The sequence below is a fragment of the Pogonomyrmex barbatus genome, unplaced genomic scaffold (genome assembly GCF_055798465.1).
Source record: "Pogonomyrmex barbatus isolate J1 unplaced genomic scaffold, ASM5579846v1 scaffold16, whole genome shotgun sequence".
NCBI classification, from domain to species: domain Eukaryota; kingdom Metazoa; phylum Arthropoda; class Insecta; order Hymenoptera; family Formicidae; genus Pogonomyrmex; species Pogonomyrmex barbatus.
Window position 1 is genome coordinate 6,618,206 of NW_028297112.1, and position 118,157 is coordinate 6,736,362.

At 33.6% G+C, this 118,157-nt stretch overlaps 2 protein-coding genes and 9 pseudogenes across 9 annotated transcripts; 4 read left to right on the top strand and 7 right to left on the bottom strand.

The window, feature by feature from the left end:
• Positions 1–8,429: 8,429 nt before the first annotated feature.
• LOC112552397 (myosin light chain kinase, smooth muscle-like) lies at positions 8,430–16,470 on the bottom strand (annotated as a pseudogene). Its single transcript, XR_016138668.1, has 4 exons — positions 16,413–16,470; positions 10,213–10,538; positions 9,940–10,045; positions 8,430–9,660 (listed from the first exon to the last, which is right to left on the bottom strand). The product of XR_016138668.1 is annotated as a myosin light chain kinase, smooth muscle-like (transcript).
• LOC148937167 (uncharacterized) lies at positions 14,794–18,391 on the top strand (annotated as a pseudogene).
• A 2,250-nt stretch (positions 18,392–20,641) lies between these two features.
• On the top strand, positions 20,642–30,284 carry LOC148937168 (uncharacterized; annotated as a pseudogene).
• LOC148937169 (uncharacterized) lies at positions 30,199–33,364 on the top strand (annotated as a pseudogene). The gene is made up of 5 exons (XR_016138669.1): positions 30,199–30,216; positions 31,528–31,713; positions 31,961–32,167; positions 32,394–32,555; positions 32,893–33,364. The product of XR_016138669.1 is annotated as an uncharacterized LOC148937169 (transcript).
• A 7,315-nt stretch (positions 33,365–40,679) lies between these two features.
• Positions 40,680–45,766, top strand: LOC148937170 (uncharacterized; annotated as a pseudogene). Its single transcript, XR_016138609.1, has 8 exons — positions 40,680–43,987; positions 44,053–44,115; positions 44,183–44,321; positions 44,403–44,572; positions 44,826–45,010; positions 45,133–45,238; positions 45,322–45,459; positions 45,579–45,766. The product of XR_016138609.1 is annotated as an uncharacterized LOC148937170 (transcript).
• A 4,796-nt stretch (positions 45,767–50,562) lies between these two features.
• On the bottom strand, positions 50,563–54,933 carry LOC112552398 (uncharacterized; annotated as a pseudogene). Its single transcript, XR_016138670.1, has 4 exons — positions 54,797–54,933; positions 54,257–54,339; positions 52,704–52,755; positions 50,563–50,650 (listed from the first exon to the last, which is right to left on the bottom strand). The product of XR_016138670.1 is annotated as an uncharacterized LOC112552398 (transcript).
• A 1,179-nt stretch (positions 54,934–56,112) lies between these two features.
• LOC105424080 (uncharacterized) lies at positions 56,113–67,894 on the bottom strand. Of its 4 annotated transcripts, none has more exons than XM_089073861.1 (5): positions 67,626–67,894; positions 67,353–67,495; positions 65,127–66,701; positions 56,556–56,633; positions 56,113–56,174 (listed from the first exon to the last, which is right to left on the bottom strand). In XM_089073861.1, the coding sequence occupies exons 3-5, from the start codon at positions 65,206–65,208 to the stop codon at positions 56,161–56,163; spliced, it is 174 nt and encodes a 57-aa protein (XP_088929987.1). In that variant the 5' UTR covers positions 65,209–66,701; positions 67,353–67,495; positions 67,626–67,894; the 3' UTR covers positions 56,113–56,160. The 4 variants fall into 4 exon arrangements, 3 of the variants coding, with proteins under 3 accessions (XP_088929987.1, XP_088929986.1, XP_088929985.1); XM_089073860.1 differs by lacking the exon at positions 56,113–56,174 and adding an exon at positions 56,839–56,954 and having other exon boundaries at positions 56,222–56,633; XM_089073859.1 differs by lacking the exon at positions 56,113–56,174 and having other exon boundaries at positions 56,222–56,633.
• On the bottom strand, positions 56,951–60,430 carry LOC148937171 (uncharacterized; annotated as a pseudogene).
• A 2,932-nt stretch (positions 67,895–70,826) lies between the features above and the next one.
• On the bottom strand, positions 70,827–75,274 carry LOC105424078 (uncharacterized). Its single transcript, XM_089074145.1, has 10 exons — positions 75,136–75,274; positions 74,601–74,931; positions 74,332–74,439; positions 74,024–74,170; positions 73,684–73,734; positions 73,489–73,569; positions 72,849–72,977; positions 72,451–72,641; positions 71,837–71,999; positions 70,827–71,066 (listed from the first exon to the last, which is right to left on the bottom strand). Exons 1-10 carry the CDS (start codon positions 75,160–75,162, stop codon positions 70,957–70,959), a joined length of 1,338 nt encoding a protein of 445 aa, XP_088930271.1. The 5' UTR covers positions 75,163–75,274; the 3' UTR covers positions 70,827–70,956.
• Positions 75,275–75,511: 237 nt separating this feature from the next.
• Positions 75,512–86,343, bottom strand: LOC148937172 (uncharacterized; annotated as a pseudogene).
• A 4,575-nt stretch (positions 86,344–90,918) lies between these two features.
• LOC148937173 (zinc finger protein 862-like) lies at positions 90,919–93,237 on the bottom strand (annotated as a pseudogene).
• Between the last annotated feature and the right edge of the window lie 24,920 nt (positions 93,238–118,157).

The window sequence follows — 118,157 nt, forward strand, 5'->3', positions numbered from 1 at the left end:
TAAAAAAATTGCGCGTGGACAGGGCGCGTGGACATGATGTCAGAAAGGGGGGAGGGCCGCATCCGCCGCCGCGCTCGCCGCCGTGCCCGCCGCCACCCCCGCCCGATGCCATGTTTTTTCTTTATACTGTATGGGTCTCTTTTCCTTCCTCCAGATTCTTTTAGTATCCGTAATGATTTTTGACTTTTTGAATTACATGTGTTTATATGTGTTGTAAAAAGAAGATTTTTTTTACAGAAGAGCATAAAAATATGTTTTAGCAATTTGTGTTTTGGATGGCGGGGAAAAAGAAATAAAAAAACATAATTCGTATATCATATTTATTTTATTTATGGTTATCTGACCACCAATTAAATAATTTGAATACATTTTGTAATTAGTATAGTGATATCCGCATCGCATAGTATTATCAGCGTCCAGATTGTTTAGGGAATCTACGTCTTCGTAATAAGCATCCAGAATCTCGATGTACACGCGCTCATCGTCCAGAAGCAAATTCCACAACTATTGTCGTTTTTCATGTCCTTTGATATATATAACAGCATCGTCGTCATCATCTTTCGTTCCATGCACAGCCTTTGTAATCAAATTCTTAGCTTTGCTGTATGAAATCGTTCCGTCGTCCCATCGCAGTCTATAGTGATGACGTATCACCTAGCGTGCGCGAGACTTGTCGGCACTTGCGAGGAAATGCCATGGTATAGGACTTGCGAAAAGTAGTGAGAAAGAACGGTCCGTTTTCTGAGAGCGGCAAACTCCTTTACAACAAACTGTCCTCCAACGAGAAAACCTTGCAGGTCTGCGAACGTTGGCACGACCAAGACGAACAATTTTTGGAGACTGTGGTCGATTTCGATGTATCGTAGATTTTATTGTCTCTCTCTCTCTCTCTCTCTCTCATGTGCCAGCAATGCTCTTAGATGATCTTGTGTACAACATTGGTCAACGGATTGTAGTGAACCACGCGATCGTGTATAATGAGACAGTACGCGGTAGTATTCATCGATACATTTTCCTTAATCTCAAATTCCAATCTCACGTCTATGGTTGCGCTCTTGACCGATTCGTTTTGTCGAGAACAATCGATGATTACGAATGAACCGTTATGTAGAAAAGACGTGACGGTGAGACTCGGCTCGAGATATTCATATCCGTAATAATTCTTGCAGAAACGCGCGTACGTTTCATACAACACGGACCATCTGTTTTTGTCGAAATCAAGATTCATATCGTCGTACGGATAACATTCCGAGTTCAGATAGAGTTTCACGTTGGTCAAGTTACAGTCGTCGAATCGGCTCGTGTCCTCAGCCATGACATTTTTGCGACCTGCTTGCAGAGCGAAAATGATCGCGGCTTCTCGAGCTGAGTAGCGGTCTTGATGGCCAACGAATGTTTGGTTGTACGCTGTAACAGCGGAAACTCGTACAGATCCCACGAGCGAAAAGCCATGCTCAAATATCGTCCGCTCTCCAAAGTGCGCAGCATCGATAGTTTTTTTCTCGCTCAATAACACGTGCGGCATTCGCCATTGTTTTGAATAAGTCGACCACGGGATCCAATGCCGAATTTCCCATCAGGCAATTGTTGTCGTTACGCGATCGTATCAAGATCAACTCGTGACGAGCGTTGATTATCACACGTCTGTAATCCTCGCAAAATTCCAACAGTGCGTAGAGAGAGTGCGTACGCAAAAATTAAAATATCCATCTGCGCTAGTATGCAGACCCCAACCGGCAGAATCACGCTTCTGTCGGATGACATCGTTACATAGTGTTTGAGCGTGCTAGGTATGCCCACGTTTCTATGACGATCAATCTTCACATCATCAAGCTCGTATCGAATCTCATCGAACAGGAAAGCGACAAAATTATTTCCCAACATCACATCAGATCTCTCGATAACTTTGTTCTTCGTTAATTTTCTCTCGACATACAGAAAGCTTTCGTACGGCAATGTGTACAGATCCTGTATATGTATTCTTATCTCATCGCTGTACCCGAACGTTGTATTGGCTAACGGATTGTGCGCATGAGTCTCAATCTTGACGATCGTCAAAGATTGGCTCGTCTTGTTTAGGATATCAGTCATTTCACAAGTTGCGCACCGCGAATCCTAAAGCTTGTAAAAATTTAACGTTCGACGCGTTAAGTTCTTCCTCTTCTTGACGCAGCCGGATAAACGAATATTGTCAATTGATGTTTTCTTTGTAAAAGATGCGTTATCTCTCTGTGTATGCTTCGCTTCGTTCAACACGAGCATCTCAAATGTCATGCTCGCATTATCGCTGTCGCCGTACGTGCAAACTGACGATGATCTCTTCTCCTCTGAAATCGAGCAATCGTCCGTTCTGGTCAACAATGCGTATCGTTAGCTCCGTAATGCTCCGTACGATGACTGGCAGGTAAATGATCTGCATCGGCCTTTTCGATATCTTATATCCTGGCGGCACGCTCGGCGAAAATTCGCGTATCGTGTGCATACTTTTGTCGTTGCGCCCGCGGTCACGTTGCACTCTACACGGATAATGTTTACGTTCATTATGTTGATTGACATGTCCGATTCATGCCACCTTTGCGGTTGCAGTATACGCCTCGAGAAATCCAGCAGCGATCTAATGTTATGGGGCTTGTTAAAGTTTATTCTGTAGACGCATTTAATCTCATACTTCATCGTGTTGTAATTTGCGCGGAGCACTATCGGGTATTCTCCAATCTCGTCATCGCCGCGCGCGGTGTCAGCAGCGTTACTCTCGGGCGCATCGCGTCGCGGACGTTTCCGTAAAATCTCACGTTTCAAAAATTCATTTATGGCATGCAATTCATACGACCCCTCGGGAATCGTAATTTCTGCATTGTCTTTGCCAAAATAAAATGTATTATTCGAAGCGTTTACATTCGGTATCGTGTGATAAATCTCCAAAATTGTTAGACCAAGCTCGTAGTCATCGTCGCTCAAATCTATAGCTGGAAAGTAATTTGCCGAGAACGCTGCTCTTCCCGCTCAGCGTAAGCGTCAGCGACATGTTGAAAAAAGCGTTCGACGAATACTGAGACGCTGCGATATTTTGTCGGACTTTATAAATTCACGCGCGTCGGCCGTTTTAGAGAAGAAACCACAAGCACAGCTGTCCGTAGACGCTCTAATCGTACGTCTGATAGGACATTCGATTGTACTACCGTAGCATCGTCTCCGAAATATCGTATCAGTTCCTTGGGCGGTCGAAGATTACCGAAACTGTCAAAGTACACAACGCGATTGTTTCTCTTTGCGTACGCTACCCAATGAGTGCCGAGACTCATCGTCCAGATTTACGATACCGCTCTCTTTTCGATGCGCGCCGCTAATCGGTAATGCGTCAATCATAAACATGCCTCTAAAGTATGGTACGCGCATACGCTTCGCCAGCTGGTCCAATTGTACGTTGGTGATTACACCTGTAGATATTTTTATTGTCTCTTTGGCGTTTTTTTTTCTTTTTTTTTGCTGTTACCCCTCATCCGCCTTTGAACGGAGCGAGATATAGTCCCCGTTCGTATTTATACGGAGCGAAATACAGTCCCTGTCCGCGCGTTTCCATCGCGCGACGTTGCAGTTCTTCGAGTTGACGTTACGCGGCTTTTCTGTCGTTTATCGCTTTCGCCACGCTGGTCGCTCCGCCGATTAAGGAGAGCGCCCAAAATTGGCAAAATCAGTAACATACCACCTCGTTTCGTCGTTGGAAGTATTCGTGTCTTTTTTTTGCCGGCTTTTTTCTTCGCCTTCATACCCATGCCAATCTTGGTCTTAGCTTTTATCGCTGCCCAAACGGTTGCAGCTGCAGCTTTCTCGCTCAGAGCCGAATCTCTCACAATGACGCGTCCTAAGGCTTTATCGGCGAGTATCTTGTCCGCCGCGTGTCTGTCGGTGAAATCGTTGCTCTGAGAATACACAATGTCGTGTTCACGGCACGCCGCGTCCAGTGGATTTATGCCCGTTTCACCTCTGGCTAATCGCTTTTTCAGCCGAGTACCCGGGCCACAAAACTGATAGTCGGAGATATGTAGTTCGAAAGGAAGCGCGTTTATCGCTTGATTGAGCAGACCTCCAATGTAGTCTTCGTTTGACGCTGCTGGCATAGGCCACAATCCTTTATCTTCGGTGCAGGAGCCGTCTATATGATCTCGATCCCACGATTGATTATAATGTTTGACGCAGCGATGATAGGTTTGAACCTCCAAATCCGCCTTTATATGTTCCGGAAGCTTGTCCCACACGTGGTCGATATAGTCGCACACACGTAACAGTACGACCTTCGATATATATTGCAACTGCTCAGCGCTCAAATCCCGAATATTGGAGGGATGCGACAGCGCGAGATACATTTTTGCTACTGAGCGGTTCGTGCTTTCGCGGTTTCGCGTTCGTGATTTCGCGCGCCTATAAATAGGCGTTCGATCGAAGCCTAGATAACTCAATGCGAACATGAAATTTGTACGGCAGCCGCTGATGATACGCGTCGCGAACTGTGACGAGAGAACGCGAATAATGGAAGACATCGCGACGGAGCGCAAGCACGGTGAAATGTTATCGAGTACTATACACGCCATCATTTGCGGACCGTCGAATTGTGGTAAAACCAACGTTCTCATAAGCTTGCTCGAGAGTTCGCACGATGTACGTTTCGAGAACGTGTACGTATACTCGAAATCGCTGCAACAACCGAAATATCGATACTTGGAAAATTTACTAACATCGAAATCGGCATAGAAGAAATCGGCTACTTTACATTCTCCATCAACAGTGACGTCATTCCACCGAGCGAGGCACGTCCCAATTCGATCTTCGTCTTCGACGACGTTGCGTGCGATAAACAAGATGTGAGAGAATACTTTTCGATGGGCCGCCACTCGAATGTCGATTGCTTCTATCTGTGTCAGACATACGCGAGGATACCTAAACATCTGATACGCGACAATGCGAACTTGCTGATTCTGTTTAAACAGGATGGTGCCAATTTGAAACATGCGTTGTTGTTTACAACGATCACGTGAATACCGACATGTCATACGATGAATTCTATGCGTTATGCCGCGATTGTTGGCAACGCGAGTATGGATTTCTAGTGATAAGGACAGTCCGCTTATCAATGGGCGATATAGAAAGGAATTTAATACGTTCGCGGTACCATACGTGATTAATCGATGTCGATACGTCAAGCAGGCAACATGGATAACACCAAAGATCGCGAGAAAATAGCGAAACAGATTGCGAAAACGAGCGATGCGATTCGCAAAAAATATCGCGCTTTAAAAATTGATAAAATAGCTGAAGATACAGGGTTGGAGAAACGCTTCAAACCCATCGTCGAACTTCTAAAACAGATTGTTGAAAAAATCGAGGAATCTCAATCGATTGAAAAAGAAGCAAAGGATCTCGATATTAAGAAAAAACAAAAACGTGAAGATAGCAATGACGACAATGATAACGATATTATTACTATTGACAAGGATTCATACTGGACGGATGTTGGATGGTTGAAATTAACGAAATTAATTATATATATATATATATATATATATACTAGATTCTTTTAGGATATTATTTCTTTTGAACATTGCTAATTTTTATTAACTTATTATTTTTAATAACTTTTATTTAAACCTGCAAGAAGAAGAAACATTATAAAAGAATTACAAAATTTATCAATTAATTACACAACTACAGAAACAATTACAAAGAATCGAAAGCCAAGTTGAAACATTTATATAAAATGATAATGTTAATATTAATAATTAATAATAACATTTCAACTTGGTTTCCTATTCTTCTGAACTTATTTCTTTGTCATTCAATTAATAATTAATTAATTTTAGCATTTTTTCCCAATCACAGTTAGATAAAGCTAATTATTTTATATTATATAGATATGTATTATATAAATATGTATGAATATGATCTAGAAATATCAAATTGAAATATTCATATAATAAAATGGTAACATTTATATTTTTATACTCATTTTAAGACATATTTTTATATTCTATTTTAATTTTACTCTTAATTTAAACGATTTCATTCACTCATATTTTAATTTCACTTTTAATTTAAACGATTTCATTCACCCAACATATCCCTTTTTGTATTGAGAGTATTGTTTACGTCACTTTTATATCGTTTTTTTATACACACATACTAGATCCTTTTAGGGTATTATTCAATAACATCTCTTTTGATATTGATAACTTTCATGTAATTTTTATTTAAAAAATGCTAAAATTAATTAATCAATTGAATGACAAAGAATAAAGTTCAGAAGAATAGGAAATTGAAATGTTAATATTAACATTATCATTTTATATAAAGGTTTCAACTTGACTTTAGATTCTTTGTAATTGTTTTTATTGTTTTTATAGTCGTGTAATAATTGATTGATAAATTTAACAATTCTTTCATTTCTCCTTATGAAGAAAAGATATTTATCTATTATAATGTTTCTTCTTCTTGCAGGTTTAAATAAAAGTTACATAAAAGTTACATAAACGTATCAATGTTGAAAAGAGACAAATGATATTCTAAAAGGACCTAATATGTCTATACAAATAAAACAATTAATAATGAAGTTAAAATTATGATTTTAGATGAGTATAAAAATATAACAATGTTATCATTTTATTACATGACATCTCAATTTCAATTTAACATCAAATTCAAAACATTTCAATTTAACTTCAGATTCTTCATAACTGTCTTTGTAGTTATTCAATTAATTAACTAATTTTAGTATTTTTTTCATGATTTTTATGAAAATATGTAAATTAATTGAATTTATTTATTATATGTTCTTAAATAAAAAAATTTTTACCTTGCAATCTTCGGCTCTCTTTCTCTTCCTCTCTCTCTCTCTCTTTCTTTCCATCTCTCTGTCTGATTATATATTAGTGTCGGTCCACAATAGGTCATTTAAGCTTTAAGAAATAAGAAATTGACCAATTATAATCGAATATGAAAAGAATAATTGACTATGATTGATCAATTTCTTACGACTTAAAGATTAAATACTTATTGTGGACCGACACTTAAGATACTAAAATATCACAATAAATAAATCGCATTAATATTTATTCATAAGCATTATGTCAATGAATTTTTTAATACATTCGATATTACAATCGATATGATCGCATGCATCAGCGACTTCCTGTGGCGTAATACTTATACTTGTAAGACATTGAACTATGTCAATGAATTTTTTAATATATTCGATATTACAATCGATATAATCGCATGCATCAACGACTTCCTGTGGCGTAATACTTATATATATATATACACAATAAAAAATAGTGATAATAGAAATCATAAGTCTCTGTCTACAATAGATGATTTAAGTTTTAAGCCATAAAAAATTGACCAATTACAATCGAATGTGAAAAGAACAATTGATTATGATTGATCAGTTTCTCAAAGCTTAAATCATACATTGTAGGCCGGAACTAATAGCTTCTGCACACAAAACGCGACACGCTTGCAGCGTCGCAGAAGTCTCCGAAAAATAGCCAATCAATATCACTTTCCATAAGAGCAAAAGAACGATTGGCTATCGCTGTGACAACTTCTGCCGCGCAGCAAGCATTGTCGCGTCCTGTATGATAATATGAGAGTGGCAGTGCTGTTTGATTTTCATTTATTTTCTAAGATGGAAATCGAAGAAGACGTAAGTAATCCATTATTATATTCATATTTTTTAATTACAGATGAGTTTTTTACTTCATCGATTAATAAATCGCATTATACGTCAACATTATGCGATTAATCAATCAATGAATTAAAAACACGTCTTATATATTCGTATAATAGACAACATTCTAAATATTAATAATAGACAACATTCTAAATATTAACCTTTTAACTTTAACCTTTAACCTTTTAAAACATTTTAACTTTCATTTCAGGAATTTGATTTTTCGGAGGATGCAATATTTTCCGCTGCCGCAGCGCCCGCCGCCGCAGCGTCCGCGGCTGCAGCGCCTGCCGTCACAGCACCCGTCGCAACATCCGTTGCCACAACATCCGTTTTCACAAATTCTCAAGGTCAAATAATAATAATTTTCTAATCAGAATTAAATAATCAAAAGACACGATAATGACTCAGGTGTTTAAATGGTAAACTATTTTTTAAGAAAAATTGTATTTTATGTTACAGAAAGACGAAGAAGATCACGGGCGGCGAGGCGAAGACGAGAGCATAATTTTATACAATTTTTGTACGAGTTGGTCTCCGCCGAATATCACTTTGGACAAAGAAGGAGAGGAGGAAGAGGAAGAGGAAGAGGAAAAAAAACATGAATATAACTCGAAAATGGAAAATTTATGAAAGTTATAAATTTTAAGTTACTATGTCAAAATAAATATAATAAGTATAATAATAAAGTATGGATAATGATAGATACATTTTTATTTTTAATTATTTTTAATTTTATTTTATTGTAAATTTTCTGACGAAAACAGTCTTCAAACAAGTAAAACATGACAGTGCGTAATTAATATTGAATATAGAATAAAGTGGCATATCGCGATAGTATCGTATACAGATATTTGCGTATTCATTCTAATGCTATCGAAGGATTTCCGCAGTGAAATTTTTGGATGGTGATATTAAAAACGGTTATTGGTTGAATGTTCGAGGATGCTGGCAAGTTTCATCGAGAAAATTGCGTCCGCGAACGTTGATGTCTTTAGGATCTTTTCATTTCTCTTTTTTTTTCAGATGCTACCGCGATGTGCTCATTAAATAGCCGCGTGTACTCGAGTGTATGCCGAGTCGTGTAATACAAGCAAAGCCGAATATTTTAGCGTAATAAGTTGTACATGCTATCCGTAATTGTGTGCGGAAATGGCGAATTCGGATTCTCGTCGTGGCAGCGAAACACTATGTTCTGATGATTCGCGCGGATCATGCGACATTATGACACAGAAAAAACACAGAAAAACATATAGTATTCAGAAGAACACAGAATAATTTACATAGATATATAGAACGCGAGAGCGAGAGAGAGAAAGAGAAAAAAAAAAGATTATCATTAGTCTTTCTTTCTTTTCTATTCTCTTTCTTTCTATACAAGGATATATATATTAAGGATCATATATTTTAAAAATGTTCGCTGTGAATGAGATGCACTAGCTCTTTGTTCGCGTCGCGAGTGCACTCCCATTAAATCTCGCAGAAGCTGAAAGGCTAGAAAGTGGAAAGCGCGATAACGATCGATTGGAGGTTGCCCGCGAGTTGGATGCATGCGGAAAAGATATATTCTTTTTTGAAGAACGCTTTCGAATAAATAGATCCATCGAGAAAAGCGTGCGCTCTTTAACATATATTCGCAAATTAATCGGGAAAGATATTCTCTGAAAAATATATCATAAATACTTCGAGTCGATCGTGATAATAATCGGTTGTAACCCGATATCAAGATTGATTTCATAGTTCACCGGGATTGACGACGTTGACTGCAAATGCCGAGTTCGTTTCACCCTTCTGGTCGATCGCACGTGCCACATATTGACCGACGTCACTCGCCGTGCATATTTTGATGCCGAACTCGAAGGACGTATTGCCGTCTGAACTGAAGTGATATCTGTTGCTCGTCTCAGGAATTGCCTTGCCATCTTTCAACCAAGTCACTGGAAAATTTTTAACACAATTCAATTTTGCTTACTGATAAAAAAGAAGATTCAGATAAGAATCGTTATAAGGATAAAAATTTATATTTCTGTCTAGATAAGCTGTCAAACATAAACAAGAATATTTCGTATATGTAATTAATTATAAAGTATATTTTATGAAAAATTTTGTTGGATTTAAAAAAATTACTTAAATATTATTTGAATATAATAAATGATTTAAAATTAAAGTAATGCTCAGTCTACATTCGATGTCCTTGCTATGTAAAACCATTTTACCTTTCAAAGGCGCAGTATCAGTCTTGCACATGAAAGTAACCGATTCGCCTTCACTCACTGTTGCAGACTGCGGGAATGTCGCGAACGCTGGGCTTTTCGTTTGGAGCTGGAAGAAATACGGAATGAATGAAAATGAAAATGAAAAGTAAAGATAGGAAAAGTAAAGATTAAGATAAGAAAGGAAATAGAATTAAAAGTAAAATTAAAAGTAAAATCGAAATGAAGAACAAAGATCGTCTTCGCCAATTTTTCTGTGATATGATTGATAATAACTAGCCGATTCTCATCGAGTATGCTTAACGTGCACGACGAGTAGCTCTCTCTCCTGCATCATTGAAAGCTTCGCACATGTAAGTGCCGGAATCCTCGGGGAATATCTCGGCAATGACTAGCTTGTAAATGTTTGCTTCATTAGTGTATTGGAAATCTTTGCTAAGCTTAATCTCCTTATTGTTGTGCAGCTACACTACGTCGAACTTCTTCGCACCGATTATTCGGCAACTGAGCCTCGCCGTCTTTCACATACTTGCTTGTTAAATGGTCCACGATCTTCGGCGATTTGTCATCGCTCTGCTTCTTCCTAGCAGCGTTCTCCACGGCTAAAAACAAATTGGATTAAGCATGATGCATCTTTCTATGTTTTTTTAACATTAAAAGTTTCTATGTGTGATCATTTTTATCTTTTAAAATATTTTTTTTTTGTTAAAGATACGGTTTTGAAATTTTCTTTTTGTTAATTATACTCTTTATTCTAATGGAATATTGAAGTCAGAAAATATTGTAAAATTTTATTCTTTATATTAAAATAAATGTTAATTTAAAGAAATAGAAAGATAAAAAAACGATTGATATTTCTAATCCTTAGAGGTATGACATAGTAAAGCGATATACTAACGAATAAGTTTTTTCGTGGTGCTTCTGGATCAAGATAGACTACCAGTAGAGTCAAGTTTCGAGCCGTATTTCTTTATGCTTCGCTTATCAGACATATCGCTGATTTTAACACTCCTGAAATTATATATTTAAAAGCATGTCAATAATATTGTTTTTTTATTCTTATCGAGAGTCCTTATTTGATTTTATTTTTAAAAAGTATTATGAATACTTGCGTTTGTACTTTTAATTATTTTAAGAGGTTTTTCACCTCTGCCGACTTCAAAAAATCGCTAATGATTAATATAAATATATTATATTATTTCGTGTATATATCTTATATGATGAAAATCGTTGTGGAATTCTGTTTGCCATTATATGAAGAAGTGGAGTATCCCAAATTACAACTTACTATGTCATAAACATTAAGAATGATTGACTCACGCGCCATTTTTGGAATCAATTCCTCACTATCTTGTGGATAACCCAAACAACTGGGGAAAGAGAGATTACAGTTAAGGCCTGACGAAAACATCATTGGGAAATTTGTAAATCCATACAGGGTTAAAGTTGATTATTAATATCCTATTATACCTAATAAATAAACATGTAATCTTATTATTTCATATATTCTATATATATATATATATATATATATTGGAAAAAATAATAAACTTAAATAATCATCCATGCAATCCGATCAAACAATGTGTATATATACACACATATATATTGTTATTAAATAGTTTAAGATCAATATAAGTTGGAAATTATCAAATATCAATCTTTAAATTCTTTGTAAATTTTGCAATTTTATATATATATATATATGTACACATATATATATGTATGTATGTATGTATGTAATTGTCTAATAATAAATAGTTGATTAGAAATATGATTCAAAATTATAATATATGTATAGTTCTCTAGATATGTTATTTTTTTGACAAATTTTCATTTTTATTCGATTTGGAACTGATCTTTCTAGAGTGACATAATAAGAGTATGTAGATAAGATTGAATAAAAGAATAATATCTTTGTTCTCTGATAAAATGAAAAATAGAACTTACCTGCAAAGTATAGACACAAACATGAATTACACTCCGAAATTATTACAAATTGTCAAACTCGCCGCGAACGTCAACATCGTTGGCCACCACTCGGACGTGCAGAAAAAGAATAATAGTAGTATGCAATTTATTAATACTGCTAATGTTTCCTTTTTAATTTTAATATACGCGTATTTATTATTATATACCCGAGAAGTCTAACCAAAAACACTACCGTGTTTACATCAATCAATTTTATTGACCCAGCGGATAAATCAGGCCGATAAATCAGGGTCACTGCAGGACCCAGCGAACATTGATTTGCTAGATTCTACAATAACTCTGACTTATCAATCTGATAATTCGCTGAGTCGATAAGATTAATAATGACATCTCGTGACAGACGTTGCAGCTGTACAAAGGCGACGATAATGACGTTTCTTAAAGTAAAAATCGGACTTTGTGTAGCAATATCTCTGCTTGTAGGGCACGTAGCAGAAAAATAAAAATACTTTTATTATGCAAGTCGGACTCAAGCTATCGATCAAGCCTACTTAGAACTTGATCAGTATAGCCGTTATTGAGATTCGATAATTTCAGATCTCGAACCTCGACGACTCGCGTATAGTCACATGGCAGTGTTCTCGGTTGACTTGACACCCGAGACACTACCGTGTCTCCTGATTTATATTATTCCATATAAAAGGAAACCCCTCAGGATATGTATTGTTGGTAAACAAACTGTTAACTCTTTATAAAAAATAAATTTTTTTTGCGTTTACTTCTTCAACAATCATTAAACTTTGTTCTACATCGTCGTCGCAAGTAATAGAAGCAGATGAAACGATGCTATTATCATTATTTTTTTTATTTAACGTGGACAATAATTCATTTTGAACTTCAGAAGCAGTTAATTCTAATAATTCTGGCGTAAAAGTAGATCTATCGGTAACAGGAACTTAGCATGTTTGAAGAATCTTATATGTCTTATCTTATTGTATCTTATATGTCTTTTCTGTTGCCTTTTCCAACTTTCAATGGGTCATAGTCTTTATTTCTTTACTTCTTTTTTTAATTTGCATCGTGGTTTTCAATGAAAACTTCTTTCAAATCTCTTTTGATACATTCGAAATTCTGCATATGAATCTTGACACAGGCATTCTCTTCATATGTGCAAACTTGTAATGCTTGAGAATTTTATAATGATTATCCGGAACATTGCTATCGCGATATAAATCTACTTTCGTAAGATTCACAGCAGATCACAGTGGGAAATAGGACATTAAAAAGTCTTCAACATACCGAAGAAATTGTTGAGACAAAAAATCATTTTTAGTGTTAGTGCATGCATTGTTTTTCAATGCTTTCATTTCACTTGCTTGAAAAATTTTCCAGTATGGAGAATTGTTTGTTGTACAGACTGTTGTACCCCGGATGGGCTACAACGTTAATTTTTAGAGATAGTCGGGTCCGTTAAGCCTAAGGAGTTGGGACTCCGAGCAGGATCAAGCGAATGGAAGGAAATCTTGAAATCACTAACACACTTTCTTTATGATACTTGATTTATTTAACAACTGCACAATTTCTTGGTTTTAATTATTGCTTATATTATTTCTTTCACTCACGGTTAAACGTCGGCGGGCGCGTATCGCGTTACTCTGGCAGCCGTCGACCGAGTATGTCACCTGAGACGTTGATAGTACGGCTCGCGTGAACTTCGCTGTGCTCGTGTAATATCTTGCGCGATAATTATAATAACGATTCCGAACGACACGTAATGTTTGATTGATTCCCGACTCTGACTATTCCGCCTTGTGTAGCCGGTTATATAGTCTGATCGATGCCTGGTCAGCATTCTGATCGTTTGCGTCGATCGGTTGCGTGATATTGATCAATCAATATCATGCTCGATTTGATCATCAAATTTAGGAATTTGCTGATCAGCTTTTTCGCAATGTTCTCGCGATGCATTTCTTCGGTCTTTCGAAAGACTGGTCGCGATTTCGGCGATCACACATTTGTGTAATCTTTCGAAAGACTTTTTCGAGGTTCGTGCAACCTAATTTTGTTGCCATGCGGACTACTTTTATTATTGGTTGTAGGCCTGGCTACAACAAGACGTTGCCTCCGATAATGTGTATTCCTCTCGAACCGTCCAGAATTTCGTTGTTCTTAATATTATTATCTTCGCCATCATCTGAATCATCGCTGTCACTTTCTTCTCTTTTGCTTACATCACTTCGTATATTTCTAATAATGGAATGAAAGTTTTTAATCTTTGTGGGTAAGCCGATTATTTGCGCGAACAACTCGTAGATCTTAATAGCAGATGCTGTTGCTATGCTGTTGCAGTGCAAAAACTAACAAATATGCCAACAACTGCACGTTGAAACCATTGCTTTTTTGTATTCGGAAAACATTTTTCGAATGACAGTCTTTATCAGGTGAGAGAAACATATATGAATAATAACAAATTTGATTTAAATATGATTCTGTTTCTCAGTAATATTGTATGTCAACTGGAGGTATTGCCATAAAATCATACTATTAAATGCCGACAAACATGCATGAAGCAAGGCAAAATTAAAATCAGTCTCGATTTTGTGGATACTTTTTGTCGTTGAAATTTTTTTCATCATCGTTACAAACATTTCCAGATGACCTTCTATCGTGCTAGCATCATATTTCTCAGAAATTAATTCAAATATCAAGATCCAAAATCTTTTTCTCACGAAACAATCATGCAGTAATAATAAATAGTCTCAGAATGCAAATTAATATATTGGATTTTTGTATCAGATCCAATGGCATCGTATAAAAACCATTGCTTTTGTGAAAGAAAGTAACGAATTTGCTCTTCGGTAAACATTGCTATAGAAAATGATTTCACCGAGAAACTTTGGATACATCCAAAGTTTCTCGGTGAAATCATTTTCTATAGCAATGTTTACCGAAGAGCAAATTCGTTATTATAGTATCCACCGAATACTTCACGCGTACATTCATCATTAAATGTTTGTCTAGCTTAGACATGAAAATGATAAAATTCTTGAAGATCATCTGTCGAATGATTTTCTTTCTTGATATTTTTTGAAGTATTTCTCCAGATAATACCGAATTCAAGTTGCCCATTTCCAAAACATCTTCCAGTATATCATTTAATAGCTTTGATTTCAATATTAAAGCTGATCTTTTTAAGTTCCTCCGCATATAATTTTCTTGCTGAATCTTGCACAAAACGACGATGATTCGTGACTATTGTGATTACAATTACTTTTTGTAAATACCAATACTGTGTACTCTGTATGCGGAAAAACAATTACCTCTTTCACGATAAATTTATACCGTGTACATGACGTGTGTTTATACTTTGCAAAAGTTTGAAAATTTTTGCCACCTTTACTCTGCAATGAACATTTGTGCCATTAGCAAGATAAAACACAATATGAATGCGTGGTGCTAAATGTTTTGTTAAATTCTTCAAACCAGCCCTATTTCATTTTCGGTCCGCTGGCCCAAAATTCACCCCAAAATTTTGCAGGGATAATAAACGAAGTACTTTTTCTCCATGAAGAAAATGTCTTTTTTTATTTTGGACTTTCAGAAACTTTCAACAACTATTTGCAGCTTCAAATTCATGAGGTATGTCACAATGAAAATCATTTTCTAGAAACGTAGAAATAATACTATTGTTGGTATTGGTTTTATTATCACTATCTTCTAAATTGAAATATATTTTCGAATCTGCACTATCTGATTTAATTGGCTTTATCCCTCATTCAAAACATTTTCGTTGTCAGCATGTTCCAAATTTGAACATGTTTCCATGTACGAAACATTTGGTTCAATACTTTCGTTTTTTATGCATATATTATGATTATCAGTATTTGAAGAGAAGTCAGTATTTGAAGTATTTGTTCTTTCCAAAAAAATTTCATTTTTGTCGGTTTCGTATTTGTAAGCCATACGTTCTAATATATTGTTAGAATTCTGTCGAAAGAAATAATAGCACTTCTGACAGCGCTTTCGATACGTTCTTTCATATTTCGCATTTTTGTATACAAGTTTACAGATTGATAGTTGTGAATATCTATTGAATACAAAAATAATCAAAAAAGGAATACAATGGTTTAAATATACAAAATTATATATCAAATATTAAAGTATTAGAATAGTGTTAAAACAATAGTAACGTAATATTAAAAAGTAATATTAATAAATGAAAAATGAAAAGTACAAAAAAATTATAAAACAATAAAATTATAAAAATCCAAAATATGTATAAAAATTATATATATATATAAAATGTATATATATTTTAGTATATATAATGCCAATATATATATTTTAGTATATATAATGTCCTGTTTAATGTTTCAACCTCTTTAGTCGTAAATCTGTCAATGATTTTAAGCATTGTAGACTTCATTTTAACAGGAGATTGCTGCAGATTGAACTCTCCGACACATACTCATACATTAGAGCTACACACACACTCAAATTTGTAACCTTTCCCGACGCTTATATCATTACATCCCTCTATTTACCTGTAACTTCTTTTTCACTAGACAACGAGGACTGCTTTCCTTTTTTACCAATCAACATGACAAACTACAAGAAATTTGACAATCTATTGACGAAACATAAGGTTAAAAAGAATGACACAAAACCGATCCATATTTCTATAGTCACTTCACTCACCCACACCCCTTTGCTAGAGGACGTCGTTTTTATTTTAAATCACTAATTTTTCCAACAGACGCACAGAATCTGGACTTGGAGATCGCGATCGATCTACACACATTCAAACAAAATGAACAGCCTCTGTTAAACATTAACAAAAAATGGTTTGTCAATCTGTCCTCCACTCCTGTGCCCACTGACGTACAGAGTCTCTTACAATTGGGTGACAATTTTAGTTTTCCTATCAATAATACAGAAAAACTGACCACAGAATTCATAAAAAACATCGAGAGCAACCTTATGAAACTCCCTATAATATCACAAACGACCATTAGAAACCGCTCAGTTAACATCATTAACAGTCTACCTAATTATTCGATCCCGAAATGTGAAGTTAACACACACTTAAAAGATCTCGTTTCTACTACTAGAAATTTTCTACAACATAATAACAATATCATTGTTACCCGGGCGGATAAGGGAAACATTACTGTAGCTTTGGACAAAGATGTGTACTTCAAAAAAGTCGAAGAACTTCTAAATGATAATAACACTTATTCGATCGTTAAAAAAGATCCAACAAAAAAGCTCACTTCTGGCTTGCGAGACTTGTTGAAGAGATGGAAGGATTCCGAGTTCATTCCAGCCTCTACCTACAGACATTTACATGTAGTGATGGAATCTTACCGAGAGCTTACGGACTTCCTAAGATCCATAAACCCAACTATCCTTTCCGACTCATTGTTTCTTCCGTAAACAGCCCTTTGTATAAATTAGCCACTTTCATCCATTGCATCATACTCAAAGGCTTTCCTGTTGCGCACAGCCATATAAATAATAGTTTCGAATTGGTCAAGAGACTTTCTGACGTGCACATCGACAATGACTCCTTTTTGCTTTCCTTAGATGTCATTTCGCTGTTTACTAATGTGCCAATTACATTGGCCATTGAAAGTGTCTCTGCTAGATGGGATTACATTGCGAATAACTGTTCCATTTCCAAATTTGAATTTATCACGGCAGTCAGATTCATATTAAACTCTACTTATTTCACCTTCAATGGAGTGTTTTACCAACAGACATTTGGCATATCCATGGGATCCCCCTCTCACCCATCATTGCAGACATTGTATTACAAGATTTGGAAACTAGAGCTCAGATCCTTGTCTTTCAACCCTCCATTTTTCGTTATGTGGATGACATTACCTTGGCAGCTCCCTCTGATCTTCTCAATCATACTCTGAACATATTTAATTCTCTCCACCCTCGTTTACAATTCACAATGGAAATCGGTGTAAGACACAGGCTCAATTTCCTAGACGTCATCATAATCTTAGCTGACAATCAGTTGACTTTTGATTGGTACCATAAACCAACGTTTTCGGAGAGATATTTACATTTCCTCTCTAACCACCCTCTATGCCAAAAAAGAGATACAGCCATTGGCTTAATTGATAGATCTATTTTATTATCTCACCCTACTTTCCACCGGAAAAACTTAAATTTTGTGGTTGAGATCTAGACAATGGCTATCCACTAGATTTCATATTCCGTGTCCTACGAACTGCTTAGGTTCCTTTTCCAAAAGATCAATTCCAATTCTGATAACACTGAGCGTTTTGAAGAACTGGAGAGAGTATCGTTCTTTACCATACCGTACGCTCCTGCAATTTCGGAACAATTTAAGAACATTACTAAAGACTTAAATGTCAAACTAGCGTATCGCAATCTCAATAAATTGAATAATTTTATTAAAGCTCACAAAGATTACCGTGCTCCATCTACTCACATTAATGTTGTCTATAAAAAATCAATTGCGATAATTGTGACGCGTCATATGTAGGACAGATCAAAAGACAATTATATACTAGGATCTCTGAACACAAGAACCATCCGGAGGAATACGGATAACCACTCCGTAATCACTGATCACAGGTTAGCATATAACCATGATTTCAATTGGGAGAATATTGAGATTGTTGACAGAAAGCCTCATTTACACAAATGACTAATTTCTGAAGTTTTATACATTAAAAGACAAAAGAACAGTATCAATTTGCAGACTGATACTGAGTGCCTCCCGGAAGTATATGTGACTGCAATAGAAAAGCTCTCTAAAATCTGATTTAACGTTATTTTATTTTTATTCTTATTTTTATATCCATATGGTTTGTTGTTTTACATATGGTTCACACTCTTTATATATTTTTTTAACTTATTACCCCTTATTACTTTTCTATTGTTGGACACATATATTTTATCTACAATGACTCTAGTTTGATCTAATTTTATTGCATTATTTTATGCAACAATGCAAGCATATTTTAAAAATTATGTCCTCTGTTGCTTTCGTTTGCTTTATTATGTATGTATATTAATTTATTATCATAATTTATTATCATATATTATTATTACTTTCCGACCGTCGCATGCCCGCTACATACGTGTCTATCCTTATATATATATTATTATATCCCAACCATTTTTTGTCAGCCTTTACGAAATTGTCCGCTTTCGAAATTTGCTATCTCGGTTGACAACAGTTACTTGTGTCACGGCATTGCGATCGCCTCGTGTATCTGTTACCGCCTAAGTCCCGTCACGCCCGATTGTGAACGGTTCTATTCACGTCGCTAGTTCAAAGTTTATGTTATTATTAAGTTTATGTAAGTTATTATTTTCTTAAAAATCTTTTATATATCTGCGCATTCCCTCAAACCGTCTTGTTTACGAACCATGCCGGTCATTTACAGGCAGTAATATAAATGTACCATAACATCATGCCCTGTATAATCTGGAATGTCTCAACTTTCGACCGTGTAATCGAGTAATTGGTCATCCAAACAATTACTGTAACTGTTCGTGAAGATGCACTGTATTGTGAGAGATGACCGACGTGTTGGATCTCAATATTTGCTGTTACATTGATTATGAATTTGCGATTCGCTCACCGAGTCAAAGTAGACTCATTTGTAATTTTATCCCTTGCGCTGAAGAAGGCTGAAAGATCAGCCGAAACGTCTGTTATTTTGATTATGTTACATTGATTACTATTATATATTAAAAATTTTTTACGCGCTCTTAGTACTGCTCTCATTGCCATTATACCCTATTCTTACAAGTTAGTATATATATATATATATATATATATATATATATATATATATATAAAATATTATATAATGCTATATAATATACTAAAATATATGTGCAAAATGCATATATGCGACGCGTAAAGGCAACGCCAGCGGTGTGAAGTGAAATGTCTTCGCGGACACATATTTGCCGGCGTTTGACAATTGAAACCTGTAGTTGAAAGCTCCTGTGTGTATTTTTCATTTCTATACGCATTTACATTTTGAAATTAAATATGGATTTAAATAATGCGAGTGTTCTGCAGAATTCACCAAACGTAAGAATTAATTAATATTTTTAAAATCTTATTTATGTATCAGTAAGTTAATTAGATCTGTTCCAATATAAAAAGAACTTAACATAAACAATAGAATATTTAAGATTTATAAACATAATAAGCAATAATTCATAATCAATGTATTATATTCCATTATGTTGCAAGAGTGTCCGTTGATACGTGTTCGGATTTTATCATGAAAATTTTGTAAATATTGTTGGTGCAATAATGAACTTTTGGTATCCATTGAAACATATGGTGTATCGTAATAATAACTAAAATCAGAAAGTATTTTACAAGTAAAAGACATTTACGGCGAATAGTAAAAAAAAACAATATAAATTTTACAAATTAACCGAGAAATAATACAAATAAATAATGATACTAAAAAATTGATACAAAATGAGAATGTTTGTAATAACGTTTCCGATTTTATAATAAGTGATAGTGTTTCCGTCAATATTGTAACGAGTAATAACATTAATGCACATGTTTCTCAATAATTCTTTGATCGATAATTTACTTAAACCAATACAATATATTGAAAATATTGATAAAGATATATTTAAAGATGAATCGCTCTTATTTGAAAAACGATGTGGCACGCTTCCTATAGTAGATGATTTTATAATAAATGCAATTCAACAATGGTTTTTAAAATATAGACATTTATTAAGTACTATGAATGAATTATTGACTATACTAAGAGTATCATTTCCACAATTTCCAAAAGATTTGCGAACACTTCTACATACACTCACTTCATGTCCTTATGAAATTATAAACATTTATCTTGACTTTTACTGTCACTTGGGATTACGCAGAATACTTAACAATAGTTGTATTATAGCAAAACTATTCCTGGATTTCATTAAAATAATATTACCTATTAGCATAAATATTGATTTATCGTTTGCCAATATCGAAAAGTTCAAGCAGTCAATTTTGGCCAATTCTTATGTATAGATTTGCATACTATCAGTGAAAAAGCAAACTATCAGTGGTGAAAGCCATTTACTGTTGGGATTTACCATGGCTTTAGAAAACCAGCCGATATACATCAATTTATGATTTCTTTATAAACGAGTTTCAGAACTTAGAAAAAAATGGTTTTAAGACAAATAACAACAAGACAAAGAATTATTAAAATAAAAGTTAGTAAATATTAATGAAATGATTCTCGATATTGAATACGATGTAGTAAAAGGACAGTGAGAATCAGCGCTGTTTACGGTGCGCAATTTACATTCTTTATTATAGTTTAAAAATGTATAACATACATTTCGATTCTAGTTTGAGTCATCCTCAGTGTATACAGAAATTAAAGATACAGTACCGTGTTCATCCGACGTGTTCACTAACGTTAATTTCGCTAACTCGAACTACTATGATTGCACTGTCATGTCATCCTTAAAAAGATAGGATAGTCTTTAAGGATTGTTAATAATCGGATGGACACGGCTCACACAAACCGAACAAAGTACGCGCAGCAGTGCGGCGCGTTTCGTACCGAGCAGCACACCAACAACGCGTCCGCATGCCTAGAGCTCCAGGCAGTGACTGAACGCGGTGATTCTTCAGATCAACAACTTAGCAAAACAAAGCTGGGTTACAATCTGCTCAAGACAGAAACGTATGCGTGGTGCAAGAATTCAGTATCAGACTGTGAATTCAAACAATTATTCTGTCTCTTAATAAAAAGCATCTCTGAGATCAGTCGTGTCTGCAAATTACGTTCACAATATAATACTTTCACACCGTCCAGTCAAAATCATAATCGCAATTCAATCTATGTTCGATAATGACTGAATGTATGTTCGTGTTCCTACATATATGACTCTGGTGTTCATGCAGTCTCGTTTTTAATTGTCTCATTGTCCGACATAACACGCATCACAGTTGCCGCAGCAAATCTTGTACACTACATTCCTTTTGAAATGTGCTGGTAGAGCATCCTTATGAATTCTGATCATGCCTCTCAACTTATTCATACTGAAGTACGCGGGCTTTATGTTAAAATCGTCAATAATTTTTTTTGAGTTTAGTCGCAATTTCCGGAACAAAGGGTAGAGTGAACCATTTTGTTTCTTGTGATTGCACTGTTGCATTTGATATTCTTGATTTATTTTCTCGCCTGAATAAAGTTTTTAGTCTCGAATGAATACTGTTGTAGCCCGGATTGAGTTACAAGATTGTAATTAGGAAAAGTCGAGTTCGCCGAGCCTTAGGAATTAGAACTCCGAGCAGGAGTTCATAGGTTCTTCTGGTCAAATATTATTACTCACTTTCATTAAGTAGTTGATTGGTACAGCTTCTTGATTTGAATGTTTCGTATGAATCTCGCTATTACTGATAATGACTGGCCGTGACGAAGTATAACTGTCTTACGTACTGTGACTGCCGCTCTCGGTGATTTAGCGACCGTTTTTATAGTATTCTAGTAGTGTTGTCTTATAATTCTAAATCGGACCATATATGGTCAAAACAGCGCGCTCTCGCAAATTCCTCGTCCGCACTTCGCTTAGAAATTTGTGGACTTACTTTTGCATGCTTGCATTTCCGGCTGACGTTTCCGACGTAGCATTGGCTATTCCGAGATTCGAGAATGAACCTGAGGATAAGATATAATATGGCAAAAATAATAAGGCAAAAATATAAGGAGTAATTCGGGCTATAACAATACTATCAAAAATAAAGTTGAATGGGTAATCATTCATTAATAAAGTTGTAATTACCAAATTCAAGTTTTTTTTTTAATGATATTTAGGGTGAGACAATAAGAACGCTCTGTCGACGAGTCCAACAATAGTGCGTCTTTTTTGGGCGAGAGGGTGCTAGGAGTAAAAATTGGGTTTTCTCGATTTGACCTTAAAAGTTGTTAAGAAAAACATCAAGTTTAATTGGTTTCATAAATCCACATTCTCGAGAAGGTATCTCAATTTTCACTATTATTGGACTCGTCGACAGAGCGTTCTTATTGTTTCATCCTAAATATCAAAAAAACTTGAATTTAGTAATTACGATTTTATTAATGACCCTTTCAACTTTATTTTTAGTATCCATTCCAGACTAAAAACTTTATTCAGGCGAGAAGATAAATCAAGAATATCAAATGCAACAGTGCAATCACAAGAAACAAAATGGTTCACTCTACCCTTTGTTCCGGAAATTGCGACTAAACTCAAAAAAAATTATTGACGATTTTAACATAAAGCCCGCGTACTTCAGTATGAATAAGTTGAGAGGCATGATCAGAATTCATAAGGATGCTCTACCAGCACATTTCAAAAGGAATGTAGTGTACAAGATTTGCTGCGGCAGCTGTGATGCGTGTTATGTCGGACAGACAATGAGACAATTAAAAACGAGACTGCATGAACACCAGAATCGTATACGTAGGAACACGAACACACATTTAGTCATTATCGAACATAGATTGAATTGCGATCATGATTTTGACTGGGATGGTGTGAAAGTAGACTGTGAACGTAATTTGCAAACACGGCTGATCTCAGAGATGCTTTTTATTAAGAGACAGAATAATGTTTGAATTCACAGTCTGATACTGAATTCTTGCACCACGCATGCGTTTCTATCTTGAACAGACTGTAACCTTTGTTTTGTTGACAATTTGTTGATTTGTAGAGTCACCGCGTTCAGTCACTACCTGGAACTCTAGGCATGCGGACACGTTGTTGGTGTGCTGCTCAGTGCGAACCGCGCCGCATTCCTGCGCGTGCTTTGTCCGGTTTGTGTGAGCCGTGTCCATCCGATTATTGACAACCCTTAAAGACTGTCCTATCTCTTTAAAGATGACATGACGGTGCAATCATAGTAGTTCCAGTTTGTTTTAAGGTATAATACATTGTTATAAAAAAATTGGCAGACACATGTGTAAGATTCACATATTTATTGTGATAAGACGTTACATGACCTTACGAGAGCGATCTCGCATGGCGACTGCTTGGCTCACGTATCTTATCATAGTTTACTTCGTTATAATCAGATGATGCAAGCCGCCATCACACAACATCTTTCCCTTCAACGGAGGTTCTTATTCGTACATACAATATAATGAATACAATTTTAAATACAGATAAGTGAAGTGAAATACAGAATACAGATTTATAAATGCTCTGCGATAAATGGAATACAATTTGAAATATAGATTAATTTAATTATAAATACAAATAGAACGGTAATCAATCGAGGCGCACAAAATCTTTTAAAAATCTGCTTGGTTCGCGTCGATGAGCAGGTCTGTTGTTACGTGGAGCTATAACTAGAATATTTTGTTCCTGCCTTATTTGATTATCGTTTGCCTCAACATTTGCATTATCATTATTCTCATTTACACTTTGACTAGTCTCATCCTCTATAAAAATAGGATCGTTATTCACATTGTTATGTATGTGTATTTCACATTGTTATTTAATTGCTTGTAAGGAGCAATAAGGAGCTGTATCAAATGCCACCTGTTTTTTTGGATTGTTGAACCTCTTTGGGTTTTTAGTATATAAGAATTTGGTGTATTCGTCATGCGGGTTATTTCCGCATAAACACGCATATCGATTACTCAAACTTTATCATCAATCGAAAGATTAGATAATTTTTTAGCTCTATGCCTCCTGTTATATTGGTTTTCCTAATATAATTTCTTTTCCGTCTCTTTTTTAAAAATCATATGATCTATAAAGATGCCTAATTTTGAAGGCAAGGTAGGAACAAGTGAATGAATTTTTCTTGAAAACAACATTTCGGCGGGGGAATAACCATTATCAAGAAGCGTAGACCTATAGGATAATAAATCTTTGTTTATGTCGTTACATTTTTGGATAATAGATTTTGCTATTTTAACAGCCGTTTCTACGGCGCCATTGCTTTCTAAATACTTTGGCGAGTTTTGAATGTGCTTGAAATCAAAGTCTTTGGCAAAATCATTAAATTTGGAGGAAAATTGCGTACCTGGATCGCTTCTGACAAGTTCAGATACCCAATCTAACGAAAATTTTCTTATATTTTTTAATAACTGCATCTTCGCTCAAATTTTTAAGAGAGAAAATCTCAAAGTATCGCGAGTAATAATCGATTATAATCACGAATCATTTATTATGTTTGAATAAATCAATCCCGACTTTTTGCCAAGGTCTGAAAACTTTTCTGCGACAAAAGGTTCTTTGAAATTTTTCCTCTTCTCTATACATTCAGGACAAAATTCGATAAGATTTTTTAATTGTATGTTCAGACCTAGCCACTAAACAGATTGTTTCGCCATGTCTCTACATTTTGTTATGCCTAAATGACCAGTATGTATTTTATTTATAATATCTAGTTGTAAAGGAGATATAATAATTCTGGAATACATAAGTGTATCTTTGCAAACAGAAATATTGTCTTTTAAATGATAATACGGTAAAAATCCGTCCTCCAACTTATTTTTTGCTGGCTATTTATTGCGACAGTAATTTATTAGTTGTGAACAAATATAATCGTCTTTTTGCTTTTGTTTGATTTTCTCGATAAAATTTTTTGAAGCAGGTAGACTGTCCACAATGGTTTAGTTTTGTAAGAAAGTTACTAAGAAGTCCCTAAGACAACCGGTGGATGGCGCCATGAGTGCTGTTCAGTAACCAAAAGAGCGCCTCTCGATCGAACACGACACGAGTGAGTGACACTAGGAAAGGACCAATCAGACAAGGGCTGATGCAATCTTTGTTAACTTTGAAATCACCGAACGTGCTCCGATGCGCGGAGCAGCGAGCGACGGGGACTCTCTCCCTAGTCGGCGAATGATACGGACGTGTCATCCGCGAGAGTTCAAGTCGAATAGTCGAAAATAGTAATTGTAGTGAATATAATCGAGATATCGTTACAGGCGATATCTGTTAAATCGTTGTATTATGTTGTAGACTCAGTGAAAATATAGATAAACCGCATTATATTAAAGTTGTGGAAAAGTTATTGCGCCTGCTCCATTATCCAATACGTGCCGGTCACCTCTCTCAGTGCGTGTATTCAATCATAGACAATAATTATAAAAACGGACATTAATTCCTGACAAAACGGTTACTTTATTTAAATTTAAAAAGTACAAGAATCTTACAGTTTACTTCCACATAGTTTCCTATTTCTTTATAAAATTCGTCCTGCTCAGAGCAAGTAATAATGTTAATATTTCTCGATAAATAATCAGCTAATACAAATTGTTTACCCGGTACATAAACTACGGAATAATTATATCGCATTAGTCTTAATCTCATACGTAGAAGTCTTGGAGTTAATTCATTCAATTGTTTGGTTTGTAAAATTTGCAAGAGCGGTTTATGGTCGGTTTCTAAAATTACATTATATAAACCTAAAATATATTCTTTAAAATAATCCGCACCAAAGGCTAGTGCATAAGCCTCTTTTTCGATTTGGCTATAATTCTTTTCTGTTCAATGGTTTTGACGCGAATCCGATTATTTCGTTCGTTCTTTTCGCCGATTTGCATTAAAGCTGCACTTATACCGTAACTCGAAGCATCCGCTTGCAAAATAATTTGTTTAGTATAATCGTAATGAGCAAATGTGGGTACATCAATTAATAATTTTTTAATCTGTTAGTTAATAATTATTAATATTAATAATTGTTTAATCTGTAAAAGGCCTTCTTTTGAGGTTCTAGTCAAACAAAATGAGCATCAGATTTTAATAATGAATAAGCGATTCTAAAATATGTGATTTATTAGAGATAAATTTACCCACATAGTTGACTATTCCTAAGAACTGCAACAAAGAATCTTTGTCGGTAGGAGGTGGGCATTTTACAGTTGCTTCCACGCGGGATCGAAATACGCCGACACCTTTTTGCGAAATCTCATGTCCCAAAAACACAACTTTATTAACACAGAACTGACATTTTTGCTTATTTAGGGTTATGGGTTATACTTTATGGGTTATGGGTTATGGGTTATACTTTATTAAGTCTTTCCAATACTATACGAAGATTTTTATCATGTTGTTCAACTGTCGCTGCGTGGACAATGACATCGTCGATATGAATTTCAACGCCCGATATATCTCTCAAGATTTCTGAAAAGTATTACGAAATAGTCGGTTGCGCAATTTATCCCGAAAGATAACCTTGTATACATAAACCTTCCAAAAGGCGTAATTATGGTAGTAAGTGGCTGGCTAGCCTTACCTAATTTAATTTGAAATCCGCTTTTAGTGTCTAGTTTGCTGAAAACTTTAGAGCCTTTCAGGTTGGCAAGAATATTATTAACTTTTTTAACCGGAAAATGCGATCTTTTTATACCTTTGTTTAATTGCGAAAAGTCACCACATAACCTTATTTTATCCGAATCTTTACGCGGCTACTACGATTGGACTGCACCAATCTGTGGAAAAATCAACCAGTTTTAAAGTACCGTCTTTTACTAAAGTTTCTCTAGTTTTAACTTTTTTGAGCAAAGGAATTGCTACGCCGTGCGAGGCGTTGATTGAAAGAATGATTTTACATCTTTCTTCATGTGTACATGTAATTCTTTTTTAAATGAACTTTTTTAAATGAACTTTTAAAGAGATGTGGATATTCGGTATATGGATCAATTTTAGATACTGTTGTACCCCAGATGGGCTACAACGATAATATTAAAGATAGTCGGATTCGTTAAGCCTAAGGAATTGAGACTCCGAGCAGGATCAAAAGAATGGAAGGAAATCTTCTTGAATTCACTAACACACTTTCTTTATTTTAATTAGTTTATTTAATAAATGCATAAATTCTTGAGTTTAATATTTCTTATTTTATTACTTTACACACGGTTAAATATCGGCGGGTGGCTCGGCGCGTATCGCGTTATCGCGTTACTCTGGCGGCCGACGACCGAGTATGTCACCTGAGATGCTGATAGTACGGTTCGCGTGAACTTCGTCGCGCTTTTATAATATCTTGCGCGATAATTATAATAATGATTCCGAACGACACGTTATTCTTGACTCTCTCGACTCCGCCTTGTGTAACCTTGTGTAAAGGTTATATAGTCTGATCGATACCCGATCAGCATTCTGATCGGTTGCGTCGATCGGTTGCGTGATATTGATTAATCAATATTACGCTCGGTTTGATCATCAAATTTAGGAATTTGCTGATAGGCTTTTTCGCAATGTTCTCGCGTGATGCATTTCTGCGGTCTTTCGAAAGACTGGTCGCAATTGTGTCGTCTTTCGAAAGACTTTTCGAGATTCATGCGGCCTAATTTTGTTGCCATGCGGACTACTTTTATTATTGGTTGTAGATCTGGCTACAACAATACTTTTAAATTCGAGTCAATTTTTTTACTCTTTTTCAATCAAATCAAATTTTTTAATTTCTTGCTTAGCAAATTATTTTTTAAATGTTTAAATACGTAAATATCCGTATTTATGTGCGTATTATTTTTTGCTAAGTTTAAGTTTAAAACTTCCAGGACCGGCAATTGTTTGCCGTCGGGCCCGTAAACCATTTTTTCAGTAATTTTAATTTTACTCACATATTGATTTGGCACGCTTTCTTCAGCGATGCAGGAAATATCTTCGCCCGTATCGATAATAAACTTCCTAGGCTGCTTGAATTTCTCGATATACGCAGAGAAGAACGTGAAGCTTTCTTTGGATGACTCATGTGACTTGACGGCGCCCAGAAAAACAGAGTTGTCGTCATGTTCTTCTTGTTCTTCAATCCTTCTCACACGTTGGCTGTTATTATTATGATGTCTTCTGGGGTTCTTGGTTCTGCATACCTTATCCCAGTGACCTTTGATTCCGCATTTATGGCATTTTGAATTATTTGCCGGACATTTGCTTACATTACTATGTTTATTTAATCCACAGCGACCACAGTCATCGAATTTGTTACGATTATTATTATGATGGTGACTGCTATTGTAATTTTTGTAATTGCCTTTATTTTTATGAGAATCATTTTTTCTTTTTGATATTTTATTAATATTAGCTTGCTCGGAGGGAATATTTTTCCTCATATTTTTTCCTTCTTTTGACTTTAGCTTGCCTTACAACATCGATCGCTTTTTCCACTTTTAGATCCGAGATAAGTTGCAGGCGCTCGGACGTACCAGAGTCCCTGATGCCAATTACGATGCGATTGCGTATAAATTCTTCTTTTAATGTACCAAAGTTGCACGACTCCGCCAATGTATATAAAACCGTGATAAAAAAGTCAATGGGTTCATCCAGAAGCTGGACACGTAAATTAAATTTAAATCGTTCAAAAACGACGTTTTTCTTGGATTTAAAGTACGTCTTGAATTTTTCTTTCACAGTTACGAGGGTGGCATCGACAGGCACATTCGGATAAATCTGCGACGATATTTCTTCAGATTTTTCGCCCATGGTATATAATAAGAGATCAATTTTTTCGTTATCCAGTTTTTCGAAAAGACCTACCACTGTTATGTAGCGGTCAAAACGTTTTATTCACGTAGACTACATTCCGGTTTTGTAAAATCAAATTCAGAGGGAATCGTTATGTTTGGAGGCACAATAGCCTTGACTTGAATAGCCATGTCGATTGTTTTGATTATTTTCAAACACTTTGATACGATTAGTAATTAAATGAGAGCCATTAATTTGTTAATACTTTGCACTTTCACTTCTGACACCATGTTTTAAGATATAATACATTGTTATAAAAAAATTGACAGACACATGTGTAAGATTCACATATTTATTGTGGTAAGACGTTACATGACCTTACGGGAACGATCTCGCATGGCGACTGCCTGGCTCACGCATCTTATCATAGTTTACTTCATCATAATCAAATGCCGCGCAAGTCGCCATCACACAACAGAGTTAGCAAAATTAACATTAGTGAACACGTCGGAACATGGTACTGCATCTTTAATTTCTGTATACACTAAGGATGACTCAAACTAGAATCGAAACGTATGTTATACATTTTTAAACTGTAATAAAGAATGTAAATTACGCACCGTAAACAGCGCTGATTCTCACTACTCTTTTACTACAAAAATTAGTAAACTTCTTTGCGATGCTCCAGCAAAATCTTTTCTTTTATACATTAAAGGTCACACAGGTTATTCTAGTTGTATTAAATGTACTGAAGAAGGAATTTTTATTAATGGCAAAATTGTATTTTTAAAGAACAATGAATAGTTAAGGAATGATATAAGTTTTCAAAATAAATTGGACAAAGAATTTCATAAAGGTGTAAGTCCTTTTGAAAAATTAAATATGGGTTTAGTTTCTCAAGTACTCTCTTGATAGTATGCACTTTGTATATCTGGGGGTTATGAAACAGATTATAACATTTTTAAATATAAAGGGGGAAAAAATATTTGTTTATCTAAAAGTGATAAAAAGAAAGTTAATTATGAATTATTATTATTTGGAAACTATTTGCCAATAGATTTTGCACGATTACCAAGAAATCTGGAAGACATAAAATATTATAAAGTCACAGAATTACGACAGTTTCTATTGTATACTGGACCTATTATATTAAAAAACATAGCAAACAAAAGTGTTTATACACATTTTATACTCTATCGTGTGCCATTAGAATTTTAAGCAGTTCTGAATTATATTTAACATATAATAATTACGCTTCACAACTTTTAGAATATTTTGCGCACAAATATATAATAATTTATGGAAAAGAATATCTTACTCATAACATACATGATGTAATACATTTGCCTGCAGATTGTGTTAAGCACGGTCCACTAGAAAATTTTAGCTGTTTTAAATTTGAAAATTACTTGTTCGAAAATTACTTGTTGTTTGAAAAGTACTTGTTGAAATAAAAAAAAATGCGTACATCCTTTACAGCAAATTTGTAACAGATTTAAAGAACAAGAATAAATACAACAAATAAATAATGTGACAAAATATCTAGTATTACGGAAATAATATAAAGTCCAAGTTTATAATGAAACTATTTATACTTATTATAAAGTGATTGATACTGAAAAGTATGAATTGAAAGTATCAGATACAGATAATTGTGTTATATTGAAGGATAAATCTGTTTTTTGCATTAAAGATATTTATGAAAAAAATGACACGACAGAAATATTTGTAGAACGAAAAAAGTTCACCGAATCCAAATTATTTTTCCATTCATCGTGTTCTTCTTAATTATTCCATATTCAAAATTTAGCTAATGATGTCTATAATAATATTAATGAAATGCTCATGAAGTGCATCAAATATCCCCATAATAATGGTTTTATTATTTTATCAATAATATATAGTCAATATGTAAATAAAAATTAACTTACATAATTAAAATAAATAATATAATAATCATAAGATTAAAGTAAATAAATAATATAAGGAAATAAAAAAAATAAATAACAAGTTAAAATAAAAAAAATAATAATAAATTAAAATAAAAAAAAATAATATAATAGATTAAAATAAAAAAATAGATTAAAATAATAATAAGTTAAATTATATCAGGTACTTTTAAACGAATTTTTTATTACTTTTACTTTTTAATATGTTATTAAAACATTGATGCAGTTTATTTGAAAACTTAATTTTTTGCATCTTTTCTAGATATGGTCTATCGTAGAATTTCTGGAAGAGTTATGTGAAATTGAAGTTGTACCAACTTCATGACTAGAATTAAAGGAAGACAAGATTTTATGTAAACGTCTAAAAATCCTGGGAAATGTCTTCGGAGTAATGTACAACTGAATAGCAATTGGGAAGTGTATAAAGTACAACTTCTTATTCAAAGTAGTAAGAATTTTAATGAAAGTTAATAATATTGTTTATAAATTACACAAACAAATATTTAATTTACTCATGTAGTTCATGTAGCAATTCAATCATTTCTAAAAAACTTCATAATATGTCAAAGATTTATCTTCAATGCAAATTGAATCAAGGTTATCATGAAATGCTTTAAAACAGAACATGAATGATGGTTTCAATCCTAAATGCATTAAAAATATTCTTTTTTTACTGTAATTTTCTCCAATTGCAGACTCTTATCAGAAAGCATTAAATTATGTGAAAAAAAAATCAAATACAGATACGGACACATCATGTTCTCAAGTGGAGAAAAGTAAACGTAGAAGAAAGCATAAGAATCAAGATATATATATTATAGATATCTATAACAATTCCGATAGTGAATCAATGAGAATAACTCCATCTCCATTGATAACAATTCGACATGATGTACAGACAGGTAAAATATATTAATTATTGAAAATAGTTGAAATACCACTAACATGACCCACATTTTCCATAATATACAATATTAAATATATCCATAATATACCCATAATATATAATATTTAATACATGTGCGTTTACATATATAGGCATTATTGTTCTTTTGCATCCATGCGATGAATTATCTTACGATAAACAATATTTTTTACTTCATATTTATTTAGTTTTTGTACATGTAGATTTGTCAATACATACAGAGAAACTAAACAATAATAATATTAATACTGAAAAAGATATTGCTACTATTAAAGAAGGCTTGAATGACTTCGATAAGAATAATGCATATAATGCAACTTCAACCGCAATAATAGATGAGGTCAAAGAAGGTATGTTTCTCAGAAATTAAAATATAAGATGAAAATGATAGATAAATTTTATTTTGTCCAAGAAAATAGTCCAAGAAAATAATATAATATATATAATATAATATAAATAATATAATAATATTACTGCTATAATAACAAATAAAGATGAAAATTTTACAGCTAACATTATTATTGAAGATTTACAAATAGATATTATTAGTTTTAATAAAACTTAAAATTGCTGCTATATTTATATCTCATTAAGCATAAAAACGTGAAACTTAAAATAAAAATAAAATATATTTTACTTTTCATGTAATTTTTATAAAATATTTATTTGACAAAATTATTTTTTAGATGGCTACATTAAAAATATTAGAAAGTGTTTTGGCAACTAGAAAAATGGTTGAACAGTAAAATGAGTTCTTAAAACAATTAGACTCTAGAATTAATATTAATGTTGCCTCAAACGCTGCTGCTACTGCTACTACAATAAATCCAATTACACAGAATACAATAAATATAATTCCTACAAAACCTTTTAATAAATATAACAAATTGTTAGAGTTTGACAAACTTGAAAACAAATGTATTAGGTGTACAAAAAAGTTCTGAGCTTTTTTTTGTAAAATTCAATCTTTATTCAAAAACAAACAAAAAAATATTAATCAGCGAAATATTCCCCGTTTGCATCGACCTTTTGCCATCTTTCGGGTAGCTTGCGAATTCCTTGACGATAGAAGCTCACCAGCTTCGAAGCGATAAAGTCAATGCATTTTCGTATCTCTTCAAATCTCACGAAATGTGTATCAGCCAAATGATGCTGTAGCGGAATAGGTAGTAAATCGGAAGGCGCCATGTCTGGGCTATACGCCGCGTGTGGGAGAAGTTCCCAGCCTAACGCAAAGATATGGTCCTTAGTTGCTTTCGCAACATGTGGTCGAGCATTGTCATGAAGCAAGATCACTTTACGACGTCCTTGGCCAGTAAATGGCCTCTTTTCTTCTAATGCATCACTCAAATTGATCAATTGTTGTTGATAGCGGTCTGCCGTGATTGTTTCACCCCGCCGTGATTGTAACAACTCGTAATACAACACACCTTTCCAATCCCACCAGATACAGAGCAAAACCTTCTTGGCGTGGATATTGGGCTTCGGCGTTGATGTCGAAGGTTGACCAGGGTCAACCCATGATTTTCTACGTTTAGGATTATCATAAAGAATCCACTTTTCATCACCTATAATGATTTTCTACAGAAAATATTTTTTCCGGAACTTTGAAAGCAAAGTGAGTGCAGTGTCACGCCGACGATTTTTGTTGTTCGGACAATTCATGCGGAACCCATCTGCCTTCCTTCTGAACCTTTCCCATCGTATGTAAACGTACGGAAATGATTTGCTGCGCAACGCCAAGCTGTTCTGCAAGCTCCTTTTCAGTTTGCGCAGAATTTATATCCAGTAGTGCTTGCAATTCGTCCGTTTCAATCTTTTGAGGGCGTTCAGCACGCGGTTCATCTTCAAGACTGAAATCTCCTTGGCGAAATTTTTGATACTATCTTTTACATGTAGTATGACTTACAGCGTTCTCTTCATATGCAGCACAAATCATTGCAGTGACTTCAGCAGCATTTTTCTTCAAATGAAAGTAGATGGAAAATCGAATATGCTCTTTTGTTCTTATTGCCATCGTGAATACTACTGATTTTTGAGGTTATATGCATCAAACGCCAAACCGTATGGCATTTTAGAAGGCCAAATGTCAACGCTTTAAAACTGTAAAAGGGTGGGAAGATATATAAAATTTAAATTATTATTTCGGTTGTATGAAATCTAAAGCTCAGAATCTTTTTGTACACCTAATAGATTCAAAAACATATGGAACGTGATATATAAACTTTATAGTAATGTATAGTATATATATATAATATATGTTTGTCGTACGTTTTTCACAAACGATATAAATAAAACGTTTCATATGAATAGTAAATGCATGAGGATATATGTATATATGTATATTGATGTATATATGTATATGATATATGTGTATATACGTGTATCATTGTATTGTTGACGTGTTATTCTAAACACGTTGTTTGCGATAAATAATTATCACATGCCTCGGTAATCGAAAAGATAAGATGCCTGCCCGGTAAACAGGAGATCCAGATTCGATTCCTGGCTGAGATGGTATTTTTTCGCAAAATAATTACGAGTTTTCACGACTGGTTCATTGTCAGGCCGCCGTGACGCACACCCTCCCTTCTTATAGGTTATGGTGTTACATAAATGTCTCTGGAATGACGCAGAAGAGATCGCACAGCTTAAATGTAATGTCACTGTTGTGTTGCTGGAACAAAATTTTAATAAGCGGAAAGGTTTCAAAAATGTGCGTTTCAAAAACATTGTATATGAACTTTACAATAAGGTTATATATATGTTTATCAAACAGTCCACAAACATTACAAATGGAACGATTCATATGAACAATAAATGCGTGAGGACATTTCTGGTTATGATGACATTATATAAAAATTTCTGGGACGAAAAAGTCGCACAGTTTAACTGTAACGTTACTGCTATGTTGCTGGAACAAAATTTTGTTTAGCGGGTATAATTATATATATATATATATATATATATATATATATATATATATATACTTTTAGTCATAAATATTTCTGATTATATATAGGCGACTTTTTTCTTTAAAGTTGATTTAATTTCCTGTACAAGAAAAAAATATGAAAATTATCCTTTTAATTATTTTTCATTTTCTCATTACTGTTACATCATTTTTTTTTATCAAACAAATTTTACAAAAGAAAGAAACTAATAATATGAACTAATATTCCAGCGAGAAATATTAATGGAACCGACATCGAATCTATGTTTTTCTTTTATTATAGACTAAAGTATTGATTAACATTGGCAAAAATATATACATTTATCCTGATAACCAAGCGTGCGACTTCCGCACAAAGTATCAGTATCATACTGTTACTGTACTGCCACGAGATGGCGAGGTATGGCGTAAGTGTATAATAGTAGTACAAAAAGTGTACATGATATTACAGTACAGCGTATCGTCATAGTACCTGTAATGCATATTGTTCAGTACATATTGCATATTTAATAAATATATCGTATCAATACGACATACACCTGAACATCGTACATGAAATACCGATAAAATTATTAAATTTGATTATATTTTTAACTTTTGAGTGTATTTTGTAAATTTGTCTGTGCTTTATTATGAGTTATTTGTATATATATTTATGACAAATTATAGTTTTTTTTATAGATATAATTAATATATTATAATTTTATTTTAGTCATGCGATGTCAGCTGACCATTTTTTTATATAACGGGTATTTTTTGTAATAATTAAATAATAGAAATAAATGTTGTGATTTACAAATATATCAATATTACGTTTACATATTAATAAATTTCTTAATTATATTTGCAAAATATGATTATTTTATAATTATAATGCGCATGCGTATCCACTATGCGTATTTCTTCGATGCGCTCTTTAATAGGAGCTCCGAGTACATTTTTGCGCATACACAGTACAATTATAAAATAAATTTGTTTGCAATTAAGAAATTTATTAATTTGTAAACGTAAAAATTAATATATTTATAAGGCACAAACAATTTTCTATCAATTATAATTTATCTGTTATCACAAAATCTGTTTATTACTATAAAACTAATTTTTGTCACAAATGTTAAATGTTAATAAACTGAAAGCCGTAGTACATAAAAAAAAACTTAAGCAGTAAGATTTTAAAAAAATTGGGTTTATAATCCGTTAACTTATGCCGGAATCGTAAAAAATTGGCCAATCACAATTGAATGTGAGAAAAATAATCGATTCTGATTGATCAATTTTTTACAGATCCGACATAAGTAAACAATTATGGCATAACATAAATCAGTCTGTACTGTTTAAACTTTTTTATGTGTCTTGCTCCTTATAATCAATCACAAATGATTTACAAACAAAATACACTCACAAGTTAACAGTAGCATCGCTGATTTTGGTAACCTTTGAATATGTTGTAGCAAAGTGAAATAGAGACACATATTTTTTTTTATATGTGCCCATATGATCGTTAAGGGAATGAAACACTCTTTTGAAAAAAAAAAATTCGAAAAAATAACATTTTCGAAAAATCTGATTGTACTATTAAAATTGAGATGTATAACGTACATAAAACTTTTTTTATATCTTTTACTATTTCAACTGTATTTGCTCAGAAATATAAAAAATCAATTTTTTCAAGGTTTGACATTTGACTAGTATTACTTATCGGAAAAGTTAGATATAATTAAATTTAAATTTTATTTAATTTCTATTAAATTTGATTTCTGTCGACTATGTTTCATATAGGTTACAGTGTAATGAAACGGATTGAAATCTAAAATAAACCCATAAATATAAATAATTAATATAATAAATAATTAATTAATTAAATAACTGTTTATTAAATTATTCTAATTTAATATTAATTTAACAATGATAATATTTATTTTTTAAATGATATAATGAGAGTTTGAGTTGCGATGCTGTTTTCATCAGAGTTTATCTCAGAATGGATTTTCTGTAGCGAATAATTGCTCTGCCATTGATGACTACGCTGGAACTGCCTTGCCGAATAAGGCAAGCTCGAGTCTCTGAAAGATCAGATAGGCAGGAGTAGGCAGGATAACTGAGTTCACGCCACAATTTTATTGTCCGACCGTCGCCAGCAACGTCTCGCGAAGTTCTGATTCGGCCACGTTTATTCTTGAACACACAATCGCTAATTCTAGAACATATCAAAGTGCAGGATTAACCGAACAAAGGCGCGATATTTACAACGATTAAAAACTAATATCACAGAACAAAGAGATCGAAGACGTACAATGCCAGCAAGGGCACCGCGGACACGGAGGAACGTTCGAGAACTGTAAACGCTAGAAACGAGAAATCGCAAAGAATAAAGGAGGGAAAGAACGCACTTGAAATGTATCGCTCGCAAGAAAAAAGTGGAGCGCTTGAAACGCACACTGCGCGTGTACGCGGGACGCTCGCGAAACGCTCGAAAAAACGTGGATTAGAACGAGGCACGATACGGATAGAAAACGAGACGACACACAGACGCTAGCGAAACGGAACGCGGGCGCGGGTAAAACGGAGCGCACGCGGAAATTGATGACGGCACAATCACAAGTGTGAATAAAAACGATGGAACCAAGCGATGCGAATAAAACGCAGAACGCGGATGAGACGCATGCGGAAAAACGCGTGCAGAGACGTCACTAGCGAGCGAGAGAGAAACACTCGGTCGACCGCTCACGAGCGAGAGGAGGAGTGACGCAACTCGGCGAGCGAGAGCGAGAGAGAGAGAGAACGCGCGAGAAAGAGAGCGAGATAGTAACCGGTCACGCGCGAGCGAGAGAGAACGAGCGCACGCATCTCGCGCGCAAGCGAGAGAGGTGGAGGCGCACAAAGTGTGAGAAAGGCAGAGGGCACCCGGCGCAACAGGTGTGGCGCGCCGCACGTGGTCGCACGGAACCGGCGAGACGGAACTTGCGACACTGCACAGACTTTGACGCGTACACGACACTTCACATTGCACAGGCGCGATCACGTACCAGTCACGACACAGTGACACGTTGACGATGTTGATGCCGGAGTCTCTCTCCTCCTTTTCTTTGACAGACGTGTGGCTGCTGCGAGTCCGATGATTGTCACAAAAAGGCCGCTCGACACAATGCGCGTGGTAATGGCCGACGAGAAAGAAAGCGGAAGTTACCACTCTAGTCGTGGCACCAGCATTTGCTTCCTCGGTGGACGGTGGCGCTCGGCGGCGAGCGCGCGAGACGGCGAAGCAGCGGCAGGAGGCAAGGGCGCCACATTTCTATTTTTTGGCGCGCAAGCGGCGCGACAAGACGAGATTCAATATCTCATGTTGTCAATTAGCCAGTTACATACTAGAATCTTCTGATTGGTTAACTGTGTTAGTTGCCTTAAGTCGCAATATCGTGCGATGTGTGCATCAGGCTAGTTCCTCTCAGCGCGGCGATTTTGTTTTATCATTCTTCTCGATGCTAACATTTTCTTATATGGACGTGTTTCTCTTACTCTTGTAATTTTTCGAGTTATTATTTCAGAGGAATACGTCAGAATAAAAAGTAAAGAGTCATTTACATCCACTATCTGAGGTAAGTATAAATTTTTCATATAACAGTTAATTCGATAATATTAATTTTATCTTTCTTTGGATTTAGCTCGGCATCGTTTAAACTGTTGGGTTTAACCGTTAACGTAACGTTTAAAACTCGATGTGAAATCTGTTATTAAAGCTATGAAAGCGAAAAAAAAAGTAATCTATATATTCTTATAAATAAGTAATTTTTTTTCTCTAAAATTCGCAATGTATGCATGTTACGTTTGTTTTTTTCACTTTCATAGTTTCAAGCATTCATATTCTCCTCAGAAACTTGTCACTTATTTCTTTTTCAATACTTACTTTTCAATACTAAAACCTAAATGCTAATTGCAATGCTTTTGAATTCACGTATGGTTACAAAATAATACTTTTGTCTCTTATAGATTACTTTTCCCATCAAATATTTTTTGATCGCATATACAATATTCAATAATATGTATGAATATATATGAATATCGAATTATCCGTACAAAAGAAACGAACGGATATTTTTCATTGAATATCCTCATTGAATTTTTTGTCTGACCAAAATGATCGTCAATATTTCTTTGTAACTTTTTGAAAAGATCCTTTCTCTTTTCGGAAAAAAACTGTATTTTTTCTATAGAATTTTCCACTAATCTAATTTTTAAATTATTTTTATTTTAAACTTTTTATTAATAAAAATTTAATTTTTAATTTTTAATTATTTATTTTTAACATTTTATTTTAATTTTTTAGCCAATTGTAAAATAATTTAATTTGGAAAAATATTTATTTTTTTTTGTTCTAAAATTAAATAAAATTAAATATCTTAAATATTTTGTCTCTTATTTCTTGTATAATAATAATTTTTAGCATATTTATTTACATGGAATCTCAAGATTCTCGCCTTTTTTAAAAGAACTTTTTTATTCTAATCCATTCATTAAGAAGAGAGTGGATATGAGAGTGGTAGAATGAAAAGGAAGGGAAGATTAAATAGACATACTTAAAAATGAACAAAATTTTTCTTTCCATTTTTATTATTCATATGCTTAAATATTTTTATTATACTCGAAAAATAGTCGATTTTTTATGTTACGATGTCCATTTTGCGTCAATATGGTTTTTATTTTAAGCAAACGTTATATTTCTATCATAACAGTGAATATTTTTTTCTGCGTATTGTAATAGTAATTTTTCAACATTTTTCATTCTGATTATTTTCCATCTTCTATCGTACAGATTTAACAAATTATACTTTCGTTAATTGCATGTAGATCTTCTGTGCATTTTTCTCATTGATTTATTGATTTTTTTTCAAGATTTGATTTTATTGTTCAATCTAACGTTGCTGCAAGAGTTCTTTAACTTTCTTTTCATTTCTTTTTCTAAATTTTAATTTGTAAATTTTAATTTGTACTGAAGACATGTTTAATTCTTATCATCATTCATTGGCTATAATTTTGTTTTTAATGGATACTATCCTTTCATTTTTGATTCATTAATAAAGAATGCTTTTTTGTTTAAATCAATTAATTTCGATTCACAGTTTATTTTATTAAGATCCAATTAGAATATCAGTTTCGCTAATTATCTGCAAAGACAATTGGCGAACAAATTAATATGTTTATTTAATTATATATATATATATATATATATATATATATATATATATTTTCATACTTCACACAATTTTATTCTTAATTCACAGGTTAGATTGCTGAGATAATTGCAACAGACAAGGTAATAATTAATTGCAAGTATTATATTTATCTTGTTTTTATTTATTGAGTATATATAATTGCTTTCCAATAGATTTTTGATATTATTTTCTTCAATTACTTGCAAGCACATTACATAATACATAATTTAATTCTTACGTTAATACATAATTTCATTAATATTACTTTTAAGATTTCATTTCATTACATATTATTGAATTTTAAGTTGAAGAAACTTGTGTTTTTTTTGTTTACATTTTTCCATTTCAGATTTCATTTACTCTTTCTCCAGTTATTTTTTCATTTCCTTTCATTTATATTTTGCTTCATCGATATGTTGCGTTTGGCGAACAGGCGCAGCCTTATCATTTACTGTCTGCAGTCCATCATCGTCGTTTAAAAAATTAGAGAGAAGGAAAAATTAGAGAGAGCTGCGCGTAATGAATGTCTACAACAGCAGAATTTAAATATTGCTAATGTTAGAGTTGATTCAGACTTCGTCGACGAAGATCAAATTTTTGCGGAATGCAATTAGATAAAAAAAGATGAAACTTTTGTACTTTCTGATGCATCAGCTGAGGATGTGCAATTTGCTTTTAATGATGAGGCTTTTAATGATTAAGTTCTTCAGATGCTAAATCCATTTTAGGTTGTAATGATGCGATAGATTTTGAGCCTCAAAATACTATTGATAATTTTTAAGGACGTCTTGCTGAAGTTTTCGTACGCAGTAATATGTCTCATACGCAAATAAATGCTCTTTTACAGGTTGTCCGAACACATTCTTGTTTATCCACGTTGCCAAAGGATTGTAGAATGTTTTTGAAAACTCCACGGATCGCGCATCCCATACTTAACATTGCAGGAGGTGAATATCTCCACTTAGGATTTGAAGCAGGAATTCTTTCCATTCTTCAATAAACCTCTCCGGAACTAATTCCACTTGATATTTTGATGATAGACTTGAGCACTGATGGTGTCACTGGATAGACAGGGCAAAATTCAAATGTGGCCGATACAAATTAGGATTGCAAATATTCCTCGAAGTAAACCTACAATTGTAGGCGTTTAGCGAAGTTCATTGAAATCAACTAACGCGAAATAATTATTTCGCGTTAGTTGATTTCAATGAACTTTTGATTTCAATCTTTTGTGGATGAAATTCGAGATGTATTAAATCGTAGAGGAATTATTTTTCATAATCAACAAAAACTGATTAAATTGAGGTGTTTTATAGCTGATTCTCCTGCGCGGGCTTTTATTTTAGGTCACGGTAGTCTATTTCCGTGTTCGAAATGTTGGATTCGAAGAAGTTGGCTTCGTCGTGGAGTAGTTGCTTATCGTGGTATTCAAAATATAATAGGCCCCGTACAAATGAAGAATACAAACATCACATTGAGAACATCATACAGATTTTGATTTTGCTTTGCTTCTTTTAGAGATAGAGTTGGTAACTCAAACGGTCTTCGACTACATGCACACAGTTTGTCTTGGTGTCGTTCCCAAAATAAATAGCGTTCTTGTCGATGGTAAATGTAATCCAAATTTAAAACTTTCAGTCAGATCACTTGAAATTATAACGAAACATTTGCAGCAAGTTAAAAATTACTGTCCTAAGGAATTTTCGCGAAAACCGCAATTAATGAAAAAATATGAAGGATTTAAGGCCACGGAAAATCGTCAACTTCTTTTGTATACTGTCCCAGTTATTTATTACGGACTCGTAAAACTTATTGTGTATAAACATTTTCTTCTATTACATTCCGCCATTCGAGTTCTAGTTAGTTCTTCCTTATCGGAAGACTATCTTGATTTTGCAAACAGCATTAAACATTTTTGTGAATAGAGCAGAAGATATATATATATATGATCCAGAATTTCTTTCATACATTATTCATTGTCTTTTACATCTCGTAGATGACGTGAGACATTTTGGCTCATTAAATGAATTGTCTATGTTTCCATATGAAAATAATGATGTATTTTCGCAATGCTTGCCGCAAATCTCATCAACATTTGCAGCAAATCGCAAATAGGCGACATAAAAAGTTTCAAATTACACAAAATATTGTAAATATAACTGAGGAAGTGGTGCGTTCCAGTAGATCCTGGATTAGTCCTGTACTTTTTGATGCTCCATTAGATAGTCGTCAGTTTCAAATCTTAGATACAGGAAAATTTCATTTATCGGTGAAGGATCAGGATAATACGATAATATTACAAAATTCAAAGGTTTGTTTTATTCAGAGTATCATTCTCTCGCATGATCTCTCGCATGATGATTATCAGTTAGCGATTAAAGAGTTTCGCAGAGTTGAAGATTTTTTCGAAGTTGATTTGTCATTGTCATCAGTAGGTATGTTTCGATGTTCTTTATTATCTGATGAAGTTATTATTATAGATCTTAGTGAAATGCGAAGTAAGTGTTTTCGCATGCCTTATTGGCACACTGAAGGCCATATAGATTCTATTATTGATGTTTGGATAATTGCAGTCATTCTACATACTATGACTTAGAATAGCTTTCATTACGTGAATTCTTTTTAAGACTTTCCACATAAGCTTTTCCGTAATGCGTAACATTATGTACGTAAAATACTGATGATAAACCTGTACACGAACTTGAATTTCAGTCAAAGCACAAACAAAAATGGTACGTAGTATCATGCGTTATGATTTTCTTTGTGTATTGATTAAAGTTCAAGTTTATGTACAGGTTTAATTTATATGGTCAGTATAAGTAATGTTATGCATTACGGAAGTGTTCTCGTGAAGGGAAGGATTCTCTAATTTTTGTTAAGATAAGTTAACAAGGAAGAGGAAAAGAGGCGGACGAGATATTCAAAACGTTGCAATTGCTAGATAAAGATATTGAAAAATATTCCACATCTCAAAAAAGACATACATATGACCACACCCAAGACTACACAAAACCAGCACAAAGACAGCACCATTATCACAATATTCACAACATTCACAATCGTCAGCATCATTCTTACATGTTCTATCATCATCATCATCATGTAAAGAATCATATAAACACATGTCCTCTTTATCAGCACCATTAAAACATAAACTTATCTTGTCACACTCGCCTTCAGTAGTCATTCAATCATTTGCACGAAACATTTCTTCAACATCAAAACAACCACTACAACACAAACAAACATTATCACGCTCGCCTTCACTATTCAAACAATCATTCACACAAAACATTCATCCATCATCAAAACCATCACATCATAAACAAACAGCATCATTACAATATAGACCCATCTTATTACACTCACATTCAGCCACTCAATCATTCACATACAACATTTATCCATCATCAAAAAAATTACCATTACAACACAGACAAACATTATCACGTTCGCTTTCACCATTCAAACAATCATTCACACAAAACATTTATCCATCATCAAATATATTACAACATAAACAAGTAGCATCAGCATCTGCAGAACACAATCGCTTATAACCAAGTAGATAAAGATATGAAGAAGACTGGACAAAAGAGGAAGGAACACCCCATGATATAATGCGGTCTTTAAAGTAAGTTTCAAATGATACAACAAAGATAGTCGTTGCACGAATAAAAACATTAAATTTTATTTTAGAATGATCATGGTTCAACTACGTCGTATGGAAAAACGACAAATTTCTATTGAAAATAAAATCGAGTAAGTATTAATGATTTATTATACTGTAAATTAATTTTTAATTCCATAATTTCATTTTTTCTTGCAGTGAAAATGCGAAAATCATTAAACGATTATTGTGACAATTTGTAATAAAAAGACCAGTGAAACCATCAGGAATTTTATTTACAACGATAGACGATTTCTTGGCCTTCGAAGAAGTTGATGATGAAATTTATAATGATTTGGTAATAATTTTTTTTAAATATAAATATTATCTTATCTAAATATTTACAGTAATTCAATTTATTACAAAAATTTTGTATTAGGTGGATTACTTTATTTACCTTGGACAGGCTAATCCAATTGATTGCGCTGCAGAATATTTTCGCAGTACATTTCCAGAAGATGAGATTTCATCACACCTTACCTTAAATGGAAAAAAATGGAACAGGGGGATATAAACTGCGAGACAGTCACTTTGCACAAGCATGTTAAGGTTTGTAAAAAATATTATCAGTGTTAATTATATTCTGTATTGATTACATTTACACGTCAAACTTAATTGAGTATTGATTTAGTAACATTCTGAGATTTCTAGCTTCGTAGAAACAAAGCTTAAAAAATGGAACGGCTGTCATTGATCAGCTTTAGAACAACGGATGTTATTAAATTTAATTAAGGAACATGTAAACGTAATCATTAAATACATGATGATAACTAACAAAGGTGTTTCTTGTTGATTTTTCCAGATGCCATAAACTCTAACAAACATTTCACCAATCCCAACAATGTCGAATTCTATGAAAATTCGCTAGAAAAGGCTCTGAAAAGTCTCAAAACCAGGAAATGGCGTTATAATAAAAAAACGACAATTACAAAATGAAGAAGTCGACCAAAATCCACCAAACGCCGGTGATTAGACAATGAAAATGAGGTCTGTATTTTTTTCTTTTTATTAATTGTACTAGTTTAGAATTTATTTTTTTCCAATGTGGAGAGAAAAAAGATAAATTCTAAACCAATGCCAGTTTAGCTAAAAAGATTTATGATCTACAGGAAATTACAGGATTCAAAGACACGGAGGAAACCGAACACGAACTAGAGGAAACGGAAAACACGGAGAAAACTGAGGAGATCGATGAAATGGACATTCACAGCTCTTGTAAGAAAATTTCTTATTTTTCTAGAAATTTTATAAATTTAAAAAATTTGTTAAGAAAGTCTGAAAATTTTTATTTTTTTCAGAAGACAACATCAAGAATACTTAGTACATGAAGAGGACACTGACGAAACCGAGGACAACATAGACGACGACAAGATTCAGGAGATGGACGAAAATTTACAGATACTACAAGAGGAGGAAGAAAGTACGGATTATTTATGGTAAATTTTGTATTTTCTGGTATTTTGAAGAAGCAGTATCACTTACACTTGGATGTGCTTCACAGAGAACGACGGGATGGGGCCGTCCTCGCCTCTAATTCATTTGCTTTCTTTTTCAGGTATGCAATATGAAGAAGCAAATGTTTGGTTGTGCTTCACAGAAAAGGGCTGGATGAGGCGGGATGAATATATATTATGTACATATATATACATATATACATAAAATTTTTTAAAATTATACATATAGTTTAATATAATGTGTACAATAAATGAATAAATGTTTTTTAATTATAATTAAAATAAATAATACTATTTTTTATAACCTTTATAATAACAAGAAAAGGGGTAAGAAAAAAAAGAAGGAGGAGGAAGTGGTATAAAAATGCATCCTTGTATTGGTGCTCTACTGATACTGTGAGAGTACAGGATATAATTATAATTTTATACATCCTTATATCAAATGCACAGTAGCGCTACGGTAATCGTATATTGATACGATGTATTGATAATGTACGCATATGGTACGCACGTGATAGGTATGGTACTGATACGGTACGACGTACATTCACTGTACAAGTACCGTGGAAACATTTTGTTATCTGAGAGGTACTATGATGATACACTGTATTGTAATATCATGTACACTTTTTGTACTACTACTGTACAGTTACGCCATACCCCGCCATCTTGTGGCAGTACAGTAACAGTACGATACCGACACTTTGTGCGCAAGTCGCACGCTTGGTTATCTGGATAATTATATATACATTCTTATCTACAATTTGTCAATGTAGCATGGATACACTCGCATCTATTTCACGAGACATGATTTTATCGGCAGTGTCGTAAAATAGATGTGACTTGTAGTTCCACAATTATAGACGTTGGTGGCGGTAGTGTACGACGATTTCTATGGTGTCACGAAAAAGACCGGCGTGACCGCTTTCAGATTCTTCTTTGGTATAGAGTTCTGTGTTTAAGCCATAAGAAATTGACCAATCATAGTCGAATATACTCCTCATATTCAACTGTGATTGGTCGATTTCTCACACCTTCAAGCTTAAGTTATCTATTATTGATCGCGACTTATGTTAAGCGGTGTCTATAATCTTTGAATATATAAACATGGAGAAGGAATTGCCTATATTTCCTAGAAGCCGAAAGTGTATTCAAAGTATGTGCGAGAGAGAAAGATAGAGTGATACTCGTCGTCTCTGCGCATGTATCAAAATCGTAAGCAATAGCTTATTCACTAAAATTGATGAGAAACAATTATCTGCTGCTATATTTGACCTGATATTTTTGATAATGGCTGGCTTAGCTGATATTTTTGATAATTATTTGATATTAGGTATACAAAAAAGTTCTGAGCTTTAGATTTCATACAACCGAAATAACAATTTAAATTTTATATCTTCCCGCTTTTTTGCGGTTTTAAAGCGTTGACATTTGGCCTTCTAAAATGCCATACGGTTTGGCGTTTGATGCACATAACCTCAAAAATTAGTAGTGTTCACGATGGCAATAACAAAAGAGCATATTCAATTTTTCATACACTTCGCGTTTTACAATTATATTTTATCTGAAGAAAATGCTGCTGAAGTCACTGCAATGATTTATGCTGCATATAGAGAGAACGCTATAAGTCATACATGTAAAAGATGGATCAAAAATTTCGCCAAGGAGATTTCAATCTTGAAGATGAACCGCGTGCTGGACGCCCTCAAAAGATTGAAACGGACGAATTGCAAGCACTGCTGGATATAAACTCTGCGCAAACTGAAAAGGAGCTTGCAGAACAGCTTGGCGTTACGCAGCAAACCATTTCCGTACGTTTACATACGATGGGAAAGGTTCAGAAGGAAGGCAGATGGGTCCCGCATGAATTGTCCGAAGATAACAAAAATCGTCAGCGTGACACTGTACTCACTTTGTTTTCAAAGTTCTGGAAAAAAGATTTTCCGCACAAAATCATTACAGGCGATGAAAAGTGGATTCTTTATGATAACCCTAAACGTAGAAAATCATGGGTTGACTTTGATCAACCTTCGACATCGACGCCAAAGCCCAATATCCATGCCAAGAAGATTTTGCTCTGTATCTGGTGGGATTGGAAAAGTGTGTTGTATTACGAGTTATTACAACCGGGTGAAACAATCACGGCAGACCGCTACCAACAACAATTGATCAATTTGAGCGATGCATTAGAAGAAAAGAGGCCATTTACTGGCCAAGAACGTCGTAAAATGATCTTGCTTCATGACAATGCGACCACATGTTGCGAAAGCGACTCAGGACCATATCTTTGCGTTAGGATGGGAACTTCTCCCGCACGCGGCGTATAGCCCAGACATGGCGCCTTCCGATTACTACCTATTCCGGTCGCTGCAGCATCATTTGGCTGATACACATTTCGAGATTTGAAGAGATACGAAAATGCATTAATGACTTTATCGCTTCGAAGCCGGTGAGCTTCTATCGTCAAGGAATTCGCAAGCTACCCGAAAGATGGCAAAAGGTCGTTGATGCAAACGGGGAATATTTCTCTGATTAATATTTTTTTGTTTGTTTTTGAATAAAGATTGAATTTTACAAAAAAAGGTTCAGAACTTTTTTGTACACCTAATATTACTATTACACTATAATATTTTTAATTTTTTGATACACAATTGTCAAAACGATCCTCTGTGAAATTAATACGATGACAGCTTTTCAAAGTTAGCGTAGCAAGAGAAATTCCCATCGCGGAAAAGCATCAACAATAAACTTCGAGGAAATTTCGAAAGATGCAAATATCGATGTCATGCCTTTTTTAGAAAAGATTATTATACATATTTATTATTATTATAAACAAACTTTATTACATACAATAAAATTTAAATAAAAAAATGAACATCCACCTATTTTTTATATTGATTTATCACAATTAATTAATTTATGACTATATTTTGCAATTTTAGTATCTCTATTATTTAATAATATATTATCACGCTTTGCGTGTATTGATTTAAGTGTATTGAACATGTGTTTAATACACATGCTCAATAAGTAAAAAATATCTCTATTGGTTAAAGTGAGATGGTGTATATTTCTTTCACTCTACCAAAACACGTATTGATTAGAATGAGATGATGTATATTTCTTTTTTTCTCGTAGAATTTAGCCAAAACATGGCGGATTAGAATCTCTGATTGGCGGATCAGAATCGTGACCAGCTCTGATTGTAGTGTCTCTAGGTTAGGAATCTAAAAAAAAGACGTGAGAAGTGTAAAAAAAAGTAGGATTCTTTCATTTTTATTTTTATTATAATTTTTTTATTTATCTTTTTATAGTTCGTTTTCAAGATATGGATTTAGATTAAATTTTAATGTTTATATAAATGAAGATGTTACATTTAAAATTCAAACTGATCGGGAATCGGCTAAAAGAATATTTAGAGGTTAGTTTTTTTACATATTTTTCTTAAGTATTACACAAGAATTTTTATTTACTTTTATTTCTTTAGAAGTCCTGTCTATTTACAAGAGATCAAGAACTAAAACAAATCAAGAATTAAATAAATTAAATATGCAGCAAATGAAAAAAAAAGATTTAACACACACTGTCTATGAATTGAACGAAAATGAGAATAACGAGAAACAATCATCATACTGTGAAGGTACAATACCCACGCAACACATGGACGTCCTATAGACGTCTATAAGACGTCCTATTCGTCATACATGGATGTCCAAAAGACGTTCCGAAGACGACAGTAGACATTTTTTGTACGTACAAAATAATATACATATCGCCTAAAGATGTCTAATAGACATCGTTAGTGCATATAGTGTACATCTATTGTACGTTTATTAGACGTTCTTAGGTTGTAGGATAGATGTTATACCCATCCAGGATATAAAATGGATTTATTCAAGAATTTTTTATTCCAAAAATAAAACTTTATATTTAAAATGCTTGTTTATAAACTATATTTTCTATGACACGAGAAACTATATTAATCTAATTTTCTCATTTTGCAAGTAATGTATAGATGATCTTTAGATATTTTAGATTATTTTAATCATTGCAATGAAATTAAACTTTTATATAATGTATTCATATATAAAATATGATTTTTAGTTAATAATTACTTGTACTAGAAATATTCAGTAGAAATGCTATTCATCCAATGTATTAATATACTTACATTTGATGAATAGAATTTTTGACTATTTATTTTTAATACAATATACTAATTTATAATATACTAATTTACTAATTAAAAGCTATTTTATGTATGAATACAATATATGAAACATTGTACTAATTAAAATAATAAATATTTTAAAAGTAACTTTTGTATACATATTATGAAGATCAAAATCTAAGGCTGAAACATAATCGGTGAAATATGAGTTTAATAAACAAGAAATATCATAAAAAATGGAGATTATTAAATTCGCGAAAACGAGAAAATAAAATTGGATTTATATAATTGAATTCTTGTATTATGAAAAATATAGTATTATGCCCGTAAATGACAACAAAATAATTTAACGAATTTTATATCGCCTTAAGAGTTATAATAAGTTTATAAACAAGCATTTTAAATAAGAAATTTCACCTTTGAAATGAAAAATTCTAATAAATATGTATTACTGTCCAATAATCAAAAGAAAAATTTAAAAAAGTTGCACGTAAAATGAAATTATACTAAAATAATGTATTCCACATGGAATATATTATTTTAGTAAATTATCAAATAAAATGTTAAATAAAAAATATTCAAAATTAAATAATTTTAATTATTTTTATAAATATATTTTCCAATAGATTTAAAAATAATGAAAGTTTATACCTTTACAAATTATAACATACATAATACTTTTTTATAATTTCAAAATTTGAAAAATTTCATTTCTTTTTATTAATATTTCAGTTCATTTAAGTTTAAATATTAATTAATAAAAAAGATGTACTTTTTGAAATATATAGTCATACAAATATATTTATTACAAGAATTGTTACAAAATATATGTTAGTAATTACAAGAATTATTATAAGAATATATATTAGGAAATATAAATAATGTAGGAATATAATGATATATTAAGATAAAAGTTACTCTTCATTGCGGCCTTTCGGAATCCTGTCCGATGCTCACCAAAACCAATCAATTATTACGCTTTCACTCATACGATCATCAATTCTTTTGTATTATCTTTTTACAGCCTCTAGTAAATAATTAATTGTTATATTATATGGAGTGTCATAAAATTATTGTAATACTGCTTGTGAGCATATTAGAGCGGATTAAATCGAATAAGAAAGTCGTTTACTGTTTTACTATTTTTGCAATAATTAATGAGAAAATAATAAATATCTGCGAATGAGCATGCATTTAATGGCAAGGATAAGCGCACAACGAGAAGAGACAGTCTTACTCATCAAGAGACAGTTGTTACTTATCTTTCACGGTCGCTAGATATGTGGCGAAGCCACATAGAATGCTTTACAAATGGCGGCTGTGCACAAGCTGAATGTTGATTCACATATCTTTATTAATTATCTGCTCATTGATTGCAAAACTTGCAAAACGGTAGAGTTTTCCTATTCAATTTAATTTGTTCTACGTATCTACAAGAAATGTCAAAATAATTTTTGAATACTCTATGTATATATGTTGCTACTTTTGAAAGTATGAAAATTCATGTATCATATACATCAGGGATCGGCAAAACGCTGAAATTGAGCACGGGCGCCCGCGAGCGCTCGCGAGCGCTCGCCTGTGTGCACATCTCAGGAGCGTATCTAACATTTTTAGTATCTTGGGATAAAGTTTCGCATTTCACACTTACAAAAATAGCGTTGCGTGTATATATGAACGATAGTGTAGTCTTAAACTACTAGTACTTGAATCTTTGTAACATCATAAAATTTTTTTATAACAGTTTAGCTGTTATAAAAAACCATTTAAAGATGAAATATGCAAATATTGTAATATATATAAGACTTAAAATGCATAAATTCTTATGAATTCAACTTATATCTAGTTAATTTTTTTATTAGTCAAATAAAGAAATATGCTCTAGCATGTTTTGATTGTCCTAATAATAATAATAATAAGCATTCATTATAAGAAAATTTTAATTAAAATACTTATCTCTATTTTTAAATATTGTAAGTTGTCAAAATTTGTGCTGCAAAATTAAAAATTATATAATTAATACATTTAAATATGTTTAACGAAAATTTAAATATAACAAAGAAAATTAAACAATAATATAAACAATAACAATGTATTAAAATATAAACTTACAATACAACCATAAAATTATGAATACATATATCACGTTTAACTTAGCGCTTTAAAATTATATTTTTAAATCCAGAAGAATAATCCTTTTTCTGCGAAGAAAAACAACAATTTCAAATAAATTTCCAACAATTTCAAAATAAACATCTGCTAATATTAATCTGTTAAACGCTCAAAATAAAAGAAAAACAATAACTAAGCAAGAGTATAATCAAATTGTCTCTTGTCTAGAACAGTCAGACACATTTGCAATCTTATAATTTAACATTTATAATGGATAATCAAAGGAAAAGAATCTTAAGTTCAAGTTCGGACAGTTCTTCATGGGAAGAGAAGTGGTTCATAATGAAGCATGATAATCAAGCGCAATGTTTGATCTGTGGAACCATTATGAATTCAAAAAAATATAATGTCGGAAGACATTATAACACAAAACATAGAGCCACTTATGACAAGATAGAAGGATCGGAGCGAATTTAACTTTTGCACGATTTAAAATCAGCTGTTTCCAACAATAAAGTAATTTTCATAATATACATACTATTATAATATAAAATATGCGTTTTTTACTGTAGTCAGTTTTAATTTAATTCATTATATTTAATTATACCCGTAAAAAATTTTTCGCATAAGAACATATATATGTACTATATATATAAACATGTATAAATATATATAAATATATATATATATATATATGTTTTTACATAAAAAATTTTTTATCAGGTACATTATATTTAATAAAGATATTATTCTAATACAGGAAGAAGAATCGGAATTAAATAAGCCTGCATTGTATGCCAGTTACAAAATTGCTCATTTTATTGCACGTGAATCACGTCCATAGCATTGGTCCAGTTGTCAAACAATGTTTAGAAATTGTCGCAGAAACAATATATCCTAATGATATTAATAAATTTAAATCAATTAGTCTCTCTTCTCGAACTGTAGTACGTCGCATTGAAAAATTAGCTGAAGATCTCGAGCGACAATTGGTACTAAAAGCAAAATTTTAAAGCACAATTTTATTGCTTTTTCATTAGCTCTCGACGAGAGTACTGAATCGTTGATACTGCACAATTGGCAATTTTTATTCATGGTGTGGATAGCAATCTCTCTATTTCTGAGAACTTTTAAATATAACACCTCTGAAAACTACGACTGGAGAAGATATATTGTTTAGCATTGAAGAAGCAATAGAAAACATAAATCTATCTTGGGATAAATTAACTTCTTAAATTAAGTTGCTACGGATGGTGCTGCAATAATGATTGGACACAATATGGGCTTCGTAGGACGTTTAAAGTCTAAACTAGCACAATCAAAACAAGAAATACATTTGATCCATTGTATCAAGAGGCATTATGTACAAAATCTTTAAAGTATGACGAAGTAATGTGAAAATTGTAACAAAGTTGTAAATTTTATTAGAACTACTGGATTGAATCATCGTCAATTTCGCGAATTTTTATCTTCTTTAGAGTCAGATTATACCGACATCTCCTATTTTTGCAAAACACGATGGCTTAGTCGAGGTAAAACTCTTCAGCGTTTCTATCATTTACGCGAAGAAATAATTATATTTTTAGAAATGAAAGATAAGTCTGTGCCTGAACTATCACAGCCTTCTTGGATCGCCTTTTTTGCGGATATCACTAATAATTTAAATACATTAAATTACTCTCTACAAGGCAAAGATAAATTAATTATTCATATGTTTGATCAAATTAGATCTTTTAAAATCAAACTTAATTTATGGATCAATCAATTTCAATCTCGAGAGTTGTTGCATTTTTCAAATTTATTATCTGTTGCCATGCACATTCAAGATAAGCAATATGAAGAATATATAAATTCACTTCAATTATTACATAATGAATTCGATTGTCAGTTTAGGGAAATGTTTTAGAAGAAGATTTACTTATTTTTATGACATCTTTTATTGTTGATATTAATATTGTTCACACAGATATACAATTAGAATTAACAGATTTAAAATGTGACACTGCTCTTAAAAATCGTTTTGGTACAATTACTGACATCATATAATTTTATTCATATATATCTCAAGAACGTTTTCCTTGACTACATGCTCGTGCTGCAAAAATAATGAGTATGTTTGGTTCTACATATTCATGTGAACAATTATTTTCTATTATGAAATTAAATAAATCGCGATTACGCGAACAGTTAACAAATTCACATTTAAATGCAATAATTCGTTTAAGTTGTGCCAAAACGATAACACCTGATATATCGTATATAATATCGGAAAACTGAATATGAATCAAATATTGATTAAATGTTATAAGAGTTGCTTATTTAATATTATTGTAAGAATGGTTTATTTAAAATATAGATAGTTACTAATTTATGCTAATTCTGGGTCTGAATTTGTGCAACACAATATTTTTTTACTCCTTGAATAGCACGTTCAATGAACAGACGTTCCTGCTATCCCTCTCCTCACTTTATTGCGTCTAGCCGCTTAACTCTAGCCCCAGCGCGCTCGACTGTTGCCTGCGGGCATTGAGCGCCCGCGAGCAGTGCTCACTTGCCCCGACCCCTGATATACACAATACCTAATATAATAAATAAAACAATGAGTTTTCTTACAAATATAAAGATAGATTCTTTTTTTAAAGCGAAATGTTGATTGTACTTCGGTGTGTTTATCAATAATAAGTAAATGCACTATAAAAAATTCCAGACTTATTTAGAACAGAAACCTGTATTTTGAACAGATTTACAATATAGAATTGCAGATTTCAAATATAATTTTCTATCTTATATAAATCTGGACAAATCTGGAATGATAGAGTTCATTTATTTACTTATTACTATTAATAAACAAATATTTATACAAATATATAAAATTAAAATTTTCCTTATAAAAAAGAGTACATCTATCTTATATCTTATATCTATCTGTAAGAAGAATCATTTCTTTACGTACTACAGAATTCTAAAACTCCATATTTATAACATTTTAACATTCCATATTTACTAAATAATATACGGGCGAAATGAGTTCTTAACCTTTGATTCTTCTTTCTTCCTAGCCACGAAATTTGAAGAGCTAAACCAGGAGTGAAAACATGTAGCAATATGTGTCGTATTAACTCGGCCGGAATTTTTCCTCCGCGGTTATAAAATACATTTTCTAATAAATAGCATTAATAATAAATAGCATTACTCAGAAGACAAGATTTTAGATGTCTGATAACCTGTTTTCTATTAAATTTGTACACACATACACATACACACATAAATTTAGGATTGCTTAAATTAAGAACTACATGCAATTATTTTTAACGGATTTGCAATGTAGTAGTATAAGGTATGGATGAATTTTAATCTCTTTTAATAAATCGATAATCAAATTCGAGATCGATTCCTCCTACAAGATATTTTTATTGCGAAAAATCATCTCACTCAAGAATCGAACTTAGATTGCCTGGGCGCCCGGAACACAAGGCGGGCGATCCTGATTCGATTCCTGATTAAAGTGATATTTTTCACAATAAGAATCTATCTTCTAGGGAGTTAATCAATGTCAAATTTGATAATCAATTTATTAAAATTCGTCTATAGCTTGTATTGCTACGTTGCAAGTCGGTTAAAAATAACGACATGTGGTCATATAAGTAATCGCGTTCTGAATTTATATATACATAAAGTGAAAAAAAATGAGGTACCTAAAATCTTGTCTTTCGAGTAATACCATCCTATTATTCGGTTCTTTAATGCTTTCAGATTTATTATATTGATTATAAAAATGAAATTATTTATGTTTATTTGTAATATATATTCTAGTGGGTTGAAAATTAGGAGAGATTAGGAGGAGATTAACTTTTAATTGTACTTATTATAATAATAGGTTTAATATCACATTAACCACGTAGTTGATAAATATAGACATCTATAAAGCTATAATAATAATAATACGTAGTTAAACTTACGAGTTGTGCGCGTGCAATATCTTTAATTTGTAATAAATTTTCCAATTTAAGGAAACTTTGCCAATTTTGCAAAGGAAAAGTTGACAAAATATTTTCTTCGCCTCTTGCTACCTCAAGATTATTTCTCCATCAATTTCTCCATTTTTCTCAGTCCAGATCTGACTCAATGTTGTTACTATTTCCAGAATTGCTCGCATATCAAATTTGATCATTGTCAGATCTCTAATGACTTGTTTCTCAAATTCTGTTAAAAATGTACAAAATATAAAACTTGCGAAGTTATCAATGTTTATTATTTTAACAACAAAATATTATACCTGTCTCTCCACCATATCGTGATTTTTCAATTCTTTTTTCAGTTAATTGCATCTGAGTTTGTTCAGTAAGTTGATTGATCGATTGATTTATTTGCACTATCGTGTCTCCCGTACTGCATTCTCCTTATGAAGTGACATCTGAAATATGTAAAAGAATATAATTTTACAAAAATTGAATAAAATTTAAAAAATGTCACAGGAAACGGAAAATAATTTTCTTTAAATTGGTCAATAGTCTTATTGACATTAAGAGATGATCGTGAATGTATAAAATTATTTGATCTTGATAGCATCGAGACAAGTTTTTGGTTGATATCAAGAATTCGCTTTGATTTCTCTTGTAGAGCTTTCGATAAATCTATCTTTATCTCTGAATCTATGTAATCTATGTTCTTTTGACATAGATTGTGGTATCTTATTTTTTTAAAGAGCTTTTATTTTTATATTTTGTACTGTTATCTTCAGATGTATCGGATGAATCGGAAACATATTTCCTATTAGGTTTATGAATTCTTTTACCTGCAACCTCTGATACACTAGAGAAATCAAATGTAATTTCTGCTTGTCCTAAATGCCACCGAGCTGTTTTATAATCACCTGAAAAAGATTTTGTTCTATATTCGTTTTGTGATAAAAAATATATAAATATACATTCTGCTTTTTATCTTATAAAAGTATTGTAAGTTGAAATAAATTACGAGAAAAGTTGAAATTAAGCAATTAGTTGAACCGTACTAAATAGAACTTCGATTGTAAATACATTATGTGTGCATGCGTGTGCGCGTGTGCACGTGCTACATACCAAACGAATGAGTATTCTGCATTTGTAGAATGACCATTCCTCATCTGGCACAATTCTATTTGCTACGTACTTCGTCGGAAAAGTCTTATTTAGAGACCATGAGCAATAGTGTGTCCCTGATGATTTAAATGTCCAAAAATCAGGAACAACCTTCATAGAGTCCTCTTCAATAAAGAGAACGATATAAAATGTGGAAGACATGCTTGGAGTTATGTGCAAATAGTTATTGTCCATGGATGAATGGAAAGACGACAATATTTTTGTGATGGTCTTCAGATTGATTGAATACATAAAAAATCGGAAGAATTACATCTTTATTTCTAATATTTTCAATTGAAAACGCTTGCAAGCTATATTCGCTAGAAAATTGAATAATATCAAAACATGTCGCTAGTGCTAGTATATGAAAAAATGGTTTTACATTTTTTAACATTTTGCTAATAACTGCTATGGAATTATTGCGATGGCAAGTAGTTTCAATCATTACAACACTTTCGTCTGCCATGATACAGTAGTTATTTGATCGTTTTATTGTGATTTTAAAATTTTTGAACTGAATGTCCTTGTACATGGGCGACGTACATCCATCAATCAAATTTCCATCATAATATTCTCTTCCTAATTTATATGTCTGAATGGCATCTTTGACGGATTCATTATAGTAGTTATTTCTGATTTCATGTAAATAATTATTTAATTGCTCAAGAGGTTTATCACTACCTTTGATCAATTTTTTTATGTGTTGTAAATAGTTTTCGAAAATAAATGCAGAAAATTCATCAAGTGCTCCTCACTGCAATGCATCATCAGCCAAGTGTAATAATCCATGCGTATTATATGTTGCATTATGCACTCCATACAACCGCAGAAACTCAGCAAAATATTGTTTGTTCTAACAAACCTTTCGAATATCTATTTTGCTTGACATCAATATTAGGAGTTGCTAGAAGACGTATAGCCACTGATAGTTTTACAAAATGATTATGTACATCAGATTGTATACTTTATTATCTTGTGCAATATGATTGTCCAATATATAACAGAAATTCGCGATATTCAGTAGCTTTCATGCGATCAAGCTCGTCCAAAGCTCTTGGTTTTCGGACAAAATCATTCGGAACGTACTTTCTAAGTTCGAGCTGTCGTTTGGAAATTTCCAAAACTTGTTGTGCACTCAATTTCAGTTTTAGTTTCCCAGTCAAAATTTTCAACATTTTTTTACTTGGCCTAATATCATTAAGTGCATATGATCATATGGCACTTGTGAAACCATATCAATATTAAGATTTAATAAGGGGCTTATTCCAATATGATGCTCTTCAGATTGCATCGCAAATGATTCTGCTGTTCATAATGAAGCGTTCATTCTGGATATATTACTTTTCCTTTTTTATAGATGCTTTTGGTTTTACACTTGCTACATGCATAATATCCTCCATGACTTTTAATGCAGCAAATATACGCTCTTACAGAAGCATCACATATAAAACAATCAATAATGACTTTTCTGTTAATATTTTTATAAATATAGCCATTCTGTATAAGGTCTTTTGCTTCTTCAATAAAGTACTGTAAAAATATTGCAGCAACTGGAAGTTTTCGATATCTATGAAAGGCACTAATGAGAAATGGTGTGGTCTTGTTTTGAAAATTTCGAAAACTTCCAAGAATTGGTCAGAATTAATTCTCAGAACTTTTGATAAGTGGTAGTCCATCAATGTTGATGGATAAATGAATTTCATCAGGAATGTATTAGGTGTACAAAAAAGTTCTGAGCTTTAGATTTCATACAACCGAAATAACAATTTAAATTTTATATATCTTCCCGCACTTTTGCAGCTTTAAAGCGTTGATATTTGGCCTTCTAAAATGCCACGGTTTGGCATTTGATGCACATAACCTCAAAAATCAGTAGTATTCACGACAATAACAAAAGAGCATTCGATTTTCCATCCACTTTGCGTTTCATCTGAAGAAAAATGCTGCTGAAGCCACTGCAATGATTTGTGCTGCATATGGAGAGAACGCTGTAAGTCATACTACATGTAAAAGATGATATTAAAAATTTCGCCAAGGAGATTTCAGTCTTAAAGATGACCGCGTGCTGGACGCCCTCAAAAGATTGAAACGGACGAATTGCAAGCACTGCTGGATATAAACTCTGCGCAAACTGAAAAGAAGCTTGCAGAACAGCTTGGCGTTACGCAGCAAACCATTTCCGTACGTTTACATACGATGGGAAAGGTTCAGAAGGAAGGCAGATGGGTTCCGCATGAATTGTCCGAAGACAAAAATCGTAGGCATGACACTGCACTCACTTTGCTTTCCGGAAAAAAGATTTTCTGCACAAAATCATTACAGCCGATGAAAAGTGGATTCTTTATGATAACCCTAAACGTAGAAAATCATGGGTTGACTTTGATCAACCTTCGACATCGACGCCAAAGCCCAATATCCATGCCAAGAAGATTTTGCTCTGTATCTGGTGGGATTGGAAAAGTGTGTTGTATTACGAGTTATTACAACCGGGTGAAACAATCACGGCAGACCGCTACCAACAACAATTGATCAATTTGAGCGATGCATTAGAAGAAAAGAAGCCATTTACTGGCCAAGAACGTCGTAAAATGATCTTGCTTCATGACAATGCGACCACATGTTGCGAAAGCGACTCAGGACCATATCTTTGCGTTAGGATGGGAACTTCTCCCGCACGCGGCGTATAGCCCAGACATGGCGCCTTCCGATTACTACCTATTCCGGTCGCTGCAGCATCATTTGGCTGATACACATTTCGAGATTTAAAGAGATACGAAAATGCATTAATGACTTTATCGCTTCGAAGCTGGTGAGCTTCTATCGTCAAGGAATTCGCAAGCTATCCGAAAGATGGCAAAAGATCGTTGATGCAAACGGGGAATATTTCGCTGATTAATATTTTTTTGTTTGTTTTTGAACAAAGATTGAATTTTACAAAAAAAAGCTCAGAACTTTTTTGTACACCTAATAACAGTACTTGTTTCCATAATATGACGTAAGCCTTCACCAATATCAAAATGAGCATATTGACCATGTTCCATTGAGATAGTTATTGCTTTCCTTGGGATTTTTAAGAGCGTTCGGGCGTCTGATGGAAGAGACTGCATAGCATTTTCTTTTCTCAAAACTTGCAATAGACTGGTCACGGCGGATTTACAAATGTTATGGAACATGGCTCCATTTCACGAGATTTTTTTGCAATCGATCAATATTCATACCATTATGTCCATCATCTGATTCTGATGAAGAATTAGTATCATATTTGAGTGATATAAATTCGTCTCTGATTATTGCTTCCTGTAAGATTTCCGGTATAATTTCCTCTTGTATGTTGTGTTGGATAATTTCATCTAATGCGATTTCCGAGATAGCATTCATTTCGTCGTCCATTTACTAGAAGACAGCTATCGCAATTTTCGACCGAATATGCCATTTCGTTGTTTTTATACTTGAAGATTGTTCTGTATCATGTTTCCTGTATCACGTGTTGCGAAATTCTTCGCCGGTACTTATGGTTATATTGTTTTTATTTCGGCATGATTGCAATTAGCAATATATGTAAAACTGTAGATAAAATATATTTCTATTACTTGACATATTTACATGCAAATAGATCATTACATTAAGAATTGAAATTTTCATTCTGCATTTCACTCTATGTCGAAAACAATTAGTTTCATTTTAATTCCTGCTAATTTATTCAACTTTACATGAGTATATTGATGAAAATAAAGAACCAAATCAAATTATAGAATATTGAGCATAATTAAAAGTAGTGACGACAATGGCATGAAAATATTATTTAATATTTTTATGTACGCGTAATGTGATCAAATAATCAATAATTTACGAGATATTTTATATTTCATTATGACATATTTTGATATAAAATTTAAAATATCTCATAAACTATTAGTCTTTAACTAATTATCTATCTTAATATTTTTATTTATAGAATAATGAGATAAATCAATTGGTATAAAAAACATATAATAGCTTATAAATAAATATATGATTGCATATATTGTAAATTGCATACTTCCTTGAAAGCAACGGTATTCTTAGAACATTAAATAATATATGTGATATTTAAAGTTAATTCGTCTATAATATTAATTAATATAATTAAATTAATAATATCAGGAGACACAGTAGTGTCTCGGGTGTCAAGTCAACCGAGAACACTGCCGTGTGACTTTACGCGAATCGTCGAGGTTCGAGCATCTGACATTATCATATCTCAATAACGGAACTGATCAAGTTCTAAATAGGCTTGATCGATAGCTTGAGTCTGACTTGCATAATAAAAGTATTTTTATTTTTCTGCTACGTGCTCTACAAGCAGAGATATTGCTACACAAAGTCTGATTTGGAAATTTTTACTTTAAGAAACGTCATTATCGTCGCCTTTGTACGGCTGCAACGTCTGTCACGAGATGTCATTATTAATCTTATCGACCCAGCGGATTATCAGACTGAAGTCAGGGTTATTGAATCTAGCCAATCAATGTTCGCTGGGTCCTGCAGTGACCCTGATTTATCGACATGATTTATCCGCTGGGTCGATAAAATTGATTGATGTAAACACGGTAGTGTTTTTGGTTAGACCTCTCGGGTATCAATATAATAATAAATACGCGTATATTAAAATTAAAAAGGAAACATTAGCAGTATTAATAAATTGCATACTACTATTATTCTTTTTCTGCACGTCCGAGTGGTGGCCAATGATGTTGACGTTCGCGGCGAGTTTGTAATAATTTTGGAGTGTAACTCATGTTTGTGTCTATACTTTGCAGGTAAGTTCTATTTTCCATTTTATCAGAGAACAAAGATATTATTCTTTTATTCAATCTTATCTACATACTCTTATTATGTCACTCTAGAAAAATCAGTTCCAAAGCGAATAAAAATGAAAATTTGTCAATTAAAAAAATAACATATCTAGAGAACTATACATATATTATAATTTTGAATCATATTTCTAATCAACTATTTATTATTAAACAATTACATACATATATATATAAAATTACAAAATTTACAAAGAATTTAAAGATTGATATTTGATAATTTCCAACTTATCGATCCAACTTATTGATCTTAAACTATTTAATAATATATATGTGTGTATATATACACATTGTTTGATCGGATTGCATAGATGATTATTTAAGTTTATTATTTCTTCCAATATATATATATATATATATATATATATATATATACACTATAAAATTATCTTTTTTTTAAAAAAAAGTAAAAAAAGGGTGTCAAGTGGATAGTATAGTGGAATACTTCAAAATGTCTGATATCACTATAAAATTACCTTTTTTTTAAAAAAAGATAAAAAAAGGGTGTCAAGTATAGTGGATATTGCCAACTCAAATGATTGTGTAAAATTTATATAAAAAATTTGATATCAATAATTGGCGCCAAGTTATAGTCTTACAAACATGAAGCTACAAGTCCATTTTAGTTAAATAATAAATTTTGCCTTTATTTGTAACATTCAAATAATCTCATTAGTTTTGCATTTTTGTTTGATCTAAGCAGCGCCAAGTATTTTTACATAAAAATTTTTTTTATTTAAATAAAATTTTATCATTTATTTTATACTGTTACTTTATAATTCTTTGTAATAAAAACATAAATTGAGTAATTGAGTAATTTTGTGATATAAAAATATTTTAAAGCTAAATAATTACTACCACTTGGATTAGAAAAAGAAGTTTTTAATGGATAGAAAGATATACATATAATTTGGTTTTTATTATTTTTAAATTAAAGAAACTACTACTTGAGTTTTATTTTTTTAAAACAGGTTTATCAAATCTTTTATACGATTGAAATATATAATTTGACTAAAATGGACTTGTAGCTTCATGTTTGTAAGACTATAATTTGGCGCCAATTATTGATATCAAATCTTTTATATAAATTTTACACAATCATTTGAGTTGGCAATATCCACTATACTTGACACCCTTTTTTTATCTTTTTTTAAAAAAAAGGTAATTTTATAGTGATTTCTATTACTAGAAAATAAAACATTTCCAAGACATCCTTCTGATGTCCTATAAACGTCAATTATAAGACGATAAACATAGATATTTCAGAATTATTATTTAGACGTAGGACAAATATATGTAACAAACTCATTCAATTTTATTTAAGAAAACTATAAAAAAATTATAAATGAACTGGGTTGAAAAATTGGATATATTGACGACATACTTGGACATCCCTAAAACGTCTGTATAAATAATTTTATTATAAGACATCCAAACGTTCTTGGGACGTATTTTAGACATCCAGTGTACCGTGATATATGGGACGTTTCAGGACATATTTCGGACGTCCAAAGGACGTGTTGCGTCCATGTGTTACATGGGTAGGACTTTATAAAAAATTTATTATTATTATTACTCTTTATTATAATATATTCATAATTTTTAAAAATGTTTCCATAGAAAGAAACATTTCATTATGGGAATAATACTCGTCTCCTTTTAACAATATACAAAGAGAAAGAAAATAACTTAAAAAAAGACAATTGAAACAAGGACAATTTTGGGAAACTATTGCCAAAGAAATAAATAGAATTAATCCTAAGATACGGAAGACTGTAATTCAGTGCAGCAATAAGATTGCTTATTTAAAACATACTTATAAAAATATCAAAGATCATAATAACAAATTTGGCAACAACAGAAAAAATTGATCATTTTATGAGGTATTTTAAAAGAACTGTATGATTTTATTAAAAGAGAGAAAATTATAGAAAGATTGAAAGTTATAAAAAATATTAAAAATTTTTTTCTAATAGGATATGGATAATATTTTTGGCAATCGAACATGGGTCACTCCAAAATTTGGCTTCAAAAGCTGATCGAAGTCAGTTTTCAGCATTTTAGTTCAACGTCATCATTAACATCGTCAGCAAATCGTAAAGTGTCCAAAAGGAAAAGAGAAGCTCTCTTAGATGAATTAATAAGTGAAATTAAAGCTCGTTTAAGGAAAAAAATGCGAGAAGAAAAAAACTTGAAATGTTTGAAAAATTTAGAGAGGAAAGAGTTCAGATGCATAAGGAAAAATTAGCATGTAACAAAAATTATTGAACGTAATGATAAAGTTATACTCAACAAAAAAGTAATACAACTTTTTTTTAAGTTATTTTAAATATTATTCAATTTTTTAATTATATTTATAAATTTGCATTGTTTCTTTTTATATTATAGTTTCAAACGAAATGTTTTTGTTATTTTGAAATTGATTAATATTTTTTTTATTTGTAAATTTTTGTTTAAATTTTATTAAGAGTACACTAAGTTTTGAAGAACTGATTATTTTATTTATAATAATGAAATTCTGTTTTTATTTTATATTTTATATAATAAAGTAATATTCGAATGTGATATAAAAGGCTAACTCGAATGATACACCTAGACTAGAGTTTGTATCAGGCGAGCTCCGAATTTGTACATTCATAGAGTATAATGCCTTTCTTTTTCTATAAAATAATGATAAAACATTTTAGCATATTATATATTAAATTGTTTGGCAGATTAAAAATTTTGTGAGTACACACATAAATTTATATAGAAATAAAAATTCATCTTTATATTATACAGTTCTTCACTTTCTTTACAAAAATGCATTCTCCAAAAATTAAAAATTTATGAATAATTTTATACAAATTGCTATGGATACAATTTTTATCGGATAAATTCTATATGTTTATATAGAATTTATAAAATAACATTGCAAATATGTGCGTAACATTTGATAATAAATATGTTAAAAAATGGACTTATAATAAAAATAATGCTTCTGAAAATATGTGATAAATGGTAAAAAAAAAAAAAATAAAGATTCTGAAAGACTCTCAAAGATTCTCAAAGACTTAATTATTAATAACAATTTTTTGCAAAGGCACACAATTGCAACTATGCCAAGTATGTTTTATAAGCAGCGGTTATTTGTTTAAGGAAAATAAACGTCAGGACTGTATGTGGCCTTAGACATGCATGTACAATATGGGAAGAAGTCTTTCCATAATGCAAATAAACCTTCATTTCTTATAACTTTAGTCAGGACATCGATTGCACCTGTAAACTCTGGTTTGTCATTTATTGTTTTCATATTTTAGATTCTTGTTTTAGCGATATCTACAGCATAGAAGCAGCAATGGTGACTAAACCAGAAATCATAGAACTTTGCAAAGTGTAATACAATATTTTCCTTACAATATTCTGTGTCCAGCAATGCTTGTTTTGCCTGAGAGTATGATGCCAATTGTGCTGCGTTTACAACCATAGCTCGTCCCATAGTAGGAATGGCACCACGTCACAATGTAAAGAAAGTACAATCTTATTACTTAAAATATCTTTTTTTATTAAAAATTATTAAAATTAAAAAATAAATACAAAACATTGTATTTTATGTTTGGAGTAAACGATCACAAAAAATTCTTCATTAATAAATTGTCATAATTAAACAAATGCAAAATGCATTATTAAATTTATATAACCGTTTTACATTACGTTGTAAAAATTTATAAATGTTGAAATTGAGAACTTATAAGAACTTATGAGAGTAATTAGAATGTCTTTAAAAAATTATACAATAATTTATAACACTTATAATACTTCAAATACTTATAACTTATAAAACATTGTTATAAAAACTCAAATTTAAACTAAAATCGCATTTGTAAATTGTTCATTATCATATTATGTTTTGCTTTAACAGCATCAATATTTGCATTTTGCATGCATTCAAATGTATTATGACATTGATTTTCAATATTATTTTCAATATTATCTATTATATCATTATTTAAAATACAAATATTGTGACGGAGCAACTATATATTCAGGAATTTTTTTAAATCTACAAATGACAATCTATCAAACATTCTTCTCCATCTTGTTTTTAATATTCCAAATGCTCTTTCAATTATTATGCGAACTGCTGCCAGACAACAATTAATTTCTTTCCAAGTAAGATAGCCATTATTTTTAAAGAGCACTATTAAATTTAAATAGGATAGGATATGCAACATCTCCTACAATGTAACTTTCATCAGGAAAGTAGACATCTGGTTGCTCCATATAGTCATTTATTTGTGAATTACATAACATTCCTGCATGACCTACTTACACTTGTAAATAATAGTTTTTGAGTGCAAACTGCCTGAAATACAAGTTGAAATTTCAAAAAAACATTTAAATATTTTACATTAAATATTTTAAATATAAATATTTTACATTATATCTATAAATCCATTAGATATAAATCCATTAGATAGATCGCTCACACAAATGTTATGGATATATGTTAGATAATTTGAATATTTGAATATTTAAGAAAATGATTTTTTGGAGAAATTTGAACATTTTATACATCAGTAGCTATTGGTTTTAAAATTTATATTTATTAAGGCTTTTAAACTTTAAATGATTAAAAAAATCGCCCGCTAAAGTTATAACATACTTAAAATATGCCTTGTATAATATGTAAATTTAACATATATATAGTATAAAACTTTGTGTTTATTTAAAGATGGATAGCGAGGTATCCTTTACGGCAAATATAATCATCATCATTTTCAGTAGTTTATTTATTTCGATGAGTGTTCCATCGATAGCTCCAATAATCCATTTATTTTATAAAAATCATTCATTACTTTGGTAGCTTTTTGTCCAATAGCTTTTTATCATTGAATAAATTGATGTGCAATTTGAAAAAGAGCAAATATGATTCTCCTTAATGCTCGAAAGCAAGTTGTTTTATCAACTCCAAACATATCACTCACTGATCTGCATACAAAAATTAAGCTTTAGTAGTCAAAGAATAAAATGTCTAAGAGTGGAAGATTCAGGTTCGATTTCTGGTTGAAATAATATTTTTCACAATCAGAATTTCTTATGAGGGGGATAAAAGAAGAGGTTCATATAATCGGTATTAAATTTAATTCAATTTAAAGCCGCTACATTGCAAAGCGTTGAAGATATTATATAAGCAATGAATTTAATTCGTACACATATACATATGTATAATTACATATACATATGTATAATTAAATGCTTAAAATCTTGCCTTCTGAGCTATACTATGTTTCTTTTTCAATTGTTTATTAACATATTTTTGGCTTGTATTGATATATTTTTTATTCAAAAATTAGTCTATATCTATTGAAATGATTAATAGAGATAAAAATTGAAGGAAATATGTATGAAAATAATGAGAGTCAAGCATAGTTTTAGGAAAATTTACCTGTATTCAATAAGAAATACATTATAAACATTTCGGCTTAAATTCAAGTCATTAATAAGAATACATAAAGTAGAAAATTTTATTTTATCTTGAACTCTAAGTACACTATACATATTTTCTTCAATTTTTTTTAATAGACGGCATTTTTAGATTATTGTATTCAATAGAGATAACAAATTAATATAAAATTATACCGAAAACTTTCAGGTGTAGCTATAAATTATAATGACATTAATAGTTGATTTTTTGCTGGAATTAATTTGTTTCCAAATTCGCTTCTTTTCTTCCAGTATTGGACCAATTAATAATAAAATTCTTTCAAACGATTGGATATAATCTATTAACACAATGTTATTAATTATATTCTTTTATATACAATATTCTTATATATACAAATATACGGTTACAAATATATTGATTAATATAATATTCATATTTATTGCAAATTATTTTTTCAGGTTACATACCGAAAGTGCTTTTTAAAGTCATCGGCATTTAAATAATTAACAACATTTTTCACGTAGTTCTGAACTTTAGAAACTTTATTTAAATCAGATTTATTATCTTGGATAATTGTATTTATATTTAATATCAAATCGCTCAAGTCGGAAGAAAGAAATTTTACAAATTCATTGTCATTGGCTGCGTTCCGATATTCACTGCCAGTACTGAAAATCTATAATATACGTGACCTGAACTATATATTTTCAGTACTTATAGGCAGTGAATATCGGAACGCAGTCATTATCACTATCACTATCTTCGAATAAGTCGATTAATTAATCAATTTCAGAATTTTTTAATTTAATACAGATTGTGTTGCTTAAAACATATTATGTAAATTATTATTTTGAAAATTTTTTGAAATAAAAGCAATTGTCATTAGATATAGGTTATGAGTAAGCTTTCATGTACAATGCTTTGCGGAACGACCATTTGGGCGCAAAATAATGCGTATGATGCTGCTGGAACGCAGCCATTGTGACTGAACACAGTCCATTGTCCAGTAAACACGTGTTTCTTTCGAATAGTCTTGTTGAGATCTCTGAGTTGAGTTGATGTGTTTTGTTTCTATATAAATTTTTTTAAACGGCTGTAACGTTTCGCGTTTTGTTTTCCTATCATTTCGAACTTTGTTATATTATTTGCCGAGTTTGCTTTACACATTATTTTTGCTAATTATTCGTGATCTGCATCGATTCATGAGGAATCAAAACCATTATAAGGAACAGTAGTCACTTCAAATAACTTTTGCATAGTGAACAAATGATTTACTAGTGATTTTATATATTGAATAATTAGTTATTGATTGATTTATTAATAAATTCCTTGTTTAATTGATCAAGTGAGTGAACATACTACATGAATGTGTTGAAACATAATACAATGTATAAAAAAAAGTGGAAGAATTTTTAAGTAGTTATTCGATATAGACCTGTGTCATCGTTAGAATCGACTGATCGTTATGCAAAGTCATACGTGAGTATAAACATTCACATTTGTTGCTCCTTCCGTTTCTCTCTTTCTTTCTCTCTCTCCCTTTTTCCCTCTCCTTCTTCTCTTTCTCTCTCTTTCTCATTACTGATCACTTGATAATTATTTAGAATATGGTCCTCCGATAATTTGATAAAATTAAGCTCAATCGATGCGATTTCATTCAAAATAAAGAAAATTGGCAGAAAAACGCGGCGGTCTGCCTCACAAACCGCGATATTAAGCGTTAAAGTTGACCACTTTTTTTATTAGAAAATCTGTCATACCGACATAATATAGCGAAGTATGCGCAGTGATCACGTTTACATGCTTAATGATTACATACGTATGCTGTACAGTCAAATGCACACGAAATTTAAACTTAATAATAAAACAAAGGAACCGCAACAGTTTATTGCGAGATATAAAATTATACAAAAATAAAGATAATGATTATTTATTCCTAACGATGGCTTCGAAGAAAAAAACATCGCACTTAAATTAAAAAATGTACTAGTCCTTCTTAACAATATGTGATATGTATATATTTGTATATAATATATTGTCTGTATTTAATAATAGACTTTTATTATGAATGTTAAAAAATATTTGCTGAATAGACGTACGCAGGGAAAACTTTTTATTATTAACTTTTTATTAAGAATTTTTCTTCCCTCCCTTCTTCCTCCGCGCGGAGAGAGGGAGGGAAAGAGGAAAGAAAATTCTTGCTCGGAGTTTGGATCAAACGAATAATAGACAAGGGCAGTCATCTAACCCTCGCGCTATATTCTCGCCAAGTTAGGCCTAAGATCTGTTCTACAATGCGTCATATATTGATGTCGTGGGTCGTGGGCCGTAAGAATGGACCAATCACAATTAAGTATTCTCCCCACATTCTGTGACTGATTAATTCTTGTAGCTTGCGGCTTGCAACACTGACACCGACACACAACGCATTGTAGAAAGGCCTAAAGGTCATATCAGATTAGCGATTGCGCAGTTACGATTGCTGGTTGACGATTCTATTTTAGCCAATCACAATGTAGCAGGTCCTGGTTACTCAATGTGATTAGTAATAGTAGAATTGTTAACCGGACAACCGCTAGTCTGATATGGCCTTAAGGCTTGTTCTACAATACGTCAGTGTTACAAGCCGCAAGTCATAAGAATTGACCAATCACAGACGAATGTGGGAAGAATACTTGATTGTAATTGGCCCATTCTTACAGTCTACGGCCCATGACACTGACAGATGCATTGTAGAATAGGCCGACGGTTGTAACAGAGTCGCAGACATAATCGTAGTCATAATTCCAACGCACAAGGAATTGCGTTGGAATTATGACTACGACTACGATTCTATTACAATCATCTTTTTATTTCGGCTCTAAATTTGCTCGTTTGATGATTCTAATGTCGAGCCACTAGCGTTTATCATTCTAAAAATTTACTACGTTTACACGATGACGTTAATTCGGCTTAGTAACAACTGTAGTTAATAAAATCTCACATTAGATTGGTACATTCTTTTAAATCTAAAATTGTGATCCAATTAAATACAAGAAATCACTAACTACGGTTGTTACTAAATCAGTTTAACGTCATTGTGTAAACGCGATAATAGATATAAATTTATATACAGGCACATGCGCCCCCCCCTCCTCACACACACACACACACACACACACACACACACACATTTTATTATATTAAAAATAGAAATATATCTAATCAGAAAATAATAAAAGAAATATAAAAAAGATTTCATTATATTTTTTATTGCATATTTTATATTTTATTCTTTATTTGTAAAATTCAAATTTCATTTTTTTTAATTTTTATTATTTATTACACATACGCATGTCGTGCGTGCCTGTATATGGATGGTATCCCAAACAGCACAAAGCCGACTATTAGTCGACTATAAGTCAGCAGAAAAAGTCTAAAGTCGACTTTAAAATTAGATTGAATGTCAACTTATAGTCGACTAATAGTCGACAAATGTCCCGACTATAGTCGGCTATAAGTCAGCCATATCAGTCAACTTAAAGTCGACTTTATGACAACTATAAGTCGACATATTTTGCTTGGTTATGGCGACGAGGTTGACTTTTGGCCGACAATAAGTCGACTTTCAGATTATTTAATACAGGTTATGGTGATTACGTCGACTTTTAGTCGACAATAAATAGACATTCTTTACAAAGCTTTATTTATATTTATTTTCGTCTATTTAATATATATTTATTAACTATTAACATTAGAAATATAAACTTTTAAATAAAATTTATAATATAAAAAACACATTTTTATATATAAAAAAACCTATTTCTGTAATATTCGCAATCTGTCACCGTCAGATCGTCGCAACCACTCTTGCATACATCCCTCTACTTCAGTTACCGTGGTATTTGAATCTTTCTTTAAAACAATGGCTACAAACGAAGTAATAAAATAATCGATATAAATATAACTGCATTTCGACGTATCCTAAACTATATTTAAATATTTAAATATAGTTCAGGACACGTATATTATAGATTTTCAATACTGGCAGTGAATATCAGAATTTAGCTTATATACAAATATTTTTATTATTATATAAGTGTACAATGTGATTCGGAATAATCACATAATCAGATATGTTTTGATTTAAATTTGAGACAAATTTCGATATGAAAATTTTGTACGATTATTTTTTTAATTATTATTTTAACGTTAATTAATTATGGCACGAGTCCAGCAAATAGATACAAGCGACGCAATTTAATCAGATCGAATACGGGATTACAAGGAACGGTTGTTCTTTTTTTCTTGTGGAGGAAATTTTTAAGAAGCATAAATCTCTTCAAGCACATCTCGGCCGAGGAAGTATCATAATTTATGAGAGGAATTTGGAAAAGTTTATGTAAACATAATTATTTAAAAAAAAAACTACGTTTCTTCAGATTATGTTTTTGACAGAAACAGAACAAAGACATAGACAATGACAATGACAGATAGAAACAAAATGAGTGAGCGAATAAACGAGTAATCCAGTGAGCAAATGAATGATTGAGCGAATAAGCGAGTGACAAAATGAACGAGTGTAAAAATGAGCGAATGAGCAAGTAAGAATATCTCTGTCTATCTTCTAGACATGTCGTAATTTATTAACGTGATCCATTAATAATTAAAAAAGTAATCGTCAACAAAATTGATATACCAATTATTGTATCGGCTAATTTTGATTTTCTGAATGCTGATTTATTCTTCTTTTGTCCCGTCCATGAGTATGCCTGTGCAAGTTCATATAAAAAAATTTGAAACATTATATTCCTTACAAGTTTTGGTACAGTTTCTTCACCCAATTGTGACATTTTTACCATCTGTAACAAATGTATATTTAAATGTTTTAAATGTGTATGTGCGCATTTATTATTCATTATTATTTATTGCATAATTTGCTTAATTTATATATTTTTTTAAATAATCTTGATACTTTTAATTATTTTTAATAAATTTTCACTATATGATTATTATATTAATAAAAACATAAATTTAATTACATTTTTATGATAATTACATTCATTTATTTAAGAATGGATATGTTCTTAATTGAAATTTTTGCTAAAACTGACGTATGACGTATATATACATACTTAAATCAATAATTAATAGTAATTATTATATAATTAATAAAATATAATATTACTTTTATACATTTAGATGACTGAATATAATTTACTTAATTTTTATTAATGTAATTAATTAAAGCCATCAAGCCATAAAGTCACTGTTGCTGTAAGCCTTTTAATTTATAAAGAATAAAATACTTACAAATAGTCGTCGAACATTCGCATCTTCTAATCTATTATTGAAATTATCTATTTGCTGTACTGTACTGAGAGGGAAATTCGGTAAAAGAGAGAAGTCGACTTCTTGTATTTCATTTCGTTCATTTCCATTTTCTAGGAAATGAATAATTTTGTTCAGCTTACGCTCAATTGTCGCAAATTTTGTATAATATCCTCAACGACATTTTTCTGAATAAAAACAAGAAGCAAACAATTAAAAATAAGATAAAACTGAAAATGTACAATAGAAATTAATTATTGAAATTAATTTAATTATTGATTTTATTTAATTATTGAGTTTGTGATAATTATTAGATCTATTAGTAATCAATAAGTAAAACCAAACTTACCACAACAGTGTGCTCCAACTCTATTGATTCCTTGTCCATATTATTTTCCTTATTTTCATTATTTTGTATAATATCAAACAATGGTTGATATACAAAATGATTCGATTTACTTGTAGAAGGAATGTTATATCTGATAATATTCTTGGCCGAGCTGAATCTCCTAAAAAATTGCAAGAAACATAGAGTGGGATCCGATAGCTCACATTGCTGATTGGTTAATTTAATATATTAAATTAACCAATCATATAATATATATATATATATATATATATATATATATATATATATATGTATATATATATACAGGGTGTCCCACGATAAAGCTATGAGCTGCATTGTAGATGTAGAAGAGATCAAGGGGAAATATATTATTTTAATATATTTTGATATATATATATATATATATATATATATATATATATATATACGTGTGTGTGTGTGTGTGTGTGTGTGTGTGTGTGTCAAAATATATTATTTTAATAAATTAATGAGTAAGAGATTAATGAGTAATAGAAAAAAAGTAATAGAAAGAAAAAGTAATAGAAAAAAACATCGCCCAATATAAATAAATGTGTGCTATATGCGCATTATATGTTTAGAAGACTCTCCCTAAATATATTTATATTAACATTAGTCAATAGGTATATGGCATTACAGAAGTGGAAAATTACTTTCAAACATACCATGTAACGTCACTAAAGCTGTTTTATCTTTTTTTGGTTCAACTATGTCGTCAACTGCTTTCGGCATTTCTGAAAAACAGTATAAATAGAAATAAGGTTAGGTTTTGTTATTTATAAATATTTATATTTATTACTAAATTTATGTATTAATAGTAATATATATATAGTAATGATTTCAAATACCTCTTACAGTTCCTTGTTTTTCTTGTTTATCACCACTGGTTGTTGTGTTTTCTGAAAAGCAAAATAAAAAATATGTCTTTATTTAATTTTCTAAATAGATTTTTACATTTTTATTTCATAAAACGAAAAAGATATCTCTACATTTGCTTTTATATACAGTTATCATATTTTTTAATATTATCTTGCACAAAGTTATATTTTATCCTATAAGATATAATTCAAACTTTAAAGAAATTGAATAATATATCTTATTCAATTTCAAATGTTATTTTTTGTAAAAGTCGAATAAGATAACATTTTTTTCAACAATCAAATATATAAATATTAATTAATGTAATACCTGTATTATTGTATTTCAATCCATCACTTTTTACGATATCTGTTACAGGTTTATATTCCAAAATTCTATCTGTAACATTTAACCAATCTTCAAAACCATTGTCCATATTTGCAGTAACCTCGTTATTTGATTTTGTAGATGTACATGCTAAACACATAAATAAATAAATAAATAAATAAATAAACATACACACACACACACACACACACACACACACACACACACACACGCGCGCGCGCGCGCATGAAATTGTATAATTTACAAAGAGTTGATATTATTTATATTTTATGCATACATTAATAACAAACATGGTTTAGTTGACAATTTTTTATTCGATAGGCTCAGTGAATCTGATATATATTCACTTTCTGGTATATAATGTGATGACATGAAAAATCTCTTCTTTTTTGGTTCAGCTACAAATTTTCAAAATTATTATAACAGGTTTATATTTTGACTGTAATATATAAAATTTATTATAGACTAGACATGCACACTAACGCGCTCACTATTCAGTTTTTTATCACTATATTTATTTTTTACAAAAACCAAACATATAATATAAATTATTATATACCATCGCTGCTGGATGTGTCGCCATAAAGTTTTCGCGATTTTATAAGTCTTTTTTTTGTTTCCTTTGTTTGTTCCTGTATAACAATATTATCATCTGACGCAGACATTTCGCTTATTGCTTTCTCAACAGCCCGTGCATTTGAATAATTTTCATAAGGACCAAAGCTCTTATTAAATTTAAATTCATCCCAATCATTACATGGCAACTGTTTCATACAAGCTTGAGAAAGCTGTTTAGTTTTTTTAGGCATTTTAAATGTAGACTGCCCAAAGTCTATCCATGTTTCTGGCACTGTTATGCAATACATATCATATAACAATACGTAAAACACCTGTAAAAATTTAAAAACATATATTAATATAAGTAATTATAAAATGACCAACAATGAAGAGCTTACAAAATATTGTATATATTATATGAAGATATGTTAAAAGACAGTACTAAATTTGTAGCATTGTTAATTTTATTAAGAAAATGTTACACTTAATATTTTTATTTATAAAGTACATAAAACAGAAAAATAAGTAATACATACGAAATTGAAATCTCTATTGCTAAGCATATTATTCCACAATTGTTATTGTTGATAGGATTATTTTAATTGGATGAAGAATGTAATAATGGCATGCAACACCAAGAAGTTGGATATTCAAACGGAAGTTGAACAGTTTTATTAACAATTTCTGTAATTGGCCACATCTGTTCATCCGTTGATAAATTTTTAACCACATATGTCCATATGTTGTGAGTCACAAGGATAAAATGATAACAAATTTGACAATTTTTTTGTTAAAAACTTTTTTCCAATAATAATACCTATTCCCTCTTCGTTATAACAAATATGTTCAATTACGACAATTGTTTTGTCCTTGAGATAACAACAATTATTGGGAAAATAAGAAACCCAATTCTTATTTTCCAATTAAGTTGCTGAATTCAATGGTGCAATAAGCATTGATACAATTCATTGGAGGAAGTTTAAAACATTTGTTTTCCAATATAGGTATACTGCTTTTGTTATAATCCGATTGAAGAACTGCGTTGTAATTTTCAGAAATTCTATTATATAATTGCTGTAGTGGTTTTTCGGCTTTTCTCAGCATTTTTTTTATAGTCTGCATGTAATTTTCGAAAGGAAAAGCAGAAAAATCATCCAATGGTCCAAACATCAGTACATCTTCATTAATATGAATTAAATTATGCACATTATAAACGATAGTTTCTTCACCGTATAAATATTTAAATATATGTACAAATTCATTCAGTAGATCTTTGGTGTATTTATTGTTACGAAAACAATCTGTTGGATGACACAATATCCGTATTGCACAATTTATTGCATTGAAATGAAATAAGTTATCTTCAGGCATAATATTTATCAAGATAACAGGTCCAAGATTCACAGTAAAAATTCCCGCAACTCTGTCGCTTTCCAATATTTTAATTCGTCCAGAGAACATGGTTTTCGAGCAAACTCCTTCGGTACCCATTTCGACATTGTAATTAACTTTTCTGACAACTCTGCTATTTTTCGCCCACTTAATCTTGATGTTTGATATCCACTAGTCCATAATTGCACGAGTTTCTTCATAACTCCTAAACACACCAAGTGCATGTAATCTAAAGGAAACTGTGAAACCATTGGCAGTTGTATTGATTCGAAAGGAGATACACCAGTATGGTGATGTTCTTATACTCTATTTTTGAAACTGTCATCAGTTCGAAGAGGTGCACTGGGTTCCAAAAATAACATATGATGATTAGAATAGGTGCCTTCTTGCATACACTTTCCACATCCAAAGAATCCATTATGACCTTTTGTACAAGTTACGAATGCTCTTGCAGGACTATCGCAAATTACACTTCTAATTAATACAGTGTATCTTTTCTTGCCGAAAATAAATCCTTTATCTCGGAGAATCTTATATTCCTCACAGAAAGGTTAACAATTTATCTGGAGAAGATGGTTTCTTGTATCCGTGATAAGCACTAATTACAAATGGTGAAAATCTTTTGTCACCATAAATTTTACCTAATATTGGCCAAATTTGACTTTTACTGCTTTTTGATATTGGAAGTCCATTGATATTTAAGTCAATCAAAATCACATCATTGCTGATTATAAATTTTTTGCGTATCAATTGTTCAATTAATGCTTCTTCTAGACCGTAATGAAAAAGCTTTCATTATCTTCTAATACCTGTACGATACTATTTCTCGGCGTATTTAACAGTGTTTTTGCATCCTTAGACAGATCAGTATGACCACATGAATGCAATTTATTCAATAATTCTGATAAAGCAGTGTTAGTAATATTAGTTATGTTTAAGTTTCCAAAAATGTAACTAATTTGAAGGATGTTGATTTTCATGAGTCTGTCCTCCAGTATTGTCTTTACTTTGCGGTTCAACAATAACGTGAATATCAGAATTAGATATAGTTGAATTTGGGTCGATAGAAAGTACATTTAAATCATTGTCTGAATTCCAATCAGATAAAGCACACTTTTTTAGGTACAGTATCTGCTAGCGACTGACTTGTATCAGCTAGCGACTGTAAATTGACTTTAACTATAGGTTTGTATACAATTGGTTGTCGTTCCTTTTTTTCGTACGCTTCAAGACGTCGATTTTGTTGCCGTAAAGATAACTCGAAAATTTTTCGGCATCTGTTAATAATACATTATTATAGAATAGTGTTATATATTTAAATTATTTATGTATTATTATATACAGAATTGGGAGGTCATACGTTACTTAAAATAAATGTCCCAATAGTTGAGCATGTTTCTAGTATATGAACATTGCAATAAATATTTATAATTATTAAGCTATATATATTATATATTAGTCCATATATATTCTATTTTATATTATATATACAAAATATATTAATATTTAAAACTTGCATTTTTCAATATTTATTAAAAAAATTATCTTCAAACATTGGAAGAAAAAAAATTTATAAGCTTGAAAAAATTGTTTTTATAATGCTGTCTACTTATATCTATTTTCTTAATGATCTAGTTAAGACATGCCATTTACTACTTAAGAGTATATTTTCTATATAAATTGTGCTTTTATAAAAAAATAAAAGCTATTTTAACTCATAAAAACATTTATTATTAAAGTAAACTCTTTCCTTTATTAAATAAAGTTATATAAAAATAATAAATTTAATATATATTTACTAGTACTCAAAAATTCAATGTAGTAACTTCAATTAATATTTTATGATTAATAGCAAATTCGATTAGACGCATTATTATGCACTGGTGCGGGCTAATCAAATTCACTACAAGTTTTATTACTTCGTCATTATATTGTCAAGATTTTTCGATTAGATTGTACAAATTAGATTGTAGTTTGTTGTTGTGTTTTATAATTTAATATCCTGGTAAACAATTTACGAATAGAAATTAATATCGAAGAATATAAGAAAACAAAATCTTAGTATAGCCTCTGATTTAAGGGGATGCTAAACTGACGAGCGAACTCCGATGAAAACGTTCACACATATGCACATCTACACATACATAGATACATTTATATATACATACATACACTTATGCATACATTTCTGTACACACATGATATACATATGAACGAATTTTTGTATAATCTTTCTATTCGTAATAAGTGTCTAAGCTTAATTCTAAGAACTCAACATTGCTTCTTCATGTAACCTTCTAGTCTAGCAATATCAGTTTTGTAGATACAGACTGTAAAGGTTTCACATAAAGCAAATATTTGCGCGACTTGACAGCTTTGGATGCCATTTTAAGGTACCTAATGGTAAAAAAGATCTAAATTATAAAAGTTTTTCTCGTTTCTGATATAAAATCCACCAGACAAACACATATTAATGCATAAACTTTAATTCTGGAGAAGCATTTTCAAATCTATAAGATTAATAAAAAATGGGAGCGATACAAAAATTATCGCATTCTATCGGTAATACAGACAAGTTTAGCATCCCCTTAAGAAGTAATGACATATTATCAGGATCAGATAGTTATGTATCTAGACATTAATCTCAAAACATTATTAAATGAAATTATTGATGCTTCTAATTAACATAATGAAGATAGTGTCTGGTAGAAAGTAAAAATAAAAGTGTATGTCATATTCATGAATATTCATGGTAAAACGTTTATAAAGAAAAAAAATGATCAAATTGAGCAAATATTTCATGATAAAAAGAACTTACCTTTGGACAGAGAAGAACAAACGGGCAGCAAAGAAAGTCACAATCCTTCAATCTAAAAAAGATAACAAAAAAGATAACAAAAAAGTTAACAAAAAAATAATAAAAGATAATACTCTTTTGTTAATATTGCTTCTACAATTTTTATAGCATAACCTCAAATTTTGAAAGGCATTAATTTTTTAAGAAATTAGCAAACATCCGGAAAAATATTTTTAAAATTGTAGTTTTTTAGTAACATTTTAATAAATTTATTTTATAATTTCTATTAATTATATCAATAAAAAAGAGGATTATTTTGGATTTTATATCGCTGATCTCATCGAATGTTGCGTTGCCATATAATCTAATGCCAGATAGAAATCGAACAAACTCAACTCAAAAAGAATTACACTAGGGCTTCATGGTGCGTTCAATTTAATGCTTGCAATATTAACTTAGCGATATAAATATCATCAGATATAAATATTAAATTAGAATTCTTATAATTTAATAACGCATCTGTATAATTAAGAATGATAAATAATATAATAATAATTATATTATCGATAATTTGACAATATTAGTCGACTAAAAGTCTAACATAAAAAGTCGACTTTAATATCCTTGGAAATAGTTGACTTTAAGTCGACTTATTGTAAGACAAGTAAAGTTGACACAAATTATTACAGAAATAGTCGGCTAAATGTCGACTTTACAAGTCGACTTCAAAGCGACTAAAAAAAGTCGACAATTAGTCGACAAACAGTCATTTGTGCTGTATGGGATGTGATATATTATACGTATATATGTTATGGCGGTTGCATTGCTGCAACTCGCCTTGCAAGAAATGAATTTTCGGATAATTGTAAGTTAGACAATTGAGATGGAGCAAGCTAAACCGAGTGCAAAAACAGGCAAAAACTCGGGAGAAAAAAACAAAAATAGCAGCAGCGAAACGTTTGACGAAATTAACGAATATTTTGTAGATTTCTAATAATATATTTTTCGTGGATATAGATTGCTATGGATATAAAATGTAATATATTATATTCTTTTTTGAAAACTTGGAAAAAATCCAAAGAATCGAGTATCGATGATAGAAGAAGGGTAATAGCCGCGGAGCGAAGAAATAAAGAAATTCAAGTCTTATTGTCTCACGAACGTCGATTTATTTGGACATGTTAAAATAAAAATTTTATTTTCATCGATCAGAAATTAATTATACCCTCGCACCTTCAATAACCAAAATGTAATGCGTGCTATCAAGATATGAAGACATTTTTTTTATCTAATCTTTTGAAAATACTAACATCAATAAATATTTATTTATTTCGTGTATTTATTATTACTTATATTGCCAAAGATATGCAATATTTTTATTTGTCGTGATAAACAGTACTTTCCTTAAAATTTAAAAAGAATTAAAGTATTAAAATAATTGCAATGAATGAAAATAAAAAGAGAATTTAATAATATTGTACACAGAACTATATTAAAATGCGAAGATATATAAAATTTATATTAAATTAAATCTAGTGAAATCTTTCGAAGATTTTTTTCTTTAAGTGTCTTTTAAAATCTTTACTACAATTCTCTCAATCTCTATTACAATTTATATTTTTATAGATTTCTCTTTTACAAAGAATTATATAATTTACATTCCATTTTTCCAAAAAAATCTTGCGTCCTTAGTTTTCAGTTTTTTTAGCACTTCTCGCACTTCTTTAGTACGTCTCTAGCTCTTCTCTTGCGATCCGACATAGTTCACAAACAACTACCAAGATTGGCATTAAACAATCGAGTTTTACTTCAAGATCGTTACAAAATGATAATATGGCTCTATGATTGGTTAATAAACATATATATAAAACAAGATATTAAAGATGGTATTAAAAATAAAAATTCAAATATGAATACCGACGTAATAATGCCAATGTTTATTAGATTTTTGTCTTTTTGTCTTTTTGAAACAACTATTGGTGTATAAGTTCGAATTTCTGTCGAACGATTCGAGCACCTAATTCAGCGACTTGATATTTTTAAATAATAAATAATAAATTAAATAATAAATTAAAAAAGAAATATAATTTTCATATCACATTTGCATCTAATTTTTTAAACTAACTTCTCTCTTGTCAGCCGACTGCACGACCGATGTTTAAATTCGAATTTCTGCCAAAGGGAAAGAACACCTAATTCTGCGATTTGACATCCTTAAATAATATTAATAAACAAATATTTTGATACACCATTTGCAAGAACATTTAATTTTTTAAACTAACTTCTCTCTGTAAGCCGACCGCGCAATCGATGTTTAAGTTCGAATTTTTGCCAAGGGGAACGAGCACCTAATTCTAATATCGTTAAATAATTAAAAAGGAAATAATTTAATATCACATTTGCAGGAGCACTTAATTTTGTAAGATAACTTGTCTCTTGTGATTTGACTGTTCGATCGATATTTACATTCTATAATATATTTTCGAAATATTTTTGTCGATTCTTCGAACACCTAATTAGCACCTAATTCTTATGTATTTGTTTTTTTTTAACTTATTAAATATTATTTTTTTTTATTGGGGGGACTAACTTAATGTTAAGTTAACCCCCCAATTGTTTTTTAAATTTTTACCAAACGATTCGAGCACCTAATTTCGGACTTGAGCACCAAATTAGCATCTAATTAGCACCTAATTTTAGTATATTTAAAAATTAATTTTGCACTGATGGGGAAACTAGCTTAATAGGGGCAAAGAAAAGTTAAAACAAACAAGAAAAGAGTAAAACAAATTTTTTAACATAATATTAATGTTAATCTGATATTTTCATTAATTAAACATAATTAAATATAACAATGTAAAAACATAAAATAAAATATTAATAACCTTTTTATTTTACTTCATAAATCTGCTGTGAATGATATCCCTTCTACTTTAGTTAATTTATTTTGAAGAATTGTTTTCATTGTATAGAATACTTCTTCTAGTTTATTCTTTACAGTTTTTTCTACACATTATTTTAATAGATGATGGCAGTCTGTTTCTTATTAAGTCCATATATTCTGGATTGTACTATTCAGAGAGGCTGAAGTTCTTTAATAATAAATCGCCGTATTTTCTATTTAATGCGTTTTGTGTCATTGTAAACTTTTCAGAGCCCCATCTTTCCAGTTTTTGTTATTTTTATATACAAGTTTCGTCGTTTAATTGTTTACGTTTTGCGGTTCCACATTTTTTAAATATTGAGGATGTTTTGCCTAATAATTTGTAATATTATATTGTATATTGTTATATATTAATATAGAGTATGTATAAATGAACGAGAAATTTAAAAGAAATTTAAAAAACATATATAATGTATAAATACATAAATATACATTATTAAATTATGTAAATTTTATATATTTTATAACAGAAAAAATAATGTAATAATAATTATATATGTTAAATTAAGTAAGAAAATATCCAAAGAACATTATAACGTCTTAAATATTATAAAATTTTATTAAATTATAAAAAAAGACATCTTTAAGATGTCTTTAAGGTGTTTTATGACCCGATTTATGATGTTTTGATTCTAAAAACGTCTTATTTTTCAATAAATGACATTGTTTAGACGTCTTTGGGATGTCTTTCAGATGTCTTATTTGAAGTCTTTTGGATATTCTATAATGACATAAAAATTAATTATACGGAAAGTATTGACAAGAGGAAGAAAGAAAGACACGAGGCAGAATTTGGAATTACCTAATAAATTGGTATATCGTTGATATAATAGTTACACAACTTTAATAATGATCTATCTATAAGAAATCAGTATTGTCATTAAAAAATTTTATAGATATTAAATCATTGATATACAGATTTATCAAGTAATTTTAGCTTTTGTCTCGCATTCTTCCTCTTGTCTATACATTTCTGAATAGTTTCATTTTAATTGCGTTGTTGTATATTATAATAATACAAATTATTGGAGTACCAGATAAACTGATTGCCAATATTTTTATAGGTTACATCATATTGGTCATGTCATTTATTCCAATCAATAAGTATGTAATACGCTTTTCAATAAATGTTACAGTATGTATGTAAATAACTGTTGGTATGTAAATAATTATGTTTGGAACTGTCATTTAGAATTTTTAGATTAGTGCTCGGAATTAATTGCCCTTTTTGATCCGATTTCGAAGGCGACGCCTACTGCCCCCCCCCCCCTCCACTATTATTCGATGCTCGACGGCCGAGCCGCCGCTCGCTTTCAGGAGCGTTTCATATTAAAAATGCGTATCCAAATTGTATATTCCGCCAAATCATTATTAAAGCAATTTTTTTATTAAATTATTTTTATGTTTACAAACATTAAATTTTCTTTTTAATATATTTTATGTGTTTTATGATATTTAATGATAATAAATACGTTTATAATAAAATTATTACATAATAATTAGAATAATTAAAGTTTTAACAACAGATTTTCACATTACCCGTAAGGTATTACTGACGTATTTTTTTAAAGTGGTTTTCTTAGTAATTTCCTTACTTAATAGTTTCCTTATTTAATAGTTTCCTATTTTATTAAAAAGAATCAAATATATGACTTGACAAGAAATGAAAAATAAAAATGTGACCGGTATAACTTTTGTTTGTTTAGATGTTAGATGGAAAATTAATTTTATTTTTTACGTTGATTTTAATAGAGATATATCAATAGAAATTTTGAAAAAACTGGTTGCATCAGCAGAGATAATAATCGTTCAAAGAACATTTTTCTTTTCTTGTGCATCCTCGTTGATGCGAATTTATTCTTCTAAAATTTCTGTATATTATTTCTGTATATTCTGGATATATCATCTCTAGTAGAATCGTATAAACGACCGAAAAAATCAAATTAGTATTTTTATACGAATTGTTCTTTCTTTCGTTTTTCTTATTCTTTATATATCATATTTTACAATATAGAATTTTATTTTCCTGCCAAATCATATATTTGATTTCTTATTTATTAATGAAATAGGCCTACTGGGGAAACCACTAAAAAGAAAACATGTCAACAATACCCGTTAAACATAGTTCAGTTGTACAAACGTTCTTTGACGTCACAATATAGTCGTGCGACATTTTAGGCTTTGTTACATGAACGTTCTAGTGACTAAAAATGTCCTGATTCAATAACCCTACTTTTGCGACGTTACATTTTCGATCGTTCAAACATTGACGTAACCTTACGCATCGGACATCGCATTCGTGATGTTTTTTAAAAAGACAACTTTTATATAACATTAGGAAAACATTACAAAAATCAAGAAATACTAATGTCTCCAAAACATTTAATAGTGCGGATATTTTTGTCCAGCCATTTACAAGTTGTTATGTCTTCTGAGCTTGTTATCCAAATTGACGGGATAACTTTTACATTGTCGAATCTTGTGTTGAATCCTCTGAGAATTCGACCACCGACCAAAGAAACTAGAAAAAATGCAAATTACGTTTAGATCAGAGTTGTCATGTTTTAAACAATATATTTAAAACACTTTGATTAAAACTTGTTTTAAACAGTGGACACTGTTTTAAACATTTTTGTTTTAAACAATTTTAAACGGTTGTTTAAAACTTTTAAACATTGCAATTAAAACATAATTATTTCAATTATTTGGAAAAAAAAACTGTAAAGAAAAATAAAAACAAACAAAAATTAATAGACGTGAATGTTGCAATAAGATTTTTGTTTTAGTATTTTTAGTTTTTTATGTATATATTATATATTTGTAATATTTTTAATTATAATTTATATGTTACATATACATATAGATATCACTGAACATAATCTATACATAAACTGTAAAAGAAAACTAAATTATAAAATATTGCATTTGACCTTTTATATTATCTATTACAAATTACAAATAACAAAAATTAAAAATATCATTTCTTTAATTAAAGAAAAAAAATAAACATTTAAGTACGAAAACGACAAATAAATGGTAACAATACATATTGGAATTGCATTTCTGTCATTACATATTGGGTACTTTTATAATGCCTTTATAATACTTTACTTTTAAATTAATTTAATTTAATTAAAATTTAAAATTAAATAAATTTTTAAAATTAATAACTCAAAAACTCAAAATAAGATAAAGTAATAAAGAATAAAAGAATATATAATAATATAATGTAATACATTAATAAAGAATATAATATAATAGCCTCAGTTACTAGTTACTAGTTACTAGTTTCTCAGTTTTATCAACCTTTTTATTGAGTGCTATTAAAATTGTCACTAATTTTGAAGCTTTTCCTACGCCTAATCTGTTTCTCAATTTTGTGTGCACTAAACCAAAAGCTGAAAACAGCCTTTCTATACTAGCAGAAGAAACAATTGCTGTATGAAGTTGTATTGATAAATCAAACGTTACAGTATTAATATTTTCTTTTAACGCAAGCCACCATTTATTGGCTTAACATTTTTAATGGATTCTTCAGAAAAAAGATAATACTTAAATGGAGAAGTTTCTGCTCGATAAGATATTACGTCAGACATGGCTGCAGGGTGATACAAATTGATATATTCCATTGCTTCATCTAATTGTTCTTCGCTTAACTGAAGTCCTCTAAATCGATGATCTAGCAAATTTGCTAAATAATGTGCAGGCGTCATTGCCATTTTGAAACGCTGCAGAACACATTTAAGATCAGATTCCGAAAAATTATGTTGAAGTTTAAAATGATTTATTATTTTGATCCAAATTTCTGTGGCTTCACCAATTGTACAGCAATCTCGTTGAATTTTGTCTAATGCGACTGAAATTATTTTTAGTTTTTCCAAACAGTCCGTTGCTTTAACTTTTAAATTCACATCGTTAATTTTGGATAAAATATCCGGACTACTCGAATTGCTACTCGATTATCAGTGCAAACTTTAGACAAAATATGCCAGTTACTAATATATAATTCCAGACAATCGGCCAAAGTATTCCATCGAACATCTTGTGGCATTACTAAAGCTTTTCCACCTGCTTCTTTATACTTAGCAGCAGCAAAATGCGTGTTTCGAAAATATTTCATAATTGTTTTAACTTATTCTTTGATTCCTGGAATTTCAATGTCGTGCGCAAGAAGATTTAAAATATGTGCGGAGCATCTATCAAATAATCGAGAAAACCTCTGATGTTAATTACAAAATTAAACAGAAACGAAAAATTACGGTGCACGCGAACTCACTCAAACTATTCATTGAAGACTAGCAAACAACGCATACGAATAATTACCCGCAAAAAGCAAAAAAGCAAAAGCAGTAAAATAAAGACATTAATAATAAAGACAGCATAAATTAGAGTTAGTAAAAAGAAAAAATACAGGACTCACCAGTCACGCAGGACAGCGACGAACCGCTGCCCGCTGGCAACGCAAACTTGCACCCGCAAAGAGTCGCGGAGGTAGAGCTCCTCGCAGACGGGCGGAGGGGGCGCAGGAGACCTCTCGACGCAGATTGCTTGTGGAGCACGGGGACGATACTCCCCCGTCCAGATGACCATGGACGGCCACCTGGATGACATCTTCAACGCCACACGTTGGACCGCCAGGCGGTACGATCGCCGCACGCACTCGCCACACATAATGGGAACATGTTCCCGACCACACCTAGTACACTGCATAATGGAAAATCCAAGAAACAAACTAAAAACCGTCCACGACGCGCAACAGACCACGGTCGACGGCAGACTGAACAAAATAATTTATAATATTAAACGTAGCACACAAAAAATGCACGACGAGGATTTACGGAAAAGTAACCTGAACCCTAAACTTGCAGGATGCTCCTTATGTGGAGAAGAGCAGTACAAGCAACACCTGATTCTCGGCATACTCTTGACTGGGAATTGTTCTCGCACCAGCCAGGAATCTACTACGAATCTACTACGAGGAAATCGGTCAGCTGAGACAGGCTGAATCGGCATGGAAATTAGTGATAAAACTGAGCGCAAAAGAATTAGAGATCAGACATCAGCAATTGCAAGACTATATGGAGGAAACCGCAATACAGTGCCGAAAAGTAATAGGCAACGCTCAGTTAGGTTGCCGAAACATTATGAGGATAATAGAAAAAGAAAATACCAAACTGATCACGCTGTTGACACAAGTAGAAACGCTATACAAAACGACTGACAAACGAGGACTGTTAGATGCGGTCGGGTCGGTCAGCAAAATATTATTCGGAACGATGGACGCCGACGATTAGAAATTAATAGATAGCGCCACAATAGCGCACTTGGACGAATTAGAAAATACTCTAAACTATAATGAAAATCTGATAATGAGTGTGACAAAACAACGGTTGACCGAGTCCACACTACAGGCAGACGTAGACGAACACTTAGTAATCTTGACAACGATAATGAACGATTTAACGAAGGACACGGAAAATGTAATAGACTATCTGACATACGGGAAAAACGGAATGATAACGACTACTACCCATCAAACATATAATAACAGCCCTCAAAGAAGCGGCTACACAATTAACCATGGGATTACACTTTCCTTTTAAAATCCAGACTGAGCACTGGCAGACAATACACACATACATTACTTTTAGCGCGTATTCAGATGGACCATACATATATACAATCTTACGATTCTCGGTAGTAGCATACCCTACATTTAAACTAGTTAAAGCAATATCGTTACCGGTACACGATCATGCGAATGTATTCGCCTACATAAAAATAAACCATCCTTTGTTAGCTATAGATAGAGAGAATTATCACTACAAATTACTAGAGGAAGTAGAGTTAGAACGCTGCATACGAGAAATAAATACATACACATGCGAACAGAACTTCGCGACATATTATGCGGAAACAACAGCACCATGCGAGGTGCAAATATATACACATACACTAGGACAGCTCAATTACTGCGAAAAGAATCATATGATATCTAACACACCGTTGTGGATAGCATTGACAGAGGAGCAAGCGTGGCTCTACTCCACGGTACATAAGCAAGAAATTAGCATTAAGTGCGAAAAGCAAATAGAAGAGAAAATTATATTAGAAGAAACCGAAAAAATAAAACTAAAAGATAACTGCAAACTAATCACACCAAACGTAATATTAAAAGCACGAAAAATTGAGGGAATAAAATATATCCAAAACTACCTCCTCCGAGTACAATATAACATTAGAAATAAAAAATAAAGACACCGATAAGAATAAGCTAGCGAAAACCGACACGTTACGACAAATAATTAAGAACCCCGTAGATTTAACCAAGTTAAGTATAAGTCTAGAAGAAATAAGAGAAACTCTAGAAGATAGCGATTATAACTTACTCAAAAATAAATACACTGTATACTCTATAGGAACAGGCACCTGCGTAGCAATGATAACTATAATAGGATTAATAACATGGCGCACAAACAAAAACAAAAATAAAAAGCAAAAGAAAAGCGAGATGACCGCACAGAGGCGCCGCGACGATGCTATATTATATTAGTCATAAGCAATATGATTATATTACAGTTACGCGACAACATATGTAAACTAGCAAGTAAGATCACCTTCCATCGAAGGAGAGGAGGGATGCCGCGAGCGCCAAGTAAGGGACACATGGAAGTCGAAACCCTCCATGGTTCTCTCCTATCAAAGGGGGAGGGATGTCGCGAGAACGCATTCACCGCCCACCGCTGACAAAGCGGATTGCGGCAAGCGATACTTTACCCGACGAATTATTATTTTATCAAGCGATAGCGATTACCAACGCTACCGTGCTAATCGCGCAAATATTGTGTAACCGTTCCGTGAAGCAACTGCTAACCGGGTTGCGCGGCCCTTACGCGGAAAGCCGCCGCGCGACCCAGAAATATACCGCGAACGCTGACGAACATTTTGATGACACGGCAAGGACCGGCCGCCTGGAACAGGATAAAAACGGGAGACCGATACTAGGAGAGAACTCGTCGAGATCCGCCGTGCCGTCACGTCTGTCGCGGTCCGAATTAAAAAGGACAATCTGTATCAAGTTTTAATAAAGTTTATTTAGAATCGAACAAAGTGGTGAGCGCCTCTTTCCCGCCGACTCCTTGATCGATCCTCGAAACGACCCGCACAACAATATTCTTATACATATATTTATATTAGTATACATATTAATATATTCTTTTACATAGAAATATTAGTACATTCTCTTTTACATATACTCGCGCTCTTCGCCACAATCGATATCCCTGACAATAATTCGCGCGAGCGTCATAGCGATACATCCCTACTTGCTGTCGCACTCGACGCTTCTCGCTTCCCCGCGCACTCCGGGTACTTTCCTCAGATCATCGGCGACTCGCTCTATCAACTGTCGCATCAACTGCTTCTTCCGATCCGACACGGAGTTCAAAAATTGAACTCTCAATTTCGCATATTTCCACCAGTTGCGTCTCTTCTTCTTAACTATATCCTTGACATTGTACACGTATATTCGAATCAATTCGCAATCGATCCCTTTCTCGCCCGGAGATCTCGTCTCGAGCTGTCGTCCACCCTTCAACTTCGTCACATACTGAACGAATCGATCAGCCTCCTCCTTATCTCCAGATAAAGACGCGAACAACGCGTCTTAACCACTGCCACAACTCTCATCATTCCCTCTCGTAGTATTCAACGCGCAAGATACTTCTCGTACTCGTCGTCGAGATCCCCTTTCGTCGTTTTCAAACGCAGATATTCCCAGTAATCTCATATCCAATTCGAAGGAGCCTCCTTCGTTATCTCGATCTCCATAAGCGACGCACGCTCGTCCGGCATCGCGGAACTCTCGACCAAGCGAACCATATCCCCAGAACAGTACGAGTTCCACGGACCCTTTCGACTCCAGACATCAGTAACGATACGTATAGCGTTCCTCATACGCTCAGCCTCGCGTATACGCGCGATCGGCTCCGTTCCTCGATGAAGCGCCAGATGTTTAGACAAAATCGCTATCATTAGCCGTAAATTACACGACGTCGAATGCATAGACGTCCACATCGCGCGCATCAACTCGAGCGAGTCGACCGCATCGCTCTCGACCTCCGCCGATATCTCGTTTTCTTCTTCCCGCTCGATCGTAGGCCGTTTCTCACGCCCCATCGTCATCGCGTGTTTCTCCCGTTCCACTATCTCGCGTTCCATTTCTGTCGAGAGCTCGAGCGAATCGTCTAAGAGCGATATTATCTCTGGATTCAATTCACTCTCCAAAACTCTCCTTCAATTGACTCTCCAAAACATTAAACTGACTCTCCGAAACATTAGACTGACTCTCCATTTCGCAAACTAACAATATATCGTCGATACTCCTAGTTAAATACTCTCTAAAGTGACGTAAAAAACACGTCAAACCACAAACAGGACGCGCTAGGCCCCATGGAAAACGCTCAGACGCGAGACGCGCCTAATCGCGACGTGCGAGACGCATCTAATCGCGACATTATGGAAAACAGACACGCCTAAGGCGACGCGACAAACCGCGAAAACAGGACGCGCTAGACCCCGCGGAAAACGCCCAGACGCGGGAAGCGCCACATCCTGCGAAAAAGGACGCGTTAGATCCCCGCGAAAAACGTTAGAGCGGAGTCGAGGACACGCCCAAGGCTACGCAAAAAGCGTTAGACCGCGCGGAAAACGCTAGGGCGGCGTCGAGAACGCGCCCGAAACAAGAAGCGCGGGCGGCGTCGAGAACGCGCCCGAAAAAAAACGCTAGAGCAGCGTCGAGAACGCGCCCGAAAAAACGCTAGGGCGGCGTCGAGAACGCGCCCGAAAAAAAACGCTAGGGCGACGTTTAGAACGGGGTAACCAACCCGGGGAAACCCCGCGACCGCCTTACCGACCGAGAAGGATAAACCTGTCTCGACGACCGCCAGAGGGATCCATCTTTTCTCCCCGGATACGAACCTTCTGAGGAAAGAAAACCATTCTTACCGACTCAAGGGGTTCCTAAGCCCCCTGGAAATTCTACAATCCCCCTCTCCCCCTCACCCCCCATCATGCCTGAGGAGCTTAGGACCTTCCTTGTTCACTTACTGAAATACATCTGGATTTTAAATTTTCTTTTTTCTGACCAACGATTTCGTTTTCTGTACAAGAAAAATCAAATGTAACCTAGGCAGGTGAGGGATCCAAATATTTCTCGATGTCTTGCTCGTAAATATCTATTCTTGCTGTTGGAAGTAAAATTTTATTGGCAACTGTTGAATAAAACCTTTTAATGTCCGAAAGTAGCTTCGTTGGATCAGCTACATTTGATTCAAAGTTTTTGTTTGTTTTCTGCACCATGTTTAAAATCGGGTACAGGAAATTAAGATAGATGAAGTTTTTCTTGTCACAATACATGGAATATAACAGTTCAGCTGTGTAACAGTTGTCATTAATTCGTGGGATTTCAAAGTGTGCTTTTAACTCTGTCCATTGATCTAAAATTCGTTTGACTGCAGGCTTAATTGATAACCATCGCGTCTTTGCGACTTGCAAAATTTTCAAAGGCTCTTAACCATTGTTTAATGTTTGTTAGATCTGCGCGTAATTCAATTGTCGTATAGACGAATTAGCAAACCAATTATATGTTTCTTTAATCAAAAACTCAATATTTCAAGGCAGTGTTTTTTTGAGTCGCTTTCGAGATAGCAAGTTGAAGTGAATGACACACGCATCGAATTAATATTAAATGAGGCATGTCTTTCTTCAATCGCGCGTAAACTGAATTCACCCCTATCATTGTTGATGCATTGTCGGTGCCGATTCCTTGCATTTTGATTAACTGCAATTTTGCAACAATCAATAACCTTTTTATTGCATTTACAACAGATTCCGCTGTGTTATCTTCAATATGGATCAGTTGTAAAAAGTCGATATGATCTTTTTCTGTTCGATACTGTAATATCTAATGGCGATACCAAGCATTTTGTTCACTGTAATGTCAGTAGATTCATCTATTAATAAACTATAATATCTATCACCAATGTCTTTGATTAGCGCTTCATAAAAATGAGGTCCTATCACATTATTAATTATGTTTGTACATTTCGTTCTGTGTAAGTTTATATTGAAAGATGTATCTTTATGGAAATCGCTTAAATGGTCGACATTTGCGATTGACGTATGTACAGCAACGTAGAGAGAAAGTTGAGCTTCCTTACACTGTTCTTAGTACATATGTTGATAAACTGAAACGGTATCATTTGTTGTCTGTAATTCGAAAATGGCTTCGATGCTGCAACGTGCTTTAAAGTCTGCCCGTGTTTTATAAGATCTCCTAACTTAGCGTTGAGAAACATCTTACAATATTTGCAGTATGCTTTCGATAAATCGCTAGTGCACGGCTTGAGCCATTCTTTTGTTACTTCCAATTTCTCCCAATCTTTTCGATATTTTTGAGTATATTGCGGAGGCACTAAAAATAAAAATATTAAAATTTACCATATGTAAAGTATTTACATGCATATACTTAAATGCATATTTGTCGAAATTAATTCAAATAAATTGATAATAAAAGTTACTGGTTCAAATATATAACCAACCTTCATGGTAGTCTCGAGGAATTGCAATAGAAATAACTGAACTTGAAAATTGGAGATAATCTCTACGAACTAATCGTTCTTGGCAGTCTCGATGGATTGTAATGTTGATCAATTAAGTTTTATACACGCAATGAAATGATGATGTATGCGCCATGATGAAGGAAACAATTACACTATCGGCTTTTATCGGTGGTGTAAAAGAGGTTAAATATGTGTTTATTTACGTGTTTATTTTTATTCTCACAGTCAAATCAGTCCAAACTTATATTATTCAAAATACATGCCTCTCTCTCTCTCTCTCTCTCTCTCTCTCTCTTTCTCTTTCTCTCTTTCTTTGAAAACCACCCACTACTTAAATGACATTGCAAATTATGAATACTTACTTTTGAATCAGCCATCGATCGATGAATACTATTTGTAAGAACTTTAAAGTTGTTTCTTATTGAAATGTTATCGTTCTGTATCCTATATCACATCATTTACTATCTTTAAACCAGCGAGAAGCGAAAACAAAATACGAATGACATTAAAGATTGTACTAAGCCTCAACAAAACGCGCGTAATTTTTAAAATCAAAGCAATAAGAACGAGCTTGAAAATATCTAGAATTCTCTAAATTTTTTCAAAAATCACCAGAGTTTCGACGTATCGCAAAGTTAAAATCAGCAAGTTAAAAGCAATAAAAATCTCTGTGGGCTATTCAAAATATCCAGATTTAGCGACAAAATCACTAAATTGGCAACACTGGTTTAGAGATTAAATTGAACACGGACCATGTGAAAGGTTATGTACGTACCTCTTGTTGTATTTGTTGCGATGAGTTCGTTCCTCTTTCGATTGTCTCAGTCATTGTCTTGTGTGACATCGCATTCACTTCACGAATATTACTGTTTGATTCATACATCACTGTTGTATAAAATCGTGAAGATCATGGGCATGCACTAATTAGATGATCAATGATTGTCCGAGTAACATGAAACAAAGGCTTAATAATTTTCTACGCATGCGCTTGCATAATTAGGATTTGCTTTTACGCGCACGGTCTATAAATGCTAGGTAAATTAAATGATTTTAAGTAACGTCGCGATTTGAAACGTCAACATTCTATCACTTGATAATAAAATATATACATTCCGAGCAAAACATTTACGGAATGAAAAAAAAATTTTTTTTAGGAACGTCGATTTATTACAATAAAAGCAACGTCTATATTGTCGCAAATATAACATTATATATACAATATTGCCTGAACGTCGCAAAAAGTTTAGTTTGCGACGTTCCCAATCATAAAAGTTATCGTGAAAATATGACGTTTCTAGTAGGGTACACATTTGTCACAAACTATCTGTTAATTTGTGACGTTCTTTCAGCGCTTTAAAACGTGTAAAAATATGTAAAACGTCTTAAATTTGCCGAAGCATTGAAAAAAATGCGACGTTCGAAAAACGTTTCAAAAAATGATTTCATGTTTAGCAGGTAGTACCTCATGGATGATGCGGAACCTATTGTTAAAACTATAATTATTTTAATTATTCTGTAATAATTCTATTATAAACGTATTTATTATCATTAAATATTATAAAACACATAAAATATGTTAAAAAGAAAATTTAATGTTTGTAAAAATAAAAATAATTTAATAAAAAAATTGATTTAATAATAGTTTGCGGAAATGATGCATTTTTAGGATATGGTCAAGGGCTTATACAAATGTTTTGAAGCATTTTTTGATTGGTGCATTAGTAAAATTCTTTGTTTTAATTGGACAAACGCTTCAAAGTAGTGCTACATTGACCTTAGCCTTAATATAAGACATTCCTGAGGCATAAGCGGCTACGGCGGTTCGCTAAGTCTCGAGCGATAGTGGGGGAACTGTAGGCGTCGTCTTCGAAATCGAGCCGAAAAGGGCAACTAATTCCGAGCACTGTTTTAGGTAATAGATATACTGATATATTGACAGATTGAGGTTACGGAATATAAGATATCTTTAAGATATCAGAAAGACGTCTTTTTTATATAGTCTTAGAAACGTCTTTAAAAGGACATCTTTAAGTGTCGGTCCACAATAGATGACTTAAGCTTTAAGACGTAAGAAATTGACCAATTATAATCTAATATGAAAAGAATAATCGACTATGATTGGTCAATTTCTTACGGCTTAAAGATTAAATACTTATTGTGGACCGACACTAAGACATTTTTCTCACGATGTCTTTAAGACATGTTTAAATACACCGGGTTTTCGGCGACCGCGTATTTCCAGAGCGAACTCTTAGACAGGTGGCAGGAAAAAAAAAGACAGTGAGAGAAAGAAAGAGAGTATCCACCTGATTTTCAACGACCGCGTATTTCCAAAGCGAATTCTTGGACAGGCGGCAGGAAAAAGAATATCCACCGAGTTTTCGGCGACCGCGTATCCTAGAGCAAATCCCTGGACAGGCGGCAGAAAAAAGAGTATCCACCGAATTTTCGGCAACCACGTATCCTATAGTGAACTCTTGGACAGGCGGCAAGAAAAAGAAAGAAAATGGGATAAAGTGTCGAAAGTGATAAGGAGCTGAGAAACTGTGAAGCGGAGTTTTTGCGATCTCGAAAGGGGAACGAGTCCGTACCGCGTCGTAATCGTATGATGAAAAAAATAAAAAAAAAAAAATAAAAGATTTCGACTTACTTTTGTAACAGGCGACAAGAATTGTCATCCATGGATAAGTCGAGAATATCTGGGCAGTCCCAGTTTGCAACTTCACACGAAAAATCGCGCACTGACAAAGTTACAGAATGACCAAAAAGAATGACCAACTGTCTGACTAAATAAGGAACTGAATTGAATGCTATGCCCTTAAGGGTGCACTATATATATATATATATATATATATATATATATATATATATATATATATATTATTGCACCCTGGATGGGTTATAACGTTAATATTCGAGATAGTCGGGTTCGCCAAGCCTAAGGAGTTGGAATTCCGAACAGGATCAAAGGAATGTAGGGATCCTCTTGAAATCACTAACACACACTTTGCTTTAATTCAATTGATTTATTTTAACAAGAACACAAACACGTGATATTACACTGTTATATTTCTCACACGATTAAGCGTCGTCGGGCGGCTCAGCGCATCTCGCGTTACTCTGACGGCCGACGACCGAGTGTGACATCTGAGATACTGATACTACGGCCCGCGTGAACTTCGCGACGGGATTCGGTAATATCTCGCGTAACTTTTATAATTTTGATTCCGACTAATATTTTCGACTCCTCCTGACTCCTACTTCGATTCCTCCGCCTTGTGTAACCGGTTATATAAACTGATCGATGCCCAATCAGCATTCTGATCGATTGCGTCGATTGATCGCGTGATATTGATTGATAAATATCACGCCCGGTTCGATCAGCAAATTGAGGAATTTGCTGATAAGCTTTTCGCAATATTCTCGTGCGATGCGTTTCTACGGTCTTTCGAAAGACTGATCGCAATTTTGGCGATCACGCATTTGTGTCGTCTTTCGAAAGACTTTTTCCGAAATTCATGCGGACTACTTTTGTTGCCATGCGAACTTTTATTATTAGTTGTAGTTCTGGCTACAACAGTGTGTGTGTGTGTGTGTGTGTGTGTGTGTGTGTGTGTGTGTGTGTGCGTGTGCGTGCGTGTGCGTGTGCGTGTGCGTGTGCGTGTGCGTGTGCGTGTGCGTGTGCGTGTGCGTGTGCGTGTGTGTGTGTGTGTGTGTGTGTGTCCATGCCCGCGAAACTTGCAATCAGAATCTTTGAGAACTAAACGTTTATCCTGTCTGAGATAAAAAAAAGGGGAAAGCGACAGACTGGCGACCCGGAAGAACTTTATAATTAAAAGACCAAACCTTTTTCTTGAGGGAGCCCGATTTCTCCTTTGTTAACACGTACACCGATTTTCTTTTGTTAGAGCATCCTCTGATTTCCCCTTTGTCAACACGTTCGTCGATTTCTCTTTTCCTTTTGTTTGACTGCTCGATTTCACTTTTAACAACGCACGTCTTGTATTACGAGATCGCGCGCCTGATCAAATTTACCTTAAATAATATTCGCCATGCGCGTTTCGCGAACGTCCTAAATTCTTTCAATTGAGTAACATGCGTGTGAATAATTAATTCCAAATCAATTGACATGTGTAGGGGCCATTCCTCTGATGCACGGAAAGTGCGGATTTCCCCCGCTACTATATTCTTTAATCGCGCCAGTTATACTCACTGCATCACGGATTTCACATATCGAAAGTAAGCAACATCAACGGCGAAAACGATACAAATGCCAGAACTCTTTGTTATCGTTGTAAAGGCACATTTAATTACGAACTATCTTTATCTCATTATCTTTTGGTAAGGCAGACCGAGCCTTTCGAATACTACGAGTGCTGCTACAAATCATTATCTATCGCGCGAGATACAAAAGATTACATCCAGTACGCCGAAGCTTACGCGGAATTCATAGTTTATTTGAGCGATAACGATATATTATTCGAGGATATATGGACCCGCGTATACATAGATTGCTCTCATTCTGCACGGGATGTAATTTTCTCGCGCCGCTTAGCGTCATTCTTGCAATCACTATATGTTCGGGCTGATCAATAAAGATTTAATACCACTACAAGTCCGATGTGCATGTGACCCTTAACCTAGATACAGCCGCTCACCCGCAAATGCTTCCGATTCCGAGGTTGCCGCCACTCAATATTCCGGAGAACGATCCACGACGTGAGACATATCTCCAACGCCGAGCAGAAATTCTCAAAAAATATTACTAGACAAGGTAGGAAATATTTTAATTATTTTCATTGGTCATGCATGCGAGATTCGACACTCAATAAAATAAATTAAATAATGCGCAATGTGTAAAGGCAATATAGAAGAACCGCAAAAAATACTGACCTCATGGCCATTTAAGTGCACCAAGCAAGCCTGTCAAAGTATGCTACTGAATTCAGTTACGATTATCGCGGAATCGCGAGTGATTCAAATAATAGTGGACTTTTGTGTAATCACTGCAAAGTGCAGTACGAACGTGAAAATCCAGCTCGACAATTTCAATTAGTATTGTGTCATTTTATTAACGTCGGTTGTGTTCAAATACAAAGAAAGTGCGAATTGTGCCATGAAAATCTTTCCATATGGCGTAACATTGAAACATGCGCCGCGTGTACTGTATCACGTCGAGCGAGATGTTATGTCTCGGTGATCATCATGTCTTTATCGAGAATTTTACACACACCAGACAGACTTGCATGTAGTGTTTATTGATTAGTTCCTTTATTGATTAATTTGAATGTATACAGATTGTAAGAATAGAGATAGTCGACGCGAGAAAATCATGTCTTGAGCTGGGTGCGAGCGGTCGATATATACGTAAGTACATACGTCTTCGAATAGTCGTTAATATGTCGTTATTGTCTAGATAGATTAAAAATTTTCCGAAAGATTCAATGCAATCAACACAGCTTTTGTGTCCCACGCAATAAACAGTTTGTAACAACACTCGCAATGTTCGAAGGGCTCGGTTTGCCTTACCAGCAAGTAATGAGATAACGACAATTCAAATTTTAGTACACCTTCAGATGTTGCGAGATAACCTAATTAATGTGACCCGACCTCGTAACATCACTGATTATGATGATCCCAAGGATTCTGACTAATCAAGAATTATTAACTAAGAAATTAAAATAAGTAATTAAAATAATAAGAATAATGCGCCTTTGCCGACTGCACTGATGTGCAATTCGGGAAGGACGTTGACTCCGATAACACGTATCGAAACGCTGATGTACGGAATAACGTTTCGATACGAGGACGTGCCAAGGTCGCGTAACAGCGGACCGATAAAAAAAGCGACGAGAGCAATCAAACTCAGACTCAGAATCAAAGGCATGGACGTCGAGATACGAGTATCGACGCGTAAGAATACTAAGGAAGTGTGATAGTTCGTGGGTGATTCTGAAGTAACAAACACCCAAGTCAAATTAATAAAGTGTTTTATTCAAATTCGGAGTGAATTTGTGGCCCCTTCGCCCTCTTCCGTTATTCCCCTTAGTTGCGCCCGGAGCGGCACAACAAATTGGGATACCAAGTGCCGAAACTGGAGGAAGTCACCGTATCCCTCTCCAGACGTCCTGGAATCTGAAAGGAAAAGAGGACACAAAATTAAGAGTGAGTCGCCCTATCCAGCAGGGACACCCGATAGAGCAGCTAGCGAGCGTATCAACGATACCAGAGAAGGCGCCGATCTACCGAAATAAGCGAGCAAGCTCAACAGCTACTGCGAGTTGCGACCGTAATGTAAGTCATAGACAATAAAAAGCAAACACAATAGATATTAAGAAGAGCGATAGAATAGATGTCGAACGAAGACATCAATCGAACATTGGTTGAGAGAAACGCGTCGTGGTTACATAATAATACAGATCGCTGTGCACTTATTGTTAGTCCGAGCTCTGCGCAGGCGGAAAACACACGCGATCCATGCGATAATGTGCGCCGTAACTTAAACGACTATTATTCCGACGATAGCTTAGAGAGTCGAACGAAGTTCGAAAGTTCCAAATATTGTAATTGAACGTATGTTCTCGCTTAACGACATTGATAGCAGCTTATCACTAAGTAGCAAGAGACACGACGACGACTTACTACGCCCGACAGACGCAAGATCTAACGTAAGCAACGATACGAACGCAAGCAACCGCGGAGAATTTCCTACTGACGTCCTACGACAGCAGCGTATTCGACCCGACTGAATTCCATACCGCTTCGCGAGACGCAAGCCGATTCGCAAGATAGAAATGGTAAATCAGCTGTTACGACCGATCGCAGAAGAGTGACGAGTAACTAACATAGATGATGAAGCTAGGCGAACGAAAGCCATTCTAAATCAATCATACTGGAAAACTGATTCAGAAACCTCGACTCATGAAACATGATGTTAACCGAAATACTAGAGGGTATGCGAGCGCTACAAAGCCGGATGAGCCAGCTAGAAATGACAAGTACAATCGGGATGCTGACGCGGAAAATAATGAACCGAGAGAATTGATATACAGGCGTACGATGAACGACGTCCGGCATTTGTGAGATCCCGTACATGAGATTAAAAGAAGCTCGCGATATGATCCCGGAATTCGATGGAATTTCGCACAAGCTGCCGGAATTCCTAAGCGCGGCATGAAAAACAAACTTAAGAGAAGAAAGCATGCTACTAGAAGCAATATTATGTACAAAATTAAAAGCAAAGACCGATTTCCAAACGCGAGATATACGCGACTTTGCACAATTAAAGCGAGAGCTGGAACTGTACTATCTCAGCAAAAAGAGTACCACATATTTGCAGTTAGAATTCAATACATTGAAACAAAAGCCGGGAGAATCGGCAAGAGCGTTCGGATTACGCACAGATAAATTAGCCATGAAATTATATGAGTCCATGATCGAAGGACGACAAGGCAAAACAGAATCGAAGAGGGCGATCTTAGAAACCATACAACAGACCCTATATAACTTTCTACTATAATTAGCATTACAAGATGATATAAAATTGTTAGTTCGTGCGCAACACGAACTAACTGTTGCGAGGCTACCTAAATAAAGCAACCCGATTTCGCAACATCGCCGATTAGCCAGAATCCCAAGGATTCTGATTAACCTAACTTTGAGAATTATGTAATTAAAATATATAATATAAAATAATAAAAAATAATAAAGAATAATACGCAAACGCGCCCGATTCGCCCGATTGCAACCGATGTGCAATTCTGCAAGGACGCTGACTCCGACAACACGTGTTGAAACGCTGACGCACCAAACAACATTTCGACACGAGGACGCGCCGAGGCCGCGTAATAGCGGACCGATAAAAGAGCGACGAGAGTATCAGGCGCGGGCTAGAGTTAAAGGCATGGACGTACGAGTACCGACGCGTAGGACTGTCAAGGAAATGTGATAGCGAGTTTGGATAATAATGAACACCAAGTGTAAAATAAAAGATGTTTATTCAAAACTGTGTGATTACGTCTCTCCTTCCGTCATTATCCTCTTCGTTGTACTCGGAGCGACACAACAGATTGGTGGCAGCAGGATCCAAAATGCCGGAACATGAGGAAGCAGCCATTATCACCCTCCTGAGACGTCTTGGAATCTAGAAGAAAAAGAGGACACAAGTTGAGAGCCAGTCATGCCATCCAGCAGGGACACCCAGTAGAGCAACCAGTGAGCGTATCAGCGACACCAGAGAAGGCGCCTTACCGCAATAAGCGAACAAACGCCGCAGCATGCGAATTGCGACCGTAATGTAAATCATAGAAAATTAAAAGCGAGCGCAATAAATATTAAGCAGAGTAGCAAAATAGATGTCGAACGAAGACATCAATCGAACATCTGTCGAGAGAAACATATCATGATTGTATAGCAATACAAGCCGCCGTGCGTTTATTGTTAGTCCGAGCCCTCCGAACCTCGCACAGGCGGAAAATAGGAGAGACCGACCGATACCACCCGATAATGTGCGTCGAAACTTAAATGACTATTATTCCGACGATAGCTTAGAGAGTCAAACGGAGTTACATGCGAATATTGTAATCGAACGCGTGTTCTCGTTTAGCGACATTGATAACAGTTTACTACCAAGTAACGAGAGACGCGACGACGACTTGCTACGCCCGACAGACGCAAGATCCGACGTAAGTAACGATACGAACGCAAGCAATTGCGGAGAATTTTCGTTGACATACTACGATAGCAGCGTATTCGATTCGATCGAATTCCATACCGCTTCGTGAGACACAAGCCAGATAGAAGTGGCAAATCAGCTGTCAGGCATGCCGTTACGATCGATCGCAGAAGAGCGACGAGTAACCGACGTAGAGTTAGTTGACGAAGCAAAGCAAATGAGAGCTACTTTAAATCAGTCACACTGGAAAACCGATCCAGAAACCTCGCGCGACTCGCGAGACATGATGCTAACCGAAATACTGGAAGGTATGCGAGCGCTACAGAACCATATGAGTCAATTAGAAATGACGAATTACAACCGGGATACTGACGCGGAAATTAATGAATCGAAAGAAACTATATACGGGCGTACGATGAACGACATCCGGAACTCGCGAGATCTCATGAATCATACATGCGACTAAAAGAAGCTTGCGACATGATTCCGGAATTTGACAGAGCTTCGCACAAGCTGCCAAAATTTCTAAGCGCGGCAACGTACGCCATGAAAAATACAAATCCAAGAGAGGAAAGCACACTATTAGAAGCAATATTATGCACAAAATTAAAAGGAAGAGCCATGACCAATTTCCAAATGCGAGTTTGCACAATTAAGGCGAGAGCTGGAAGTGTGCTATCTCAGCAAAAAGAGCACCACACATTTGCAGCTAAAATTCAATACATTGAAACAAAAGCTAGGAGAATCGGCAAGAGCATTCGGATTACGCACAAATAAATTAGCCATGGAATTGTATGAATCCATGATCGAAGGGCGATAAGCCAAAACAGAATCGAAGAGAATGATCTTAGAAACAACAAGCCTTATATAACTTGTGTTGTAGCCAGGCCTACAACCAATAACAAAAGTAGTCCGCATGGCAACAAAATTAGGTTGCACGAACCTCGAAAAGTCTTTCGAAAGATTACACAAATGTGTGATCGCCGAAATTGCGACCAGTCTTTCGAAAGACCACAGAAATGCATCGCGAGAACATTGCGAAAAAGCTGATCAGCAAATTCCTAAATTTGATGATCAAATCGGGCGTGATATTGATTGATCAATATCACGCAACCGATCGACGCAAACGATCAAAATGCTGACCAGGCATCGATCAGACTATATAACCGGCTACACAAGGCGGAATAGTCAGAGTCGGGAATCAATCAAACATTACGTGTCGTTCGGAATCGTTATTATAATTATCGCGCAAGATATTACACGAGCACAGCGAAGTTCACGCGAGCCGTGCTATCAACGTCTCAAGTGACATACTCGGTCGACGGCCGCCAGAGTAACGCGATACGCGCCCGCCGACGTTTAACCGTGAGTGAAAGAAATAATATAAGCAATCCAAGAAATTGTGCAGTTGTTAAATAAATCAAGTATCCTAAAGAAAGTGTGTTAGTGATTTCAAGATTCCCTTCCATTCGTTTGATCCTGCTCGGAGTCCCAACTCCTTAGGCTTAACGAACCCGACTATCTCTAAAAATTAACGTTGTAGCCCATCCGGGGTACAACATTTTGGTGGCAGCGGTGGGATAGTCAAAACCATCCCCAAGAACAACTTGAGAGGATCATTATTAATCAAGCCAGCAGAATCAAACGAGTAAGCCGCCCAAACAAAATAAGACCTGCAGTAATAGACAGGCAGAAGAATCAAATTCTCAATAAGCAGAAAAAATAAGACCTGCAGTAATAGACAGGCAGAAGAATCAAACTCTCAATAAGCAAAAAATATAAGACCTGCAGTAATAGACAGGCAGAAGAATCAAAATCTCAATAAGCAGAAAAAATAAGACCTGCAGTAATAGACAGGCAGAAGAATCAAAATAAGCAGAAAATACAAGACCTGCAGCAATAGACAGGCAGACGGAAAAGGCCTCGTCAAAAAATAAGCCGCCCACGAAATTGTGTCAAGTGTACAGTGCAATATTAGTAGAGTGCCGACCTACGACAACGAGTGTCCAGTGGCAGCGGAGCAACGACCAGAGAGTCCACGAGCACTGCTCGTGAGAGCCAGCCAGCGCTGACCGTGTACAACGATACCAGGCAGCAAGGACGCTTCACCGACACGCACTACTACACGCAGCCAATTGACGCACCAGCACAAGCAGCGAACATGCGAGCGTATGCGATGTATCTACTAATGTAAGTCAAAGAAATTATATTTTGAAAAAGGCGAATGTCCGCAGCGAAGGACAGCGTAGCAAATGCGACTTGGCCAAAATCTCGGTCAATAAATAATTCTGTAAACTTTCCGCATACTATCTCCGCGTTAAATATCGCGAGAAACGCATTAAAAGAAATACGCGATAACGTGCGCCGCGTATTACAATACGATAGTGACGAAGACGTCCACGTAATAACAGAACGCGAATTTCCATACGACGAAAAAGATTACAGCTTGCTCGAACCGAACGACACCGACTCTCACACTAACACACACGTACAAGCGCGAAAAAACATACATACAAACCTACGAGACGGAAGCTTATTCAATTCTTTTAATATATATCAATCGCTAATAAACGAAATGGCTCACTCACCTGTCGAACAACAGAATGAAATCGACAACGAAATTTTACAATTACGACATTCGGTCGAGAGACATGGACCGCAAGAAAGTCGAACGAACCGCCGCGTCACAATCGACGCACCGCCCGATAACAGTCTCATTCGAGAATTAATGGACGAAATACGCGATCTCCGTGTGCAAGTCAACGAATTAAGACAACAAACACAATTGCCTATGGGCGAACGAATGAGAATATCTCAGGATTTTCTACCACACCCGTTAGATCTAACTTACGGACGTTCGTATCAAGATATACGAAACCAGCCGGGAAATGCACTGGCATTCCTCACACTGAAAGACGCGCGTAACATGATCCCAGAGATCGACGGCACGTCACGAGGACGCGTGTACGAATTTCTAAACGCAAGTACGTACGCGATAAAAAATATACATCCCGCGGATGAACATTCTCTATTAGAAGCCATTCTTTGCACTAAATTCAAAGGCAAGGCTATGATGGACTTCCGTACGCGAGATATAATAAACTTTGAACAATTGAAATGAGAATTAGAAAAAGAATATTTGAGCAAACGAAGCACCGCACATTTGCAACTCGAATTCAACTCGCTCAAACAAAAAGCAAACGAGAATGCACAAGAATTCGGCAGACGAACCGAAAATATAGCCATGGAATATACGAATCCATGGAAGAAGGAAAAAATCATACGGTCGAACAGCAACGCGCGATTTTAGAAAATATAAAAGAGCAGGCGCTCCACAATTACCAGAATGGTTTACATGAAGAAATTAAATTAATTGTACGATCGCAGCGATATCAAACAATACAGGAAGCAATCGCAGGAGCAACCGCGGAAGAAAAAACGCGAGGACCTAGCATGCGAACGCTAACCTATCGAAACCGGCCAGTATTTAAAACGCATACACCTAGTCCGCGTTGTGAAAAATGCGGAAAAATCGGTCGAATTACGGATACGATTGTAGGACTAGCCGTTTTTCAAATAGATATACTCTGCCTAAGCCAGAAAGGCAACCACGAATAAATACAGTTGAGAAACAGTGTAGCTATTGCAAAAAGATAGGACATTTACGGCACGAATGTTGGACATTAAATGGAAAACCGGAAAACAGCAAAAATTCCGGAAAAATTTTTTCGAATTCGCGAAGAGAAAATTCCGCGAAGAATTTTAAAAATAAAAAAAGCGAAACTGGCGAAGATAAATCGACCGTCCCGCATCCCGCGTCAGAGTATCGCGTGGCACACGTTAAGGGGACACCGCTCGTTAACACTGGGTTAAATGCAATCACATTACCGATTGCAGAAGCCAAAGGTAGAAAAATAAATTTCTTGTTTGATACAGGAGCATCAGCAACAATAATAAAACTGAAACATGTTCTAGACCACGTCCTAATATATGAAGAAAAAACTAAGCTAACAGGCATAACAGGACATGAAATAATAACATTGGGCAAAACACATATTACGGTGCAACTGTCGCGAGAAAAGATACGACACCCCGTATACATAGTGCGAGATAATGCGCCAATGGAATATGATGCAATCCTAGGAGCAGATTTTATTTGGAAATACATGACTGCGTTCAATCCAAGAATAAATTTAGTACAATTTCAAAATACGAAATTCAGACTGTACCCATACAGGCGCGTAACCTTAGGGCCGCGCAGCGAAACAATCGTACAAGTCACAACTAACCAAAATATAATAGGATTGACAAAACCAGAGGAAATGATACCTGGAATTTTTATCGGATGTTGCCTAGTCGAACCACGAAATTATACGTGCCCAATAAGTATAATAAATATTACAGAAGAAGAAAAAATTGTGCAAGTACCACAAGTAATAATAGAAGAAATAAATACACAAGAAAAAATAATACAAGAATCTGTAAACGCAATACAGACAAAAAATAAAGAAACAAAATCAATAGCTCGAGAAGAGCAAATAAACAATTCCTTGCGCACAGAACATTTAAATGAAGAAGAACGAAAATCTATATTAAAATTATGTCACGAATACAATGACGTGTTCCACCTAGAAGGGGATACATTATCATGCACAACAAAGATTAAGCATGAAATAGCAGTACGAACAGATTCGTCACCAGTAAACGTACGACCTTATCGTTTACCGGAAAAACACAAAGACGAAGTAAATAAACAGATTCAAGAAATGTTGAAACAAGAAATTATCAGACCGAGCGTTAGCCAATGGAACGCACCACTATTAGTCGTGCCCAAAAAGACAGATGCGTCAGGAAAAACAAAATTACGAATTGTAATAGACTTCAGAAAATTAAACGATCTCACAATCGGAGATTCATTTCCGTTGCCCAATATAACGGATATACTTGATCAGCTGGGCAACGCAAAATACTTCACGACACTGGATCTCGCATCAGGTTACCACCAGATATCAATGACGGAGCGAGATAAAAATAAAACAGCATTCTCTACACCACACGGTCATTATGAATTTAACAGAATGCCATTTGGTCTGAAAAACGCACCTGCAACCTTCCAACGATTAATGAATTCAATTTTAACAGGGTTGCAAGGAATTAAATGTCTAGTGTATCTGGACGATATTGTAATATACGGTCCTAGCTTAATAGAGCATAACAAAAGATTAAAATTAGTTCTCCAAAGACTAAGAGAGAACAATCTAAAACTCCAACCGGACAAGTGCGAATTTTTAAGAAAAGAAGTGATTTATTTAGGTCACATAATTACGGGAAATGGAATTTCGCCAGATCCATCAAAATTGCACGCCGTAAAAAATTTTCCTATGCCCAAAAAAGTAAAAGATGTGCAATCATTTATCGGATTAGGATATTACCGAAAATTTATCGAAGATTTCTCACGAATAGCAAAACCTCTAACAAAACTCACAAAAAAGGGAGAGAAATTCGAGTGGACCGAAAAACAAGAAAACGCATTTGATACATTAAAAAATAAATTAACGACGGCACCGATATTAAAATATCCAGACTTTACGAGAGAATTCCTCCTAACAACGGATGCATCGGATTATGCAATAGGAGCCGTCTTATCGCAAGGCGAGGTAGGTCAAGACCAACCCGTCGCGTACGCCAGCCGTGTACTATCGCGAGCAGAACAGAATTATAATACGATTGAAAAGGAATTACTCGCAATAGTATGGGCAGTAAAACATTTTAGACCTTATTTATACGGGACAAAATTTAAAATAATTACCGATCATAAACCGTTAATATGGTTATTTAACGTAACAGATCCCGGATCACGTTTAGTCAGATGGAGATTAAAATTGGAAGAATTCGATTACGAAATAATACATAAAGCTGGAAAAGCAAATGCTAACGCCGACGCATTGAGCCGTAACGTAGCAACAATAACAGAAGGGCAGCAAATTGACGACGTCGCGTCAGAAAAACAATATAAAGAAGAAGAAAAGAAACAAATATTATATGAATATCACAACGCACATAGGAGGACACCAGGGCGTTGAACGAACAATAAATAGAATACGATTACACCACAACTGGCCAGGATTAAAAAGAGACGTTGAGCAATACATCTCAAAATGCGAATATTGCCAGAAAAATAAATTGCAACGACGCGCTAAAGCACCATTAATGATAACAGATACGCCAACAAAACCATTTGAGAAATGCGCGTTAGATATTGTAGGACCTTTGCCTATAACAACGATGGAAAACAAATATGTATTGACATTCCAGGACAGTTTAACAAAATTTAGCAAAGGAATACCAATACAAAATCAAGAGGCGACAACAGTAGCGAAAGAATTTGTCAAAAATTATATTAGAATATGGAATTCCAGATAAAATATTGACCGACCAAGGAACAAATTTTACAAGCGAATTATTTAAGAATGTGCAAATTACTAAAAATACACAAATTACAAACGACGGCCTATCATCCAGAAACAAACGGAGCACTCGAAAGATCACATCGGACATTAACCGAATATTTACGACATTATATTAATAATGATCAGACAGACTGGGACGAATGGATACCGTATGCGATGTTCGCATACAATACGACACCGCACACCGCTACGGGATTCATGCCGTTCGAATTGGTATACGGGCACCAGGCACCACTACCTACGGCCCTAACTAGCTCACCGAAATCATCGTATACATACGATGATTATGCGCAAGAACTCCGTGAAAGAATACGAGCCGCGAATCAGATAGCAAAGGAAAATATAAAAGAAGAAAAACAAAAAGCGAAGGAAACATACGACAGAAAAACAAAAATACGCACGTTCGAAATAGGAGATAAAGTCCTACTACACGACGAAACAGTTCGGCGAGGGAGATCAAAAAAGCTAGACGCGTTATGGATCGGACCCTACACAATTCTAGAAAAACTAAGCGAATTAAACTATAAAATAAAAATGGGCCGCCGAACGATAAACGTACACGCGAACCGAATTAAACCGTTCATGGAAAATTAAAAAGGAAATAAAAAGAAAAAGCACACAATAGAATATAGAATAATATAAGAGAAACAAGAAAATAAAAATAAAAACATTGAGACTTACTGAGGAAGAATCTCAGCAGGAAAATAATCCAACATCCACAGGTCCGGAAAATAATCCATAGTTACAAAAACACTACAGTACTACACTACAGTACTACACTACAGTACTACACTAAAATAACTACACTACAAACTAAAGTATGTTAATATGAGGCATGCACCACATCAGGCCCCAGGACAGCGGTCCCTCGCCTGCACGGGATCATCCCCCAGATCAATCTCGTCCTGAGCAGCTACTTCGACGGGATCATCCGGGTCCTCCACCTCCTCACCCTCCACCTCCTCGTCCTCCACCACCACATCGGTAAGTACGGCGTCGGGCATTGAAACAAGAAGCTCATAAAGCTCCACGGACCAGGGCAGTTCGAAAATCCTGCCGGGAGCCTCATCGGTGACGAACCATATACATTCGCCACAAACATGGAACACACCACTGCTATAGAAGCGATTGACGATCATCAACCACTCACGCACACGATGTAAATGGGCCTGAGCATCAGGTTGGCCCATAAACTCGTCAACATCACTATCGTCAATTTCAATATCGAAGCCCTCGTCATCAGACGAGGCTTCCACCGCGGCATCGTCATTGAAAATTGGCGGAGCACGATTAAAATTAGCGTTGTGACCCATGGTGTCACAAGGAAAGCACTTCGACAACTGACGAAATGCAGCCAGAGAGCTCATCGCAAAAATGAAATATTAGAAGGATCACACCGATATAATAAATAAGACACCAAGAGAAACGATATACGTCGAAAAAAAAGCAAGCTCAACAGACTCACAGGAGAATCGTTTAACTAAGATAACAAATTCAGAATAAAGTAATATTACACCTGGGAACAGGATAAAAAAGAAAAAACACCGAATTCAAGCATCGACAAATTTTCAGGAGAAATAAGAATTTTTATTTTTGCAGAATAAAGATATGGATGACCAACGGAGAAGAAGAGAAAAAATTACCATTCGAAATAGAAAACTTCGAGCATCACCCCGGAATATACTTCGAGGAAATAGGAAAACTAAACATAATCGAGTCATTCTGGAAGATAATAATAAAAATAGATATTTCGCCAATTGAAAAGCGAACAGAACAAATAGAAGAATACATTCAAAAAACGCAAAATATATGCACAATGTTACACCTCACAAACAAGGGGTCATGTCAAAACTATAATGTCATAATTGAAAACAATTATCAACGTTTAAAACACTTAATAAAAAGAATAAACGCTCTGTATAAAGCACAAGAGACAAAAACGAAAAGAGGACTAATAGATGGAATAGGAACTATTGCCAAAACATTATTTGGAACAATGGACAATGAAGACAGAAAATTAATCAACGAGCAACTAAGTATCCTAGACAACAAACAAAAAACGACAGAGCACATAATAAGGAACCAAATCAAGATTATAAACGCGACAATAGCGCACATAAATAACCATGAAGAAATAATTCAGAATAACGAAAACATTTTAGCTAATGCAATCAAAAAATTAAAAGTCATACAAGACGCAACAGACCTGACAGAATTAACAAAGAAATTAAATGACATGAAAAACGAAATAAACAATAACGAGACACCTTTTTTCCAACAAAAACACTTTATATATCCAGTATCAATTAGCAGCTCATTAATAATAATCATTGTTATCGCAACAATAATAATTGTATTAAGGAAGAAAAAACAAAACGAAACAATAATTCACGCAATGTAAATCGCGCCGGTAGAATAAGCGAAAGCATGTGATTCTAAGTAAACGATTATACCAAAAAATGTATCGGGAAAAAACAAAAATTATGTAAAAAGCGAAAACTTCGTACCTCCGTTTTCTTTTAATAACAGGGGGGGGATGTTGTAGCCAGGCCTACAACCAATAACAAAAGTAGTCCGCATGGCAACAAAATTAGGTTGCACGAACCTCGAAAAGTCTTTCGAAAGATTACACAAATGTGTGATCGCCGAAATTGCGACCAGTCTTTCGAAAGACCACAGAAATGCATCGCGAGAACATTGCGAAAAAGCTGATCAGCAAATTCCTAAATTTGATGATCAAATCGGGCGTGATATTGATTGATCAATATCACGCAACCGATCGACGCAAACGATCAGAATGCTGACCAGGCATCGATCAGACTATATAACCGGCTACACAAGGCGGAATAGTCAGAGTCGGGAATCAATCAAACATTACGTGTCGTTCGGAATCGTTATTATAATTATCGCGCAAGATATTACACGAGCACAGCGAAGTTCACGCGAGCCGTGCTATCAACGTCTCAAGTGACATACTCGATCGACGGCCGCCAGAGTAACGCGATACGCGCCCGCCGACGTTTAACCGTGAGTGAAAGAAATAATATAAGCAATCCAAGAAATTGTGCAGTTGTTAAATAAATCAAGTATCCTAAAGAAAGTGTGTTAGTGATTTCAAGATTCCCTTCCATTCGTTTGATCCTGCTCGGAGTCCCAACTCCTTAGGCTTAACGAACCCGACTATCTCTAAAAATTAACGTTGTAGCCCATCCGGGGTACAACATTTGCAACTAGGATTACAAGATGATATAAAATTACTAGAGCGTGTACAACATTACATGACGTTGCAAGACACCAGCCGGCACGAGCGCTGAGGAAACATTTAAAGGACCAACGGGGAATTTCGGACGTCTGAAAGCGAGTATATCCCACCCATTCGCGAGAATAGATTGCCGCAATGTCACAAATGCGGAAAGACAGGACACTACGACAGAGATTACCGAACGAGCAAATATATGAGTCGATTCCCTCTACCGCAGCCAGATAGGCAACCACGTATAAACACAATGAATAAATACTGCACGCACTGCAAGAAAGCAGAACATAATCGTGCAGAATACTGGATACTTAACGGCAAAACCGAAAAGGGGATTACTCGCCAAGTCAAAAATAATAATGCGAATAAAACGCGAATAAATACAATGATAAAGACGAAGCGAGATAAACCGCGAAAAGAGAGCACTGACTCAGCAACAAGCAGCAGTAGTGGTGATGAAAGACCGATAGACCGAAGGCCAGAGTTCCGCGCGCGTATAAAATATCAAATATAAAAATATCAAATAACACAAGTAACGCGGGGAGAAGCGCGCAACGGGCTAGAATTGATAATCAATAAGAGAAGCAAAAAAGGGGAAAGCAACTTTTCTGCTAGACGCTACCCTCACCTTAATGAAAATCGAAAACTTCAAGAGCGAAACTCCAATGCGTGAGAAATGCATTGCGTTAACCGGCGTGATGGGACATAAGATCTACATGCTAAGAAAGGTAAATTTAACTATAAAATTAGAAAAAGAAGGAATTCACTCAGTATACGTGGTTACAGATGATTTCGCTATGGATTACGAAAGAATATTTGGAATTGTCATGTCCTGAGAGGTCCTGGTAGGTCAGATGGAGCCGAAATCAACAGATCCTTGACTATTACACTCACACGTTGTTTGTGGGCTTCTTTTCCCATGCAGTTAAGAGGATAAAACCTCAAGATTAGATACTGCAAATGAAATGGCTGATAGGGATGTCAAGGTGATCCTTATTTTCAGAAAAATATTTGAATTTGCGGATAAGAAATAAATATCACACTTGTGATATTTCAATCGGGATTTATTTATTATTGCAGATTTGATATGTACACAAACCCATTTCTGAACTTATTTATTATGGAGCGCAATACGCGATTAAGAATTACATTGTTCGTAAAACGGCGAATTGCTCAGGCGCTAAGTGGTCTCTAACAAATAATTAGCTATGCTCATTCCCCGAATAAATGCTTAGCTATCTCAAGTAATTAATCCCTGAGCAAGTGCGCAAAGTTATCGCTGTTTAGGGTTTTTATACGTTTCCAAAAATACAGAAGTAGGGGTGACCTAAATTCCAATGTTATGATTGTACAGGTCTAAATAAAGCTTGTTACTGAACGTCCTTGGCATAATTTGCTTACTGTTAGCCTACTTTCACTTATGAGTTAGCTACGACTCGCGTGTTTAAGATCTTCTAGTTGTTCTTGACACAGTTTTCTATCGATGAGCTTGGTCTACATTCATTGTGAGTCAGCGATGATTCGTAGTGTCGGAATATTATGGCGGCCTTGACATTTAATGCTGGGCTACTTTCACCTACAGACTGACTATGAATCATACTTGCAAACATGATTTGATCGACCTACTTTTGCCTTCGAAGAGTTATACTTTATTATAACAATTTTTATATAGTTAACAAATATACCATTTGCTTGTTTATGAATATTTTAAATATTTATTACTATGATGTTGCTTTTAGATGTACTTTACAACAATAATTATAATATCGGTTACATCTCAAATGATTAGTATCTAAAAGATATCAGTATAACTCTTTTTACATCTGTAATTCATTATTTACTGAAGGCTGTAAAATAATTCCGATTGCGATTATTTAAATTATTAGGGTTAATTTCCATGCATACTGGTATTTAGGATTTTTGTCATAGCCATAAATTTGGTGTTAACAATAGAAACAATTATGGGCAAGGATGAAGATTTTTAGAAGTTGAACCAGTTTGTAGACTAGAATTTATTCGATAAGCTGATTTGATTCTTCGAGGTGAGTGTATAGGTGAGTGTAAGCAAATTCTCAATTATGGATATATCTTTGAAACGATAAGAATTAAGTATGTATGAAATAAGTTACAGGATTTCCAGTGTAGTGTCCAAATATTTCATAATATTCAATTGTCTATATAATAATTTATTTATTTATAATTTTGTTAAAATTTTGTTGTCATTTCCTTCGAATTTTTATAATGGATTATTTTGAAAACAAAATAAAAGCGTTTGATTGCACGGAAGGTATTATACAAAAATATTATTACCCTTTGTTAATTGTTAAACCAAAATTCTTTATCTTCTTGTTTTAGGAAATGGACAGTCATCGAGTAGATGTCTTTTCATGAATTTGTTATTACTTTTACAATGATATATATAACTTTCATTCTTTATCAATATCCTTCCTATTGTTATTATTAATTTTTATTATTAACTTTTATATTTATTAAGAAAAACAAAATTTGAGGATATGAATATATCTCCGCGGCGGGAACTAAAATAAGTCTCGTGGCATAGTTACCTCGCACAACAAAGTATTCTAGGTGATCAACACAACCTTCACTTCTATTACATGTCGCCTACAATGAAAACAATCGATTGCGCGTCTGACTCGCAATAACTTGTAACAGCGCCCGCAATGTAACGTAGTATTTTGTAATGTTCGCGAAATGGCATGCAAATGTCGCTATAGCGCACGCTGGCGGTTTGGCACGCAAAAAGTGAGCTCAGACGTAGCACAATTTGCATACAATATTACGTTCTCAGAAATCTGTACATACTATGACAAACAATAAAATTTATAAACGGGAATTTATAAACGGGAATTGAATTTAAATTTAGATAATCGCGATAATACAGCGGCACGAAAATCCGAGTCGATCATCCAAGTGGGAGAGAACTCTGGGGTATCGGTATGCCTTTTTCACTTATGGGACGTTCGTTGCGAAGCATTCCAAATCGTCGTAGGTTCTTCTTGATGCCTCTTCGATCTGTGTAGTTACGTCATATCTCTCAGTTGGCACGTTGACGTAGGTTGATTGCGGTCCCATCTCTATGTACTCGGAATCGGGGCTGCTAGGACTTCTGGTTGCTGCGGCTGAGGCAAATCTATGTTGATGCTCGTCAGCTTCTGTGACGTCCTGGGAGGTCGGATAGAGCCAAAATCAGCAGATCCTCGATCTACACTCACACGTTATTTGTAGGATTCTTTTCCATGCGGTTAAGAGGCTAAAACCTCAGGTTTAGATGCTGCGAAGGAAGTGGGTAACAGGAATGTCGAAGTGACTTTTATTTTCAGGAAAGAGTTTTCAATTTTGGGAATAAGGAATAATATAATGTCACACTTGTGGTATTTGAATCATTTATTCACTGTTGCAAATGTTATATGTACACTAATTCAATTATGGAATTTATTTATGGAATGCGACATGCGATTAAGAATTACGTTGTTTGTAAACGGCAAGTTGCTCAGTTGCTAAGCGATGCTGATCAAGTGATTAATTCCTGAGCAAGTGCAAGTGTGCAAAGGTATTGTTGTTTGAGGTTTTTATATGTTGCCAAAACATGGAAATAGGGGTGACCTAAATTCCAACGTTATGATTTTACAGGTTTGAATAAAGCCTGTTACCAAATGGCCTTGGCACAGTTTGCCTACTGTTACTATGAATCAGCTATGATTCATGCGTTTAAGATTTTCTAGTTATTCTTGACACAGTTTTCTATTTGTTATGAGTCAGTGATGACTCGTGGTAAATATTGTGGCGGCCTTGACATTTAACGTTGGCCTACTTTCGCTTACAAACTGACCATGAGTCACTTGTGACTAAGTATTATGGCAGCTTTGACATTTAACGTTGGCCTACTTTTGCTTACAAACTGACTATGAGTCACACTTGTGACTAAGTATTATGGCGGCCTTGACATTTAACGGTAACCTATTTTTGTTTCCAAAGAGTTATACTTCGTTATAATAATTCCTTTCTTATAATTAACAAACATACAGTTTGCTCGAATTTAAGCTTTTAAATATTAATCTTCGCAATATCGTTTTAGATATACTTTACAATTTTTATAATAATAATAATTACATCGTATAATTAGTATATCTAAAATATATCAGTATGACTCTTTTTACATTTGTAATACATTATTTATTAAATATTTTCAGGTACAAAATGGCTCTGATTGTGATTGGTTAAATTATTAGGGTAATTTTCTATGCATATTAATATTCAGGATTTTTATCATAGCCATAGGATTAGCGTTAATGATAAAAGAAAAGGAACAATTATAAATATGCCTAGGATGAAAGTTTCTAGAAGTTGAAAACTGATTTATACACGGAGATTTGCTTGCTGAACTGATTTGGGTTTTTGAGATAAATGTATGTAGTTTTTAATTAAAGTTTATAATTGTTTAAATATCTTCTAAACGATACGAGTTAGGTAGATATGTGTAATGAGGTAAGTTGCAGGATTTTCTGTGGACTGTCTAAATCGTTCATAATAATTATTTGTTAATATAATAATTTATTTATTTATAATTTTCATTAAATAAAATTCAAATCGTAGAATTTCCCTTCTGAGATAAAATATGTTTCTATCGTGATTATTTACATAATTTTATAAAGAAAACTATATTTTATAAGGCAATGTACATAGTCTTGTCATAAATTATGTCCCTCTTAAAATTGTACGTATTTTGAAGTAAAACGAACAAAAATGAATAAAATACATTGTATGTTATTTTTTATTTCCTAATTTATTGGATAAACATGCAATTTATTCAATGTGATCACCTTTTGCTTTCATACACATATTCAATCGATTTGGCCACTCGTCTATCGCCGCATGCACCGTTTCCAGAGGTATCGAAGCCGCTGCTGCCACCAAATCACGCTTTAACGACTCGATATTACGGTGAGGTTTCGAGCATGCCTTCTCCTCTAAAACTGTCCAGAGTCGGTAGTCCAAGGGGTTGAGGTCGGGACTTCCAGAGGGCCAATCTTCGCATGCGATAAACTCCGGTAAATTGTCTTTTAGCCACTGTTGAGTGGTTCGTGCTTTGTGTGCTGGAGCGGAGTCTTGTTGGAATATCCAATGCTCATCGGAAAACAATGTTTGAGTGAGTGGCTTTACAACAGGCTTCAAAATGTCACTCTGGTAATTTGCCGCCTTAGTTTTTACGCCTTGTTGGCAAAAATGGAGCTCGGTGACTCCCTCGTATGACACGCCCCACCAAACCATGACAGAAGCCGGGTGATAGCCTCTTTCCACCTTAGCAACCTTCTGCGAAGCTTCTTGAGAGCTGTGAGCGTAGACTCTGTCATTTTGACGGTTGTATTTCTCTTCTACGGTGAAAATTTTCTCATCGGTAAACAGGATTCTTCAGTACCCGCCCTTAGCGTGCTTCAGAAACAGTTGTTTCGCTCTGGTCGCTTTTATGTTGCGTAAAGCTGCTGTTAAGCGATGTCCTGTACTTCGTCGGTAAGCGGCAAGCTTCAAGTCTTGTTTGATGATGCGTGGTCCTAGATGGAATCTTCATCTCTCTAGACAAGATTTTCTGCTTACGGAGGGGATTCTTTCGAATTCGCTCAGCAACAGCTTTGATCGCCGCTGGCGTCCTGGAAACCCGCGGGCGGCCACTTCTAGGTTTGTCATCGATAGAGGACATTTCACTGAACCTTTTGATGGTACGGTATACGAATTTTTTAGTAATTCCTAGCGACCGCAACAGATTGAAAATCTCGACCGGCTTTTTTTTGCACTTGTGTAGAGCTATAACCGCGACTCGATTTTCTTTCACACCCTACTCCATATCTTCAGCTTGGATAGTTAACATCAAGTGATATTTTTCTAGAAGACCGAAGCCTATTTATGTCATACAGAAACAACAAACCATCAAATGTCAATTCGTTTTCGAAATTTTCGAATTCAAATTTAGGGACAGAATTTTTGGCCAGACTAGGTATAATGTACGTATATATGTGTATATATTTGTATATGTACTTTTAATTTTGTTTATATCTTGGGAATTAAGAATCGTAGCCACAAACTGTATTTATGTTTTCGAAAGGATTTTCGATGGAGAATGTATCTATACAGGGAAAATATATCCATATGAAGACAACAAAATTTACCCTTAAAATAAGGGTGTGTGAACTGTTGAATAAATGGATTTTGTTATATTGTCATTACTCTTACAATGGTATATGACTTTTATTTCCTATTCACATCCTTTCTATTGTTATTAATTTTGTTATTGACTTTTATATTTATTAAAATGGAACAAAAGTGAAAGTTTGATATACAAAAGTTTCTTAGTCTCCGAAGTTATATTTGATTTGTTAAGATTTTGTTGTTAACATTGAAATGCTTAGGTAAGGATGCGATATTAGACTTTATTTTCTTTGCTACTTTATTGAACAGTCCAGAAAAAGTAATTTCAGTATGTTCTGTTTTGATTGTGAGTTTTCTAGGGAAAAATTACTAGTAATATTAAGGCTGTAGTAGTGCCATAAGGAGCGGCCATTTTGTATAAACTTTTAAATAATTTTAAGCGGTATATTTTATTATATGTATAGGAAAGGATTTACGGTGCTGTCTGCTAACACAGTCAGTTATAAATAATTAAAAATTTTTGAAAAACACTGAACATAACTAGACATACTCTCGGCGCTGGGACGTGACAACTGACGCTAACTTAACTAGATCTAGGAGACAACCCTAAGTTGTTTGAGGACGCGAGAGAACCGCGTTGATTGAGAGTGACGCGCAGATTGACTACTGTGGTGCGTGTAAGACGCTTACTTGCGTCGGCGGCTCAGCGCTGTAGTAGGGATTAGGCGGCGCTTGCGTTCCATTTTAATAAATGATGGGGTTGACGGCGTGATCAACCCCGGATTGCTTGGAAGGCCCTCGTGTGCCCTAGAACGCTCCGGAATCTTCCCGAACTTTCTCGAATCTTCCAGAATCTTCCGGAATCTTCCAGAGTTTACCGGAATTTTCCGGAATACGTGGAAGAGCGTAAAACGTCGAATTTACTAGAATCTTTATTATTAACAAATAAAAACAAGGATTTTTATTCTGTAGTAAGGATTATTAGTCATGTTATTTATTTCCACGTGACACCCATCTCCTTATATTAGAAATGGAGGGCACGGGCCCGACATTTCTCTCTCTTATTTTAAACGCTGAAAGGAAGTATTTAAGAGTACTTATGTTAAGTGATACATTTTTATGCTAGTCTTAATAATAATAGCAAGGACAATAGTGATATTAGTGATATAGAGGGACCGGAAAGTAATGTCATTTTTTTACATTAACTTCAAACAAATAAATTTTTAACAAATTTTTATTTT

Excerpts from the sequence above, each read along its gene's own strand:
- LOC105424078 (XM_089074145.1), bottom strand. The coding sequence starts at position 75,162 with ATGCTTAGCAATAGAGATTTCAATTTC. Across the intron at positions 74,440-74,600 it reads CGACACATCCAGCAGCGATG|CTGAACCAAAAAAGAAGAGA; the intron begins GTATATAATAAT and ends GAAAATTTGTAG. Across the intron at positions 71,067-71,836 it reads ATTAGCCGATACAATAATTG|CCATTGTTTTAAAGAAAGAT; the intron begins GTATATCAATTT and ends CTTCGTTTGTAG.
- LOC105424080 (XM_089073859.1), bottom strand. The coding sequence starts at position 65,208 with ATGGGACGAGCTATGGTTGTAAACGCAGCACAATTGGCATCATACTCT. Across the intron at positions 56,634-65,126 it reads ATTGCTGGACACAGAATATT|GTGATTATAAAACAGCTCGG; the intron begins GTAAGGAAAATA and ends AATCTTTTTCAG.